Genomic DNA, 140,678 nt, shown 5'->3' on the forward strand with positions numbered 1-140,678 from the left:
TTCAAACCACCCTATTCCATTCCTTGGTCCTCATAATGTGAAAATGCATTTAGTCCAACTTCAAAAGTCCTTATAGTCTATAATTGTCTCAAATTTGTTACAAAGTCCAAATTCCTAAGACTCTTCTGAGACTCATGCAATCTCTTAACTATAATCCCCTGAAAATTACAGTAAAAAGCAGATCGCATACTTCCAACATATAATGGCACAGGATATACATTACCATCCCAAAATGTAGGGAAGGTAGCATAATGAGGAAACACTGGACCAAAGCAAGACCGAAAACTAGCTGGGCAAACTCCAAACTGCATCTCCATGTCTGAGGTCAAAGCACTCTCCGGATCTCCACCTCCCTTCAGCTCTGTAGACTGCAGCACACTTCTCTCTCTCGAACTGGTGCCACTCCCTGTTAGAAACTCTCCCTCCCTAGCAGGTGTCCACGGCTCTAGCTCTAGCATCTCCAACGACTAGGGTCTCCAGGGCAAATAAAAGCTTCAACTTCACACAATGGCCTCTCTGGGCATCCGTTCAGGGGCACCCCGGACACAAGCCTGGCCTCAAGGGCTTTCCTTAGGTGTGGAGGGAAATTCCATTACCCTTTTCTTTTATCTTTGACTCTAAAGCCAAAACTATGTACCAAAGCTGCCAAGTTCTGCTGCTTGCTTCGACTGGAACATGTAGGTGAATTTTCTCTGTCTCGGCAGCCTCTCCCAAATAACCACTCAGAGACTTATTATTAATTATAAATGCTTGGCCAATAGCTCAAGTCTGGTTACTAGCTAACTCTTACATTTTAAATTAACCTGGATTTCTTATCTACCTCCTGCCATGTGGCGGTACCTTCTTTTAACATGGCAAGTTCATCTTGCTTCTTTCTGCATCTGCATGTGACTCCTCAGATTCTGCCTTTTCTCCTCCTCCTCCTCCTCTTCCTCCTCCTCCTCCCAGCATTCTCTTAGTTTAGTTCTTCCAGCTAACCTTATCCTGCCTAGCTATAGACCAGTCAGCTTCGATTTTAAACCAATCACAGTGACATATATTTACACAGTGTGAAGGAAAATTCCACAGGAACATGGTCCCTTTGTCCAATTACGTCTTTACCAGTGTTCTGTGTTTGATAATTTCCTTCATTGCCCAAGCTTGGCTGTTCTGGAATTTGCTCTGTAGACCATCCTGGCCTCAAACTGAGAGATCAGCCAGCCTCTACCTTCTGAGTTCTATGATTAAAGGCATGAACCACCGACTCTCTAAGCTTTTCTTCAATTCCTTTTCACAAGTTCAAAACTTCGCTGGGTGGGATCTTGCCCTGAAGTCACGACTCTCTTTACTCCATTTCTTAATCTGTTTATTTCCTTGAACACAGGACTTAGTTCCATTCCACTTCCTGGTGTTCCTTTTCTTCTTAAAATTTACACAGTGTAATTTACCCTGCTCAGCTTGCCTCTTCATTATAAATTAGAGTTAATCACTAATAACCACACAAAAGAGTATATACAATGCTGTTTTGAAATTTTCTCTGCCAATGGAATTAATCCAAAACTCTTTTACTTTAGCCTCAGGCAGGCTCTTTGGACAAGGGCAAAAAGCAGCCACATTCATCACCAAAATTTTACAAGAATGATTTGGGGCAACATACTAACATTCTTGTCCTCTGTAACCTCTTGAGCCAGTTTCCCGCCCCTGCCCCCACACACAGTTCAAATCATTCTCAGCACATTGTCTTCCATGTTCCTACTAACCCAAAGTGTCAAAATCCAAATTCCTCAAAACAGAGCATGGTTAGGTCTATCATAGCAATTCCGAATCCCTGGTACCAACTTCCGTCTTGGCTAGGGTTTCTATTGCTGTGAAGAGACATGACCATGGCAACTCTTATATAGGGAAAACATTTAATTGGGGTGGCTCGTTTACATTTTCAGAGGTTCAGTCCATTGTCATCATGACTGGGAGCATGATGGCATGAAGGCAGACATGGTGCTGGCTACAACTTGGTATTCAGGCAACAAGAAACAGACTGTGACACTGGGAGCAGCTTGAGTATAGGAGATCTTAAAGCCCATGCCCACAGTGACACATTTCCTCCAATAAGGCCACACCTACTACAACAAAGCCACACCTCCTAATAGTGTCACTCCTTTTTGCCCCCACTATTAATCCATAATGCTTCAATTTAGCCTCAGGCAGACTTTTCAGACAAGGGTAGAAAGTAGCCAGATTCTTAGCCAAAATATCACAAGAATGGTCTCTAGCCACATATTAAAACTCTTCTCTGAAACTTTTTTTTTGTTTTTTGTTTTTACGAGACAGCCACCACCGCCCGGCCTTTCCTCTGAAACTCTTGAATCAGGCCCTCGCAGTTCAAATCACCGTCAGCACCACTGTCTTCCATGCACCTTCTAGGATGACCCAATAAGCCCCGCTTAGGGAGTTCAACTGCTTTTCCAATCCAGGGTCTTTTTTTTTTTTTTTGGTTTTTCAAGACAGGGTTTCTCTGTATTGTTTTGGAGACTGTCCTGGAACTCACTCTGTAGACCAGGCTGGCCTCGAACTCACAGAGATCCACCTGCCTCTGCCTCCCAAGTGCTGGGATTAAAGGCGTGCGCCACCAACGCCCCGCTCTGCTTTTCCAATCCAAAGTTTCCAAAGTTCACATGCTTTTCCAATCCAAAGTTTCCAAAGTTCATATTCCTCTCAACAAAATCATCCCCTACTCCTGGCACTCATTTTTGTCTTCCGGTTTTATTGCTGTGAAGAGACACTATGACCATGGTAACTCTTATAAAGGAAAGCATTTAATTGAGGCTGGCTTACAGTTCAGAGGTCTAATCCATTACCTGTTGTGGGATATTTGTACGATGTGTGAAGATGTATTGCTGTGATTGGTGTAATAAGAAGCTGAGCAGCCATTAGTTAGTCAGGAGGGTTAGGTGGGATTTCTGGGGAGAGAAAGGAAGAGGAGGAGGAATCTAGGCACGTGAGAGAGATGCCAGGAGCCATGGGGAGGAAACAGGAGATTCAAGATGGAAGACAGGTAACGTCACATGATAGATGGAGATTAACGTAAATGGGTTAGTTTAAGTTATAAGAACTAGTTAGAAACAAGCCTATGCTATAGGCCAAGTTTTCATTATTAATAAGTCTCTGTGTCATTATTTGGGAGCTGGCTGGTGACCCAAAGAAAAATCCGACTACAATTATCATCATAGCAGGAAACACGGTGGTGTGCTCGAAGACGTGGTTCTGGAGCAGTAGCTGAGAGTTCTACATCTGGATCCACAGGCAGCAGGAAGAGACAGTGAGCCATAAGCCTGGCTTGAGCTTCTGAAACCTCAAAGCCCAACCCCCAGTGACACACTTCCTCTAACAAGAAGGCCACACCCCTCATAGTGCCACCCCTATGGACCAATGGGGGCCATTTTTATTCAAACCACCACAGAGGGAAATGCCAAGTGCTGGTTTCCAAATTACGCCCCAAGGCCCTAGCACCAGCCTATAGCCGGCCATACCTGGTATGACCCTGGCTCGGTAAGGAGCAAATTTGGACATGCCATCAGGGACTCCTGGAAGTCTCCAACCTGTCTAGCCTGGACAGAGAAGAAGGATAAGTACAGGGCGCTTTCCTTTATCAGAAGGGAAAAATTATTAAGCAAAACACACAGTGCACTAATCATAAAAGAAATGAGTGGTGAAATTATCTGTATTAGGTTTAAAGCCCCTGCTCACAGACAACAACACAGACCACTCGTTTCGGGAGAAGGGTGTGCACACACATCCACAGACTGGAGGAGGAGCTCTCCCTGTTGGAGGATGCTGACCGGAGGAACCTCCTAGGCACTACAAATGCTCACAACTTAGTCAAGACATCTGTCTCATAGGTGTGTGTGTGTGTGTGCGTACCTGTGTGACATAGCACGGGGGTGGAGGTCAGAGGACAGTTTGTTCTCTTCTCTCACCAGTGGATTTTGAGGCTCCAACTCAGCTGGTCAGGATTAGCAGCAGCAGACACCATTACCTTTCCAGCTTTTCCCTAGTATGTAAATTAACTACACACTATATTTTTATATCTCAGTGTATTCCTCTGAGAAATTATTGACTATGGCCCCAGAAGACATGTTCAAATGGTCATATAAATTAGCCATAAACATAAATCAGAGTGTTTCAAGTGTCCCTCCCTAGAAGTATAAATAAATCAGTTGAAATATACTGCAGTGAAAAATAAACAGACTAAAGCTGAAAGGACTGGAGTTGGCGCAGAACTCACCAAGACCAAGTTCTCAGCACAAAGGATATTTATTTGCCCCAGGGGGACAAAGACAGGGGATAGGAGACAAGGGAGGGGAGAGAAAAGGTGAAGGGAGAGGGGAGGGATATTTACCTCTGAGGGACAAAGGACGCTGCCTCGGATAGAGGAGACAGATGTGGCACATAGGCAAAGGGCAGTTTATAAGGGGAAAGGGAAGACCTGTGTTAGGATGGGGTGTTTAATTTTGATTGGGCATGTTAATTAGGTGAGCCAAAGGGGGCTTTTGATTGCTGGGCTTTGGTAGTCAGCCTCAGGAGGAGGAAGTGGGCTAGCTTTGGGAATGTAATCTGTTTTTAGCAGGGTGGAGGAGGATAAAAGACAGAACCTGTGGGTGCCATGTTTGCCATGTTCCAGCCTGCTAGAACCCTTCAAAAGCTACACAAATGCATGAACCTTGTGAGGACTGAAGTGTATCTCAGTGTCAGGGTACTTGCTTGGAGCAAGGGAGACAACACTGCACAAAAACAAAACACAACAAGGAATGTTGGGTGTGCACACCAAGTCTCAGAAGACCACTTATAGCACAATGCCCCTTAGAAGCGCAGAGACAGACAAACCAAGGCGCCTGCTACTAAGAGATATATACGCAGGTGCCTCTGGGAGATGGAGTAAGAGCTGGAGTCACCTGGTTGAGTGGTTTATGATTGTGCCTTAAGTAATGAGTTTGGGTTTAGCAGATAGCGGGTAGTGTTTTGTGTGCTATTGCAGTTTATAGTCAACTCAAAATAAAAAAAATAATTAACCAACCTCAAGCTTTCTCATTTGGAGATAGAAGCCAGGAAGGGCAGAGGAGTATTGGCTGAAAATGTCCGACAGGAACTGGTTCAGGTCCCAGGAGAAGTCTGTTGGGTGGTGACGTGGTAAGCACTCAGATGATGCCTGCTGCTGAGGTCTCCTCACTGACCCCTTCCTGCTAGAGCACAGCACTAACTGCCCAAGGGCCACACCTTCTCTTGGCCCTCCCAAGATGCACGGGTGGGCAAACCCCAGCCTTTGCACTGAAGACGACAAGAGCGCGAGGGCCCTGGGCTCTGGCTGACCAGGAGACACTGAGATGGAGCCAGCACCAGCAGCGGGGCCTTGCTGTGGGCAAAGGCCCAAACATTTACTTAATGCCTACTGGATGTCAAGCCCTGGGCTCACACTTTATCCATAAAGAACATGAATTTATTGTATGGTCTGGCGTATGTGCATGTGTATGTGTTCCTGTGCTCCTGTGTGTTTATGCAAGTTCCTGGGTGAGTGTGAACATGTTCCTGTGTATGAGTGAACTTGTATGCATGTTTCTCTGTGTGTGCATATTCCTGTGTGACTGTGTGTGTGTACATGTTCCTGTGTGTGTTTGTGTGTATTATGTTCCTCTGTGTGTTCCTATGTGTGTACAAGTGCCTGTGTGTGAACGTGAACATGTTCCTGTGTGTGAGTGAGCTTGTGTGCATGTTTCTGTGTGTGTACATATTACTGTTTGAGTATGTGTGTACATGTTCCTGTGCTGTGGAATAATCCTTCTGTGTACTGTGTGAATAGATTTTTCTATGATTGGTTTAATAAAGAAGCTGACTGGCCAACAGGATACAGTTAGGGGGGAAAGTCAAACTGAGAATGATGGGGTGAGGAAGGGTGGAGTCTGGAGTCAACAGCCAGACATAGAGGGAGCAGGAGGGTAAATAAGCAATATGGGTTAACTTAAAATGTAAGAGCTAGTTAGTAATAAGCCTGAGCTGTTGGCCAAGCATTTACTATTAATATAGTCCTCTGTGTGGTATTTTGGAGGCCACTCCCAGGATGGGAAAGCTCCTCCTACACTCCTGTGAGTTTGTGAGTATGGTCCTATGAGTGAATGTATGTGTACATGTCCCTGTGTGTGTTTGTGTGTGTATGTATTCCTGTGTGAGTGTGGGTTTGGAGTACAACCTAGGGGAAGTTCCTTGCCTCCCACTTTGAGATTTTATGAGCCAGGCTAGTTGGTTAGTTGGTCTGTGAGTTTCTGGGGAATCTCTTGTCTTTGTCCTCAATCTTTGGAAGGATGAAATGTGTTGGGATTACAGGTGCATTCTACCATGTCTGGCTTTATGTGGGTTCTGGGGATTTGAACTCAGGTTCTCACAGTTATATAACAAGTGCTTTAACAAATAAGCTATCTTCCCAGCTGACAGTATGGCCTGGGCATACAAAGCCATTAAGAGGTAATGAGCTCATTAGAGGGTCAGACAAAGTCATTACTGAGTAATGAATTCTCCCCTGCAGAGCCACCTGCCTCAGTACGGTGCCCAGAAAACCTCTGTGTCCAGTACCCAGGGGTGTTCAGGACAAGCTATGCCCAAGTGCAGCCCCAAGGAAGGATGCCCTGGACCAGGCAGTGACGCTCAGGCGGGACCTCAGCCTCTTCCACTCAGTTTGGAAAACAGATTCCCCAAGTCCAGAGATCTCATACTTGGCTTCTGTGTGGGCACAAACATGGTCTTCCCCTCACTCCTGTGGCCCTTCCCTCTTTCTGGCAGCATAGCCTGAGTGCTTACGACGTGCCTGCTCTATGATGGGTACTTCTCTCAGAGCCTGACCATGAGGCAGACATCAGTCACAGGAGGGACAAGACTGGAGGGATTACAGAGGAGTACAGGCAGAAGAAGAGGGACAGTTTGGAGAAGGTAAGGCAAGGGGCAGGGAAGGCCACTCGGACAGTGACGCGTAAACTGTCCCGAGACTGAGAAGGGGAAACAGTTTATACAACACGATATTCCAGGCACAGACAAGCGCTTGCTGGAAAGTGGGCAGGCGAAGGTGTCCCACTTCAGTGGCACAGCCAGGGCAGGGCCTCAGGCAGGCTAGCCTGGCTTATGACTTCTGCCTGGATCCCTTCACCAGGAACAATGGAAAAGTCCCATCCATGGTCTGGAGGATGACCATGACAGAGACTCCTCAGCAGGCAGGGGATGGGGTACTTAGAAAGACTGTCAGACAAGTGAACACAGCCTCTCTAGGTGACTAGCCACACTGGCTTGCAACAGCAGCCCTATGGGCTGGCCCCCTTTCGTATCCATGGTGATGGTAAAAGTGATTCAGTCACACATTATAATTCTGTAGGTCTTTATGGAGGACCGTTGGGTGGAGTCAGGCACTGTGGTGGTGTATGTTCTGGTATGAAGAGATGGTACTCAGCTCTGAACACAGAATGACAAATGGGAATTTGTGGTCGAGCCACAGGGAGGGGCCGTGATGAGACATTGCAGAGAGGAAACAAGAGTCTTGTTGAAGAAGGCCCAGGCCACCGGTCATCTGGGACACGTGGAGGCTGAAGTGGAGACCCTGCCCTGGGAAACTGACTCGGCAGAACCCCTTTTCTGTTTCAGCTTCCAGAACCAGGCTCTTACTCTCTAGCCCAGGCTATCCTAGAACTCACTTTATATTGCAGACTGGTCTTGAACCCACAGCAATCTTCCAGTCAGTTTCCCAAATGCTTGGATTACAGACATGAGTCATGTGCTAGGCTCAGAGTTCACACTAAAACTGGAACCCAGGAGGAAGTTCACAGATGTGCCTGGGGAGGTTCAGGAGCAGAGTAAAGTTGGTTGGCAAGGATTGTTCCCACTTGAAGCAGGTGAGGCAAAGGCCTTTTCCACCTGCTGTTCACTGGGGAGGGGAGAGCAGTAGGCGCTGAGGCTGTTGGGCCACACATGCTGGGGTGGGGGTGGGGGTCGATTCCTATCTTTGTCCCAGACAGGGCACAGGAGTTAAGGATCAAGGCCTAGACTGGTCGGAGCTACCTCAGGTCAGATATTCCAATGGCTGAGAGGCTGCTGACGCCATGGCATGGGCAAACAAAGCCATTAAGAGGTAATGAGCTCATCAGCGGGTCAGACCAGTTCATTACTGAGTAATGAATTCTCCCCTGCAGAGCCACCTGGCTCAGTACGGTGCCCAGAAAACCTGTGTCCAGAACCCAGGGGTGTTCAGGGCAAGCTATGCCCAAGTGCAGCCCCAAGGAAGCAAGCCCTGGACCAGGCAGTGACGCTCAGGCGGGACCGCAGCCTCTTCCACTCAGTTTGGAAACAGATTCCCCAAGTCCAGAGATCCCATACTTGGCTTCTGTGTGGGCACAAACTTGCTCTTCCCCTCACCCCTGCAGCACAGGCTCTTGCAGAGCTCTGACGGGTGGGGAAGCCAAGGCAAGGCAACAGGGATGATATCTGCCCGGCAGGAGTGCAGGTATCCTAGGAGGTGTCTGCAGCCCCTCTTGGTCATCAGACTGTTTGAACAATTACACAAGGAATTAGAATTTTCCCAGAAATTTTATGCTGGAGGTAGGGAAAGCCTGGTGCTAGAAACAGAAACAGATGTCACAAAGTGCTGACGGCTCATCAGACGGCTTTGCAGGAGGGAAGAGCACAACAGTCATGGGTCGGTAATGCGTAGGGCCACACTGACCAGGATGGCTTAGCTGTATGTACTTCCTGCTCTTCACTAAACCTAAGCCTACCAGAGATGGTGGGGGGTGGGTGTCACTGCTTGTTCCTCTTCTCAATGTCACCACACTTGATATATCTCATTTCTCTGCTTTTCAGTATTACTTGCCACTTTGTCTGTTGAGAACCAGCTAGCTTGTTAGGGCTGCCAAGGTCCAGCTTGTATGCTAGAAACCCCGGTAACAGGGCCGCTGGAGATGGGTGCACGAGCTTAGGCCCTGGACAGGCTACCCACCTAGCAGCTGTGCCCTGATCCTGCCCCCTCCAGCTCTCACCACTCCCTCTGGTACCCCGCCACTTTCAGGAGGCAGTGCCAGGGCTCCCGGGCTGGACAGGTGGCTACCTCCAGTCCGTTTCCACAAAGCTAGCCAGGCAGCTTCAAGGACCCCGTGCTTACAGCCGCTTCACCAAGAACTAAGCCAGCTTGAGCTTGGCCAGACACCCCGGGAAGACGGAGCTCTATGTCACAAGGCCTAGCTTGGGGGTACTTGTGCCCTGACACTCCTCCTGAGGACCATGGAGCTACCTCCCCATCCTTGAGTAGTCCCCACAACTCCCTTCCCTCCAAAGCCACATGAGCCCCTCCAACATGGCTGAGTGCTCTCCTGGCTCCCAAGTGCCCACTGGTTCTGGGAAATAAATTCTATCTTGGTTTATTTTTTTTTATTTTTTATTTTTTACTGCCAGGGGTTTAATAGCAGCTGAGTGCGACAGCGGCAATAGTGACGACATTTAAGGCGCACGAAGAGATTGCCCCCATCTAGATCCCTGCCTGCAGCTCCAGGTGTCCCAGCCCCACCCACCATGTTCAAGAATTAATGAGTGCTATGGTCACTGACTGCCCTTCCTGGAGGTCCCACCTGGATGCACAGGGCTAGAGCAGGAGCCAGACAGGGACAACCCTGCAGCCAGGCTCCCCATGCCACGGTGCCCGGCCTGGCCTGGCCTGAGTCAGCCCCTGTATTCAGGGAGATGAGGGCTGACTGGCTCTGAGAAGCCCAGGAGGTCTTTCCCTGCCCTGTGCCCTCCAGCCCTGACCCTGCTTTCACCATCTTTTTCTTCTGAAGGGGACACCTCTCCGAGCAACCATTTGGGTCATAGTTGTCTCTCCTCCACCCCGGCTTCTGCCTCCAGACGTCAGCATCTGCTGTGGTCCTGCCGCCAAGCATCAGACCTAGGCCAGGCTCCACACAGCCTTATCCTGCCCCCACGTGGTATCGGGCCTGGTCCGTGTGCATCAGCCCCTAGTCCTCCCGTCTCAAACGCTGCTGGAGCTCAGAGCCCAGGCTCCCAGGCTCTGGCTCGGAGGCTCCCTCGGGGCTGTGTGCTCACACCTGCCGTGTAGGATTCGTCCCTGCAGCCCCGCTCTGGACCCCACCCTTCCAGCCTCCCGACACACCCCATGGCTTCTGGATCTTCTGTCACAAGCGTCAGACCCCAGGTCTGCAGTCTTAACAAGGGACAGCCTGGAACTCTCTGCAGAGACTCAGTGTGTAGCTCAGCTAATTCATAACACGAGTCAAATACAGAAACACCAAATTGTCCACCTCTCTGCACAGGCCCCGTCTGCCTCTAACATTCCCACCGCTGGGCTGCAAGCGCAGAGTCTCTGTCACCCTCCCAGCTGCTAGGCTTCCTGGGTGAAGACTTGGTTCAGAGAGGGTACAGCCATTCTGGCCACACAGCTAGGAGAGTGGGGACAGGGATTTGGGGCTCTTTAGTCAGCAGCATTATTTAGGGGCTTGGGGAAGGGCATGAATAATAAGCTGTAGACATCATCTGGGCTAAATGCAGGCAGTCTGGGGAACAGGGACCTTGGCAAGCACAGGGGAGCCTAAGAGGCCAAGTGCCACATTCTCATCTCCTGGTTTTACCTGATGGGCTACAGTGAAGGGACAATAGGGGAAACAGGTGGCCCCCTACCCGGCTGCCCACAGACAGCAGACAGCACCCCAGACCCCCAGCACACATGCACATATGCAGGCCTCTCCGCACCTGGGCACGTGGGGTCCCCCTCCAGCACTGCTCCATCCATGCAGAACCCGCCCTCCTCACAATTTTCTTGGGAGGTCCCAGGGCACAGAGCACCCAGAGTGCTAACAAGGCCCCCAGGGTACGAGGAGAATGGCAGGTGGGGAGATACTGCCCTCTAGAGGGATATGTTACCCATTGTGCCACAGAGGAGGGGATGAACCAGGGCAGTCCCCAGAGGCTCCACAGAAAGCCAAAGGGGAATAAAGACAGTCTGAAGATAACAGATTAACAGGAGCGGGGACTTGCCAGGATGGGAAGGAGAGTGAGCTGGGCTCCTATGCTCAATCGAGCATCCACACATTTATTCTCTCATCAAACATTCAGCACGCTTAGCAACACCAAGGACATAGCCCAGCGCCAGACACAACCCAGAAGAGCCAGCTGTGGGCTGACACCTCACTGTGGAGGGACAGAGAGTCGCCAAAAATCACTTATGCCAGAGGCAGTGGTACGTGCCTACAGTCCCAAATGCTCTGGAGGCTGAGGCAGGAGAGACCTGAGGACAGGAGTTCAAGACCAATCCGGACAACATAGCAAGTCCTGTCTCAAAACTAAACACAAACGGACTGGAAAGTTGGCTTAGTGGCACTTGTTGTGAAAGACTGGGGTTCAAATCTTGACTCCCAACATCCACACGGAGGCTCACCACTTCCTCAGGTACCAAGTATACGGCTGGTACACGTATGCACATGCAAAACATCCATACACATGAAATAATAAAAGTAAACCTTAAAAAAATCCCAAACTAAACAAACCCAAAATCAGCTGGGGATGGATCTCAGCTGAGTGGCTCCTCAGCGGAAATGAAGTCCTGAGTTTGTCCCTAGCACTGACAGCATAAACTGGGCATAGTGACACACACCTGCAATCCTAGCACTCAAGCGGCAGGAGGATCCGGAATCCAAAGTCATAGGAGACTAGCTTTAGCTACAGGAGACCCTGTTTAAAAAACAAAATGTCCACCACGCAGTGGTGGCGCACGTCTTTAACCCCAGCACTCGGGAAGCAGAGGCAGGTGGATCTCTGTGAGTTGGAAAACAGCCTGGTCTACAGAGTGAGTTCCAGGACAGCTAGGGCTACACAGAGAAACCCTGCTCTGGGCACCCCCCCTTGTTGTGAAAGTTACTTGCTTGCAGTGGAGGTTCCTGTTACTCGTGGGCTCCTGTCGCAGTGGGATAAGCAGAAACTTTCCGTAGGGGGAGGGCAAGAGTCTACCCGTGGGCTGGCTAGGTTGTTCGCTTAGATTAAACCGGATATGGGCAGGACACCGGATGAGATGGGCTCGGGCTCAGAAGTCTGAGCCCCTTAGAAGGTTGGGGACAGGGGCAAGAGCTTGGGGTTGGAGGTGCCAGCGACAAGGACGGAGTCTTGCAGCTGAGTGAGGACTGCGGGAGACACAAGACATAGAGAGTAGTTAGAGTGGCTTGGGTAGGGAATGAATCTCAGGTAGAGTAGCTAGCTTACAACACTCTCACACACTCACTCACACACACTCACACACTCACTTTCACACACACATGCTCACACACTCACTTTCACATACACACTCACACACACACGCACGCTCACACACATACACACTCACACACACTCACTCACTCACACACTCACTTTCACACACACTCACTCACTTTCACAACACTCACACACTCACTTTCACACACTCATACACACACGCTCACACACTCACTTTCACACACTCATACACACGCTCACATACTCACTTTCACACGCTCACACACTCACCCACACTCACTTACACTCACACACTCACTTTCACATACACACACGCTCACACACTCACTTTCACACACTCACACACTCACTTTCACACACTCACACACACGCTCACATACTCACTTTCACATACACACTCACTTTCACACACTCACTTTCACACACACTCAACACTCCCTCACATACACTGTCACACACTCTCATACACTTTCACACACATGCTCGCACTCTCACACACATACACACACTCAACACTCACATACTGTCACACAAACTCACACTCTCACACTCACATTCTCCTCTCTCTCTCTCTCTCTCTCTCTCTCTCTCTCTCTCTCTCTCTCTCTCTCTCTCTCTCACACACACACACACACACACACACCCTCTGGATCTTGGGTTGAAGGAGGAGGTTGATTCTTGTCCAGCCCACCGGCCGTCTCCGGCCGTGGCCAGGACATGGGAGGATGTGAGGTGGGTTTTGAGTCTGACCTTACGGTGTCTTGGGCTTAGCAGTCACTGTGCCATGTGCTGTTGCAGCTGCCTAGAGGCCAACCTAAGTCTCATATGGGGGCCCCAGCCAATAACGTGGTCCCTAGGGCCAAGTTTCAAATACCCCTGCCTACTGCCACGGCCCTCCCCCAACCCGCGGCCTCCCTGGAGCCCCAGCCGCTCAGGACCTGGCCCTGCCGGGGTTCCCCCAGGCCTGGTCGTTCCCACAGACGTCCCAGGAGCGCGTTCCCGCGGGTCCAGCGGTCGCTAGGCTGCAGGCTGGGGCCCAGGCCCTCTCGGCTGAGCCGGCAGAGAGTGGTGCAGGTGGCAGCGCATGGCGGCAGAACCCGGGCGCTCGTGGACTCAGGCGCGCAATGCGTACGGCGCTAGAGAGGCGCTGAGGCGAGGAGTGGGCCGCCGACTGGATCCCGCCTCTCAGCCCAACGGGCCGGTCCCCGAAGATGTCCGCGTCCCGGGCCGCCTGGCTCGCCTGCGCGGCCAGCTGCGGACCGAGGCGGCCGGGCGAGCCGAGGCGCCGCGGCTGCTGCGGTTAGTGGAACGCGCGGGCGCGCGAGCCGGGGCGGCGGGGACCAGCGAGAGGAGCGAGGCGCGCAGCGGGGGCTCTGTGTGCTCGGTGTGCGGGGAGCCGCGCGGCGGCGCTACCTACCCCGCGGGCGTCCTGGAGGTGAGCGAGCGGCGGCTGCAGGAGGGGCTGGCGACCGTGCGTGCCGAGCTGGGTGCGGGGCTCGAGGCGCTGCGCGCGGAGCTGCGGGCTGAGCTGGACGCCCTGCGCGCCCTGCTGCCGCCGCCGCCGCCGCCACCCGTCCGCCGCGAGCCCCGCGGTCCCGCCCTGCTGCGGGCGCTCGGCACCGTGAACGCGTTGGTTTCGGCCTCGAGGGCCGCGGAGAATGGTCCGGACGCCCCCGCCGATGGCCTAGCGAACCGAGCCACGGCCCGGAAGAACCACAAGAAAACCCCAGTGCCTTCAGCGGCTGCTCAGGGCGGAGGAGATTGAGGGGCTCCGGTGTCGCCAGAAGAGGGCAAATTGACTGATGTGCGATCCTGTAAGACTCCCTAGATGCTGTCAATGATGCTCCATTATTTAAAGGGTGGGCAGCAGAGGCTGTGTAGAGGCTTTGCGCTATGGGTAATCGTCACCTGGGACTGTGGCTGCCGCTGTAGAGCCAGCCCCTTTTGGCCTTGAAGCTGGGGGAAGAATCTGGACCAGATTGCGACTGCCTGCCGTGGAGGGACTGGCCAAGCCAAGGAATCTGCAGCCTGGAGGCAAATGGTTGCACTTTCTTTTTCTTTAAAGTCCTAGGGGGTAGGCAGGACCTCCATGCACCAGAATACCGTGTAACAGACATTAGGGATGTAGGTAGTGCCACTTCAATATACACCTCTACAAGGCATGAGCTGGGCAGTTTGCTAGCCACCACCACTCCACTGATAACGGGGCCCACCCTCCTACTCTAGTGTCATGTCAGTATCCCCTGGACTCATCCTCCAACACTTAACCCTCCCAGCAGTCATCCAACACCAGCTTCTCTCTAGAAAATATTCCACAGCGTAACAATTCCCTAGAGTGTCACCAGGCATGGTTTCATAGCGCTTGCTGTCTGTCAGCCAAACCAGCCAACTCGGTGCTTTCTGCTGGAACCTGCTTTTTCTTAAGGACTGGCTTGGGGTTGCAACCAGGGTCATCACTTTAATGTGGCACAGTAACCCCCTTTGATGCTCACCCAGCTTATTTTTAAAATAAAATGTAATTTCTGGTACAGGTGGCATTTCTGAGATGGACTGATTTTCAAACCCCTTTCCTTTGACCTGGAGAGTCAAAATAACATGTTGTTGCGGGTGGGTGCTAGAGTTGGGTATCTGAGTGGGTCCCAGTTTTGGAAGAAGTTTCTATGATTGAGGTGGGCCACAGGGCCGTCACTCAGGAGCCTGTGGGTGGTGGGGACAGGAAGGTTGCAGTGAGGTTGGAGCAGAGTTCTCTCCCCACGGTCCCCTTGACCACTAGGTACACACCTCTTCTCAGCCACATTAGGCCAAGGTCACTTTGCATCTTTTATTGTGAAAACAGGAGTCACTCCTGGATCCTAGGGGCCCTGCCAGAGTCTCAGGCTGACTCCCAAGCCCCAAAGAGCCAGGTGTGAACAGGGCAGGGTAGAGACTGAAGACCTGACGGTTGCTCCAGGAGAGGCGGATATCCTGCGCCCTCCAAGAGGTTGCTGGGGGCGGAAATTATTCACGAGCGGTCTGGGGTGCAGACTCGGTGGCCCCGTCTGGGGTATGGTCTGGAACTGGGCTACCTGAGTGTGGGAAAAGACAGGTCAAGGCGCGACGGGGCAGAGGAGAAAGCAGAGGTGGCATCTGAGGCTGCGGGAAGGAGCCTGGCATTGGAGAGGGTTAGTGGCTCCCACCTGCGTGCGCCCAATGGGTACGGTGTTTTCAAAGACTGTCCAGAGCACGGCTGGCTCACAGCCGGGTGTGGTCAGAGACCCAGAGTATCGGTAGTAGCTCAAGAGCCCCACAGAACTTGGCAGCAGCGAGGCCAGTGGGAAGGTGGCTGTCAGGTTCACAGAGACCCCTGGACGGTGGGAGAGAAGCTGGAACCCACCCTCCTCCTCACCCACATACCTTCCAGCCCAGATGGGACCCCGCAGCTTCTTACCAGGCAAAGATACATTTTTTAGGCCAGACACAATGGCAGAGAAATTGGTATTATCCCTGTCCTCCTCCTGGGGAGAATTCCAGTGAGAAGGGCTTTGAGGTTGTGTTTGTGTGTGTCCAAAAGAGAGACAGGATAGCTGGGGCACCAGTGGGAAGGGCCCAGTTGGAGGGGCTGGGAGATCTGGGGGTGGAGTGAGGAAAGGTCACCTCCCATGATGCCCACTAACACTCCATCCCATTGGCCCCTGCCTCCCAAAAGATCTGCACACGACCACACAGCCCCTTCCTCACCACCAACAGCACGGCTAGCACAGCGAACCCATCCTGGTGGCTTAGTGCCTCCCTCATGCTCTGGTACTTTGTGTTCACGTGGAGCATGTGCATCTAGGGAGTACAGACCACAGGTGGTGTCCAGCTGCCCGCTGTCCCCTACACCCATCTTCCTTCTGGCTCACCCTGAACACACCTCCATAGAGCTGCGCTTCTCATCCAGGCTGTGCTCTGAGCCTTTGTGCCCGGGGCTGCCCCAGTGGAAATGCAGCTGCAGCAGCCGGTACCCTGGTGATGGCAGTCCAGCCCCTCGGATCACTGGGCAGTTCAGCTGACAGGAATTTACTCGCAGTAGCACTGGAGGTGGGGGAACATATGAGAGCCTACCTCTCCACTGTGGGAGTCAAACTGGCCCCTGCAATGTGGTTATGAGAACCTTGATTTCTTTGCAGCATCTTGACATCTAGGTGTGAACTGACTGTCCTCTGGCCATGGCTGGTTTCATTTATAGGGACCTTCCTGCCATCTCCCTATAATGTGTGTAGAGCCTCCTTTGCTTTGGATTCCTATTTGTGCCCCATTCTCATAGCCTCTTAGTCCACTTGTGTGTGGGGGTGGGGGTGAGCTCTTTGGAGAAGCTGCCTTCTCAGCTCCTCTGTGTGTCCTGATCCCTGTGTATGGGTGAGATTCCTATAAGCAGTGTGGACTTCTTGCCTGTCTATTGGTCTTGACCTTATGATGCTGACCTGTATGGCCATCATTTTCCAGCGTCCAAGGGTCTAGAGGTGCTGAATCATAGCCTTGAAAGATGAAGGGCTCAAGAGTGTAGTCCCGCTGGACCAAGCGAAGGTCAATGTTGATAGGGGACTGGGTTGGGCCCCCACAAGCAGGTGCTAGCTCCTTCCAGTGGGAAGGGCCTGAGGAGACAAGGACTGGAGTCTGCAGCAGGGTCGAGGAGGCTGTCTGGGGGTGCACTGAGGGGGGAACCCATGACCCAAGCATACCCGCCAAGGACCATCCCTCCATCCCCCTCCACACTTGGTCACAGTGGCTCTCTAGACCCATCTGACTTAGCTACTAAGTCTGCAAGCAGACTGCCACATACAGGGTAGATGGATCTAGAACATGGCTACATACTCAAGCTAGGGTCCACCCCAGGCTCACAGACCCTGACCATGGATTACAGCACACACACATGATCACAGCATGCCTGCTGCCCAGTCCTTTGGATCACAGGGGCTGGCAGAGACTAGACAGATCCACATAGCCTTTTAAAACTGTCCTCACCACACATTGGGTCTTGGGAGTCGTAGCACCAAGTACCTGCAGACAAGAGGCAGGGACCAAGCTGAGAACTACCACGTGGCCCTTGAAGTCCCATCCTGGCGTCAATCCAGGAATGGGGCCAGGCTAGCCAGGAGAGGTTGTTCCTCTGTCCATGCATCTACTCCCAAACTTATCCCACCACTAGAGGATAAATGCTTGCTGCTCACCATTGGAGTCCACCTGTGCCACAGGTTGCATGGCAAGAAATTGGAGCAGGAAGCCCAGGGCCCACATGATGCAGCAGTGGCTGAGACTCTGGAGAACTGTAGACTGGACAAGGAAAGTGTGACCAGGATACTTGGAAGGCTGATCATTCATTGGTCAGTGAACTAGAGGTGTGGCTAAGTATCCTGTGGACACGCTGAGGCGGGGCCCTAGAGGGTCAGAGTGGGTGGAGCCCAGGTAGAGCCACTAGGAACAGAGGTGGGCTGGAGCTGATCCAGGGCTGCTGCAGCCAGTGTAATGGTTAACATTAATTCTGAAGGGTGTATATTATTCTCACAGCCAAGGAAATGGGGGACAGGGACCTGGGGTGACATGCCAATGCCACCACCAAAGAAATCAGTTCAAGCGGTGAGGTCACTTTGTAGTCTAGTACCCAAGACTTAAGAGGCTAGGGATAGGAGGCACGGATGCTTCTTGTCTTGTTATAAACCTGAGATTCCAGTCCCTGTCCCAAATCCAGGTTCACAGCTGCCTTCCTACTGATGCACCTGTCTGAGGACTACCCTACTACAAGGTCTTGGGAGATGCTGCAGCCCTTCCGTGGTGGAGACATTACGGTGGCTCAAGCCCCCTTGCCCAAGTCCCAGGCACTCTGGAGTGAAGTGTCTCTGACTCTCTGGCTTCCTGATGTGTCACATGATCACTTGACAGTTCTGCACGTGGGCACTGTGCGTTTGTGGGTGTGAGTAGATTCAGCCTAACCATGACTACCAGGAAGTGGCTGGAGGTCTGTCCCTCTGGGTATGCCAGCATTCAGCATCTCTTCGCCATAGACCAAGGGAGCTCAGTGGAGGAGTACTTGCTTAGCATGTGCCCCAGGATTTATCCTCAGCATTGTATAAACAAATACAACTGCTGGAGGACCAGATTCTTCCTGGAGGAAAGGGCAGAGTAGATGATGACCCAGACAGCCCTGCTTCAGATGTGCCAAGGGACTGGAGCTCCCAACCCCCATCAAAGGACTGAGCTGTTCCTTCCTAACCCTGACCTCTTTCTTGCCAGTCTTTGTGACAGCCTGTTGTCACTGCCCTGCCACTGTGAGGCCTGCAGGCCCCATCACAACAGCAGCTCTCGTTCCTGGGCTCTGACCACCAAGGGCTCCTGTGTGTATGTGGTGCACACATATATATACAGGCACACACACACAAAACTATAAAAATCGAAATACCATGCTAGGCCTGGTGGCACACACCTTTAATCCCAGCACGCAGGAGGATCTCTGTGAGTTTGAGGCCAGCCTGGTCTAAAATAGCGTGTCCTAGGACAGCCAAGGTTAGACAGAGTCTCAAACAAACAAACAAAACAAAAACCCAAAATACAAATTTTTAAAGGAAGGTGAGCTTAAGAATTCCTTCCAGAAATTATTATCAAGAACTCGTGTCCCACAGGAACTACAGTAGTAAACACAGCATGTGGAGCCTGCCATGCTTTCTCTGATCTCCACCTTAGCCCCTACCCAAGTGCCAGAGTGGGTGGGTGCAACCCCCCCTCTTTTCAGGAGGGAGCCCAGCCCAAGTCAACAGGCCCTGTAGTCTTTATCACCTTGGGACTTGTAGAAAGACAAGACCACCCAATAATCTTAATAGACGATAATCTCCCCAGAGGATCCAAGCTTTTCCAGCCCCTGAAGGGAGACATGGTCCAGCTCAGCCTGGGTGTAGGTAGCCAGCCCCATCCTCTGAGAACCTACAGCTGTTCTGATGGAAGGGGCAGCTTACGACCTGAACAGCTAGGGACTAAGTCCCATGCCCTTCCCTGCTTGGCCTAGCTCACATTGGTCACCAGTAACTAGAGGATACACCAGTCTGCCTATGACTCTAGTAACACCTCAAGAGAGAGCACAGGGTAGCCCTGTTATGTACCCTGCACAGAGGCTCCAAACCTAGTTGTCTGGTCCTCAACCAAGGGGTGTCAGAAGCCAGCTAGATGCCTGTAAGGGCTGAAACCTTAGAGCTCCGGCTATAGGGCCAGGCTGCAGCAAGAACTGACCATGCCTTTTCCATAACACAAGTTTATTTGGCATTGGATGAAATGGTTCTCACAGCATCTTAAGAAAGGATTAATGCCAACCCGACCAAAAATACACCCAAACTAAAACCTTTAGTGAAAGGAGTATGTAAAAACAGGCATTGAGACAATGTACAGTATCAAATTCTACTTCAAGGCAGGTCGGAGGGCATCCAGCCTCTCAGAAGAGTGGCAAGGCAGTCCTGGGAAAGGGGCCTCCCAGGAGCTTAGCCTGCCCCTTGGGGCCTTGTGGGATGGGCAAGGAGACAAACCTTATCAAATACTGGACCTGGGATTGTTCACCAGTAAGATCTGGAGAGGGTGGCAGATCCCAGTGCTTGGAACTGCAGTAACAATAGTCTGAACAGCTCCAAACACAGGCCTCAGGCACCCTGAATGCTTACTGGACAGACCCTGGAAGTCCTGTCAAGGCCTACTTCACCTCAGCAGCACCATGGTCCATTTTAGGTCACCCTCTTCACCTCTGCTCCTAGTCTCAGGCCCCAACCCCAGTAGTCATTTGGTCCCCAGAGAATCTCAGTCTGTACATATGGCCTTGGGAGGCCCTGCTGTGGTCCTTACGATTCTTCTGGGATGTCTGGCACCAAGACAGTTCCCCACTACTGCTCTGGCGCACGGCTGCCCAGCGCCCAGCATTCAATACTTGCTGGAGGCGTGATAAACTTTCCGTTCTTCTCAGCCACGGTGGAGGAGGCAAGAGCCTTTTGGCAGAGATGTCTGCAGCAGCTAGCCTGTGGGCTCAGACTTGAGACAGGGACAAATCTTATACCTCCTGTTAGCCCTGGGGATCCAGTCTGAAGATGCTCCATTATGGGAAAGGGAAGCAGGCTTCCAAGCAGTGTAAGGATGTGTCTAGAACTGTGCAGGTCTGATCAAGCACCAAAGAGCTGGAGGGTCTTAGTTGCTTCTCCCGCTCATGTTCTTAGCTGGGCAGGAGTCACACACAGTCCCACTGACCACAGCCTAGAAAGCAGCTTAGACCAAGAGGTCTAAGATCGGCCCAAGGGCAAATGGCTCATGTGGGGCAGCGGGGCCTGTCCTGAACTCCCATGAACCGTCACCCACCTGCAAATATTTGGCCATGTGAGGAAACACAGAGATACAGAAAGATCCAAATATCCAACATAGAAAAGACACAGATGTGCTAAAAATTGCACAGAACTTGCTTAGTCTCCAACCCTTAGAAACGCTAAAGGCCTGTGCCGGGAGACAAGACCACCACCTAGAGTTAGCAACAGAGGCCTCTGGGCAAAAAAGTCCAGGTACGCAGTGCTGTGGAGGGGCTGGGAGGCGTGTGTGTGGCCAGCAGATGCTGGGCTCCATCAGTGGTCATGGGGTGAAGTGGACTCAGATAGCACAACACAGGCTGCCTACTTGAGTCAGTTCTCTTCCCAAACAACCAACCCTTTATGGCACAGACAAGGTGAAGGGGGCTGGCTAGACCCAAAGGTCATTCACCAGCAAGCAGAGCACAGGGATCCAGAGTGAGGCAGAGGAAAGCCAGCATGCCCAACCCTGCACAGGGGTCTAGAGTCTACTCCTGGGGAGCCATGCAGAGGTACGCCACGGAGAGTACTGCCACAGTGCTGGCCTTAAAGCAAAGCCAGAAATGGGGTGGCAAGTCCAATTTTCTCCCAGGGACTGGCACCTCGATATTTGCATTCGGGCACGAACAGAATGCCCCCAGAAAGCCAGTGCAGCAGCTGCAAATGTGTTCCCCAGAAGCAGTTCACAGATGCTCTGATGCGCCTAAGGAGTCACTAGTGTTGCACATAGCGGTAGCCCTGCTGTGTCTACACTGGTGCAACCACTGGCTTCTGTGGGTGAGACAGCACAGTAAACAAGCCCATCCAAAGATGTATTTGGTGTGAATGCAGCCCACTGCCTCTGTCCTCTTGGAAATGTGTGGTTTGAAAACCTGTGTCATCCTGCCATTTAAAAATGAGACTGATCCAAAGCTTTTCATGTCTGAGAAACCCTCAGATAAAGATGGCACAAGCACTTGTTCCTCTCTTGGGTGCCTGGCTTCAGTTTCTATGTACACACCCGTTGCTGGTGGGGTGTGGCAGTGGAGTAGGTCCAGGCTATGACAGGACCCTTCCAGTCTCCCACCGGGATAGGTGTCTTCTGACCAGGAAGCAGATACTCCCAGCTCACTGGAGCCATAAGCTGAGCCACCTAAACCACAGTACTGAGGGAGCCGCAGGGGTGGCGCCCTCCACCTGGTGGTGCCTCTGTAGCTGGGGTGTTCCCGTTCTGGGCAGGGTCAGGAAGCACCAGCAGGGCACTGCTGCTGTCTGTGGAGTCTTCCAGATCTGCCAAGGAGGTCTCTGCAGGGGGCAGTGGATGTTCCAAGTGCCTGGGCAATGCACCCTCCATGCCACCGTCCCTTGGGGTTGGCAGGCTGGCCTCCGCAGGCTCAAAAGCATCGTCATCTGCAGGAGACCAGGGGGATGTCAGAAGCAAGTGAGGTCTGTCTGGTGAGACTGAGGATTCCCTTCCTAATTGCTGAGTGGTGAACAAGATCTAGGAGAGCTCCTAGCCTAATGCTCTGGCACACACAAGCTCATCTTGCCACCATTGTTTGTGGTAGGTGAGATGCAGTAACCAACTGCTCAGAACAAAAGGAGACCAGAGGAAAGCCACTCTGACTCCACAGGGACACACAACAAGGAGCTTACGGACAGGACACCCTGGGCTGCAGCAGAAATATACAACTTCAGCAAACAGCCTGGAGAACCATTGGTGTTAGCACAAAGCCTTTCCTTAAATCTACCACCCTGCTTAGCACTTTGGGCTGTTTCTGAATGCTGGTGATCAGAGCCCTTGGCCATGAGCTGTCTCCATCCCTATTCCCTGCCCTGCAGACTGGAGGCTAGAGAGTGGACTTTGCATTTATCTAATGCAGTTTTGGTGGAAAGCTTGTCTTGTTTCAGCCTTTCTGTAGCGCTGAAGATCCAACCAAGAGCCTCTAGCATGCTAGGCAAATGTTCTACCTAATGGGTCAGGCAAGGGACAGGGAGGGAAGCGTCACTCTGGACACTCCTGAGCTATGCAGTCTAGAAGAACTACTCAGGGTAGTAACTTTTCAACACAACACTAGAACTGTTACAGTAGTGTCTTTATGGTTCAGAACAAGCTCCATATCTGCCCTCATGATTCCCGCTGCCCAGGCCCATTGCTTCACAGACATGGGCAGAGAAGCAGAGGGTTGTCCCACCACTAATAGGTGCTCATAGGAGGAAGAGAAGGATGCTGCCCATGGGTCCCCAGAACAACACCCTGAAGGTGGCCAGCACCAAGTGACTTCTGCAGGGGCAATCTTGAGAATGGCCCCAAAGTAAAGACTGAGGAGGAGGGTCCCCAGGTCCCAGGAAACCCTATGGTCCTGGTCCTGCATTCCTGATTGCTTGACAACTCCATATTCCCTCTCCCTAGGGTGGACAGGCACCTGCAGGGTCGTAGAACATACTGTCCGGGTTGATGGAAGCCTCATAGGGTGGTGGTGGATCATCCGGTTGGTCCATGTCTGGGTACTTGTACGCTGTATAAGGAGGCGGAGGGTCGTGGAAATGGAAAGTTCCACCTTCCCCGTCGTCAGAAAGATGTAGTGGGGTGAGGCCTGTGCCAAACCCATCTGGGCCATAGTCAAAGCCAGGGATCCTCCGACCAAGGTTGAAATGGTGCACTGAGCCAGCAAAACAGAACAGGAGGGAAGCTGTGTGATTTGGAGGCAGGCTACTGGCTCCTTCCTTCCCAAGGCTGACCCCCCAGTGTCACATTCCTGTCCCTGCTAGCTTAGTGTCACACCCCTGTAACCATCTACCCACTTGCCAGCCACATCCAACATGCCACATGAGACTCTGATTTGGCCAGAACCTCCCATCCCTGGATTTCTCCAACTAAGCTGTCCTCACCCCACCTATATGCAACCTATTCCGAACCTGTCACTTAACTACAGGAGCAAACCCTTGGCATTGCTGTAGCCTCCAGCTCCAATTCCGTCTACTATAGAAACTTACATGAGCATAAAGGCAAATTAGGAGGACACTGCTGCCAACTGCTGAAAACTCAGGGTCTTAGCAAGTTTCAACCCTGCCTTGGGAAACACTGGGGACCCCTTCACAGAACAGGTGAGATCCCATGTAGCTATTGGCAACTTGCTCCTAGGCCTCCTGTTGTTAGGGAGATGGGGCACTCTGGCTAAGACATTATCTCAGCTGCCTGCTGTGGCTACAAGGATCTGAGCCTCCCCTGGCAGGTGCCCATACAAGAAAGTGCCTGAATGCTTAGAGATGCTGCTCCTGATACAGAGCAGAGAGGGTAGCAGGCCTACCTTGAACTTTGGCCCATGAGTACCTCCTCAGGTATCCAACATCTCTGGCTCCCTAAGGTGTGTTCAGCCCCAAGGCAAGCAGGTATGTAGCTGCAGAGGGTCACCTTTCTCTCATACCTCACCAGATTCTACCTTGGAGGGATACAACTCAGGACAGGGGAGACTTGGAAGACCTAGGAGGGCTGAGGGTCACTAATGTGGCCCTGGGTGGGCACTCACAGTTTGCTCCAATCAGGGACTCGATGCGCTCCCGGCGCCTCTGGCGCAGCCGGTGGACCATGAAAAGCAGCAGCGAGAGGATGAGGAAGGAGGAGATGCAGCTGACGACCAGGCGCATCCCACTAGCCATGGAGTCAAACAGGCTGCTGCCATCTATGAGGAGGGTCGAGGAGGAAGGAAAGCAGCTGCTCTGAGAAAAGGAACTGGCATGGACTAGTGGTGGGGGTAGGACAAATGCAGGCATGGCTGAGGCCTTGGGCTGGGTGAGGCTTCTCCCCTCCACCCCAATAGCTGTTTACACCGTCCTTGACAATTTTTTAGAACAGGGTAAAAGAAAACTGCTCAAAATTGAGGATACACTGTGACAGCACTGAAAAAGCAAGAAAGGGAACACAGCTCACAAGTTTCTAAAGGGAGCACAGCTCACAAGTTTCTAAAGGGAACACAGCTCACAAGTTTCTAAAGGGAACACAGCTCACAAGTTTCTAAAGGGAGCACAGCTCACAAGTTTCTAAAGGGAGCACAGCTCACAAGTTTCTAAAGGCACTACACAAATGGGCGCCACCTCTCTGCTCTGGGACACAGTGGCTGCCTGGCCTCACCATGGTTCTTCCTCACTGGCCACTGCGTGAAATGCTGTTGCAACAGCCACTGAGCAAGGGAGAGAGATTCTGTTCTAGGGCTGGTGGGCACTGGAGAGATGGACTGTGACATAACTTAGGGGCCAGGACCTTCCCAAGGTTGTGTGGGTCTAACAGCGACAGAATGACAATACAGGTAAGACTAAGCCTGAGCTCACTGGAGAACCACATGGAAGAGAAAGCTACTACACTGAGCCTTCAACAACTGTCTGGACCGAGGTTCACAAAGGAGAATTACTGTGAACTCAGTTGCTCACAAATAGTTTTCACTGCAGTTGAGTCTTCAAGTTACAGCAGAGGAATCTGTCACATTGCACACCATGCAATACAGTCTTCACTGCACATCCCTGATGCAGACTTTCTCTAAGAAGCCCCAGCTATCCTGTGCACACTCATGCAGGTGCAGGAGGGGCTCGGGCAGCATCAGCTCCCACTTTCTGGATAAATTTTGGGGAAAGAGGATGCTAAACGGCCTTCCTACTGTACCAGAGACCAAGAAACAACTGGTCCACCTGTAGAGCCCTTCTCAGGTCATGATTTAAGGAGGGGACTACTGCTATAGTGAGTACAGGTCAGAGACAGTGATTCCCAGGCAGCCGGGAAGCCATTCAACCTTAGTCCAGTATGCCAATACACCAAGATGGTCATGGTACACACCTGGGGCTCTCAGATTAGTTTACCAATGGTGTGCTTGATGATGTGTGCAATACCAGGCACGCAGGTAGGTGACTTCTGTTGCCAAGTGCCCACACTGTGTGACTGGTGCTTCAAATATGCTCTCAACCTAGCTATAGTCTCAAGCTGATGGATTAGGATGTGGCCCATCCTGGAAGCAGTGACCTACTAGATCTAGAGTTGCCCACTCTCCAGCTCTACTACAGTTTTGGAAGGCAGGTTCCCAAAGACTAGCCTAGAAAATTACTCCATGACCGACACATGAAGAGCCAGGCTACAGAGCCCTAAGAAATCCTTCTAGCCAGCTTGATCTAGACCAGAGGCTAGTGACCCTTTAATACAGTTCCTCATGTTGTGGTGACCCCAACCATACAATTACCTTCGTTGCTACTTCATAACTGTAATTTTGCTATCAAGTGGTGTCTTAGTTCCTAAGGCCACTGGAAATAAGAGTTTTCCAATGGTCCCACAGGTTGAGAACTGCTGATCTGTTCTGCCCTCTTCTCATATGACCAGGAAGTGATGCTTTCAGTTGTGGAGTGGATATGTGGAAAAGATCACCCAGTCAGTTAGCTGCTTGTTTGGATGCCTCTGATGACCTCTCGGGTTCCTGTCTGTGGGATGGTGACAGGTATGTTTCCTGGAGGCCAGCACTGAGTTCCCAGGTTAGTGCCTAAGGTAGTAGCCCATTTTATGTGACTAATTCTTAATAGGTTCTACAAATAAGTTCAAGGACTGCCCCTCCACTCGGGGGACCAGGAAGACCCATCTAAGACCAACTCACCTACAGTCAGGTACAAAGCAGAGAACTTCACTAGAACCAGACGGCAGGTAAAGGTCCTGGGGGCACACGAGGTCCACTCCATGCACTATCAAGTTTAACTCTCTTCCTGTCCATGTGTGTTACTTTCCCATATGACTGATACTGAACATTTTTTCTAGGTCCTTCCCAGTATGGAGATATATATATATATATATATATCTTATTTAGTGAAGTATAAATGATTTTTATTACAGTTGCATTCTTTTTTTATATTTTTTTTCAGTTGTGTTTTCTTATTATTGAGCTTTTACAGGGCTTGTTTGTTTGTTTTTTGAGACAAAATCTCATCTATCCCAAACTGGCCTCAAATTTGTTCTGTAGCCCTGACCTTCTGAACCTCCTGCCTACAGGCCTGTGCTGCCATGCTCTACTTTGCAGTGCTGGGTGGGGCTCAAACCCAAGGACTCATGTATGCTAGGCAAACACAGTATGAACTGCCATGTTCCCAGCCTCCAGAGTTCTTTACATATTCTGAATATAAGAATTCTGTACTGACAAATAACAAAGTAGTTTATAATTCAATATAAAAATGAGAAAAAAAAAAAAGAATTCTGTAAGGCTGGGTGGTGGTGGCGCACGGCTTTAATTCCAGCACTTGGGAGGCAGAGGATCTGCCAGTCTGGTCTACAAAGCAAGTTCCAGGACAGTTAAGATTGTTACACAGAGAAACCCTGTTTTGAAAAAAAAAAAGAATTCTGCTTAGGAACACATCAGGTGGATTTTTGACTGAAGGCATGCCCACCACCACCTGGCTGATGTCTTTCTTTTTATTAAAGTCTTTGATTTTGTTCTTACCTCACAGTTTTATGCTGGCAGCACATACAGTATGCAGAGTTTACAGTTACACATTTCCTATTTGGGGGGTTATTTTAGGTGGTACTTTCTTTACATCTTCAGTATTTAACTGTTACAGATAGTATACATAAATACAATGGATGGATATTCTATCTGAAGATCTTGCTAAACACATTAGTATAGTTCTAGTAACTTTCCTCCAGATCCTCCAGGACTTCCTTTGTAACTATGTCATTTGGAAAAAGTGATATTCTCATGTCTTCGTCCTTGCTTCAAATACATACTTTCCCCCTTCCCCATCAATAACCCTGGCCTTGAATAAATGCTGAACAAAGAGCAGTCAGTCACCTTTATATCGCTGAAGGGAAAACTGAAGGCTGAGACTCTGTTCCTGTTGTCTCTACTTACACAGCAGGGTTGGTCCTTGGTGTAAGTGAGTAATTCCTAGCAAAGGCCTCTGTGGGAAAGACAAGGTCTTGTGGGAACAGGCACAGCAGAGCAGGTCCCAGTCAAGCTGTCCCAGCTGGGAGGAAAGTGGCCTGCCAGACACACTAAGTGTTCTGCTCTGCTGAGAAGTCACCAACGGCTGGTGCAGGCTTGCTAGCCTAACTATATCACAGATGGGCCACCCTGTATATTTTGGTCATTTCTACAGAGCCCAGACAGAATTGCAGGGTAGTACTGGAAGATTCCTAAAAAGTGGAACCACGAACTCCAATGATACAGCTTGTGAAAGCTCTAAGTTTGACTCCCATAAATAACAACTAAGCTGGGAATTATAGCAATGTGGTTAGGGGCACAGGAAACGTTGCACATATCCAGTTGGTATCTGTATTTTCATGACCCTGGGTGGATGTATTCTATTCTGTGGGAAGGAAGAGGTCCAAGTATCAACTTCCTGATCCCAAGTTCTCTGCATTCTGGTGGGCTACCCAGAAGTACATACAGCCTGCACTCCCAGCCAAGTTGACTGCAGGTCTGATGGTACATGTGCAGAATGCCTGCTTCTGTCCAGCCTCAGACACAGCCTCGAAAGGGCAGTTCCACTCTCCTACTTGGCAGCCCTTAGGGAAGGATGATGATGACACTCTGCTCAGGGACAGTACTCACAGTTGTAGCCTCATGCTCCAGCTCTAGCCCCCCTTCCACAGAGCGCCTGGAGAATGAGGACACAGTCTTCACGCTCACGCTGCTATTCTGCAGGGCCTACCCACATCACTGTCATACTGTGGCACCCAAGAAAGGAAGAAATTCATGTTTTTAAGTCATATTCCTCTTGAGGCTGAGGTGTCAGTGGCTCTGATGTACAGCAAAGAGAGAGACCATGCAGGGTGTCCAGGGGTGCTAATATGCCTGAGCAAGACTCAAACCTGCTGAGTTTTCCCACTGGGAGTGCAAATAGGACTCCAGGCCTTGCACATGCTAGATAAGGGCCCTATTACTGAGAATATCCAAGCCCCATGAACATTCTTTTGTTGCAAGTGGAAGGAATACGGTTATCCTGAAACTTGACTACACAATGTGTACCTTAGAGCACCACCTAGGGGCGAAGAGTTTTGTTTCTTTTTGATTTTTCAAGACAGGGCTTCTCTACAGAGAACCTGCAGAGAACCTGTCCTGGAACTCTCTGTAGACCAGGCTGGCCTGGAACTCACAGAAATCTGCCTGCCTCTGCCTCCCGAGTATTGGGATTAAAGGTGTGTACAACCACTGCCTGGTTGATGAAGTGTTTTATTTTAACACTAAGGGCATCCTTAAAACATCAATGACTATAAGCAAGGACTATTTATTTCCCTACTTTCCATATTCTATCATAATACAAGGAGGAAGAACTCAAATGCCCATGTGAATTTCATGTTTAGGTCTTATTCTTAAGAGGTGAGGACAAGTCTGAAGCTGCCAAGTTGATTTGTAAACAATCAGCAATGCTGAGATTCAAGTTTATTTGTAAATACTACCTTACAGTGAGAAATAGACAATATGACCCGTGTGTGTACATGTGTTGTGTGTGTGCATATGTGGTGTGTGTGTGTGTGTGTGTGTGTGTGTGTGTGTATGGGGTGTATGAGGTGTGTGTGTGTATGTGGTATGTGTGTATCTGGGGTATGTGTGGTGTGTGTGTCTGGGGTGTGTGTGTGGTGTGTGCATGTGTGTGCCCATGTGTATGGGTGTGTGTGACTGCACATGTGCAGTCATAGGGGGCTTTCACAGATGCCTACTGTGCCCACAGTCAGCTATGTAAGTGTGGCCACTGCTGCTGTGTCATGTACAACAAGCTCTTGAGAGTCCTCATCACTGCTTGGCCAAGGGGTGGCTGCCTCACCTGGGTCCAGACACATGAACTTGCAGCATTCCTTAGGGTCCTTGCGGTATTGCTGACATCCCTGGGGCCGCTCACACAGGGCAGCAACGCACATCTCAGGCTCTCCTCGATGGCAGGTACAGCTCAAGCATGGGTCATCTCCCTTGGGAGTGAAGTAGAACCCTTCATCCACCACATTGTCTTTAATATCAACACATGTCTGACCTGCAAGGGGCACACAGGCACAGATGTATGTGTTACCAGCAGCACTGAGCCTTGATTGATTACCACTCCCTGCATCTTTGGCAACAGGGCAAATGGGCAGCTGGTCAGCTCTTTTGGGCAAGTCCTCCCCATACGGCAAACTAAGACTCTGAAGCAGTTACCACACTCCGTCTAGACAAAACACAACTGTCAAGCCAAATGAAGCCCACCAACTCAGAACAGGAATGCTAAAATGCAGATGTTATGGATATCAACTATTAGAAAAATGGAATGTGTTTATGAATCTCTAGGTACTGCTTGGCAAGACGGTCCCCTGAAACTGAGACATATGTAGTAAACTCCACAGAAGTAACCTAGGGGACTTGAACAGGGCAAAAAGCTACAACTTGCCCCTTAAGCAGATATGACAGATGCATGGAGAAGGGATGGGTATGAGGTAAGGGAACTGGAAAAGGAAGCTTGTTCTACTCTCCAGATGGCATGAAGGTATCAAGAAAGAAATTCTGGAAATCTTTTAGCTCTCCTCAGTTAGGACTGGGATCACCCACATGGCCACTGTTGTTCAGGGGGGAAGAAACAGAATATTCTGTGCTACAACAATGAGAAACAAGGAAAAAAAGAAACAGAACCTTTAGAGAACTACAGGATATCATTAAGTATCCCAAAACGGTTAAGCATCAACACAGGCTTGGCCACCTAAGCAGTAACCAGCCAGGGCAGCTGGAAACTAGCCAATGATTGACAGTGTGATGGCTATCTTGTTTGTCAATTTGAATGTACCAATTATTTGAAGCTGGAAGACTCACCCTATATCTGGCAGCCTGAATAAAAGGACATGGAAGAAGGAAACACTTGTCCTTACTCTCCTTCAGGGTTGCTACATAGACTGACCCCAGGTGCTGTCTAGGAATCCTCCAAGACTCCAGCGAGAGGACTGCCTTTTGGACTAAACAGAGGGGATTCTCGGCCTTCTCAGGGTTAGAAAGCCACTGCTGAACTATTCAGACAGTATCCTTAAGCCAGTTCTAACAAATGCTCTTTCATATATGTGTTAATTCTACCAGTTCTGCTCCCTTAAAGAACTCTGGCTAACACAGCTAACTATAAGAAAACACAAAACATAAGGGCAATATGCTCCTCACACAACTAGCCAAGTAGTCTGCCCTTTGTCAGACACTGAATCGTGCTCTCAGAAGCTTCAAGTACCCTAAAGATGCCGGGCTGGAGCCAGCCCCAGGGCAGAATAGAGACACTGGTAAAGTCACTTCCTAGAGACTCAGGGCCCCGAGGGCTGATGCACAATCAGAACAGCAGCCCTGTCACCAGTAAGCTACAAGCTGTCACAGCTGACTGTCACTGGGGTGTTCTGTCAGGCAGTCTCTGAGGCAGCTCAAAGGCAGACCAAATACGGAAGATAGAGCAGAAAGAACAGGAAGGCTGCAGCATGTTAAGATAGCTTAGTCCTGTCTTCCTGTGGGATGAAGGATGTTCTGTACCAAGCTGCAAGCACCCATGTCTACTGCCATACTGAATGAAAAATAAATGAAGAAACACCAGATATGGCACAGACGAAAGAACCACCCCACAGAGACCACAAATGTCAATGGCCCATACAGTAACAGTTCTAATGGCAAAGGCAGGCCACACGCAAGATCAGATGGTATCTTACTACTCATAAAAGAAAGCATTTAGTGGGAGATTTGCTTACAGTTTCAGAGGCTTAGTCCATTATCATCATGGCGGGAAGCATGATGGCAGGCATGGTGCTGGAACAGTAGCTGAGAGCTATGAGAGAGAGAGAGAGACAGAGAGAGAGACAGAGAGAGAGAGAGAGACAGAGAGAGAGAGACAGAGAGAGAGACAGAGAGAGAGACAGAGAGACAGAGAGAGAGACAGAGAGACAGACAGAGAGAGAGAGACAGAGACAGAGAGAGAGACAGAGACAGAGAGAGACAGAGAGACAGAGAGAGAGACAGAGACAGAGAGAGAGACAGAGACAGAGAGAGACAGAGAGACAGAGAGAGAGACAGAGACAGAGAGAGACAGAGAGACAGAGAGACAGAGACAGACAGACAGACACACACACACACACACTTGGGCTTTTGAAACCTTAAAGCCCACCCTAGAGACATACCTCCTAATTCTTCTAATCTGACTACGTAGCGCCACTCCCTGGCGACCAAGCATTCAAATATGAGTCTATGGGGGCCATTCTTATTCAAACCATCACAGATGGAAAAGTTAGTCAAGAAATGGAAAGACCAAGCAGGAATCCTAGAAATGCAAGGCACAGACATAAAGAATAAAGCAAATAGCCCCTCAACAGGCTCGTAAGTATATCTGACATAAGGAGGATAAGGTTGATTCAGACTCAAGGACAGAAATGAGACCAAGGGACATGGAAGTCAGGTGCAGTGTGTGATTCTGGACTGGGTTCCAGACTGGAAAAAAAATCAATTATAAAAGGCCATCATTGAAACCACTAACAAAACTACAATGTACCGTTGAAGATGGTATGGTATTACTGTCATGTGAAATATCCTGAAGTGAAAAATGTACTATTTATACAACAGTATGTCCTTAGTAAATACACTGCATTGCTATGAGTCCATAGCAACTCTAATTTTGAACAGGTATAGAACTGGTGAGACAAGTACCATAAAGGGAATGGGGAAGTACATTACATTGTCCTTGTAATTTTTCCCTAAGTGAAATTATATCTAATGTTATCCAAGGTTACCCTTGCTTTCCCTCACAGTGCAGATGGTCGGTCCTTTAAGGTTATCTTCAACACCTACAGAATTTAAGAGCGGTATGGGTCTGCTTCCCAATATACTCTATGAAATGAATATAAATGCTGACACAAAATCGAGCCAGTCTACTTGTCTGGGCAATGAAAGTGGTAGCTGCTGACCCACCCAGCTGCTCTCTCTTGCTATTGCTTCGGCTTCCCAGCTCCCCTACCCCCCAGGGTGGCCTGTCTGTAGATGGTCAGAGAGCTCTCAAGCTTTGGCCTCGGCCAACACAGCAGATGGTGGCAGCAGGCACAGGATACACAACAGCAGGGAAAGCTGGGAACAGCCACAGTTCACTGTCTCTTCCGTGCTGCTGCTGAGGAGGCAGCAAAAGTAGGTGATCAAAACTCAAAGGAGGGTGATGAAGTGATTTAAAAACCCACACATGCAATAAAGTGGCCACCCTGTCATGTTACAGCTAAAGACTTCGGTCTGATAGCAAGGGCTATGTGATCCTTAACCACTTCTTGTGTTTTTGTTAAATCTTCTCTGAGGACTCCAGGGAAAAGAATATACTGCTGCACTAACAGCCGAGTCCTTTCCTACTCCAAGCTTATGCAGGAAGTTCTCATTTTAGCTACATTCTACGACTCTAGACAAGTAGAATGAGCACTGACGGGAACTGCATTAGAGTGGAGAAGGGGCCATCCACAACACTGCAGAGGTGGAAGGTATGTTAATGAGCAGCTGTGTTAAACACATTCTAATCACACGACAAGATTACATATTTCATTCAGCAACTACCAAGAGATGGAGAAAAATTCATGCCAACTGCTATGGCAGTCAAAAAGTACTCCAGCCACCACCCAGACCTGGTGAGAGAACTAACTACTGTGATGCAGACCGTTTGAATTAGACAGGACGATGCAGTGAACCTCATTTAGAAAAAAAGAGGAGGGTCAGCCTGTGGTGGCACACACCTTTAATCCCAACACTCCAGACACAGAAGTAGGCAGATCTCTGTGAGATTGAGGCCAGTCTGGTTTACAGACTGAGTCCCAGACAGGCTCTAAAGCTAATAAGAAACCCTGTCTCAAACAAACAAAACAAACATAGAGGAAGTCAGTGAAAGAAATGCACCCTGGACCTAAAATTGGAGCCAAAAGGCTAAAAAGAACCAGAGAAAGAAACACACTTTGGCTCTGAAACCAGAGCCAAATCTGACCCTAACCCTGTGCAGAAAACTAACCAATCTTCGAGCAGAGCTCTAGCCAATCTGAGCTCAGCACTAAAATCCGACCAATCCCCACCCTGGAAGCCCTATATAAACCCTTTGTCTGTTCAGCTTGTGGCTGTGCACTACCTGGCTGCCCTCTGCCAGGAGAGGACAGTCACTCTCCTGGATTCTTCCCTCCCAATAAACCCCTTGGATGAGCTTTGGGTGAAGATCTTCTTTTGTGGCAGCTCTTTGTGGCAGCAGCGGAGCAAAGGAGACCCTGGAGAGAGCAGAGCCAGCAGGGCTGTAACAAACACTTTTGGCGGGTAGCAACTTCGCCCAAGAAACCTCCTGCCGAGCAAAACTGCTACACTGGGCGAACATCCCCAGCTGGAAGACCCTGTCCTGCCAAAGCGGAGCTGATTCCCTCAGGAAAGGCTGTAAGCTGCTATGCTTACTGCAGCCTGTGGTAGTTCTTGGCTCCTGAGCTCCAGGATACCTTTCCACCTGAGCTGTGTAACACTCAGTATTCTGTGACTCCCGAGTGCCAGAATAACTGACCCATCCTGATCCAGCCGAAATGCCTACAACATTTATTTACTTGTGTGTGTGTGTGTGTGTGTGTGTGTGTGTGTGTGAGATGGTGCATGTGTGCTCATCAAAAGACAACATGAGGGAGGTTCTCTCCTCACACCAGCTGGGTCCTGGGCATGGAACGCAGTGTCAGGCAAGCACCTTCACCTGCTGAGTCATCTCATGGGTCTTGGGGAAATTTGTTAGCACCAATGGATTCACAGGTTGTAGAAAGCTAATTTTATTTGCATTTTATGATATCTAAATTATGAAGAAAATTTGCAAAAATAAACTTAAAACTGAATTACATTTAAAAAACAGAAATATGAGCCAAGGAGAGTACAGAAAAGGAATGTACCAGGCCAGGCTCACCTCTTAAGAGTTGAAAAAAAAAAAAAGTAAGTATCAACAAGTGAAATTCAGCAACGTGAGATACACAAAACCCACGAGGCTAAACAACAAATATGATGGTGAGAGCTACTGGGGAGGTTGAACAGTCACTGGAGCCCACGTGTTGAAGATGAGAATGGACAACACAGTGAAAACCTGAATCAAAAAAGAAGGCCTAACCAAAAAATGAGCAAAGTGATAAAATTAAAGAGGAAAAGCCTACATTAATTTTCAAAAACAGAAAAAAAACTCTCTAGTAAAATTCAAAAGGCCAATTAATATAAGACAGAAGAAAACAAAATCTAGGACTACTATTTTCTTAACTGTTTTCTCTCAAAATTCCTATTCTCTCATACTTATTGCTACCTTTCCCTGTATGCTTAACCTATTAAACTTTCTGTGTTGATATTAATGTTTAAGTCTTCCACAGTGAACAAAAAATTCCCTAACAGCAATCTTTGAACTCTTCGGAAAGATGGAGTCCCACTTCATTGATTCCACTTGATTCAACTTGGTGTTTTTGAACTAATAAACACCACCCTAAGACCAGTTTGGGACCACAAAGCTCGAGACAACTCCAGACTAGCTAGCTGAAACAGTGCACCTTCTTATTCCACCCTGGCCAGAGCTCCAGATAAGAACTTCAGTCAAGCATCTCCCGCCTCGCAGAAACTAGTTACAAATGTTATAGCAAGTCCTCTCCAGACTTTCCTTGCTTTATTTATTTTCCTACAGGGTCCCATGGAGTCATGTTGCGCCACTTCAGCAGGAAGTAATCCTAAGAAAACAATGTACCCTTTCCCTACAGTTGACATTAAGGATATTTGTTCTTTTTTCTTTTCTCTCATCACTAAAAAAGGGATAATTATCACCTGCTTAGGATTGTTTTAAGTTGTATAGGGTGGAAGGTGATGTTCAGACTCTCTTTTAGGTAATTTTAAGGGCATGGATGGGAAACGTATGGTTAGAATGGGATATAGATAGATTAATATATCTTCTTGTGAACTAATTTTAGCAACTGTTAGCTATAAATTGTTAGATACTCATATGTTGACAATATAGGGTCTTCTTTCTGTTTACGATGTTTTGCACACAAATACAAAACTATCTTGATGTATATACATTTTGTATATTGTTACAATTTAGGATATTTTATCATATTGCACTTTACAGTTCTACCTATAGTCAAGACATTTCAATTCTATCTCTGTTACTGAGAAGTATGTATGTATGTATATAGTTACACTTTTGAAGTCATTGTCCTTGCTAAATTATTTTGGAAAGTTTTAGCCATTGAGCAACTATGTTTCTGAGAATTACAGATTATACTTACCCATGTTTCTTATACCTATGAGATTAGTCAGATATAGATATTTAATCTTCAAACATTTCAAAGATCTGTAGAATATGGCATTTAAATGTTTTAATATTAGTGCTCCGTTGACATGAGACATAATTGCTCCTGACAGCACCGAGCTATTCCCGAGAGTATGTTGGGCACCTATGACACTCCTTCTGGAGTCCATTCTCTCCTCTGCTTCTGGCCTCTTGGGCAAAGAATTACCCTCACCTCCACTGCTGTCCTACTGTGCTTGCAGGAGATACATTTAGAGACCACTGAACCCTGACAAGTCAGGGTAAGACTGCCTTTCAACCTCCCTGCTTCTGTGTTGGTCAGTTAGATACTTCAGGCCTTAGCCAAAGTTGGTTGCCCATACACTGCTGGGAGACTCTGGGTGACTGTCCAGGTAGCCTGCTGTTTCTGTCTTCACTTGCATCTTTTGGAAATTGCTTGCCTGCACTTCCAACCTACCGTTATCTTCCTTCTCAGGTCTTTGATGAGGTTGAAGATTAGACTGTTACAATTATTGTCCTCTCTTCCTAAATAAAATATTAGGTATAAGACTTTCCGTTTAGGACAACTTCATAGTAACCTTTACCCTAGGACTGGATATGTAGTTCATACAATTGCTCTACGTTGCTTCACTGGTGATAGGTCTTAACTTGTGTATGTTTTTACCTTTCCTTCTAGAGCATACTTGATATTGGCTATCATTGCATACAGTTTTCTATCAAGCCTAAATCTTCTTTAGACTAAAAGGGGAATTGTAGTGATATTCACCTCCGCACCTGTAGCACTGACCACGCCCTTTTGGGCATGGTCACAGGTGCAGATGTGACTGATTAAAAGGAATAGGATTGGGGCTCAGAAGCCCGTTCAGGTCACGGAGAGCATCAGGATGGCAGGGTCTGCATCCTTGGAACTGGAACGCTGCAACAGTCACTTGTTTTCTGTGAAAGTTCCTTTTCCCCAAATAAACTCCACTTCACTTATACTGAGTCTAAGTGAATCCTGATTTCCATGCCTATAGGCATGAATGAATATTCCTGGAAAAGTAGGAACAGAAACGCAATTCCTTTACTCCCAAGGATACACTTTAAAACCCTGTAGAAAGCATAAAGCTTGATGCTGACACACTAAACAGGGCACGCTTAGTATTCCTAATCAACATTGTACTGGAGATCTCAGCAAGAAGAGCTCAAGAAATCTGGGTGCAAGGTTTCAAAGTTCCAAAACTGTCCATGAGATAACTAAGAGGATCTCATACTAAAAGAACTAATAAGAGAAACAAAAAACTCTAAAATTTGTGTAGAAGAGAAAAAGCAATAGCCAGAGAGAGAGAAAAACACATTCCAGATATTGAGGCCCAGTCTAACCTGTTCCCTGGCAGTATGATGCTGACACAAACTGACAGGAACAGGCCTGACACTTGCAAGGCTGACCTGTGACACAGCAGGGGAAGAGTATACATCAGCAAAGGAGAGCTGTTGGCACACCTCACTGCAACCATTACATCAGCAGATCAAGACCAATCTTCCTCCTTACCCTTCCTAACCTAAGGATGGGCTGGGGGTGGGGGTGGGGGTGGGGTGTCCCACCTTGGCTTGGTGTGTCTACCCTATGAGGGATATAAAATGTGGGTGGATGCATTGGCAGAGGGCTTGGGAGACTCCTGATCCCATATACTGGGGAAGAGAATTCACAAAGATCAGACAGAGCCAAGGGGATAGATATCCAGCTGCAAAGTTACTAAGACCCCGGGGGTTGCAGAGCTGCTGTAGGATTGGCAAATCCTGAGATCACTGCTCCTGCCCAATCTTTGAGGAACACTGAAGTCAATAAAGCAGAAACTGTGGTCAGGGGGTCAAGAACACCTACAGCTGCCCAGGCCGCAGAGCTAGAGGCCAGCTGAGTGGAGGCACTTGAGAGCACCACAGGGTCAGAGCACACTGGAGGCTGACTGCCAGCACTCACTTCTTTTACACAGAAATGAAGACTTCTCAGAGCAGCTCTCAGCATGCCAGCTATGGAGGTCATGATGCCTCAGCGTAGGGAAGTGGAAACATTGGAGCTGGGCGCAGAACACATTGTCACTCTCAGACATGTCGGAGGCGAAGATGGGATCTGGAGGCAGAAACACTTCTGAGGAGCCTGTGGAGAATAAAGGTGAGAATAGACATGTCCAACCTTTAGCAGATTGTCACACACAGTCGTCAAGGGGTTCCTGGTGGCAACTGGACACCAACCATAGGGTTGGAGGACTGCCAAGAGCTAAAGGCTGCTGCAGCTCCAGAGAACATTCCAGAAACACACAGGGCCTGCCTGGTAGGCAGTACGATGGCCCAGGGTGCCCTCATTGCAACCCATTTCCATGTGCCGTGTCCCCTGGCCTTGCAAATCAAGTAACCACTGGGTGGAGGCAGGCAGAAAGGGAGACTCCAGCAACGTCTTGAGTCAGGGTGGTTCCATTTCACACTCAACAAATGAGGATACTTACCTTTGAATGCTACTTCCCAGCGACCTTCTAAGGAATGGTTCCGCCCAGTGATGACATACTGATAACCAACCCACAGCCTGCAGGACAGAGAGAAACCTCAGTACTGGGGCGAAAGAGCCCCTGACAACTACCTATGTATATACGGATGCATTTAGTGGAAATGAGGACACTTATCATCTGTCAATCTTTTTTTTGTGCCAAGAGCAAGGCAAGCACTTTACTCCTGCACCATTACTTATTTTGGGATATACTTGTATTGAGCTTTGACCCTACTTGCTTAACCTCCTAAGTAAGTAGCTGGAATTACAGGCAGTGCCACTACACCCAGTGTATCACTCATGTATGCTGGGAAGTCTCTGCCACTGAGTTATACCTTCAGTCCTGTGTATGTGGTTTCAAGGTTATACTGACCTCTAAAAAAGTAAAATTCTAAAGTGAATCTGTTGCGGAATATTCCTTTTTACTGTGTGAAGATGTGTCACTGTGATTGGCTTAATAAAAAGCTAAATGGCCAATAGCTAAGCAGGAGGTATAGGTGGGACTTCTGGGCAGAGAGCTCTGGGAATAAGAAAGGAGGAGTTGCTAGCAGGACTCAGAGCGAACAGACATGCAGGAGGAGAGGTAAGAGCCACGAGTCACGTGGCAACATGTAGATGAACAGAAATAGGTTAAGTTATAAGAGCTAGTGGGCAAGCCTAAGCTATAGGCTGAGCTTTCATAATTAATACTAAGTCTCCATGTTGTTTTTCGTGAGCTGGTGCCCAAAGAAAATCCATTTATATGAATCATTAAAGTTTTCCTCGCATAGGGGATATCTAAAGTCTATCATTTCACTCAGGGTAGGGTCCAGGCACTTCCCTAAGAGTCCAGGCAGAGAAAGCAACCCTCCCTGTGCTATGGACACACGATGTCTGTTAGCATTTGAGGGATAAACACTGATCCACTGTGGAAGGAATTAGCAATAGGGTGGGAGGATGGGGGGATGGTGGGGGGGTGCAGGAGGAGGGGAGGGAGAGGGAACTGGGATTGACATGTAAAACAAGCTATTTAAAATTAAAATTAAATAAAAAGTTTTCCTCGCAATTTTAAAACAATCCATTTTCTAAATAAACTCATAGGTCAGAAAGTTTTACATCTGGTACCCGTGCCAAGCCTGTTCTTTTTAGCTGATGCTGTATAACTTTTACATTCAAAGCCAGGATGCACTGGATATACTGTCATGGAATCGCAATTCTGAGTATGTAGAACTGTGAACATACACTACCACATTCACTGCTTTCTGCTTAGGCAGCCTGTTTCAAGCCTGCAGCACATTCCCAATCTGTGCCACCAAACCCTGAGGCACCTGCACATGGACCTGACAGTTCTGTGCCCTCTCACCCCGCCTGAGCTCTCCAGTTCCCATCCTAGAGATGCACTCCTGCAGATCTGATACCACCTGAAGCACATGTCACTCCAGCCCTGATAAAAACTGCTGCGAGCAGAGCAGGTTATGCACACGTGTGACCACAATGGAAGACAGGGTGTTCCCCAGCAAGGCCCAGGGAAAAGGAGTTATCTGTCTGACACTGCAGCTGCAGACAAGGAACAGCACGGTCTGTCACACATGACATAACTGTAGCTTATCTTGAAATGGCTCTCTGGCCACTGGCCTTAGGTCAGCATGCTCCCCTGGTAGAATGGAGCTGTGCCATTGTTAGGAGGCAGCAGGTGACTGGCAGTGAGCACTGGCCATATTTTGTGCTTCCTTCTAGAGAAGAGGAGACATATGGCTGCCATTTCCAACTTCCACCCCTACAGCACAAATAGGGCACAGGGTGTTGCGTCTAGAGGTGGCACACTGAGAACTCTGGCACATTCCTGTTCCCTAAACAAAAGTCCCACAAATACCAAGCCTTTAAGTTGGCTGCTACTTTTCTGCTTCGTCTAGATGAGCAGGGCCTGGAGTTCAGGAGGCAGGTTCTATGCAGACTGCCTAAGCTAGGGCTGGCTCATGCCCCTGAGCTCATCAACAGTCACATGTACAAGCACTTGGTAGCCCGAGGTGTCTGAGAAAGACTGAGCAGGGCCACAGGCAGCACCCAGCAGAGCTGACAGGCTCACCTATCAGAAGGCACTCCCAGCCCCCTGTGCGCCCCTGTTATGCCCAGAGCCCCACTGAGCAGCACCCTGGGATTCAGGCTAGCATAACCTGGCCGCAGTCACCAAGCGCAGCTGTATCCACAGAGGGAACCAATGAAAGAGGCTGGTCCATGATCCTACAAAGCAGCAATGGGCCAGCAATTGGAGAGCTTCTCTCACAAGCTCTCCAATTTCATCTTGATGCCAAACCAAGTCTCTGAATCTCTACCTGCTTCTACTGATGGGGACTGCCTTCCCCAAAGGGGGGTTGCCAGTGAGTGCTAGCAGTGAACAGAATCTGAACCCTGGGACTCACTTGCGCTGGTCTTTCCAGCCGAAGCTCCGCTCTGGCTGGTCCCATTCCTGGGCCAGGACGAAGCGCAGCTCCTGGTCAGTGGAGAAAGTGGCAAGCGAGCCATTCACACGCTGGCAGGTCTGTGCAGCGTCCCAGTAGTTCTCTCCACTGAGGTAGACCCGGTAGCAGCTGGCTGTGCCTTCATAGTGGTGCCACCCGGTCGGGCATTTCCCTAGGAAGCATGAAGAACGGAAGGGGAGTTGTCCCCCAAATTAGGACCCTGGCTTCAAAAGTGAAATTACAAGTGCTGCACTGACAACTGACACACCTCAGAATCACCTTGGAGATCTAGAGCTTGAGATGATTAATAGGTTCAAAGCAGAGTTCCCCAAACAGCAATGCTGGGGACAATGTCCTAAACAGAAACCTAGAGGTGAATCTCATTACCGGGAACCACTCTTAATCCTCCCCCAAAGGCCAACTGCCCCAGGCAAGGGCACCTATCCAATCAATACAGTCTGTGTCAGCTCAAGGATCCCCATCCTGACAGTTAGAAAATCTGCTTGCCTTTCCTTCATTTTCTTCTCATCTCTGCCCCCTGAGAGAGAGAGAGAGAGAGAGAGAGAGAGAGAGAGAGAGAGAGAGAGAGAGAGAGAGAGAGGGAGGGAGGAGAGGGAGAGAGAGGGAGAGAGAGAGGGAGAGAGAGAGAGGGAGAGAGAGAGAGGAGGGGGAGAGAGACAGAGAGAGAGAGAGAGAGAGAGAGAGAGAGAGAGAGAGAGAGAGAGAGAGAGAGAGAGAGAGAGAGAGAAAGAGAGAGAGAGAGGAGGGGGAGAGAGAGAGAGGAGGGGGAGAGAAAGAGAGAGAAAGAGAGGGGGGGAGAGTGCTTGTGAGCCTTGGCAGGTGGATGCCAATAAGTCTTCCTATCCAGAGTGGCCTAGGTCAGCAGTTCCTCCGCAGCTTCACTTAGAGCCATAAGCTTCCAGCCCTGAGACAGATCACACTGGCACAAATGCTCAGGTTCTTCTAAAAAGCACAATCCAACCTAGGGTACACATGTATTCAGGGCCCTCGCAACTTTACATGCTTCTTCAATCTCCTTAGTAGTTAACAACAGTTAACTGAGACAATTTCTCTAACACAGTTCATTCTCTGCTTTTATCTGGTTAACAAAGCAGAAAATTAGTCTCAGTGAGGCCCTAGGAGTGAACAAAACACCAGGACTGGCTGTTTCTGGCCTCTGCTGCCAGCAAGTCCACTGTTTCCTCTTTTCTGTTCACACAGGTATTTTCATAATTCTAATTTCAGAGGGTCCAACCTGCCTCTCACAGATGAGGACAGGAAGCACAGTTTTGCCACAGCTAGTGAGGCTGAGGTAGTCAGAGTCCGTCCCCAGGACACCTCCAGCATCTTTTCATGCCTGGATGGTCCGTGCACCCCTCAGGCACGGGAAGTGCTGACACTTTATACCTTAGTGGTCTGCTCCACAGCTTTAGAGCACTCATTTAAATGTTAGCATGTGATGCTCTTCTTGGCTGTCAACTTGAGAGCACCTGGATTCACTAGAACCCAAGTGGCTGGATGACCTGTGAGGGCTTTCTTTCTTAAGTCATCTGAGGTAAGCCACCTTTAAGCCACTCTCTGCCTGCCTGTCCTAGCTCTTGCTGACAAGTCCATTCCTTCCCAGGCATTACAGCTTACTTCTTCGGTATTTGGGTATATACAGCTGAGACATCCATTCTCGTGGACTGAACAACTACTGGATTCTTGGACCTTCCATTGGTAAACAGCCATTGCTGGACTAGCTGGACCACAGCCTGTAAGCTATTCTAATAAACCCCCTTTCTTGATGGGCAGTGGTGGCACACACCTCTAATCCCAGCACTTGGCAGGCAGAGGCAGATGGATATCTGTGAATTAGAGGCCAGTCTGGTCTACAGAGTGAGTTCCAGGACAGGTTTCAAAAAAAAAAAAACCAGAAAACCTTTCCCTCTCTAGACTCATTCTATCAGTTCTGTTCTTATTTGGAGACACTCTATTTATGTAGCTCTGGCTGTCCTGAAAGTCTCTAAGTAGACTAGGCTGGCCTTGAACTCACAGAGATCTGCCTGCCTCTGCCTCTGCCTCTGCCTCCTGAGTGCTGGGACTAAGGGTTTGCACCATCACCACCTGGCTATAGTACCTCTTACACTCTTAGCTATGTCAGTTGTCAAAAGATGTTATTTTAAAATGTACCTATGTGCCTTGAAACTGGCAAAATTTATTAGGGGTTTATGCTCATGTTTTTATTTTCATCTATGTATATGGGCTGCTTCCATGTGTCTGTGTGCCATGTGCATGCAGTGTACCATGTATAGGCCAGAAGAGGGCGCCAGAACCCCTGGGTTGTGAGCCACCATGTGAGTGCGGCTAATAAAACCCACAGCCCTGGGATGAACAGCAGGTGCTCTTAACTGCTGAGCCATCTCACCAGTCCGATCCTCACATTTAGATTTAAAGTATGAGTGAGTGACTTATAAATGAAGCCACATATCGCAAAGACAGCAAGCTGGATAGCAGTACCCGCTCACTGCCCAGGCCTCAGATAAGCACAGTTGAGTGCAAGGGATGTGGGGCCTCCTGGAAGAGACAATATGGCTCAGCATACACAGGACATATTCCCTGAGGGTAAGGAGACAGCATTTATTTCAAGTTTCTTACACGAACTCAGATGCCTAGTTACACGTTTTCCATCTTCACTCAGACCAAGAACTATGACTCCATCCATGCAAGGGCGGGAATGGAACTGTGAGGCGTGCTGGACTCTGGAAAGAGGTTGACTTTCCAGGGCTCTTCACTGCACTGACTGTGCTGGACTCAGGCAGTCACTGGTGATGGTCAGCACAGGCTGCAGGCAGAGGCTGAGTGTGCAAAGTGCCCGAGTCACCTTTCATGTTGAAGTTTTGGATTAGGAGTTAACACAGAAAGCAGACGCCTGTGCCCCTCAGAAGCACATTAACACCAGTCCTTCTGCGCCAAGTCTGGCTGTTCTTATACATAAGAGGGTATCATCACCTCAGCATGGCTGTGCAGGGTGGGGTATTTTAAACTGTGTTTTACTTTTCTTCAGAAGTACTGTCATGGATTATCCATTGACTAAGCAATAAAAGAGGGAGACTGCTTCTGTGCTGTAGCTATGCACTCTCACATACAGCCTCATTCACGTTCCCCCAACGTCTTCCAGGGCTGCTTTAGTAAACCTATCTCCCCAGCAGCGGCCTGAAGAGAGCCAGGGCTAACTAAGTGAGGCTGCAAACTTAAGGCAGGCTACCAAACATGTTAGTGGGCATGCCTTAGGGCAGGTCTGCAACTTACTGCTGAAGCGGACAGGCTGAGCCATGTTCACTGTGTGGAAGTGTGTGGGATCACCTCCTCTGGTCCGCCCCTGCCGCAGGTCCAAGGTCTCCTTCCCATGGTAAGGACGGGCTTCTCCAGTCACTTCTGAAAGCAAAAGAAGTATGCTGTGAACACATTAGCAGCATCCAGGACACAACCTTGCCGTTTGCCAGCACCAAGTCCAACGGCAGCTCAGTGCTGGAAAGGCCTGGTTGGGGTATGGCATCAGGATTTTCTTTGGATGTCTAAAAACTATCATTAGTCACATCAAATAGGATAAGCATATTTCTTGACAAGTATACCTTTTATTTTATTGCTATGAAATAGAGTCGTGTCCTTTTGCAAGCACTCCTAGTCAGCCATTCCTGCTTTACAATGGCTGGCAGTGCCAGCTCTATGGGAATTCCGGTGAGAGAGCTCTTCCTAAGGCCTGGGCTGCCCTCTCCAGCCTCACTGGCCTGGAAACATTCTGTGTGCAGGAGAAACCCACCACACACAGTCTTCTACTACACTGTCATGGCCTGTGCCAACTGGCTGTCCACTTACCTGCAGTTCCCGAGGCTGTTAGGCTACCAGGCTAGCGGCTCGGGATACAACACGCCTGGCATGGGTCCCGGTGTGCAACAGGTCTCCATGGGTGGCTGAGTATGGATTGGAGGCTAAAGCTAGGAGGCCCATTCTAGTTTTACACAGAAAGACCTAACAACTTGCAGATCATCCCTCCCACCCAGATCTTTGGGAGTCATTCAACCCCTGTGAGACACTTTTTCTCCCACCTCACAAGGCAAGCAAGAGTGGACTAAAGGAAGTGAGGTGACTGGCCCTAGGTCACTGAGCAGTAAACAACGAGAGCCAACATGCCACCTGGGCCACCACCTCCCACTCTACCTGCATCGGGACAAGGTGAAACAGGACAAACAGTAGTATACTTGGTATACATGGCTGCTGTCAGGCTTGCCTGAGATAGAAGATGTGACAAGGGATGGCCTCCTACGCACTGTTCCTTGACTCTACAGTTAATCCACTTGACTGAAGTTTCTCTAGATACCCGAATCTGTAATACCCTGGGCCTAAGCTTATTTTTACCTATTTGATTCTCTCCTCTCATTAGGAAACAATATTTAACATGAAATATTTAAAGTGTTCAAGTTTAAAAGTTAAAATGTATCTATCAACTATTACTACATGAAGGCTCTCTGTAAGTATTTTGTTTTTCCTACACAAATCCTTAAAAATCTGCGACCAAGTGAGTTGTAGCATACAGTGTGCATGGGACCCTGAACTACCTTCATGCAGATGGAGGAAGATGGAGACAGCAAAGCAGAGAAGGGGGCAGGGTGTCCAGGTACTCTTCTATTGCCCTGATGCGTTGTTTTTTAACTAAGTCTTTATCATTCTATCTTATCAATAGAGACTCGGGAGCCAGATGCTGGGGTGAAAACTTGCTAGAGGCAGAGAAAGCACCCAGCTGCTTCTTCCTCCATCACTGTCCCAGAGAAAGAACTTTCCTGTTTGGAGGAGTCTCAAGTACCCCTCCCTTCTACTTCTTCTGCATCTCTCCGGACTTCCTCTTACTCTCTGATTATTTCCTGTCAGCTGGCTGCCTGCTCCACCTCTTGACATAAGGTTGGCTTTATTTAATCCTGTCTACAGTATTCAAGCAGAAATCTCTTGGATTAAAAGGCGTGTGCTACGGCTGAGCCACACCACAGCTAGAAGCAGGGTTTTCCAGTAAATAATGCAATCTTGGGTTCACAGTGTGATCAAATATCCTGCAACAGTGACCAAGACAACTAATAGATCATCACAGTGGGGAGCATGGCAGTACGCAGGTATGACATTGGAGCAGTAGGTGAGAGCTCATATTTTGAGGTACAAACTGGAAACAAAGAGAAAAAGTTAACTGGAAATGGGGTGGCACACCTCCTCCGAGGCCACACCTCCTTATTCTTCCAAATAGTCCCACCCAATGGGGACCAAGTATTCAAATGCCTGAGCCGTATGGGGGAGATCTCATTCAAACTACAACAGAGGGGAAAATGGGGAGGAGGAGACACAAGGGAGAAAGAAGACAGTCTGACTGTCATAGGACTCTGGTCACTTGAGCACCTGTGTTGACCTGCAGCATTTCTTCTGTAGATGTCTCTTTATTGCACAGGTTTTAAGTCATGAACCTAGGAGCAACAGGGAGACAAATCTGAACTTGGACCTTGTAGGACTGTGTTTGTGCAGTCATTCTCTATTGGGCTTTATATTATACATATGAGTACAACCCGGAAAACAAGTTTTGGTTGATGTTTTAAAAGCATCACAGCCTTAAAATGCTGGTAGACCCGAGACAGATGACAGCCTCTGGTGTGCTCTCCAGAGAGATAGTCTGGGTCTGGCTGGGCCAGAGCTGAATCAATTTAAAGAACTTGGAAGTACCACTTGGTACCATCAGTACCACTAGGGATTCTGTATTTTCAATGGCTTTGGGGCTTTAGTAAGCAAACATTACTTAACTTGTCAATAGCTGGCTCTACTAGGATTCCAGGTATGCATTAATGTTGGTGTGCTCCATCAGCTTGGACAGCACATTTACACCCTAATGCTCTCCTGCGCACGTTTGTGTAGGAAAGTCAGGGTGGTGGCTTTAAGGGGCTCTTTGTATTAACTTGGGCCTTCTGTATTGCTGCTTTTGATATACTTTCTTTGTTCTATCTAGCTAGTGTTTAACTGGATAGAATGTGGGGAGTTTCTATTTTGATTCTAACTTTTGTACTTGGATAGATCTCACCTTCCCTAGTGTTAGTATCCAGGCATCTGTACTGGCCTGTCCTTGGGGTTCTGACAGGATACGCCCTCAGCTGTAGCTACTAAGACACCACCTGTGCATTCACTATGTTCCCTTCTAAAAGGGCCCTGCCCACCTCCCATCCTTCTCTCTCCTTCTCTGTTCACTCTCTCTCCCTCTTTTCCTCTTTCCTTTCTCCTGCTGCTCCTGTCTCCAGAGGCCAGTCCCCCCCTTCCCTTTTCCTAATAAAAAAATATCCCTCTGCTTGAACCCTGTCTCATGGCATTTTTTTCTTTTTTGTGCACTGCTTTTCTTAAATTATAACACCCAGACATGGGAAATTTTCTGCTGTTTGTACTAAAAATAATTTATATGCTTTTGGCACGGCATTCTTTTCCTTCTATGCCTACAATTTGTACACATGGCTTCCTCACAGTGTTCCCTGTATATTCCATTCGTATGTGTTTAAGATTTTACTGATATTCTTGAATGATGCACCAATTCTACCTTGTCTTCAAGCCCTGGTGTTCTGCCCTGTCTGTGGCCCATTCTACCAATGAGGTTTTCCAATGTGTTTGTCATCTGACTTACCAAACTTTTCAGTATTTCAGTTTCCCTCTTCCCTCCCCCACTCCTCATTTTTTTGAGACAGAGTTTCTCTGTGTAGCCCTGGCTGTCCTGGAGTTCACTCTGTAGATCAGGCTGGCCTCTATCTCAGGGATTTGCCTGCCTCTGCCTTCCAAGTGCTGCCGCCGCCACCACCAGTTTCTTTTTCAATATTGTTCTTTGTTAATTCTATTTTCATTCTGCATTGACTTCTTTATCTCATTCATCTGTGTTCTCCTTAAAATTTACTTCTCTTTTCTTTTTTCCTTTTAATTACTTGACCCTTCCCCCACTTTTGTTTCTTGAAAAGTTTTCATCATACTTTTGAATTTTTAGAAATTTATCTAAGTCACTATCACTAGAGGAGCTTATCCAGGGATTGTATGTACATTTTAGATGAGACAAGTCACGGAAGTCATGTTACTCGTGTTTTCCTTTTAGGGTTGGTGTGTGTGTGCACACGTGCGTGTAGGTCAGAGGACAACCTTCAGGGTTCAGCTCTTTTGCCAGGGGCTGAATTCAGGTTGTCAGGTTTGTGGCACACACTTTTTACTTGCTGAGCCATCTTGTGAGCCTTACTGCTACTTGTGCTTGGGGACTGCGATCTGTATTGGAAATTTTTATTTTATTTTGGTCACCTTTCTCCAGCAAAGAATAGGTGGTAAGTAGGAGTTGAAACAATTGTTAGTCTGGTGTTTGGAGTGTGAGGCTTCACCCACATCCCTCCCCATTTTAGATGATGCACTGCAGCATCAGTCAACATCAGGGGTAAATCCTCTATGAAAACAATCAACTACAAGAAAAAAAATAATCCGCATACAAAATCCCAAATCAAACAACAAAAATCAGCCAAACAAATACCAATAAATGATAATAATAATAATAATATTATAATAATAATAATAAAAAACCAAGCAAGAACTCCCTCCCAAATAATCACCCGTTAAAGGCTAGTCACTTTTGGGACACTGTTATATTGTGTGTAATAATATGTCACTATGGTGGCCAGTACTGGAATATAAAAGTAGGAGGGGACAAACGGAAGGGGAAACTACGGGGTTAAAAAGGGGACAGGGAAGAGGAAGTTTCAGCAAAGGGTAGACTGAGATGAGGGAGGTGAAATTACACTCTCAGATGACAGCCCCATCTCAGCAAGCAAGACACAGAGACCCTGTGATCCAGACAGACTGTTCTTTCTGGTAAAAGTCAAGAGAAAGGAGAAAGGGAGAGGAGGACAGAGAGAGGGGAAGGGAGGGAGAGGAGAGAGAGAGAGAGAGAGAGAGAGAGAGAGAGAGAGAGAGAGAGAGAGAAAGAGAGAGAGAGAGAGAGAACGCTCTGAGTGAGAATGCTGGGCACATTCTATGGACACTTCTGTGTATACTTTGAGTCTATGGACACTTCTGTGTATACTTTGAATCTATGGACACTTCTGTGTATACTTTGAGTCTATGGACACTTCTGTGTATACTTTGAGTCTATGGACACTTCTGTGTATACTTTGAATCTATGGACACTTCTGTGTATACTCTGGTTCTCACCAGGTGAGGGCTGTGCAGATCTGATTTTAAACTTTTCTTCCTCACGGTCTCACAGGATTCTCCCTGACAGGTTTTATCCTGTAGTCCATGACACCTGGCTTGTCACAGCACAGCTCTTCTGCTCTGCAGGCGGACAGAGCAGATGCTTCTCCAGCTAGTCACCTGACTGTAGCTTTCTCCAGTGTCTGTGAAGCACCTATCTGTGACTCTTCTGGGAGCTGACTTCAGCTTGTCCCACATTATTCCCAGAGATAACAGGACTGTGCCTGAGTGTCACCTGTTTTCATGCTGGGAGGAAAAAGCTTTCACTGTTTGGGATAGTCTCACTGGGTAATACGGGTGGTCTTGCTCCCTAAATACTGAGATACAGGTATGAGTGGCCACACTGGATCTGGGATTTCTGTTTTGTTAGTTTCCCAGGAGGCAGAAGTCCATGCTAGGAAAGCATGCTGCCTCTAAGCAACAGTTTCAACCCTGCCCTACCTTCTTGTTGGTTTTAGGTCTCTGTCCAAATTTTCCTTTAGTTCCTGTATTTCTTATATAACATGAAAACTGGAAGGGGAAGAGAGGGCCAAGACAGCTGTGGGTAAGAAGGATGAGACTGCCGAAGAATTTTTAAAAAATCTTAAAAAAAAATCTCTGAGCTGGGCAGTGGTGGTGCACACCTTTACTCCCAGCACTTGGGAGGCAGAGACAGGTGGATCTCTGTGAGTCTGAGGCCAATCTGGACTACAGAGTGGGTTCCAGGACAGTCAGGGCTGTTACACTGAGAAACCCTGTCTCAGAAAAAAACAAACAAACAAACAAAAAAAACAGGTCTCTGTTTCTACAGCTCTGTTTCTACAGGGACAGACCCTTTCTCTGTAAAAGCATCCCTCTTTCCTAGCCTTTGAAGACCTGCTCTATGCTGGAGAAGATAACTACTTAGCAGGGCTAATGTGAGATGAAGTTTTTAAGGTCTCAGATCTCCCTGGGCATGCATCTTGCCACAACTTATGTGTAAGCCTTTTCTGGGTTCCAAATGTACTGCCTTTAAATGTATTCTTCCTTTCCAAAGACTCTGGAGGACAGTGGTTCTAACCTTGCCAAAGCGTCAATTCTTTAATACAGTTTTTCATGCTGTGGTGACCCCCAACCATGAAACTATTTTCATTACTAATATGAATCTTAATGTAAATAATTTGAAGATAGAGGTTTGTCAAACGGGTCATGACCCACATTTCAAAACCCTCATTGGTTGAGAACAGATACCCTAGGGTCATAGGATACTGCATCTCTTGCTCAATTTCCTCCCTCCCTCCCTCCCTCCCTCCTTCCCTCCCTCCCTCCCTCCCTCCCTCCCTCCCTCCCTCCCTCCCTCCCTCCCTCCCTCCCTCCTTCCCTTCCCCTTTCTGGTTTATTTATTTATTTATTTACTATGTATGCACCAGATCTCATTGTAGATGGTTTTCAGCCACCATGCGGTTGCTGAGAATTGAACTTAGGGCTTCTGGAAGAACAGTCACTGCTCTTAGCCTCTGAGCCATCTCTCCAGCGCCCTCTCGCTCAGTTGCTTGCATCATATATGTCTGTAGTTTTTAAGATCACTGTACTCCATTGTTCATAACATCTTTCCATCTGCTACTTTACATCATCAGAAGTTAGTCAGGGGAAACAGACATCAGTTTTTCAGGCAGCCCCATATAGTCAGGGATACAAGGCTGGAGGTGGCGACTGGGAACAAAGAGGAGTAAATAGCAACAAAAACAATGCTGAGCTGTCATAGTGGTGTTCTGGAGGCAGAAACAGGTGAGCTCTGTGAGTTTTGGACTACCCTGGCCCACATAGCCCATTCCCTGACTACACAGAGACCTTGTCTTAACACTCTCATACCCACAACCACAACCTAGTGCAAAACTTCCTACTTTTTGAATATAGCTTTTTTTTTATTTTTAGAGATATGTCAGGGTGGTTGGAAATATGTAGCCAAGGCTGGCCTTGAACTTCAATCCTCTTGCTTATGTCTTCTGAGTGTTAGGACTTCAGGCAAGTACAACCACATCTAGTTCATACAATACTGAGATCAAATAAGGCCTCTACCAACTCAGCTATACCTCTAGTCCTTTAGCATTTTGTTTTGTTTTTGAGACAAGGACTTGCTGTGTAGTCCACAATAGCTTCAAATTAGCAACCCTGCCTTAGCTTGCCAAGAGCTGAGACTGGGGGCATACACTACCCCAACAGCTGAACATGGCTTTTTCTTTATTAGGTGCTTGTTTAGTACTTATAGACTTCTGAGGCTCTCCCAGAGCTGCTACGGAATTCCTTTGTCCACTCTCCAGTTGTTTTGGAACGTTTCTGCGACAGAGTGAAGACCTGGAATTTCCTAGACTGTCATTTTGTTAAGTCAGAATATATTGAATAAAGGTCCCTTTTATCCTTGAATTAATAAGACAATAGCAAGTGGTAACCTCCACCGCGGGATGCTGTGTGTTGTGGTCTTTTCTAAGCACCATATAGCCATGTAGTCTGTTATCTAACCTTGCCAACAATCCCAGGAGCCAGTAGTATTCTATTCCCCATTTTACAGATGACATGTGTCTAAGAGACCAGGGACAGTAAGCAGTATAGACAGGGTGCTGAACTCAACCCTGAATTTAACTACTGTTTCACACCTGTGGTGAGCTAGGTAATCCCGTTCTGACTCTCCTGGCTCAGAAAGGTGTGTCAAATTTGTGAAACATCCAGAGAACTGGGAAACACCAACTATTTTTCGTGGTTAAGGGAAAGATGGATAAGCCATAAATCGTGAGCATCTGAATGAGTTCCATGCTGGGAGTCTTTTCCTATGGCTATTCCTATCCTATCTGTGCAACACACCTGTGTATCACCAGAAAAGACTTCTGATCTCTTCTTGGGATACAGGCTGGTGGAAAGCATCCAGACAGTTACCTGAGACAATTTTCTCAATTTCATTTTCAACCTCCCTGACTTCCCTGTGGTGTTCAGGGGCTTCAATGCTAACAGAGATGATGCAAACACTCTTTAACAAGTAAACAGAGCAGATGGATCTCAGCATGCAGTCATGTCCCAGGAGCAGCCCCAGATACTGTTCATCCTTGGTTTGCATTGTGGCTGTTACATGGTGCTTGTTTTATACTTCCCTCACATCTTTATTTCAAATAGTCCTTTCAAGTGCCTACGCCACAAGCACTCACTGGACAGCACAGGACTAGAAAATAAGCCTATCATCTTTTGGTGGGAGGAGTCAATTGTGCAGAGTAGAGAGGAGGAAGTGTGCGTTGCTGAGAATCTCACCAGTCCCATTTCATTTCTCTGCCAGAACCTGTCAACTCTCAACTTTCAGGACATTTCTACTTGCTCACTTTTCAGCAGGGCCATGCTGTAGCCGGTCTGTTAGGCTAAGTCAGTTCTCATTCTGCTCCTACATGCCTATAGTTCCAACATGTGGAGCTAAGACAGGAGGCTATGGTGAGCCTAGGAGTTTGAAACATAACAACATAACAACAACAAAAGGCCACACCAGCTTTCTAAAGAGGAGAGGCTACAAGCATCACAATGAAATACAGGGCTGAACTCACAATACCTGAGCCTTCTGGTCTGCCACTAAGCCATGATTTTTGTGTACCGATATGCTCTATTCAGCTTACTCCTATGTTAACTCATGGAACAATCCACATCTATAATCCATATCTACACTGTGATGCTTGAAGTTTTCTGCCAATTTGTTTTCGTCTACTGACATAAATGTTGATACTTATACCTAATGTTCATTCTCTGTCATTGGCACAACACATTTAACCATGTAATCACATACATTTGGGTTGTGTCCCAAGATGTTAGTAGAAAAATGCTCAAAGAATTTCTCCCAAATTCTTCCAAATAAGAATCCTACATCACAGAATATGAGGATGGTCTGATTTGCAAGACAATACCTGTTTCCTAAAGCAGATAGATCAATTTACCCACTGTGCCCACACCTTGGCAGTATCCCATTCTTTCCAACATTTAGTTTAGCAGACATCTTAATTTCTGCCATTCTTAGGTGTATTAACAGCACCTTACAGTCTTTAAAGTACTAAAAACTTACATAGCTCTACGTTTAATCATTGTTACTGGTAACTGTTCTAAGAAATAGCTATGCCTTAGGAACCACCCACTGGTCTTTTTGGCACTGACACTCACTGGGACCTGGGGCTTGCTGATTTGGCTAGGCTGGCCAGTGAGACCTAGGGACCTGCCTATCTCTGATCCCTACAAGTGCTGCTGTTACAACTGCAACCCACAATGCCTAGCTTTGGATGTGGTGCTGGGATCAAACTCAGCTTCTCAAGCACAGCAAGGGCTTTACCAGCTAAGCCATCCCCCTGGCTTCCATTTCTCCATTTTACAGCTGATCTTTGCCATTTTTTACTAGTGTCTTTCAATAAAGGGAAGATCTTATTTTTAACTAAGCAAAGCCAGCTGTTTTGCTCTTGGGTTTTTTGTTTTGTTTTTTTGAGACAGGGTTTCTCTGTGTAGCTCTGGCTGTCCTAGAACTCACTCTGTAGATCAGGCTAGCCTTGAACTCAGAGATCTACCTGTCTCTGTCTCATGAGTACTGAGAGTAAAGGTGTGTGCTGCTGCCACCTAGCTAAAAATAGTTGTTTTTCAAAGGAGATTTTAAACTCCTTATCAAAATGATATTCACTTAGACTGTCTTTAATTTTTTTTCTTTACTTTAAAGCTTCATTTTCTGTGTTATGAGTTAGGGATCTAATTTCATTTTCTTTCCAACTGTCACAGCCATGTGTTATACAATTCTGCCTCTACCATTTATCATGTGTCTTAGATCTGTCAGTGTCCAGTAGATTCTGTCTTGCAGGCCATTTGGTGTCTCCCTAAACCAACTCTGAAGTAAATGTTGCTTTCTGTAGGCACTGTTCATTATACCTTCTTCAGAGTGATCTTAGAAAAGTCCTCCTCACATCTCAGAATTGATGTCACATGCCGACAAAACCTTCTGGAGGAACAGCATTGTTACTTCAGAGAATCAAAATCCCACAGCTATGCAGAGTAGGTGTCAAATGGACACCTCTACCTTCTGTTTCACCTCTGCAGCCAACCCTGACTCCCGCCTGCAGGAGACTGAGGGTAACATTGATGGCACTCCACTCTTTTTTTTTTTTTTTTAAAGAAAGCCATTAAAAGAGCCAATGGGTTTTTTTTTCTGATTGGAAAGGAACAAACAAAATCTTTTTTTATTTATGGCATAATTTTATAAGGAATTCAATGTTTTAGTTCAAGATACACATATTGTTAAAACTTAAGGCCTAATCAAGAAGGATTTACATTCCTTTCAGAAGACGGCCTAACTCTTAGAAAGAGGAAGACTGGGCAATGGCAATGATTTCAGTGACACCTTTTATGCTTTCTTAAAAGAAAAATAATAGAAAAAACAAAAAGCTAGTAAGGAAATCTCTGAGTACACAGATCACAGGAAGCCTTTTAACTTATCCTATTTGCTATGTGGCAAAGTGGTCAGTAATTTTATGTCTTAGCCTGCCTGGTCCATTTTTTTTCTTTTTTCTTTATTTAAATTAGAAACATGCATACTTCAAATGTCAATCCCAGCTCCCCCCCTTGTCCCTCCACCAGCCCCACCCCCACCCCGATGGTGCTCTTAAGACAGCTGGTAGCCATAGCAAATACTGTGTCCCACATGATGTTCTCACATGAGCCAAAGGATATACTAAAGGCGGCTGGTGGGGCATTCCAAGTACTATGGCTTCAGCCTTCCAGCTTCCGAAACACAAGAAAAGCCCATAAAGGACACACTGCACCAAGTATGCTGTCCACTTCTGCTCAAGTTGTGGCACGTTATCTATCCATAACACCAGCACTTGGAAGACAGAATGGACTGGATACAATCTTGAATTCTAGGCCAGCTTGGGCTAGATGGTGAGAATTTGTCTCCAACACACAAAACTGAAATTCCCACCTCCCTGCTACTGAAAGGACTGTTATTATTTTATTTCCATAGCTTTCTATCTTTACACTCTTTTCAGACATGCTTTGGAGGGTGGGGGCAACGAAACAATCTAGTGTGGACAATTCTAGAAAACATAAGGCCACATGCAAAAGTGGCTCCAATATATACAGAGCATGTGGATTGCCTCATTCCACTTCCTCCCTGTGGGAGGCCATGGCAGAAACAGGTCAACCTACACACTCACCTGGACAGTCAGCTTCATCACTCTTATCCTCACACGTTGGCCAGCCGTCACACTGCCAGGGGAGGGGTATGCACTGGATGGCACCACTGTGACATGCAAACTGCCCAGGGTTGCACCGAAGCTCTATGGAACAAAAGGGCAATAGGTTGTTGAGGAAGTGGTACGGAAGCAGAAACCCAGGACAGAACTCTGTTCACACCATGGTACCCTTAGGAAAAGTCCTTCAGAAGCTGAGTGGCTGCCCATAGCCAGCTTCCTCACAGGGGATCTGAACACACGTTCCCAAAGGAGAGGATGGAGAGTGGTTACAATCCTGCATCAGAGCACAGCACCTCTTCCCTTCCAGGAACATTAAATGGTATGCCAACACAAGGAAGGACAGAGCCATCTTAAGCCACGGGACTCTTGGAATACTTTTCTAAGAAGATGGGACTTGAGCAGGGTTTCCTAGGAAGGTGACGCTTTGATAAGTTGCGTGACGTAACAGTAACTACATTCCGGGAAAATAAGGGCTTACAAGAAGGCATGTCAAGATGACTGTGTGAACAGATGGGAGTCACTCAAGTAACTAGAAAACCAGACTTCGGAAGCTACAGGGTAATAGATTTCTGACGCTTATCTGGCATGCTGCAGGCAGCTAGAGGTAAGGTAGTAGTGAGATGATGTGTTTGAATAAGGTAAAGTTGGCAGTGGTTTCTGTCAGCAAAACAAGCCACCAACCTGTATCTACAGTCAAGTACCAAATTCTTCCCTTCTTGTTGATTTTTCCTTTACTTCTGCTCCCTCACCCCCACGTGACTTTTTTTTTGCAGTAAAAAGCTTATTTGAATATAATTTCTTAAACAATCATTTTAGTTTACATACCAATCCCAGTTCCCTCCTCTTCCCCCCATCCCACCCCCATCCACTCCACAAAGGGTGAGATTTCCCATGGGGATTCCATAAAGTCTGTCACATCACATTGAGGCAGGATCAAGGCCCTCCACAGTGTATCTAGGTTGAGCAAGGTATCCCTCAAAGGGAATGGGCTCCAAAAAGTCAGTTTATGCACTAGGGATAAATCCTGGTCCCACTGCCAGTGACCCCAATAAGCTGCCCAAGCCACACAACAGTCACCCACATTAAAGGGTCTAGTTCAATCCTATGCAGGTTTCCCAGCTGTCAGTCCAGAGTCAGTGAGCTCCCACTAGCTTTGGTCAGCTGTTCCTGCAGGTTTCCCCATCGTGGTCTTGACCCCTTTACTCATATTATCACTTCTCCCTCTCTACAACTGGATTTCAGGAGCTCAGTCCAGTGCTTAGCTGTGAATCTCTGTTTCTGCTTCCATCAGTTACTGGATGAAGGTTTTATGATGACAATTAAGGTAATCAATCTGATTATAGGGGAAGGCCAGTTCAGGAACCCTCTCCACTATTGCTTAAAGTCTTAGTTGGGGTCATCCTTGTGGATTCCTGGGAATTTCCCTAGTGCGAAGTTTTCTCAGTAACTCCATAATGGCTCCCTCTATCAAGATATCTCTTTTCTTCCTCTCCTTCTCTGTCCTTCCCCCAACTCAAGCATCCTGTTCCATGTTCTCCTTCCCCTCCCCACATGCTCCCAATGTACTCAGGAGATTTTGTCTATTTCCCCTTTCAAGGGGATCAATGTATGTTTCTCTTACAATCCTCCTTGTTACCTAGCTTCTCTGGGGTTGTAGACTGTGGGCTGGTAATCCTTTGCTTTATGTCTACTATCCACTTAGGAGTGTTTGTCTTTCTGGGTCTGGGTTACCTCACTCAGGATGTTTTTTTTTCCCCCTAGTTCCATCCATTTGCCTGCAGATTTCAAGATGTAACTGTTTTTGACCGCTGAATAGTACTCCATTGAGTAAATGTATCACATTTTCTTTATCCATTCTTCGGTTGAGGGGCATCTAGGTTGTTTCCAGGTTCTGGCTATTACAAATAATGCTGCTATGAACATAGTTGAGCAAACGTCCTTGTGGTGCAACCTTTAGGTATATGCTTAAGAGTAGTATTGTTGGGCCTCAAGGTAGATTGATTTCCAATTTTCTGAGAAACTTCCATATTGCATACTTATTTCCTTTTTTAAAAAATTTTATTTATTTTTACTGCAGGTGCATTAGTGTTTTTGCCTGCATGTATGTCTGTATGAGGGTGTGAGATCCCCTGGAACTGGAGTCACAGACTGTTGTGAGATGTCATGTGGGTGTTGGCGGTTGAACCTGGGTCCTCTGGAAGAACAGCCAGTGCTCTTAACTGCTGAGCTATCTCCCCGGCCTGCCATACTGACTTCCAAAGTGGCTGTACAAGTTTGCACTCCCACCAACAGTGGAGGAGTGAGTGTTCCTCTTTCTCCACATCCTCTCCAGCATAAGCTGTCGTCTGTGTTTTTGATTTTAGCCATTCACAGGAGTAAGATGGTATCTCAGAGTTGTTTTGATTTGCATTTCCCTGATGGATAAGGATGTTGAGCAATTCCTTGAATGTCTTTCAGACATTTGAGATTCCTCTATTGATAATTCACTGTTTAGTTCTATACCCCATTTTTAAATTGGATTATTTGGTATATTGATGCCTAGTTTCTTAAGTTCTTTGTGTAGTCTAGAAATCAGCCCTCTGTCAGATGATGGGGTTGATGAAGATCTTTTCTATTCTGTAGGCTGCTGTTTTGTCTTGTTGACCATGTCCTTTCAGAAACTTCTCAGTTTCAAGAGGTCCCATTTATTAATTGTTGCTTTCAGTGTCTGTGCTACTGGTGTTATAATTAGGAAATGTTCTCCTGTGCCCATGCACTCAAGGGTACTTCCCACTTTCTCTTTTATGGTGTTAATTGTGGCTGGATTTATGTTGAGGTCTTTGATCCATTTAGACTTGAGTTTTGTGCATGGGGATAGATATGGATCTACTTGCATTCTTCTACATGTGGACATCCAGTTATGTCAGCACCATTTGTTGAATATGCTTTCTTTTTTACATTATAAAATTTTAGCTTCTTTGTCAAAATTCAGGTATTTGCAGGTATATGGATTAATATCAGGGTCTTCAATTTGATTCCATTGGTCCACCTGTCTGTTTTTAAGTCAATACCAAGCTGTTTTCATTACTGTAGCTATATAATAGAGTATGAAGTCAGGTATGGTGATGCCTCCTTTACTGTTGTATAAGGATTGTTTTGGCTATCCTGGGTTTTGTGTTTTTCCATATGAAGTTAAATATTGTTCTTTTGGGGTTTGTGAAGAATTGTGCTGGGATTTTTATGGGTAATGCACTGAATCTGTGGATTGCCTTTGGTAAGATTGCCATTTTTACTAATGTTAATCCTACCTATCCAAGAATATGGGAGATCTTTCCATTTCCTGTTATCTTTTTCAAAGACTTAAAGTTCTTGTCATACAGGTCTTTCACTTGTCTAACCCCAAGATAGTTTATGTTGTTTGTGGCTTATTGTAAAAGGTGATGTTTCTCTGATTTCTTTCTTGGCCATTTATGTCTGTATATAGGAGGGCTACTGATTTTTTTAAGTTAATCTTGTATCTTGCTACATTACTGAAGGTGTTAATCAGCTGTAGGAGTTCCCTGATAGAATTTTTGGGGCCACTTATATATACTGTTGTATCATCAGCAAATAGCAAAAGTTTAACTTCTTTTCCGATTTGTATCTCCTTGATCTCCTTTTGTTCACATTCAGGAGGAATCACATCTGATTTGGAATCTAAGATATTCCTGGGCAATCAGGATGTGGCAGGTCTCAAAACTGAACTGCAGTGTGCACAGCTTCCAGTCAGTCATGATATAACAATACATGAACGACATGCTAGCACACCACACTGCTGAACCATGGTGCTTGGCAGGCTAGGTGCATTAACTGTACCTTCCAACTATGGTATTTTTAAGTCACCATAGCTTTACTGGCACATAACCAATCAGAAGTCAAGGAGTATCTATGTTGCCATAAGCTAATTATATACACAGATATACACAGTGTAGAAGGAAGAATGTAGTATATTGTCCATGTCCACTTTCTGCTCTTTTCACAGAATTTACCACAGAGTAGGTAAATTACAAACAACAGTTTAGGAACAGTTGAGGCAAGATGCTGGATAGAAGAAATGAAAATCCATGTGCTTATTTTAAAGGCAGGTTCTCTTTATAGTGCTTGTCTCATATTATAGTAAAAAGGGTAATATTAAACATAACTATCTGGAAGCATCTATTTCCAATCCAAAGCATGGTTTTATCTTTTGTTTGGAGGCTGAGGCAGGGCTGAATCCAGAGCCAGCCTGAGCTACACAGTAAGACTGTCTCAATAAAAAATAAATAAACTGAAAAAAGACAACGAAGGGAAAATAAAACAGTGATAAATCTAACAAAAGATGTTTAAATCTTGTTGGTGAAAATAAAAAAATATGGCTGAAAGACACATTTAAAAGACCTAAACTTATGGGGAAATGTACAATATCCATGGATTAGAAAATTCAAATGCTACCAACAATATTCCACCAGGCCTGACTACAGAAGCTGTCAAACTGACTCTAAAATTTGTGGAAATGCAAAGAACTGAGAGCAGTGAAAACATTCCAGGATCTAACAGAAAATCACAATGACCATTACAGTATGGCAGAAACATAAAGACAGGCCAGAATAGGTATCAAGGGGGGTATCATAAAACCCAATGGTGACATGCCTTTAATCCCTCTCGTGGGAAGCAGAGGCCGGTGGATCTCTGTGAGCTAAAGGCTATTTCAACAAGAAGACATGGGATGACTGGCTATCCATAAAGAAAGCACTGTGCTATGTTACACCAGAAAAAGTAACTCAAACCATAACAGGTCTAGATGTAAGCGTAAAGCTCCGAACTATCAAAATCTGATCAGGAACCATGGGAAATTTTTGTAACTTTAGTTCAGGCAAAGATTGTGAAGATGTATGTTGAGTCACAAAAAAGATAAACTGGACTTCATTAAATTTTGTAACTTTTTCTTTCTTTTGTGACAGGGTCTCACTGTGTAGCCTTGGTTTGGAACTTGCTATGTAGAACAGTCTGGCCTTGAACTCACAGAGATCTGTCTGTCTATCTCTGCTTCTGCCTCCAGTACTGAGATTAAAAGTGTGCCAGAAGCTGATTTTGATGTGGCTCAGCTTACTACTCTATCAGAGGACAGAGTTCAGTGCCTAGCACTCGTATCAGGAAGCTGAAAAAGATCTGCAACTGTAGCTGCAAGAAGCTCATGACCCTTGCTGGCCTCCAGGGCACAAACACACAGACAGACAGACAGCCTCTCCTCTCTCTCCCTCTCTCCCTCTCTCCCTCCCTCCCTCCCTCCCTCTCTGCTCTTCCAGAGGACTTTAGTTTGATATCCAGAAACCACAAGGTGGCTCACAACTATCTGTAACTGTCCCAGAGAAATTGATACCTCCACAATGCCCTGCAGGAACTCTTTCTTAAGGAATCAAGTTGAGGAATGAAAAGGCTGGGGTTGGGGATGGGTGTTGGAAAGACCTAAGTGATGAAGAGTGCTTGCTGCTCTTTCAGAGGACCTGGCAGTGGTTTCCAGTACCTACACCAGAGAGTTCACAACTGCCTGCAACTTTAACTCCAGGGTCAATGATTCACACCAACACAGAAACAAATAATAATAATTGTAAAACTTTTAAAAGCCAGATGAATCTCAATTACACCAAGTGAAAGCAGTCAGTGCGTACTCAAGAGACTTTCTGAATTTCTTAAAAATACACACTCAATCTATAACTACAGAAAGCAGGTCAGAAATGAGAGGGCATTGGGAGAGACTACAAAGAGCACAGGAGAACATCTGTGGTGATAACTGGTATGCTTGCTATCTTGGCTGCGGTGGGAGAAGACAATCATAGGAGCTTATTGGCCAGGCAGTCTAGTAGAAATGGCAAATTCCAGCAAGACATCTGCAAAACTAAGGCTGAGAACTGACTCAGGGAGACATTCTCAAGCCAGCTCTGGCCTCCCTCCACATGCTCCCATATGGACAAGTGCACCCACACACCTGTTCACAATGTATAGACCACACATCAAAACTCTTTCTCTCTCCCCCTCTCTCTTTGTAGGGCCTCCTAGGCAGTATCCTGTGCCAAGACAAAGCTGAATGATCTCCTTTCTAGTCACTAGCTAGCTGTCAGAAACTCACTGAAGCAGACAACAAACGTAAGCTTCACACTTTCTGTGAGACTCATGTCTCGTGTGTGTTATATAACTCAGTTATAGAACACCTTCCCCATGACCTACAGCAGAGTGCCCTGCTGTTGAGTAAGGAGCACTCTTGTTCTAGACCAGGAGACCTTGAGAGAAGAAAGCACAGGTCTATTCACAGATGCGCTGTGGACGCCAATCTGAGAGTTCTCAATTTGGTTAATGTTTAGAAAAAGTAGAAAAGGAGATTCCTGGACTGCCACACTGCTGTGCTCACGGCTGGGGCCCAAGAGCCAGTGGAACCTGAAAGCCCTTTCCACCTCTGTAAAGAGCCTGGTTTTCCCCCAGCGCTGTCAGGAAGCCCTTATGCAAAGCTGGTGAGGAGTCCAGGACCAACAGCACCCAATATTCATGTCTTGTTACTCCACGTGTTCTGCAACAGAAATGCAAACACCCTGCTCTGAAAGAAACAAAGCACTAAGAAAACCGAGGAGGGAGCTGAAGAATATGCTAACTTTTTGGCCAAGAGAATGAAGAAAGCCAAAGAGAAACAAAGACTGTCAAGAGACAGGCTGTCTTCCCTGAGAGCTTCTACTTCTTTTATTGAAGAATTACTTTATTTCTAATTCTGTGTACGTCTGTTTACCTGTGTGTGGGTATGTAAATATGATCTAAATAACCCAGAAGCCCAGAGGTATCGGGTCACCTGGAACTGGCATTATAGGTAATTGTGAGTTGCCTGATGTGGGTACTGGGAATTGAACTCAGGTCCTTTGCAAGAGCAGTACATATTCCTCAGCTCCGAGCTCTCTCTCCAGCCGGTGAGAATCTACATATAAGTCTGAGTGCAGTGAAAGATAAGTCTTGAGGAGTAACTAGTCAGTGTAATGAAGTACATCTTTAATCCTAGCACTTGGGAGGCAGAAGCAAGCACATTTCTGTCAGTGCTGCTTGATCTACATAATGAGTTCCAGTGTATCTAGAGGTACAGAAAACAATAACAAAAGAACAACAAATAAGTTATCAGACCCTGGGGGGATGGATGACTTGTCAACTCTTACATTTTAAATATGTGTAGATTATTAAGTAACTGTACAATAATATAAGGCTATTTTAAAAACTGCTATGAACTATGGTGATATGTTATTTATGAGTTAATAAAACCACTGAAGATCAAAATGCAAAGCTAGCCATAGCCAGGCAGTGGTGATATACACCTTTAATCCCAGCAGCCATACTAGCTACCACATAGGCCAGAGGATCTCTGTTAGTTCAAGGCCATGCTGAGCTACAGAAAATTGATCCAGTCTAAAAGAGAAACAGCTCACACAAAGGTGATCTCAGCACTTGGGGCTCCATGCCTTTAATCTCAGGTCTAGAGAGGTATATAAGATAGGAGTGGGGAATTCAGTATTCAGTCTCAGAGATTTATTTTCCAGCCACGCTGAGGACAGGGCAGCCCTTTTAGCCTGAGGTAGAGGTAAGAGCTAGTGGCTGGTTACTTTGCTCTTCTGATCTTCAGTCTGAACCCCATAAGTCCCTGGGTTTATATTATTCATGTTACAATGAAACAGATTTCAGTTTACATAATCAGGAACACGTTCCAAGGAGAAAGATACTGCCCATGAGGTAAAAGTCCAGCCACTGATCTTGTGAGGTCAGTCACGATTAATCACTTCCTCTATGGCTGCTTCCTCGCCTGGACAAGCCAGGCTTGGCTCCAGGGCAGGAATCAGGCTTTAAGTACTGTCCCAGGGCGACACACTACCAAAGCCTATTTATCTAATGAGGATCTAACAGTGGGGATGGTCTCTTTCCGCCTCAAGTCTGCATCCCTAAGCTATTCCAGGTCTTCCAGTTTAGTTAAAAACTAATCTCTAAACTATAATGAGAAAAAGAAAGACAAAAAAACCAAACCAAAACAAAAAACAAGGAACATTTTTAACAGTATTTACTCTATAGAAAAAAGCCACAGTGCTGTCCAAAGTACAGCCATACCTTTTTTTTTTTTTAAGTCACCATGCAGCAAGGCAGTGGTGGCACATTCCTTTAATCCCAGCACTTGGGCGGCAGAGGCAGTGGATCTATGAGTTTGAGGCCAGCCTGGTCTACAGAGTGAGTTTCAGGCTTGCCTGAAGATGAGAGTGCAGAGCTAAGCCACTAGTTAGCCACAGAGGACAGGCAATGGTGGCCATACCTTTAATCTCTGTGCTTGGGAAACAGAGGCAGATGGATCTCTGTGAGTTCAAGGCCACACTGGGCTACATGAAAGTGAATCAGTGTAAAAGAGAAACAGTTCATACCTTTGATCCCAGCACTTGGGATAACACACTTTTAATCCCAGCACCAGAGAGGAATATAAGGCAGGAAGAGACAGGAGCAATCAGGTTTGGTGGAGAACATTGCAGTATGAGAATTTGTGGAGACAGGACAGCCCTTTTATTCTGAGGCAGAGGTAAGAGCTAGTGGCTGGCTGTTTTACTTCTCTGATCTTCAGCTTAAACCCTAATATCTATCTCTGGGTTTTTATTATTTGTGCTAAAATACTAAGCAGATTTTCATTGTAACCCAGCAATTTCACTTATAGATATACATCTGTTGTACATGGTTATGAAGTGTGTCCCTGAAAAGCACATGTGTTAGAGGCTGGGCCCTCAGCTGATAGGCCTGAGGATTAAGTCACAAGGTTTCTGATCTCATGACTGGTTAATCCACCAATGAGCTCACTGCTGAGTGGGTTATTAGGCGGGGTTAGTTAGAGTAAATATGTCACTGGGAAGGAAGGATGTCTCTTCTCCACATCCCCTTTCTGTCTGTCTACCTGCATGATATTTGTCTTGCCTCTAATCTAAAGTGGCAGAGCCATCCGATCTTAGACTGGAGCCTCAGGAAGCCTGAGCCTTTCCCCCTTTCTTACTTTTCTTTGTGTGAATGACACCACGACCAAGGCAATATACAGAAGAAAGTACTCTCGGGGCTTACAGTTTCAGAAAGCTAGAGTCCTTGACCACCATGCTGGGGAGCCTGACGGACAACAGGAAGACAGGCATGGTGCTGTAGCTGTAGCTGAGGGCCTGCATCTGAGAGCTCACTGGGAATGGTGTGGGCTCCTCCCCAAATCAGCTAGAGTTAGAGACCAAGCATTCAAATATATGAGTTTATGATGAGGACCATTCTCATTCAAACCACCACACCCTCTCCACTTAAAACTAAACCTTTCTTCCTTTAAGTTCATTTCTTGGGTATTTTGTCACCACGACACAAGTTAATTACTACATTAGTCCCTAGGAAATGACAGTCTTTTCAACAACTGGTGCTTAAGGATGACTATATAGGAGGACATCTGGAGAAGTGGCCATGCACAACTTGCCCATCACCAGGAAGTCTGAGCGCTCTCGGCAGGGCTGTCATTCCTCCATCACTCTGCTTTAGACAGAGCTAGCAGCTGTGTCCTAGCAGACTTTCCAAAGGCTCAATATTTATCAGCAGCTTCTAGAAAAAAGGTCTTTTTTTCAGGACCACACCCCCAAACTAGCAGCAGAAAGGATCTGAAAGGATGGCTGGCTGGGCTTCTTGCTCACTTGGCCAAACTATTCTAGGAAGTGGGCTCCTATGTACATGCAGTTGCACCCAGCACTGTGGAATCTAGGCCAGCAGTTTTTCCTATGGACACTATCAGGAGACATGAACCAATGTCAATAATATAGATAACCAAAATATAAAACAGATCCTATCCTAAGTTAAAAGTGAAGGGACAGGACAAGGATTCAGACAGCATTTGGGGCACCAGACATGCCTGGGCAGTCCTACAGTCTGCAGTGCAGCCCTGAAGAGAACCAATCAGCAGGAAAAGGTACACTGAAGGAACACCCATAGAGTTCAGCGCAGAGGGACTGAGCCTAGCTATTTTCATAGGATATGGGCTGACTGCATCTGACAACATGGAGAAATGCATCAGAGTGTTTGCCCAACACATGCAGCAGCCAGGGGAGGTAGAGCTAGGCAGTTAGTCAGCCACGAGCAGACCTTGTGAGGGTGCACAGAACTGCCACCAGCTTCCACAGGCTATACCATTTGTGCTGCCTTCCCCCAGGAGCCCCACCATCTTCTTGGGTCTGGTCTGGCTGTCCTGCAACTCTTTCCCTGTAATACACAGCTCCTTTCTGGTCACTACCGTGTGAACCACCTGGCCCCTACAGCTCCCTGGAACTGTGCATGTGGAGATTTGTATATAAAAGGGCACCAGAAACTCCTTATAAGGCCTCTGCTCCAGACTACCAGCAATGACCATAACTTGTTAGGCCACATTCCTTCTTCTGAGACACATGGAGGTGACCATTCCTGGCCGTCCTGAGCCCCAAGAAGAAGCCATTCAAGCCCTGCTTGTTATTGAAACTTCAAGTGCTCTGTTGCTAAGAATGACTCTAAAGAAGCAAACGCTCTGAGAAGGTCCCCTAAGCAAAAAGGAGCTGGAGCCCAGGGTTTTGCAGAGCATGGTGCACTACTGGATCTCCACACTAAAGCCCTGTTTAGGGCTGCCAGCACTCAACTAAAGCTGAGTAACCTCAGAGATCATTTGGCCAGGTGCCTTGAATGACTGTTCTATGGCTGTGAACACATGGACCAAGGCAGCTTACAACAGAGGAAGCTGACCATCACGGTGTGAAGGGCTGGGCAGGCAGGCACGGTTCTGGAGTAGTAACTAAAAGTTTGCAGGTTAAGACAACACAGAAGACAGTGGCACAGACTTTTGAAAACTCAAAGCCCACTCCCAGTGACATACCTTCTTCAACAAGGCCACACCTACTAATCCTTCCCAAACAGTTTTACCAACTGGAAACCAAGCATAAAAATATATGAGCCTATGGGAGCATTCTCATTTAAACTACCACAGCTACATAGTTGAGTTTGAGAGTACATGAGACTATCTCTAGAAAAATTAACCTTAGGACTGGCAAAGTAGCTCAGTGGGTAAAGGTACTTAGTTCTAACCCTGAGGACATAAGTTCAATCCTAAGACCTACACAGTGGGAGATGAGAACTAACTCTCACTCCAAACAGTTGTGAGCATGAGTGAGTGCATGAACATGAAAAAGCACACAACCATACCCACACACATACATGTAAATGCAAAATGCAGTAAAAATAAAATTAAAAAGAAAACCGAACTTTGCTGTTACAGAATATTTTCGGTGGAATATATATTTGTTGTTGTGGACAAAGATATATTACATTTGTTTCTGCTGCATTTGTTTAACTATGTAAAGATGTGTTACAATTGTTTCTGCTGCATTAATTTAATTATGTAAAGATGTGTTGCAGTTATTTCACCTTGCCTGCCTGAGACACCTGATTAGTCTAATAAAAAAAGAAAAAACTAAACAGCCAATAGCTAGACAGGAAGGGGATAGGTTGGGGCTGTTGGGTAGAGAGAATAAATAGGAGGAGTCTAGGCTCAAAAAGAACAAGAGGGAAGAAGGGAAGATGAGAATGAGAACGAGGAGAAAAGCCCTGAGGCAAAAGGTAGATAAAAAGAACAGGTTAAGTTAAAGGGTCTAGGCTGAGCATTCCTAACTAACACTAAATCGGAGCATGATTTTGAGAGCTGGTTGGTGGCCCAGAAGAAAATGTCTGGCATACAACCATCTGAAGCACTTCTTAAGTACTATCCCTATTTAGAGAAAAAAGAATATCCCTTTTGAGGACCAGTTTTCCAAGCGGAATAGCAGAAGTTACCTGACCCTCAAAAGCACATGCAATCTATGGGAAGATTTCAAAATCCTATAAGTAAGATTTTGTTGAGATGGAGGTCTGGCTTTGTAGCCCAGGCTAACTAACCTCCAACAAAATTCTCCCTCCTCCCTGGTAGTAAAGAGTGGAAGTCAGGGTCTTATGTATGTTAGGCATGCCACCACTAAGCTCCACTCCAGCCCCAGCTAAGGGCAACATTAAACAAGGCAACTTCTGAAGCAAAGTACAGTTCTGAGGCATGCAAAAAAGATGGTCTAAGGTCAAGAAGCAATGGGCAGCTTTGCACACCCCCCTCCCTGGTAGATCTGAACACTATCGGGTGTTGCAATCACCACAGAGCTCTGATACCTCTGGGGAGGGTTCAAAGGTAACAAAGCCCAAAAGCAGCATTCCATATACTTCTCTGGAATCCTAAATCAAGCACAACAGAAACTCCATCTGAAAAGGTATGTTTTCATTTACGGTTATCCAGGCTGTGCACACCAGTGCTTATCAGTGTGGGGGATGCTCTGACATGGTGTGGAGGCATAAGGACAATGACAGTAGCAGCTAGGCCCAAGACAGACTGCAGGACAAGTGTTCAGTTCCTGACAAAGGTACTGCTGGGCACAGTAGCAAAAGGGAGCAGTAACGACAGAAAGATAGGATTGTGGTAACGGTGGCCATGGTTAGGGAGAAAAAATAAGGGATCTGAGACTCTAGGTGAAAAAGTAGAATACAAGAAACAGGAGGACAAATCCACCGTGGTGGTTTGAATAAAAATGGCCCCCGTAGGCCATTTGGAGAGACACTATTAGTAGGTGTGGCCTTGTTGAAGGAAGAATATCACTGGGAAGTGGGTTTTGAGGTTTCAGAAGCTCAAACCAGGCCTAGTGGCTCACTATCTCTTCCAGCTGTCTGTGGATCCAGATGTAGAACTCTCAGCTCCTTCTCCAGCACCATGTCTGCCTGTGTGCCGCCATGCTCTCCTCCATGATAATGGCCTGAACCTCTCAACTGTAAGCCATCACAGTTAAATGGTTTCCTTTATAACAGTTGTCATGGTCATGATGTCTCTTCACAGCAATAAAATCCTAACTAAGACACCTACTAAAACTGCACATATCAATGTGTTACGGTCAGGCTGCCCAGACTCCAAATACTAGCTCTACTTTATAAGCTGAGACTCTGGAGCTCTGAAACCTTGAACAAGTAATTTATTCTCCTAGCCTCTGCTTGTCTATAAAACAGGTTTAGCCCACCTCACACTGCACTGTGAAGTAGAAACATGCAACAGCATTTATAGTTACTTTTTTTTTGTTTGTTTGTTTTTCGAGACAGGGTTTCTCTGTGGCTTTGGAGGCTGTCCTGGAACTCTCTCTGTAGACCAGCCTGGCCTCGAACTCACAGAAATCTGCCTGCCTCTGCCTCCCGAGTGCTGGGATTAAAGGCGTGCAACACCAACGCCCAGCTATAGTTACTTTTTGTTTTTGTCTATTTCTAATGTTTCACCTCTAATTACAGGACCTATTTCCTTTTAAAATACCTTTTCTTAGGCATGGCTCAGCAAGTAAGAAATAAACAACAAAATTCTTAGGACACAATCCTGATAATCTAGGCTGGGTCCCTGGAACACATGTAAAACAGCTGCATCAAGGGGCTTGCATCTGAAACACCAGCACGCTCGGGGTGAGACGGGAGGCAGATCACACAAGAAACTCTAGAAGACACAAGGAGAGACCCTCTCTCAAAAACAGGGTAGAAGAGGCACACACCTAGCACAAGTCCAACTACATAGTGAGTGCCAGGCCTCCTTGGCTCCACAGCAAGACCCTGTATCAAAAACAAAACAAGGGAGACAGAGAAAACTGACTCATGCAAAGATCAGAAATCAATGTTGGAGTTTTGCTCAATTATTCTCACCCTTTTTTCTTTTTCTAATCTTCCTTTGAGACAGGAACTCTGTCTGACCTGAAGCTCACCAATTCAGCAAGATGAGCTGGCAAGTGAGCTCCAGGAATCTCCCATCTCTACTTTTCACAGGCCCACACTGTTACTCCTGACTCTTTAATGGGGTTGCTAGGGATTAAACTCAGGTTCTCAAACTTGCTTAGCAAGCATCTTATCAACTGAGCCAGCTCCTTAGGCCCTAAAAATACTTTGTTTTCAGAGACAGTCTCACTCACTATATAGCCTAGCCTGCTTTCAGAGACAGTCTCACACACTATATAGCCTAGTCTGGCTTGGAACTCAAGAGCCTGCCTGACTCTTCTGGGTGTTAAGTAAAATACCTTTTTCTGACCATTTTCCTTCCTTTTTTTGGTTTGTTTGTTTTCCAAGGCAGAGTTTCTCTGTGTAGCCCTGGCTGTTTCAGAACTCAACTCTGTAGACCAGGCTGACCTCGAACTTATAGAGATCCACCAGTCTCTGCCTCCCAAATGCTGGGATTAAAGGTGTGCGCCACCACTGGCCTGGCTCGTGCCACACCAGTTTTTAAATAGGTGCAGGAACCAAACTCAGGTCTTCAAGTTTGCACCAAAAGCTATTTTTTGGCTGAGCCATTTCCCCAGCCCCAAACTGTTTTTTTTTTTGGTTTTTCACTGGCCTGGGAGTCAACCCACTAGGCCAGCCAAAATCACCGGGGATCTATCTCTGCCTCCTCGCCTCCTCTACACTGGGGTTAAAAGCCTACACTGCCAGAACTGTTTTCTGATTTTAGAGACAGAATTGTAACAGCTCTGGCTGTCCTGGAACTCGTTCTGTAGACCAGGCTGACTTTGAACTCATAGAGATACACCTGCCTTTGGCTCCCCAGCGCTGGAATTAAAGGTGTGCACCACTCCTGGCTCACAAATGGTTTTTTAAAGTAGTTTCTGGACCTTAAACTTAAGTCCTTGCATGGTAAGTGCCCTACCAACTGGATGTTTTATTTGAGACAGGATGGCCTAGACTTTACTGCATAGCTTAGACAAACCTCAAACCCATGCTAATTCTCTTGTCCTACCTCCTAAGTGCTGGGATTATCATGAGTCACCACACCTAACCCTTTCTCTTTCTTTTTTAATTTTTATGTTGTTATTGTTGTTTTAAGATGCACTTTTATTTGTGTGTGTCTGTACACTGGTATCCATGGAGATTAGAAAAGTGTGTCAAGTAGATTTTAATCAGAAGCAGAAACAGGACGTTCAGGACCAGTGTGTTGGTGACATGCTTTGTCTCCTGCTTTACAATTCCAAAACCGGGTGACAGTACTGGGTAGTGGAGGAACCAAGTGCAGATATCTGTAATCTCTCCGAGACCAACCTGGTCTACAAGAGCTAGTTCCAGGACAGGCCCCAAAGTTACACAGGGAAACCCTGTCTTGAAAAAAAAAAAAAAAAAAACCAAAAAACCCAAAAGACTGGTGTGGCAGCATGTGCCTAATCCTAGCACCAGAAAGGTGAAGACAGGGAGATTTTGGGGCTTGCTAGCCAGCCAATCTAGCCAAATTCACGAGCTCCAAATACAGTGAGAGGCCTTGCTTCAAAAAGTAAGATGGAAAATGAACTGAGGGTACTAAATATTGTCTTCACATGCACATATATACACACAGGAACACACACCATCACACACACATGCCTGAGGAATGACAGCTAAGGTTGATCCCAGGTTTCCACACCCACTTGTTCACCCCACACATAAAAAGGGATAGCCATGAACTCCTAAAGCAGGTTTTCTGGGTGACGAGCAATTAGGAACTGCCTGGGTGTGCTCTCAAGCCAGCTAACTCACCTAGGCCTGCAATCAGCCTTGTCCTGCCCAACAGGAAGCAGCCCCATAGCTGAAGGAGACAGACAACAGCTGAGTGACAGGACGGCTGAATGTCAGCAAACAGAAGTCAGCCTATGCAGAGACCAGGCAGAAGGGAGCAAGGGTAGGAATGTGGAAGGAGAAGGACCAGCTTAGGGTAACAGAAGCAATGTCTACAATATGAGCTGCCCAGGAAAAGCCCATGTAGAGTCAAGTCTGTTCCCAATTCCAGATGCCAAGCCTACCTCCCTCATGGGGAGACCCCACCTCCACCCTAGGCTGGGTGGCTGGAAAGCTTTAGGAAGGATCCACATGGGCAAGAAGCCCTCATCCCTTGCCTCTCAGCACAGCTAATGCCCAAGAAGCAAGTTCCACCAAATGTGAGGCCCAGCTAACTGGCTGTGTCCCCTCCCTCATCCACCTATAGAATGGCTACAAGGACTTCATCCTTCTTGCCACCCCTGTCAGGACAGCTACATGGCAAACTGGCTTAAGGAACTACAGTCCTTTATGTTAAAATATAGTCATTTGTGCACTTGTTCCATAACTAACTGATTTCTTTTTAAATAAATGGACTTTTTTTATTTATGTTCATTGCTGTTTTGTCTGCATGTATGTCTGTGTGAGGGTGTCAGAAGCCCTACAACTGGAGTATACAGATAGGTGTGAGCTGCCATGTAGGTGCTGGAAACTGAACCCGGCTTTCTGGAACAACAACTAGAGCTCTTAACCGCTGAGCCATTTCTCCAGTCCCTCAGATGTTTTCTAAGTACCTACTCTGTGCTGTCTAGCGCAGGGAACACACATGGAATGTGTCAATTAGTAAAAACCTGTCATTGTTAACAACCCTAGCTCTGTGCAAACTGTAATAGCTGAATGTTTTATCTATTTTATGGATCCTAACTCTGAACCTTTAGATGTAGGTGTATAACCTGGAGTAACCACAGAAAGAACAAAAGGACAGGTGGGGAGGTAGCTCTAGGAAGAGGAAAAGTGACACCCTGGTACCATGAAGGTAAAATGGGAAAAATGGGAGGGGGCTTTATCTGGGGAAAGGGGAGAAATTAAAGGGGAGGAGGGAGCGCTGGGCGGTGGTGCATGCCTTTAATCCCAGCATTCGGGAGGCAGAGGCAGGCAGATCTCTGTGAGTTTGAGCTCACAAGAGCTAGACCAGGACAGCCTCCAAAGCCACAGAGAAACCCTGTCTCTGAAAATAAAGGGGGGGAGGTGAGAGGAATAAAGCACACCAAGGATAAGCTGGATATAGTGGCAAACTCCTTTAATCCCAGCACTGGGAGGCAAAGGCAAGTGACAGATCTCTATAAGTTTCAGATCAGGCTGGTCTACATAGTGAGTCCAGGACAGCCAGGGCTGTAGAGAGACCCTGTCTCAAATGTATGTGTCATGTGTGTGTGTATAGTTTTCTGTTTACTCAAAAATAATGTATGTGCATTTATATTATATAAACAAATGAGTTTATCACTACTTGGGAGTGATAATGCTCCTCCCAAGAGCCTTAGACTATATAACAAAAGACCTAGTACCAGGTGTGGGAAACCTCCCTTGGAATTGTTGGTCAGGGGAGTTGAAGAGACTCTCAAAACAATGCAGGCTGAAGACTCCATCTATTTTAGACACATGCAGTATAGAAACTGAGCTAGAAGTGACCCAGAAACCTCCTCCCTGAGGACTAACTGTCTTTCTATCCAAAGGTGCTATGCACACTGCCAAGGGAGAAAAACATTCAGCAGTCCTCCCCAACTGTGAAGCTTGTGGATCACAGTAGTGACCAGTATAGCAAGAAGTCCCAAGGGTGCAATAGTAGCACTTGTATCTTGAAGGTAATCAAAGGTTGTTTGCTGGAAGGAGGAATTCATGTCTACTTCTATAAATTTAGCTTACTACCCAAGGCAACTATCCAAGGTTGACAAGTTCATGAACCCTTTAGGGTTCATAGTTCTCAACCTTCCTCATGTCGTGGTGACCCCAACCATAAAATGATTTAGTTGTTACTTCATAGCTGTAATTTTGCTTCTATGAATCATAATGTAATGCGGGATTATCTGACGTGATCCTATGGGATTTCAACCCGCAGGTTGAGAACCACTACTAAAGAAGAACCATCTACTGCCAGTTTCCTAAACCAGTGCAATTCCCAGCAGCATTCTAGATACCCATTCTTATATCTATTATGATAATGCATACGGGGAACCTTGGTGAACTGCCTGGCAGTAGAGGGTGACCCAGGTGGAGGACAAACATGCCAGGTAGACAGAGCTTAAGTGAAAAGTTTTATTAGAAAGGGAAGGGGGAAAGGAAGGATAGATGAGAGAGAGAGAGAGAGAGAGAGAGAGAGAGAGAGAGAGAGAGAAGAGAAGAGAAGAGAAGAGAAGAGAAGAGAAGAGAAGAGAAGAGAAGAGAGAAGAGGGAGACAGGAAAAGTCCTGTATGCCCCCCAGAGGAACTAGGGGAACAGTGGGAAAGAGAGCATAAGTGGGTGGGGGATTTTTCTTTTAAGGGGTCCTTTGCAGACTACATAGTCATGGAACCCTGGGCTGACCAGGGTACTGCCTGAGTACATTCTTCTAGGTGACAGGGGCAGGCTGCATAATGCCTGGATCCTTATAATATCCTGAGAAACTCTCAGGCCCTCATCGTGAATCTTCTTTTTGCAGAACAATCACAGAAAACCACAACTGGTCCAAACACAGAAAACAACTGATACACAACTCTTACAATTAAGGCTCAGGGAACACTGCAGAAAATGTCATGAACCCTAAAGGAGAGGGGGCAGAAAAGACCTTACAGGGAGCTGTACCCACGAAATATTAACAATATGGTTGCCCAAACAAGATCTACAGAAAGACAATACCAATTGACATCCAACTTGGGTGAGGGAAGTCTCACAAGGCCCCACACTTAGTGGAAGAGCTACAGGCAAATAATGACTACTTAGATAATCCTTTATCATTCTTCTTTTCTAGGGGATGAACCAACCTAAGAGGTTATTCAATCCCAAGCAGCCAGCCCTCAACACATACACATATAGAGGAGGCAACAGTATAAGGACTCAGTAAGTGTATCTATGTATACATATATATACATAATATATGTAGTAATAATAAAGAAAAAGGGGTCATGAATTTGAAGTGGGGACACAGGAGTTGGAGGGGAGAGAGTGGGATAGAAATGATATATAGCATTCATGCATGAAATTCTCAAAAATAGCTAAAATAACCAAATATCCTTGAAAACATAGCTAAAATAAATGTAAAAACATAAAGAATACAATTTGAAAACAAAAATTGTAATAGCTAAGAAAATCCTGCAGAGGCTGCTGAGTGGCATGATTTAAAACCACTGTATTGGGTTCTAGTGCCTCCTAAAGGGAGACCCTGCTGACCTGCATGCACATGCCATCAGACTTACAGACTTAAGGGTTCCCTAGACTCGTTGAAATCTACTTGTGCATAGTACCAACAGATTGATGGTCTGTATAAAACATTTGCTTTATATCAGATACTTCTTGGAATATTTCCTTATCCATTTTAATCCATACATCTCCATAAAGCCATATTATGATGTTTACATTCAAGGTGAAGAAGCTGAGGCACAAAAGAAACAGACAGACAGAGACACATGGGAGGGGAGATGACAACCTTGACTCCAGGCATGTGGCTTTAGGGTACATAACTTTGAATCACCACAACCACCTGCCATTGACCTGGATGAGAAAAAAGCCTTTGTATAACTTGTCTTAGTTTTGTCAACTTGGCACACTGGGAAATTTCCTCCATTTAACTGGCCTGTGAGCCAGTTTGCTTGATTGCTAATTGACACAGGAGAGACTCCACTGTGAGCAGTGCCATCCCTAAGGCAGGTGGGTCTAGGCTATATGAAAGCTGGGGAAGCAAGTCAACTCCGGCTTCCTGCCGTGAGTTCCCTTCTTGATGGACTAAAAGGAAGCAAACTATAACAACTTCTAATCTTCTTCTGACAGGCCACATAAAATAACAGTTAAACCTCACTCTTCTACCACCTAAGTACAAAGACATCTATGTCCATAGCCACTACACCATAACCACAGGCCTCCAAGCTATTTACCTCCTGCCTGGGATTGTCCTACCAAGGACTGCAATCACAAAATGTGACAAGCTTCCACAAAACTTTCCAAGATAGTTGATAAATCAAGTCAGAAACAAGACCACAGATGTCACAGAATGACCACACTTTAAACCTAGGCATCACTCTGCTCTATTGTCTGTGACCCAAACCAAGTTTTGCAGTTACCAATCTGCTTTGCAGGCTGGGAGGGAACCAAAGGTCATGATGTCCTCAGCACACATAAGCATAGGTGATGAACAAATAAATGATAGACTGTACACCAAAGAAGACATATGCTTAGTCATGGGCCCTTTACTGGGTCCTAAATATTGTCATTGACATTTCAGAACCAAAGACCTACCAAAGGACCAGGGAGGCAAAGAACTCTCTAGCAGTCAAAGGCTCATCCCACACTGAGACAGTGTGCTCAGCTGGATCACCTGAGACGGCTAAGAGAACCCACATGCAGACAGAGGACCGGCCATCACTGCTAGGACACTACTTGGTATTCAGACCACCCTCATCACTAAGGGGGAAGTGTTTATGAACTAGGCCAGGGAAGGCAACTGAAAAAGCAAAGCCTATCTTGAGCACATCTTTGTGCCTATCCAGAAGCACTAACCAGGATAACAAACAGAGCAGGCACTCACTCACGCTGATGCCCACTTGCCTCCACATGGCTAAGCTTTCAGCACAGGCTTCCGGTACCCTGGAGGCCTATGTACTTGACACAGCACAAAGCAGGTGCTAGTGAGCAAAGAAGGGTTAGGCTAAATGGAAGCACCTGCTGTTCCCTGAAATGGACCAAATGATCGGAGTAAAGGGCCATGGCATATGGATGCAACTTATTCTGAAATGGTTCAGCAGGGAGGTGGGGCACTTACATGTTTCAGTACATGGCCATATAACAAAAGGATACACAGGGTATCTGGCTTTTTGATAACTTTTCCATGATTTTGAAATTATTTTCTCTTTCATTCTTTTTTTCAGGGTCTCACGTAGCCCAGCTGCTTTTGTGCTTCTGATCATCCTGCCTCTACCCCAAGGGCTAAGATTGCAGGTGCGCATCACCATGCCTAACTCAAAAAGATTTCTTTTAGATGGAGGACAGTTGGTGAAGTTAGAAAGTATGTTTCACTTTTCTCCAATCAAGAATGAAACTGTTAACTCAAAAGTCAAATAAATGTTCTACTATAAAATGTCATGGGATGGTAGGCTCTAGAGGAAAACACACGAAACTTGGGGGGGGGGAGGCACAACACACGGACATTTATCAAGGCCAGAGAGTTCCAACTGTCTAGCCATGCCTGAGCTTCTGTTCCTTCCACTTGTAATGAAAATACCACTTTTCACTGGCCAGCCCCTGTGCTACTCCACTTGGAACTCTAGACTCCAGAGGTTAAAGAACCAGCAACTAGGAGCCAGACCACTCAAACTTCCATTCCAGCTGCAAAGCTAGTTGGGAGAGGCAAGTGACCTAAGGTCACTCACAGCTGGGAGTAGCATAGCTGGAATACAAGGAAGACAGCTGCCAATCCTACTACATCCCTTTATAGGGGCCTGCAACAGGTAGGAAGGGAAGGGTCTAGGATCCTTGAATTGTGCGGCCCTGCTGAGAAGAGAAGTTTTCTTAACTACAAATGCTGGAATCACACTGGAGAAAGCTATGGCTGAAAGTATGGCATGTTGAGAGCTTCAACAGTGTTATCGTGAGCAATTAATGCTGCACTCCCTACATAGGTGGGGGGAAAAAGCCAGCCCCTGTACCACCTCAGCTTCTTGTCATAGCTACTTCAAAAGTCCAACCCTCTTTCTCCCCAAATCAAGAGGCCTTAATGCATTGGCCAAGCACAAAAAAAAGGGGAGTAATCAGAGCACAGTGCTAAGATGCCAAGAAGTTTGGTACCATCACCCTAAAGGACTGCTGGAACCCATCAGAAGACAAAGGCAGCCAGAGGTTTCACATCTGAAGTTAAAAAAAACAATTTAAGCCAGGTGTAGTAGTACATCCTTTAATCCCAGGACTTAGAAAGCAGAGGCAGGCGGATTCTCTGCATCTGAGGCCAGTCTGGTCTACAGAGCATGGTCCAGGACAGTCAGGGCTACACAAAGAAACCCTGTCTCGAAAAACCAACCAACCAACCAACCAACCAACCAACCAACCAACCAACCAACTTTATGCCTAACAGGTCTTTCTGAGGCCCAAACTGGACATAAACAGCCAGGATGAACAAGGATATAAACAAAGGTGCATAATGATGAAAGCAGCCAGGCTCCTAGGATTAAAATCTCACCTGGGTCACTTAGCATTATGTGGTTCTCTATTTTAGCTTCTCTGTCTATAAAATTGGGATATTCACAGTTCCAGAGACCACTGAAGTTAACACAAACATTAATGTTTAGAACAGTATCTGACATGTACCATCTTCAAACAACTAAGATCATTTTAGAAGAAATATGGGGGCTGGCTGTAGGGATAGCTCAGTGCAGAGTGCCTGCCTAGCGTGTACAAGGCCCTGGATTTCAATAACAACACTATAAACACAAAGTAGAAAAAGAAGTTTGGACAAGTCAAGTCCTGCTCCACACACTGCCTCCCCACCTATTTCTGAAAGGCCTAGCCTGCACCAAAGAAGAAAACCGTAACGCCCTGACTCTTCCTCACAAGTAACACTGGGCAGGAGCAAGAGGAACCCCTCTGCCTCCCTCCTAAGAGAACTACTATCCTCCTCACACTCATGTATGGTTCAAACCTAGGACCGTGACAGAAAGCAAGCAAATCTAGACTACAGAAGGACCTTCCTCTTGCAAAACCAGCTAGAAAGACACTGCCCAGCACTCCCAGGAGAGGCAGGAGGAACTTGTAAAGAAACACTATAGCACACAAGAAAAAAATCTGGTTCAGCAATCCCTGGCTTTGCTGCCCATGTCAAGGGGTACATTAGCAGTCTTAGGGTTTTATCAGACAACTTAAGACAATACTGAGGACTGCAGCCAAATTCTAGCCTAGAAAGTCAGACTCTCCCTCTACTGGAGCCTCTACTACTAACAGGTCCCATTCAGACTATATGAGGGCTCCCCATGAGACCCTCCCTTGCTGCACATGTACAAATGGATGGATGGCCTCTGGACTCCCATGCTCAGGGATACTCAACACAGGAATATGCTGAAGAATTCACATTGCTGTCTTCTTCAATACTTCTACAGAGATGGCTGTGTTCTCTGCAGTTATCTCTAGTGATGGGCAGGCAGCAAGAACTTGCATATTCTTTCTGAACTGCTCCCAGCTGGCAGGATATGTGAACAGACCAGCAGGGGAAAAAAGGTTAGGGACACTGGTTGCCTCTGTGATCTAGACAGATAATGGCCCTGGAACAGGAGGTGGCAGGCAGGCAGGCAGGCATGGCTCTATTGCCAGACCTAGAGACCTCATCTGCAAAACTGGGACCCAGGAAACAGAATGGGATGGAAATTCACTCTATTCAGATACATAAAAGTTTACCAAGATTTCAATCACAAGAACCATATCCATCAGGTTGTTAGTTCACTGTGCAGAGAGAGCAGCTGGTTGTACTGAGTTTCTCTCATGGAGCCCAGGAAGCACTTTCTGCAGCTCAGTGTTAGCCTAGGGTCTTGGTCACAGGGACTCGGGCAGACATTTCCACATGCAACAAAGGCACAAAGCCAAGCACTGCAATATGTTACAGGTCGGGAGCTAGGCCAGGACACTGTTGCAGGTGCGCCATCTGCTCTGACACCCGGTCATGATGTCCCCAGAGAAGACTTCATGGGAACCATCCTCCACTAAAAACATTAAGAACTCTTGTTTGTCACTGCACTGGTACAGACATAAGTCTAAAACACAGACTACATAAATTAAAGCGTCTCTTTCACCTAAAAGTTTACAGACACCCCTGATATTTATAAAACTTTATGGCAGATCCCTAAGTGACAGTGAGGCTGTACGCGAACTCCTGTGCCTGATGGGTAAATCAACCCTGCTTTGGAGAGTGGGGGGGCAGTTAGGTTTTCTTGGCGCAGTTCACGAGTATCTGAAACAGGCAGAAAAGGGGACCCGAGGTTCCCCACCACACACAAAACTCCAAGCGAGTACCCAAAGTATTTAATCACATCACACAAAAGCATTAAGTGCCGAGCACCGGTGAGAGGACTCTGTCCCCTGCACACGAGGTTTGGTTTACTCCCAGTACCTCCTTTGAGCCAACATACACTTCTGTGATGCAGCGTTTCATTACGAGGCAATAAGCCACCAGCCATCGCTGTCCAGAGCTGAAACACTGGCACAAAGCCACAGCTGAGCGGACAGTTGGGACACCAGGTGCCTCCACAAGCGCTCTCAGCCCCCTGACTTCCACTCCGCCCAGCAGAAGCTCCTGGCCAGTGGCTCCCAGAGCTCGCGGCGCTCGAACGTGGGTCTAAAGGCGACATCCTCGAGGCTCCGAACCCAGGTACACTCCAACTTGTGCCCGAGCAGGGGACGCCCGGAGGCCCGCAGCCAGGCCTCGCTAGTGCCTGGCCGAGGCGCAGTGGCCGCCCAGCAGCCGCGGGTGGAAGGACGCCCCCAGCCCCACCCCCCGACCGCGCCCCCACCCCCAGCGCCGCGCACCTGGCCGCAGCGGCTCGGTGACAGTGAGAACCAGCAGGAAGAGCAGCAGGAAGGCACCGCTGTCTGCCTTGGGCACCATTTATCCTCCGTTCATCGTCCCCGGGGCAGCCGCGTGACCCCGCGGGGAGGCCGGACCTAGCCCAGATGAGGGCGTGAGGGCCGGACTCGGGCCGGGCACAGAGGCGGAGGGCGAGGGATCCAGCTGGGCCGCGGCGACGCTGGGCCGCTGCAAGGGAACGCCGCCGACTCGCGCGCACCCTAGGCCGCAGTAGCGGGACCGGATTCCGGCTCGCGCAAGATGGCGGCCGTCCTGCTCGGGCCCGCGCGACCCCGCCTCCAGCCCACACTAACCAATGAACGCCGAGCCCAGCGCGAGGGGGCGGAGGGAAGGCAGGACGGGCGCGCTCCAGACGCGGGGCCGGGCGTGACCGGAGAGACCAGGCCGAGGGACCGAGAGGCAGTGGGCGGAGTCTTGGGCGGGCTCATAGGAAATGAAGCACGTCATTGGCTGAGCCGAGAGGCGGGACTGAGCCTTGGCGGCGAGGTGACCAAAGGGGTCCCTAGAGCTGGTGGGGTTCACAAGGACCGACAGTGTACGCCCCCGGTCTGGAACGGGTAGGAGTGGGAACCTAGGATTAGAGAACTGAGGAGGCAGCGCGGGACCTAAATTATGTTTACTCAGGAGGCCCGGGTCCGACCCAAAGCCCATCACACACCCTAAAGGGGTCTTATAAAGGCCGAACCCCTGCGAAGAAGGTGAAGAAATGTAGAGGACTGGCAGGCTCTGAGAATGGGGAAGGAACATAAAACAATTTCAACAGAGGAGGAAATGGCCAGAGGGATGTCAGAGAGAATAACAGAGAAGCCCAGATCCACTGGACCAGATCCCGGGAAGGCCCTGTCAGTGAAGGAGAAAAACCCAGGCATTGATGAGGCAAAGTCTGGGAACGAGGCTCCGCGTGCTGACCTCATGAACAGCATGAATGTGGAAGAAGAGACAGCAGATGGAGAAGCTATCCGTGTGGGGGAAGGACCGCCACCTATGTACAAGTCCCAGGATTTCAACCTGTGTTACTCCACCAAGTCCCAGGATTTCCTGTGTTACTGGGAGCCACGTGAGTGAGGGATGCTAACTGCTTATAGGTGGATAAAACCAAGTTCAAACCCAAGATTAGGTCAGATCATCAGATATTCCAACTTCCATGGGTCTTGGCTCCAGGACACATGTTGGACACAGGTCTTGTCACAACAAAGGAGGTGCCCCCTTGCTGGCAGAAGCAAAGATACCTATCCAGCACTGCCCTGGGCACTTGTACAATTCTGGTGACACATATCCAAACTCAGTACAAGATCCAGGCCCAGCCTTCTGCCCCCACGACAACCCCCCACACCAAATCTGCCTTGGGAGCCCAGCCAGAGCCATGAGTTGGGCAGGTCCTTAGGGGATTCACAGCCAAGTGCAGAATGCCTGCCCATTGTCCACCTGCAGCACTGCTCTTAGGAGACCAGGAAAGGTTTGGGTGAGAAAAGAGTACAAGAAGTGAACAGTCCAACTGAACCCACAATGAAAGCACAATGGCAACCCCTAAACGTAACAAACGCTGGGCCAGAGAAGGTAAAGGACCTTAAAAGATGAACCCTTGACAGGTGGTAGTGGCGCACACCTTTAATTCCAGCACTCAAGAGGCAGAGACAGACCGATCTCTGTGAGTTTGAGGCCAGTCTGGTCTACAAAGCTACACAGAGACTTCCTATCTTGATAAACAAAAACAAAACAAAAAAAGATGAACCCTCACCCTGCTTTGTGCCTTTGAGGACTGCCTATGTAGTTAGGATCATGAGCTAAAGGGGTGGGGATGGGGGTCACAAATGGTTTCCTTATCACTGGCCTGTGAAGGGGTAGCCTTCTCCATTCCCTTCTCCTGCCTTAGGGAACTGCATTACCTACAGGATTCCCTACATTTTGCTCCCACCTTTGTGATGCACCTCTTTATCAAGACTTCCGATTATCCTTAATTGACTCTGTTTCCTGCTGGGCCCCTTGACTGATAGGACGACAACCCTGGATCCCCTGGATTGACCTGTTTTGCAATAATGAGCCGTGTTTATATAGAAGTTTAGTTTTTAGATTTAGAAACGTGGGCAGACCTTGTATCACACAACCCTCTCTTACCTCAGGTTAGAGCCAAGCATGAAGCTATTTGTTCACTTTTAGTTTGCTCTAGTACACTGGCAGACCTTCCAGGTTCCAAGTCCAAGTGGCTCAGGTAATAGGTTCATTTCCCCCAGAGCACTACTCCTTTGTGACTTCACCCACTGAAGTCACCCCGGAGACAGTGCTGAGTGTTCCATGCTAGAGTCTTGGCCTCTTAGGAGGCAGGGACAGCAGGCCTGGCCAGCTCAGAGGACTCTCTGTCCACAGTGTAAATGAGGACGCTGCTGGCCCATGTCTGGCAGGGATGTAGAGGGCAGCCTCAGAGGCACTGGGCACTCCCGGCACCATGGATGACGCTGCCGTCCTCAAACGACGAGGCTACATCATGGGGATAAACTTGGGAGAGGGCTCATATGCCAAAGTCAAATCTGCTTACTCTGAGCGCCTTAAGTTCAACGTGGCGGTCAAGATCATCGATCGCAAGAAAGCCCCCACGGACTTCCTGGAGAAATTCCTTCCCCGGGAGATTGAGATCCTGGCCATGCTAAACCACCGCTCTATTGTCAAGACCTATGAGATCTTTGAGACATCAGATGGCAAGGTCTACATTGTCATGGAGCTTGGGGTCCAGGGTGACCTCCTTGAATTCATCAAAACCAGAGGAGCCCTGCAAGAGGACGATGCTCGAAAGAAGTTCCACCAGCTCTCCTCCGCCATCAAGTACTGCCACGACCTGGATGTCGTCCACCGAGACCTCAAGTGCGAGAACCTTCTGCTTGACAAGGACTTCAACATCAAGCTGTCTGACTTCGGCTTCTCCAAGCGCTGCTTGCGGGATGATAGTGGTCGACTGACATTAAGCAAGACCTTCTGTGGGTCAGCGGCTTATGCAGCCCCCGAGGTGCTGCAGGGCATCCCCTACCAGCCCAAGGTGTATGACATCTGGAGCCTGGGTGTGATCCTCTACATCATGGTCTGTGGCTCCATGCCCTATGATGACTCCAACATCAAAAAGATGCTGCGAATCCAGAAGGAGCACCGTGTCAACTTCCCACGCTCTAAACACCTGACTGGTGAGTGCAAGGACCTCATCTACCGCATGTTACAGCCAGATGTCAACCGGCGACTACACATTGATGAGATCCTCAGCCACTGCTGGGTGCAGCCCAAGGCACGAGGTCTGTCCTCTGGAGCCATCAACAAAGAGGGGGAAAGCTCCCGGGCCACTGAACCCCCATGGACCCCTGAGCCCACTGCTGCTGATAAGAAGTCTGCCACCAAGCTGGACCCTAGGGAAGAGGCACGACCCGAGGTCCAGCCTGATATAAAATCCCAGGAAGACGCTGGGCAAGTGGTCAGGCAGTCAGAGACCCAAGGCATCAGCAGGGAACTGAACAGGGAGTCAGAGGAAGGGCACCCCCAACAGCCTTCAGAGACACATACCTAGTGAGCCTCTTGCAGCCCAGGGGGCCAGCAGGGAATGAGACAGAGCTCAAGGCTTGAAGCCTGAGCCTAAAAGTCAAGGGACGAGAGAGAAGGAAGACAGTCCCGGATGAGCTGCTATTTTCGTCACTTTCTTCTCTCCCCCTTTGAACTTGGTAACTCACATGGCTAAAGAAGCAATAAATCCCTATATTGGTGCAGACCCTAGTCCTGGGCTCCCCTTGGCTTCCTATTAGACTGCAAATCCTCATGCCCCCAGCCTGCACTGTATCCTCAGGCCATGGTTGAGTTAGCAGTACCAGTCAGAGGCGATTGGGGGGATTTGAAGGGGCAGAGGCCAGAGAAGACAGCTAAGTGAGGAAGATACAACTGTTAGAGGGAAGCCGAGAAGTACAGAGAAGGGTGGAGAGAAGCCAAGGAGAGGAAGTCCAAGAAGGATGAAAACAGCTGCCTGAAGAGGAAGGCTGGGAGCCAGAGCCCTCTGTTGCACTAGAGGAAGGCTGGGAGCCAGAGCCCTCTCTTGCACTAGAGGAAGGCTGGAAGCCAGAGCCCTCTCTTGCACTAGAGGAAGGCTGGGAGCCAGAGCCCTCTCTTGCACTAGAGGAAGGCTGGGAGCCAGAGCCCTCTCTTGCGCTAGAGGGCTTGCATTGTGCATCAGGGGCTCAGGGTTCAGGCAGGGGTTTCACCATTACACTGGGGATTGACTGCACAAACCTGCCTGTGAGGAGCTGGGGGAAGACTATAGAAGGCAGGTTGATCCCCATAGTACTTTTTGGGCTCCCCAATTTGCTTGGCAGTGGGTTTTTCAGCTCTGCCCATGTTGGGACATGTTCCTCCATGTCCAGCTGGCACCCAGTTCTCAACTGTGCCCTTAGTTGCTCCACACCATCATTTCTCAGCCCAGAAGGTGCTCCATTAGTTAACCCAAGCATGTCCCACAGCCCTGTACAGTTTTGACTGCATCCTATCCCCTTCCAATCTCAGTTCGTTCCAGAGGAGATGCCCCCAGCCAGAGGTGCAAGCTGACCTTGCAAAATGACAGCATGAACCCTATAGGCAAGGAAGGCAGCTACTGGTGTTCCTGTATCAGACACCACTGACTGCCATGTGCTGCCTGCCTTGCTTACGCCAAGTCCCAAGCAGTCCTCACCTTGCTGTCGTGGTCCCTTTCTCTTCACCTTACTCTGGGCAACCTCATGGAGGTCTAAGGGTTTAATACACAAAAATAAGAACATTTATACTCATCTCAACCCTGCCCCCACCTATGCCTCTACCTTGGGAAGATACCAATTTATCCTGGAGAAGTGGGATCCAGTGAGTTTCTGAGTGTTCTTCCTGCATTTCCCCCCATCACATCTAGCCCACCTTCACCTCACTGCTGTTCCACGCATCATACACATCGCCCATTCACAGCTACACCTAGGCTACTTCCTACCACCCTCAGAAAGGATTTCAGGGCTAACTTCTGATTTGCCCATCAACACTCCCCCATCCCTGCACCCCAACACATGTGCCATAAGCATACTTGCCAATTCACTTCTGAAGACTGTGCCCATCTCCCTGGGCTCAGCCAAGGGACTTTGTCCTCCTCAAAGCCTTCTGGGACCAAGCAATGCTCTGTAGCCTGCTTCTGTGATTTTTGTCTGCAAGGACCAAGTATCCAGGGTTGAGGCACAATGCTGACCCTGAGCAACACTGGAGAGAATGACATTGAGAAGCCCCATGAAGAAACTTGGATGGGCAGAAGGCTCTAGGACATAAGGGACTAGGAGGTAGGGGGTGCCCTGGGAGATACCCAAGCAAGGCTTGTAGACTCCTCCCATCTCTGTAGTCTTCCCATGGTTTTGGGACAGAGGACACCAATAGGACCTGAGGCTGCTTGAAATTCAAGTGGGAGACAGTTGGGGTAGGAAGAGATGCAAAAGTTCCTGCTATGTGCATTACAGGGTAGAAATAGCTCAGAGAAGCTGGGTTCTACCAGAACACCCACAGTAGTATGCACAGTGACAGCCCAGTCCTCCACAATGGCCTTATCCTGCAGAACCATTCATGTGGGCTGCTGAAGCTGACTCAGTCACCTGTAGTGGCACTCAGGGACTTTAGGTCCAGGACTTCAAGGTGATGTCTATGGTGTATTCTTGTTCCCCATATCTTTTCCCTCTTTGTCTAACTGGTGGCTCCTCTGTACCTGGGTTATGTCACTTCCTCTTTGAAGCCTTCTGTCCCGCCTCCCCCACCAGAAACAGGCCTTCTTGCTTTCCCTCTGAACACAGCATCCTTGGATCGAGTCTTGGCAGCTCACTGTAAGCATAAGACTCCTGTGAGATGTGAAAATGAACATGGGACTTCTAAAGTAGCCAAGATCATACAGGATGCCACTTTGCAAAACAAACATTCACGCACAAAATGCAAGACAGTCCAACATGCAAACTGTGAGCAATGCCACAGCACTTCATGTGATCCTTGCTACCTGCTCATAAAACCCCAAGGTGGGAGGATTATGAGCACCCCCAACTGAAATTTGTGGACAGTGCTAAGGGCCATCAATCTCTGGGCTATCCAGCACCAAGCCCAACACAGTCCCCTGAAGATGGCAATAACGCTATCTGAGAAGAGGTCTAATATTTTTATTCGATATACTTACAAGATGAACAGGAAATAGGAGCTCTAGGAACGTGGCTCACTCCCAAGAGAGAGCAGAGTTTTCCTTTCCTTAAATATCTCACCTGTGCCCATCCCCTGTACACGCCCCTTTGGGCGTGGACAATATTGTAGGCTCACCCCTACAGTCCCCTCCTCCTGGCTGGATGTTCCCAACTCCCCAACCCTTGACCCTTAGGGAACTGCTCTGGTTCAAGGCCCTGGGCCTCCATATGCATTCCAAAGCCAATGGACTTCTCTAACAGCAATCATCTTAAAAAGGACTTGGGTTGTTTAAGATCTGCCCATCGTTTAGAGTCTTTCCTGACTTATACCTTAATCATTCTCAGCACTTGCTTGCTTGGGTATCTCACCCAACTTTTATATCTGGTTGAAACCTGCCCCATCCTCCATACCCCTCCCCCCCCACTGAACAAGCACCTGCCTACCCTGGACCCTCAGTACATCCCCTAGCACTACCTACCCTCCCACCCACCCACACACCTGTTCACCAGGGCTGTGGCTCATCTGCCCACTCTACCCATAAACCCTTGCCAACTCCTGACCCCAAACATGGAACTGCTTTCATCCAGCAGACTGGGACCACCACTGGACTGACTGGACATGGGCAGCTCCCATTGATTGATTCCAGGGACACAAGCTCACAGGTTTTCTTCAACCCCCCAAAACCGGCAGGAAATTGGCTCTAGTGAAATGAGGACAAACATAGGATCAGTTCCCAAGGTCTGATAAGGAAACAGGCCCGGGGATAGACCTGGATCACCTCCCTTTGGGTCTCACTGGTGACAACGAAGCCACAGTAAGAAAGAGGGCCAGGAAGGGTTACCACAGGCCTGAATGCCAGCTTCATTCCAGTGGGTAGGGAGGGGGGTGCTCCTTCTAAGCCCTCCTGGCTTCCAGGGGCCCCATTCCCCACAGCCTAGTCCCCACTCCCAGCAGCCTGGCTTTATGACTTCATTTGCTGGTCACTTGATGACAATGCTGAGCGTTCCACTCCTCCAAGTCCAGGCCCAGCCCAACCAGACGCCTCCCCACAGTGGGGATGAGGACAATGCCTGCTGGCCCGTGTGGGGAGGGGATGTAGAGGGCGGCGGCACCAGCCGCTCCTGGCACCATGGACGATGCCGCAGTCCTAAGGAAGAAGGGTTACATCGTAGGAATCAATCTGGGCAAGGGCTCCTATGCAAAAGTCAAATCCGCCTACTCTGAGCGCCTCAAGTTCAACGTGGCAGTCAAGATCATAGACCGCAAGAAAACACCCACTGACTTTGTGGAGAGATTCCTTCCTAGGGAGATGGACATTCTGGCAACCGTCAACCACCGTTCCATCATTAAGACCTACGAGATCTTTGAGACATCAGATGGACGCATCTACATTGTCATGGAGCTGGGTGTCCAGGGCGATCTCCTCGAGTTCATCAAGTGCCGAGGAGCCCTGCATGAGGATGTGGCACGCAAGATGTTCCGCCAGCTCTCCTCAGCCGTCAAGTACTGCCACGATCTGGATGTCGTCCACCGAGACCTCAAGTGCGAGAACCTTCTGCTTGACAAGGACTTCAACATCAAGCTGTCTGACTTTGGCTTCTCCAAGCGCTGCCTGCGGGACGGGAGCGGGCGCATTGTCCTCAGCAAAACCTTCTGTGGGTCAGCGGCTTATGCAGCCCCCGAGGTGCTGCAGGGCATCCCCTACCAGCCCAAGGTGTATGACATCTGGAGCCTGGGTGTGATCCTCTACATCATGGTCTGTGGCTCCATGCCCTATGACGACTCTGACATCAAAAAGATGCTGCGCATCCAGAAAGAGCACCGAGTGGACTTCCCACGCTCCAAGAACCTGACTGGTGAGTGCAAGGACCTCATCTACCGCATCCTACAACCAGATGTCAACCGGCGACTACACATTGATGAGATCCTCAGCCACTCATGGTTACAGCCCCCCAAGCCCAAAGCCATGTCTTCTGCTTCCTTCAAGAGGGAGGGGGAGGGCAAGTATCGAGCTGAGTGCAAGTTGGATACTCGACCAGGCTCAAGACCTGAACACCGGCCTGATCACAAACTGGGGGCCAAACCCCAGCACCGGATGCTGGTGGCCCCTGAGAATGAAGACAGGATGGAGGAGAGGCTGGCTGAGACTTCCAGAGCTAAAGACCACCACATCTCTGGAGCTGAGGTGGGGAAAGCAAGTACCTCGTAGTGGAGTGGGCCCTGGGGAGTCATGGTGTGCAGTTTGCACTCACATAAGCTAAATAGGCAGGTAGGAGCTGAAGAAGGCACACGCGCAAGGAACAAGTAAAATCCGTCAATTAAACCACTATTTTGATTACGTTCTATTAGCTTTATTCCACTTAGTAGCAAAGACATTAATTACTGACCACCAAATAAACCACAAAGTGTATACAAGCATTGAGAGTGCCCAGTGGGGAGTCTTTTTCTCTAGGACTCATCCAGCGCGGGGATCTCTAGCATAGGGTTCCAGGAACCTGTACACAGGCCCAGGCAGACTCAGTGAGGCCTGTAGCAGAGGGGACTTCTATTATAGTTCTCTTGCCAGGCTCACGCTTGTCAGCGTCTGGCCTTCTCACACCAGCAAGGCTTCCAAGCCTGGACAGCTGGACAGCTCCTTTACCCAATGCAATATAAGCCACCTTGACCCTGTCTTGTTTTTATTCAGTGGTCAGTATTCATTAACCTCAAAGAGGCAAAGTTAGGGAGCTTTGCTGCTCAAGCCTCACCCTCCCCATTCCCAGGAATGGGGCAGCTCAGCTGACAGTTTGTTGATATTGTCCCCATCCTGTATACCTGCCATGCCCCACCCCCAGCATCTCTCAAAGTGCCTAGGTGCCATGTCCTGATTACCATCCCTCCTAAGGTTCACTCACGCTGACAAATGCTTGAGTAGGCAGCACCTGTCCTCTCCATCTTCCCACTTACTGGGGGAAGCCCATAGATTAAAGTTTAAACCGTCCTGAGACAGAAGGATCTCAGCTCCAGCCCTGAGGGTTCCAGGGCAGACACCCTGGGAGCCCACAGGAACCCACTGTGGGGAACTACTGGTTAGCAGAAGCCTGACCTAGTTTGTATCTGATGCCATGATAAAACTTTAACCAAAAATAACTTAGGGGAGGAAATGGCTTATTTCAGTGCACTTCTAGGTCACAGTTCATCACTCAGGGAAGCTGGAAGCTGGAGCAGGAACCCAGGCAGAGACCATGGAGGAACACTGCTTCCTGGTTTCCTCTCTAGATCATTCCTAGGCTTTCTTACACATCCTAGGATCATGGCCCAGGGATGCTGCTGCTGGGCCCTGCCCTCCTACATCAATTAGCAATCAAGAAAATGCCCCACAGACATGCCCTCAGGCCATTCTGATGAGAGGTAATTCTTCATTTGAAGTTCCTTCTTCCCAGGTAACTAGCTGTGTCAAACTAACAAACTAGCTATACAAGGCCCAAGACAGGAGGTACTCAACCCAGGTGATCTCTAGAGAACACCAGGGCAGAGGCCTGAGAGGACCAATGCCTGCAGATTGGAAAGGTGGCTCTCATGGAATTAAAGGAGATCTGGGGCTGGGAAGTCAGGTGTGCTTCAGGCCACCTGAATAGCTCAAGCCCTGGGCTGCTCAGAGGGCAAGTCCTGACACCACCAGTGGTCTCAAGACCACTGGCTGGGGAATTAGATCAGTTGCCAACTCTGTTAGGCCCAAACAGCAAGGACCGTTCACCTCTGTAAGGCAAAGGCTCACAGGCCCAGTTGACCACTTGTCACCCGAGGACCAGCTACCCTTAGTTCACAGGCAAATGGCTGGCTGCTGGTGCACATGGCATTTATTAGTTTGCAGGGAACCAAACTCTCTTCATAGTAGAGTTCAGACTGAGGTAAGGCTGGTGTCTTAGTAGAGCCCAGTAGGACGTGCCAAGAACACTGGAATAAGCAGAGACTAGGACGGGGAGGCAGCCTAGCCTTAGCCTGAGCTGGAAGCCAGGTGCTGGGAGGTAACAGCTGAAGTCACAAGAAAGTGACTTGTCCTACTGTGAGCCTGATAAGCAGAACCTACCTGGGCCTGTAACCAACAAACCAAATGGTCAGGCCAGGCTGGGAGGTTGCAGAACTGGACCCAGAGCCCATGAGCTCGATGGCACAACTTCTAGGGTTTGTGCTATCCTTCAACAGTGGAAGTCTCAGATGTGAACTCAGCATAGAAGGCAGCTCTGTGAGCCAGTTTTCTCCCCAGAATCCATTGCTTCTAGCCCTGAGGTCCCGAGACACCCAGGTGGCCCAGGACATGGATCAGCAGCCTGGCCAGAGGGTGCCAGGTGTCCTTTAATAAGGGTTCAGTTGAAAGTTAACTAGAAATCAGTTTCAGCAGGGCCTTGAGGGACAGCACCAGTGCTACACTCCCAAGGGAGTGGTCAGTGTGACATGCCAGCCTGGCCATGGCACATCACTATACACTGTGGTTCCTGGGATAACCAACTGCCCGTGGTCTGGGTCTCCAAGGCCCAGAGTCATCTGAAGAGTAGACAGCTGCCCCACACATTTCACAAAGTGTCCCATAAAGCATCCACAGGTCCTGTCAGGCTTGGTTCTAGAAGAAGTCTGAAGCTTTGCGCCGGGCAGGGAGCTGCAGCAGATTGTCTGTGATGGAGGCTGGGTCCTGTGTGAGGGGTGTGCGTGTGGCAGACCCAGGGGCTGGTGTGCTTGTGGGGGTCTGTGGCCCACCAGCTGGAGTCTTGAGGTGGGTAGAGCGTGCTGGAGATGGTGTGTAGCTGGCCCTCAGGGCTCGATCTGTATACTTGCTGGCTGTCCTGCTTACCAGGCGCTGTAGGGCTGGGGACATAGCTGGACTCAGGCCTTTGGGAGTAAGACTGTAGAGAAGAGACAGAGGAAAGCAATGGCGTTAGGGGGCCAAGTGCTACTTAAGGCAAGGCCTCCCTCAGTTCCTCAGGAGGAGCCCTATCAAGAGACATGGTCACTCTGAGCTGAGGAGGACAACACTGGCCACACCTGAGGGAGGCACTGTGGAACTGCTTTGGCTGTGAGGCTGGATGGACCACAGACTTCTGAGAGCTGGAGTCTCCACCTCTCTCCAATGTGAATGATTCCACAGGACTGACAAGAGCTCACAGTCGGGCAAGGAGCCTAAAGGTACCCCTTGGAGAAGACCAAGGAGGATACTGAGGAAAGATGGAGAGTGCCTCACTGTCTGCTCCACATACAGCCACGTGCTGGGGCAGAGCAGCAGCCACAGTCCTTACAGAAGAACCCCGTGGACATACCAAAGGCCTGTCCTGCAAGCCATGTACCACATGGCCTCAGAGGCTGAGAGTAGGAGTGAGGCAGGCACAAACCCATGTCTATCCCCATCCTACACAAGGGTCCAGCTGCCTCTCACCTGGCCAAGTTCTCCGTGACTCTCCGCAATGCTTCCTGCTTCTTGGCCCTGTTTTTGGCAGCTGCTTCATTGGCCATCTTCAGACCCAGACGCTCCCTGCGTCCTGGCTCCAAGATCTACAAAGCAGCAGGCATGTGGGTGACCTATGCTGGAACTGCCACCTAGCCAGGCAACCCATTATCCAGAAGGGCAGCTGCGTGGACACCAACCTCTTCTCCATGGCTGCTACAATCTCAGCAACTCATCTGTTACAATAGCCTGACAAAAGTCCCCACCTGGTTGGATGTAGTGGTGCATTCCTGCAATCCCAGCAATTGGCAGGAGACTATAGATTTGGGACCACCCTGGGCTACACAGTGCGACACTGTTTTAAAAAAAACAAAAGCAAAATGGCTCAGTGGGTAAAGATGTTTGTTAAAAGCCTGACGACCTGGTTTCAATCCCCTTCTGAGACCCCACAGGGTGGAATGAGAGAACCATTCTAGCAGGATTGTTCTCTGACCTCCACATATGAGATGTGTCACATGCCATGCTCACAACAAATGCTTAGACACACAGTCACACAAATAAATAAATGCAAAACAACACAAAATAAGGGGCTGGAAGCTGGGAATGGTGGTGCATGCCTTCAGTCTCAACACTTGAGGCAGATCTCTGTGAGTTCCAGGCAAATCTGAGTTACACAGTGAAACCCTCTCTCAAAAAAACAAAAATAGGGGCTGGAGAGATGGCTCAGAGGTTAAGAGCACTGACTGCTCTTCCAGAGGTCCTGAGTTCAATTCCCAGCAACCACATGGTGGCTCACAACCATCTATAATGAGATCTGGCAATCTCTTCTGATATGCAGGCAGAACACTGTATACATATAAATAAATGTTTAAAAAAAGTGGTCATTTAAAAAAAAAACAAAAAACCCAAAAAGCTAGTCCTAGCACTTCAGGGTGGAGGGTGTGTACACGAAACAGGTCCTGAGTTAAATCCCCAGCACCCCCCCAAAAAAAACCCAAACGAAAACAAACACAACAAAAAACAGTTTTCACTACATCGTTACCTTCTAGTTGCTTTTACAATTATTGTTTATATTTAAGGTTTTCACCTTTCTGGAACTTACTTTGCTGTTACCTATATTCAGAACCTAGTTTACCTTATCCTCAAAGGCCCTGCAATCTTGCACCATCTGAAACACCACCTTTCCCATACCCCCCATTCTGTCTGTCTCCAGCTTTCCACCCTGCTTGACACACGCACAATACAAGGCACAGCAGGCTGCATCTGCCCTGTCTCCTGCAGAGCCTGCCCAGGGTTCATTTTGTTTCAGAACTCTTCTCTCCTGCAAGAGGCCACTCCAGATCAATGGCACTTCCTGTGAGGTCAGAGCCTGGTCATGCTTTCATAATACAGCATTGTGTTTATTCCTCTCTCACTTTGTCTTGGTTATCTCACACCCCAGACACAGTCTACAACAAAGACCTCCGAAGTGTCTATCCATGATTTGTCTAGGTGTGTAGTACATAAGCTCTGGGGAAGGACCCACACAGCACCATGTGTAGGGGAGGTCCTCCTGGCTTGGGCCAGGAAAGCAGTGTCAGGACTGCAGTCCACGTCTGACATTTGCTTTATGAAAGCTATGCTATTGCTGGTGATTCTGATTCTACTGCTGTACTAACATGATCTCTTTTACCACATTCCAAGTTGATCACGGCCAGTATTTGGAGGGACTGTGACCCAGTCACCAAAGCATACCTATATATTTATTCAACACTACACCTGATCTTTTTGGGTTTTCAAAGAAGATTCATATTCTTGGTCTGCCTACTCAATACCCTGAGTCAGTGGGCTCAGCACCCTCACAATGAGCATGTACATTCTCAAGCATCAGAGACCTTCCCCCCTCACATTCCAACTACACAGACACTCTGCTTTATCCACAAACTCCTGACACTACATTCTTTCCCCATAGCTCTCTGGGTCATATCTGCCCACCCACCCATCCAATCCATCAGGGGCCATCTGAATTGTATAAGCTGTCTGTCCACCTCTAGCTTCCTGCTCCACCAGGCAGAGGCCACATGATGTACACCAGGCCTCATTTGACTCAATCTTTCTGATCTGCTCTAGGTCCTACAATGCTGGGCTCACACTGTACTATCCTGAGTGTCCTTGACTATGCTATGTAACCAGAGGCCAGCACATAGTCCTCAGGGGACACACACTAAGTCCCATAGTCTTCAGGCCTACAGGGCAGTTTGAGTTTGTCTGACTCCAGGCTTTCTCTATTGCCTTGGCAAGGTCTCCACTCTTCCAAATCCCTTTTTGATAGTCCTACCACAATCCCTTCTTCCACAGAAGCCCAGTCCCCAGACTCAAGCAGCAGTACTAAGGCATCCACAGAGTCCCAGCCTGATCCCCTCTTACCACAACCTACCTTGAAAGTCGGTCCTGGTGTCCTATCCACATAGGGGCTCTCTGACCCTTCGACTCTCAGGGGAGTATTTTCAACTTCTCCCCATGTCATCAGTGGTGACTCATTCATACCTGCAGATGGAGAGCCCAAACCTTAAGCAGAGGACCTAGTGGGTCCTAATACATGTATCCCAGATGACATTAAGGTCAAAGGGCAAACTCTTCCCTGAAATTCCAGAACCTAGCAACCACATCTGAAGGGAAATACCTAAGATACCAGAGCCCCAAGGCATAATAACTGTACTTAGATTGGGGAAGGTGGGTCTGTCGGACCCCATCCTAGCATAGGACCAGAGGTACCAAGGAAAGAAAACACTCTGGCTTCCTAAATCCCAGTGCAAACCTATGGTGTCTTCATATGCCCTTGTCACATTACAACTGGCACTGAGTGTGGAGGCCAGTGTGCAGAGAGGCAGGGGAGCAGCCTGTGCGTCAAGGACACACCCAATTCTCCCTGCAGAGAGGCTGTCCAGAACCTTCCCACCTACATAACTATCTGAATGTAGATCTGTAAGCACCATGCATGCACACACACAGGCAAACCTATTCACATCACAGGGAAGACCAGACAAGCATGGCACCCTGGGACATCTCAAAGCACGTTTGCTGAGTCTAGCCTGTCCCGTCTGGATTTATCGCCCATTTCTTACCAGGAGCAGGGGAAGGAGTGGCAACAAATCCAAAGCCTCCCACTCGGGGGGACTCTTGAGGAATAAGCTCCTTGCCATCAGGGCCAACCTTGCCCTGTTTGTGCTGGAAGAGAGAGAGAGAGGCCAGTGTTAGAGGTTTCTCCACAGCTGACTTGAGGGCAGGTACAGAGGGACATGTAGGAAACACTTCTCCTTGGGATAGAGCTTGGGCTCTAGGACTGGCAGATCCCTTAGGGAAAGAGAGGGACCCCCATCCTCATCTCACCCCAAGGACTTTGAGGGACTATAGTAGTGAACATCAAGCAAGGGGTGCCCTTCCCTCCACCCAAAGAGGAACCTCTTGGGTTGCAATGCTACAAAGGGCCGCTGCTGTCTCTCTCGCTTGAGGAATCCGAATCTCCCTATCTCTCCTGCCTCTTCTCCCCCAACCCCATGATGACTAGAGCCAACCTCTGAGGGCACTCACTCATCTTAATCCCCTCTGGCACTTCCCAGTACACACTGTTCTATTCACCTCCCTGCCTGGTAGATAGGTATGGGTCTGGGTTGGCTTCCAGAAGCTTCTCTCCTCTCAGGCCAACATCATAGAAGCTGGTACAGGACTGGACCCTATAGGTCATATGTCTGGCCCCATTGGAAGGGACCAAAAAGAGAAATGGGTCCTGCCACACAGGGGCTGTGATAGTTTTGCCACTTAAGCTCTATCTAGCCTCAGAACAATCCTAACAAAGGGGACAACGAAGATGGGAGAGGCCACACCTATCTACAGTTAGCCTATCACATTTGTCCAGTTGCCTGGTGGCTCTGCTACTCACCTGGGCATTCAGGGCAGCTGCCTGCTGAAGCTGGGACCTGCTCAGGGCCTGACTGAAGGGGTCCCGGAGGAAACGTGTATTCTTATGCACTACCTGCCGTGGCTTCTTGAACAACTGCTCTTCATCAGGGACACCTATCAAAGGAAGAACAAGGTAGCAGGCATCATAGGGGTGGGGAGTTCCACGCCCTCCTCAGCCCTGGAAGTCATGCAGCCTGAGGGGTGAAAGCATCCTCAGCTAAGTCACTCCCAGCCAAAGACCACACCTATAGAACCCAAACAGCAGTGGGGGAGGCCTCAATGCCCCACAAATGCCACAGGCTCCCCAACCCCAAGATGGACCAGGACTTCTCTCTGGTCCATGCTGCAAGTGTACACACATACATAGCCTTTAAAAGTTGGCTCAAAGGTAACCAGACAGACCACTGTAGTCCCTGTCTTCCTGTCCTGCCACTCAGTTCCATTCACTCACCCTCAGGATAGTACATGAGAGAATTCTTGGCTTTATACTTCCAGGTCTCCACTCCAGCCTGACTGCTCTCAATGGCTTGACGCTCTGCCGATGGGAGTTCAAGATTATCTTTCTGTCGCTATAGTGACATGGGAAGAAAGTGGGATCAGGGAGTCACCCAGACCCTGTACCTGTGGCACTGGGATTCCATCCCCCAAAAAAGTGCCTATATTTTCAAACTCCAGGGATACCTTTTCAAATTCCTCCTCAGCTTGGTAGAGCCATGCATGGCGGGCATGGCTTTTTTCCTTGGCCACTTCCATGATCTCCTGGAAGGAGGCATTGTCTTCACTTGTGTAGCGGCTCAAGAAGACATCCAGGCTGGGCAGCGGCTCCTTCTCCTCCTCATCTGCAGCCTCTCCTGCTCAGAAGCCACAAGGAGGGAAACACAATACCGCATACAGCATGATTATAACTGTACAGCCAGTCTTGGGAACCACACAACAAAGAGCTGGAACCCTGGCTTCTGTTGGTGACACAACAAACCCCAACTGTTTAGGCAGCCCCAGGTGGCATCCACAGCTGACTGGCTAGCTCCACTCATCTGCTGGGTGCCAAGAGAAGTCTGTGATCTGGCTGACGGGTGAAGGGGCAGGGACAAACACTGAAGCAAGAGCTCATGATAACTCTTTTCTCTGCCCAAACTGTACTAATCCTGTAGTACTGATCTCCAAAGCCCCAAGGGCTTTTCTTTCCTTCATCGGATTACCTTATCCTAACTACCTTTCCGTTTTCGACTGGTGCTACAGGTAAGTGGTGGTCACTAAGCATCAGGGTATGCTAGTTAATTCCTAAGGCAGGGGCCTATATGGCCCAATGCTCCAGAGAGGGCCACAGACTCTGGGTCACAAAAGTCAACCATACCACCTCAATCCCTGCCATCAAGGCAAGTGGTACTCCTGCAGAGGTAGCACTGAAAATCTCGGGGGGGGGCATGTGAAGCTGAGGGTTCTCATCTGATCTACTGACAGTCTTGACTACTATCTCTGCCAGCCAATGCCAACCACAATGGCTACAAGTTTAAGACCTGAGGTTAGAAAGGGGGAAGACTTGGGTCCCATTCAACTGTTGACTATCCTAACACTTAGAGAAGTTACAGTCTTTTGAAGCTTTATCTGTAATCACAAGCATTCCAATGTTTACTGATAACATATACGTGTATAAAAAGAAGAGCATCTTCAAATTACCCTGTGATTCTACTGTATTTCAAGATCCAAGAATAACCACGACCATGTTCACAGCAGAAAAAGCTGTGCTGTTGAGAAACTAAGCTTGTGTGAGCATGTTGTACATTTGCCCTAGTACAGTATGCTGTAGACTAGAGTCTGGTAGAAAAACAGCTTGCCCCCCTCTAAGGATACATCCTATTACTGGGAAAAAGATCAACTGGCACAGACAAGTCCCTTACGTATGCAGCACACTTACACATCCAATACATTTACAAAGCGTTCCTCCTAACCTTAAAATATGCCCCATGCAACACATTCATCTGCTCTACATGTCTGTTGATGCTACAGCACACCATGGGCTATTCCTCTCTGGGAGGGTATCAGAATTAGTAATTAGGGTGAGAGGCAATAAACAGAAGTGTCTTCTGAGATGTTATAGTCTGCAGTGAAACACAAAGCCAGCAGTGTGGGAAACAGTGAGACTCTGGTTTCAAGAAAACAAACAGATCAGAAAAACAAAGGTAGTCTGTGAAGCCCAGAGCCCCAGGGCGTTCCAATTTTACACAAAAGGTCAGGAAGCCTCAGCATCCACGAAGTTTATGCCTCTTAGCCCAAACAGGTAACACCTGAATATAGACCTGAAGGAAGAAACACAACAAGCAACTACTGTGGAAGAAAGGAAGAAGGGGCCTGAGGCATCAGGAGTCAGTAATGAAAGCCTTCCTGACCCACAAAGCCCACAAGGCAAAGGCTCGCCCACTGAACAGGCTGGTGACAGGAAATGGGCTCTCATTCTAGAGACAGGCCAGCAGCACAGAATACTGCTCCTCCACAACTGGGAGCTAGACAGATTTTCTGCTTTTCACACCAGTGTCTTTTTTATTTTGGTTTTACGAGACAGGGTTTCTCCGTATTGTTTTGGAGGCTGTCGGACCAGCCCGGCCTCGAACTCACAGAGATCCACCTGCCTCTGCCTCCTGAGTGCTGGGATTAAAGGTGTGCACCACCACCGCCACCCGGACACACCAGTGTCTTTGATCCCCAAAGTTGATACTTGGGCTGGGAGACCCCCCTCCCAAGGATGGAATGTGATCCTGAGAAAACTCAATATGACTCCTAAGCACTCGACCATGAGACCAAAAGAGGGAGTTCACTCACCATCATCTAGGTCCCGCCCCTGGGGCCGGAGCTTGCTCCCCACCACACCAGAGCCTGTGTGTACCTCAGGAGTTTCAAAGGTGGCTGGAGTAACATCTGAGGGAAGGAAACTAGAAATTAGAGCGAGCCTGAAGTGACAACAGATGTCCCCTCTCTGCCCTCTAGAGCAGCAACCTCTTACAGGGCGGTGGAGGTTCCCGAGACATCTTGCCCAGGGCAGAGCCAAACTTGATGGCAATCTGACGCATACGCTCCAAATCTCCATTTTCCTCAGCCTCCAGGTATTCCTTCTGTGCCTGTAGCTTCTCCACATCAGGGAAGAAATCTCTCTGGATGACTGTCTGCAGTCCCTGTCACAAGCAATCCGAACAAAAGGCCAAAGCTGGCATCTGGGAGCCATGACACCGTTATCCACGTTAGGCCCTAAGGTTCTTTTCACGTCTGCCTATCTGGATGATAGGCAAAATAGTTCAGGAGCATTTTCTAGTACGGCTGTCCATCCCATACAGTGCTGATGTATTAGAATAACCTTCCCCCCCCCCTCGATACAGGGTTTCTCTGTGGCTTTGGAGCCTGTCCTGGAACTTGCTCTGTAGACCAGGCTGGCCTCGAACTCACAAGAGATCTGCCTGTCTGTTGGGATTAAAGGCGTGTGCCGCCGCCGCCACTACCACCCGGAGCGGAAAAACCTCTTGATGCCCATAAAATCCTAGTTCTCCTTTGCTGGCTCCATCTACAACACCAGCCAGACTAATGTAGATGTTGCCTTCCTCATTCCACCCATGGATTTTTATTCCAATCCAAACCTTTCTCTTGAAAGCCCATCACCACTACTGCCACCACCGGATGAAATTCCCAAGGTTTCACCGCCAGCCAGACCTTGCTGTGGAGTTACGAATCTATATACCCAGCTACGTGGCGATGATACATGCCAACCTATCCTACAAGCGTCCTAAATTTAACCGGTCTGCTTGCCCTCCAGCACAGTGGGATCCCTAACTCGAGAAGCAACCGAGACCCTCACTCAATAATACGGCCAGCACCGCGGTCTACCTCCACGACCCCCCAGCCTTTACACTTAATGCCGCTGCCTTCCAGAAAGTCCTTTTCTCCATCACCCTAAAAACGTGTCAAAACTCTGCCCATACTTTAATAGGAAACGTTATTTCCTTGACCCTCAACAAACAACGGAAAACTGGACACCCGCTTCTGCGCTGTCTTCTTGGCTCTTAAGACTTTCTAAACCCAAAGGCTGCTGAGAGTTCTAGGTCCAGAAAACATTTAAAGAAGTGGAGAGGAACGCGAATCGGGGAAGGGGCCCGGAAGTCGCCAGCGCTCGCACTGAGCTGGTACCTCGATGTATTCGTCTTCATCCAAAATCCGCTGCCTGCTTTTCGCTACCCCAGCCTCCACGGCCGCGCGTTTCCTCGGGGGCGCAGACGCGGAGGGCAGATATAGAGAGCCCGCCGAAGCCCCGGGCGTCCCCATCGCTATCCCAGAACCGCTCGGACGGCGTCGGCGTCACACTAACAGCCAGCCAATGGAGAGGCAGTACTTTTGTAACAAAGCCGGCGCTCCAAATGATGTCACTGGGAGCGCCGGATCTTAAGGGAGTTGTAGTCTTTGATACCCATCCGCGTTGCTCGTGCCTGTCTAGACTATGGCCATTAGGGGGCGCTGTGGGGAGACTGACGCCACATTCCTTCTTTTAGAAGTTCCAATTTTTCCTCAAGAAACAAAAAACAAAGTCGTTTTTAAATACTTCAAAAAACTTGGTTACATATAATGTCAAAACTCAGAAAAAGAACACCAAGTCTTCCCAGATAGTTATCTAACAAAAGGTAAACGAAAAGAAAGAACAAGAGGGCGCTTGGAGCTCTGGTTAGGTTTATTAGTTAGGGTGGGCTTCCCAAAAGAGACCTGTACTCACTGAAAGCGTTCACGGTACTTCCATTCTAAGGGAAATCGTGAATCATGCCAAATCAGTTCTAGCCCAGAATGATTTGCCACAACTCTGCTTTTCCAATGATCTCTTCCTTCATTGGGAGTCAACTAGGGACATTATGGCTATGTCCCTGACCTGACCCAATAGAGTTGACCATAATAAACACACACACATTAAGTCATCCTGCATATGTGTGAAATCATGCCTGTGACTTGCAAGGAGTCTGTACTCAAGAGAATCTTGATTTCTACACAGCACATATCAAGTGGCATTTTCCCAGGCAGAAGGTGGCCGCGGATCCAAAGGATGGACCGATAGGCGTCAGCCCAGTGGAACCGGGAAGGCAAAAGCCCAAGAGTGGCGTGGAGCAAGGCAAATTCCCAAAGCAGGCCTTTGGTTACACCATTCAGGGAAGACGGACATGACGGCAGTGGGGAGAGCCAGTCTGCACAGTGTCTTCGGGTCCTGGCAAAAAGTATCATTTTTATTTTGGATTAAAGGGAAGCCGGATTAGGTTCAGGTGAACATAACTAGAGAGAGCTGCAATGGCCTTGGTGCAAGGTGATGGCAGTTTTCATCAGGTTGGTGTAGCTGAAGCTGCAGAGAAGCTGGTTTCTGGGGCTATTGATATATTTAGAGGGGAAATTGGATGGACTTGGTGTGATTGGGTGAGGGACAGAGGGCAATTGGTGGTCAAGAACTGTGATTCATGTCCTTAAACAAGGCCAGTGAACAGAGGAATGGCTCACTGTGTGGGAAGCAGACGTGAGGAGGCTGTGGCTTCCCAAGTGTTGTCAGGGGGACAGACTGACAGGAGGACATACCTACCTCAGGGGAGAGGCCTGCCCTGGGGATGGAATTATATGTGACAAAGAGGAGGGAGTTGGAACCCAGGGATGGAAAAGCTACATCAAGAAGAGAATGGAAGGGGTGAAGAGATAGCTCATTCTTTACAAACACTCTTGCTCTTCCACAGGATCTGGGTTCAGTTCCCAGTACCTACATGGTGGCACACAGCTCCAGTCCCAGAGGTTCCAGTACCTTCTGATCTCCACCAGCACCAGGCAAACATGTGGTGTACATAATGCATGCAGGCAAAACACACACAGAGTCACACACACACAGAGAAAGTCACACACACTCAACCAACATACTCACACACAAAGACACACTCACACATTCACACACTCACAAACACACTCAAACACATGCACGCACACAGACACACACATTCAATGTTTTAAAGAAGAGAATGGAGATGGGAGAGGCCTTGAGATGGAACTTCTGGACACTTGTCAGTGCCAGGTGTCAGGTGGAGTGTGAGGAGCCTCTGCAGGGCACTGTGACCATGATAGGAGGGCGGAAGTTCAGCCAAGCTCAGATTTTGGAGAACCAAGGAGGACGGGCCCAAGTCTGCAGGTGCGCTGACCTGGACAGCTGTGCCTGAAGTGAGACAGTGCAATCGTCTAAGAGAAGGCCAATGCAGGAAGACCACCCTGGCTACAGCCCCAAGTCTACGTGCAAGGGACTGGAAGGACAGTCCCCATCTTGGAGGTCTCCAGCAGCTCTGGCTGGGGACATATGCCTGCTTGGTGTTCTCCAAATCAGCCATCTTTACAAGACCTCCTGCCATTGGCTCTACTGTTTAGCTTTTGTGAATGGACCGAGTCTCTTGCAGACACCACAGCATGCTTCAAGACCTGTGAGGGACAGAGCAAGGAGATATGGCAGGTGAAGGGAGTGTTAGCTGCCTCCATCCCACTGCACACGCCAGCAGGGAACGGAGGCCATTTTCCATCTTAGTGTACCCCCCCCACTTCTGTGGGACCTGGACTACAGAGGGGAAGACAGACATTTCCCAAGGTAGTGGGGACGGATGTTCCCTGAATTCAATCCTCTTGCCCACCCTATTGGCAGATGCTACCGTATGGAAACCTCCAGGGTCAAAAAGCCAAACATCTCCAATCTGTGAAGCAGGTCCGTAGTACCTAGAGGCCATAGCAAATCCCAGGAGGCCTTGCCAGCACCCCGTGGCTTTAATTCTGATGGGGGAACTGAGGACTTGTTGAGCTGTGTTCCCCAAGACATGGTGAAGACATTTATTTCTTGGTATTGGCACAGGCTAAGATGAAGGAGCAGGTGCAGGGACCTGGAAAATGCCAACTATAGTCTTCTTACTCTGTTGGTCCCGGATACCATGGCCCAGTACAGGACCTTTGAGGACAGAGTAAACCCAAGACTGTGCAATTACCACTGCCCTGCCTAGAAGGTGGGAGAATACATAGGGGCCAGTCCCGGAGGCAGGCATGAGGTGGCAAGGGAGCCTCCACTGGAGAGGATTTGGGGTCCTGGTGGAGTTAGGGTCTCTCTAGGTGGTAGTGATGCCTGAGGAAGTTGCTCTATGCCTGCCCTTTACCTGCAGAGGTGCTGCCCCATGTGTCCTCCCGTCATAGGGGAGAAGGTCTTGGATCCCCTGTCTCCAGCACTGGGCAGCTGGACACTGCAAGACAGTGATGGAAGGGAGGGGCTGCTGTCCTCTTAGTTTCTGTTCAAGTAGTCTTGGCCCCCTCCTACTTTGCTGTGCTCCACGTCACTGCCAAAGCTAGGAGAAACTCCGGACACCATCAACAGCTCTCCTTGGGAGGTTTCTTGGTTCCAGGCAGGAGCCTCGATGATGAAGCACGCTTTTGGTGTCGCCACTTGGCCCGGCGATTCTTGAACCAGACCTGAGGAGGAGGGGGACCAGGAAGGCTCAGGCTCCACGGACCCACACCCAAAGAACTTCGAAAGGACTGATAGACGGGCCAGGTGATAGACTTCACCACAGAAGTGTAGGTGAAGGGACCTGTGTCACCTTCCCTTATCCACACACAAAAGGACTGAGAGTCCCCACAGGGAGATTTTCTAGTCTCCCTAGTCTTGGCCCAGTAGCAACCAGGATATCTCTCTGTCTCCGGTCTCTCTTAAAGTCACACGTAATCTAGGCTGGCTTCTAACTCGCTATGTGTCAAGGATGACTTTGATGAACTCATGGTTCTGTCTTCACCTCCCCGAGTGTTAGGATTACAGACGTGTGCCACCATGCCTGGCTAGTTTTGCACATTCTTAACTTTCCCACATCTGGGGCATGAACGAACGTATCATCATCAGAGGAAACGGGAAAGGCAGACAAAGTCGGAGAAAACGCCTCTTGACCCCTTCCAGTTCCGGTGACACCCAAAGAACCTACTGGGGGAACTGGTCTTGCGCCCCATCCACTGATCCTGGGAGTTTCCCTTCAGCGTGGAGGGCTATGAGGAGAGGCACGGGCTGGAAGGTCGGTCTTGGCGCCAGAGTTGGCCTCCAGGCTGCGGCGCAGACACCCACCTCCACGCGCTCCTCCCGCAGGCGAATGCGGACCGCCAAGCGCTCGCGCGTGCCCACGTCGGGATACTGGTTCTGTACGAAGAGCGCCTCGAGCGCCTGCAGCTGCTCCTCGCTGAAGATGGTACGGTGGCGCCGCGTGCGTCGCTGCGGACCCGGGCCGCTCGTGCCTGTCAGTGCCGGCGAGCCTGCGCTCGGCGCCGCCAGGGGCGAGGGCGCCGCCGGTGCCAGCCTCAGCGGCCACGCTAGCCGCAAGCCTGCGGGTCGGTACGAGGGCGCTGTCAGGCACAGGGTTAGGGTTAGTGCGGGAGCCGAGCTCGCCCTGGCGGTCGCCCTGCGGGATCCCAGGGCCCGCCTCACCCCACCGCTCGCACTCACCGGGTCCGGACACCGCCTCCCCGGCTCCGCGCGGTGCTGCTCGCGGACTGCAGCAGCAGCAGCAGGTGCAGGGCGCCGCGGCCGCAGGCGCCTCGGGCTCGTCCGGCTCAGCGAGGTTCTGGCCACCGACGGGCTGCGGTGGCCGCGCCGCGGGCCTACGTTCAGGCAGGCTGGAGAGGATGCGCTCGATGGAGAAAGGGCAGGGTCCAGGGTCCCTGCGGTTCGCCGCACTGCCTGCAGTCGCCATGCCTGCGGGCCGCCGGCGCGAGCAGCCGAAATATATACGTCGGGGGTGGGAGGTACGGTAATCCCTGGGCCGGGCGCCGCTTTCGCGCGTGCTAATCCCGTCTCCAGTCCTCAGAGAGCTAATCCCTGGCCACCGAGGAGGGAGTGCCACTCCGTCTGGGTGCAGGGAGCCCGCTGCCAGGAGGGAGCCATGTGTTCTGCCACGTCCAGAGTTGAAAGGAAAGGAAGTAGCCAGGAGTTCACACTGTCCCCTATGGTGCAGTCGCCTGCTGAGAGGGATGCCAGGACCCTGGAAACCTCTGAGCACAGGGACCCCGCCACTTCTGCCCCTGGCTTTCCTCATTCTGCCGCCACACATTTGAGTGGTGCCGATTCCTGGAATCCAAATTTCTTCCTCCCCTACTTCGAGTGAGCCCAGCACCATTGGCAGTCAGGTGATTTCACTTCACAGCTCTTGCTCTCTTTGGAGCCCAAGCCTGAATCTCTAGTAGCAAAATGCCATCTCCAGGGAGGGAGGCTGGCCTCCAACTAACAGAGTCTCCCGAATGCTGGGAGAGCCACCAATTCTGTGAGTTCTTTCTAGAGTCTAGAAGGGTTTCTTATCCTGTCTAAGGGCGGTCCTCTTGTTAGATCTTATCCTGTCTAAGGGCGGTCCTCTTGTTAGATCCCTGATACCCTTGTCCTGACTCCCTCAACATCAATATCCCCCTCACACCACACTGCCTAAGAGCTATTTCACATGCCTCCTCTACTCTTCACCCAGGTTGGCTCCGCTCTGCCTACAATATAACCTCTGCCCACTATTCTTCCCCCCAGAGACCAGCTCTTGTTTCAGCCTATGTCATTGTCAGTCACGAAGCTTTGCCTCCGAACCTTTGCTTGACACTTTGCTTTTGATCTTTGGAACTCCGTTGTGTGTCTCACCGGACAGAGAGGAGAAATCTGGGAGGAAGGAATAGCAAGACAGAACAAGGAGAGGAGGACATCAGGGGCCAGCCACCTAGGCAGCCAGGGAGTAAGAGTGAAACTAAGAGATACAGAAGTAACAAAAGGAAAAAAAGCCCAGAGGCAAAAGGTAGTTGGGATAATTTAAGAAAAGTTGGCAAGAAGCAAGTCAAGCTATGGCCGGGCAATCAAAGTAAGTGTGTATTTATTTGGGAGCTGGGTGGCAGGCCCCTCCCCAAGAGTAAAAGAGCCAAAGAGTAAAACAAAACAAAACAAAACACAAAACCAAAAACCAACAACAATATTTTGTTGTTCCAAAGTGGGAGTAGAGTAAAAGAAAATCCAACAACACAGAACTGCTCTGGACACGGGTGAGGGCTCAGGAAGAGTCAGCTAACCCACGCACTCTTCTTTCTCTTACCAAGCCTCCTTTAGGCTCCTCTGCTGGCTGCTGCGGTGCCAGTGAGGATGCTATGCACTTGAAGTGATGGATTTTTCACAAGGCTCTCAGAGTGAGCGCATCTGAGAGGCTTGGGGATAGCCTTACTAACTCTGTGTGTGACCTTTCAGCCTGTGGGTGCAGAATGACTGTCACAGCGCCAAACCTCCCAAGTGTCCCTTTGGATGTAGAAACCTTGTCTAGCAGGCCTTCATGCAGAACCATATAGAACACCTGTGCCTAAATCCACTACAATGCCCAGGGGCGTGGTGTGGCCAATTACTCCCACTGGAGTTCTCCTCAGATCGGGGCAACGAGGACAGGGGCAGAAAGGCCTCTGTGATGTCTGACGTGTCTTCCTCCTTCACTGCCCAGGCCTTGCCTCATTTCTCTTGTGTTTCTCTTCGTGTAGGACAGTGACATGGTGCTCTGCAGGAGCTGTGCCCCTGGGGACTCCCTCAATGCTGCCATTCAGGACCACCTTGAGGTATCAGTGAGCTAGGCCCTGTGCAGGTAGCAGTCACTAGGGTATGTGACTCATTTGTGTCTTCTTGAACTTGCTTGGCACTGCCTGGGGCAATGCCACTTTCACCACGTTATAGTGTCACGTGTCATTCCTGAGAAACGTGAACAAATATCTGCTCATCCCAAGCAGAGAACCAATGACAGCCAAAGTGAGAATCCTGCTGAAGTCCAATTGGTGAAGTAGCTTACAGGGACAGACATGACTCAAAGACAGCTGCTTCACTGTGGTGGGTTGAATGAGAATGACCCCAGAGGCTCAGATGTTTTGATATTTGATCACCAGTTAGTGGTGCTGTTTGAGCAGGTTTAGAAGGTAAGGCCTCCCGGAGGAAGTATGACTGGGGTTGGGCTTGGAGTTTAAAAGTCATTATGTAGAGCTGGCTCAGTGGTTGAGAGCACTAGTAGCTCTTTCAGAGGACCTGGGTTTGGTTCCCAGCACCCACATGGCAGCTTGCAACTGTCTATATATAACTCCAGTTCCCTGGCATCTAACATCTTCATAAAGCACATAAAATAAAGTTAAATGGATTGTCAAAAAATGCCATGCTGTTCTCAGATCACTCTTTCTGCTTGTGGTTTGAAATGAGTTCTCAGCTTGCTGCTCCAGCCATGATTCCTGCCTGCTGCCAACTCCAACCATGATTCCAGCCCACTGCCAAGGTTCCCCACTGTGGTGGGGATGAACTCTTATCCCTCTAGCACTATAAGCACACAAAAACCTTCTGTAAGTTGATTTGGTCATGATGTTTTAGCATAGTAATGGACAAGTGACTAATGCAGAGACCAAACGTCCTCTCCTGCATGGATGATAGCTCCTCAAAGCTGCAGGCAGCTGCTCGTGTCTGTCTTCTCAGCAGCTCTTACTCTATCACCATGGTTAAGGAAATACTTTTTTTTCTTTTTGTTTTTTTGAGACAGGGTTTCTCTGTGTAACAGCCTTGGCTGTCCTTGAACTCGATTTGTAGATCAGGCTGACCTCAAACTCACAGAGACTGGACTGCCTGTGCCTCCTAAATTCTGGGATTAAAGGAGTGTGCCACCACCATCTGCTACAAAGACATATTAAAATTTGAATAAACCCAATTTATTTCATCTTTGATTGCTTATGTTGTTGGTACCATACCTAAGAAGCCATTGTCAAATCCAAGACTTACTACTAGGAGCTGGGGATGTAGTTCAGATAGAAGAGTGCTTGTTTAGTATATACAAAGCCCTAGGCTTGGTCCACAACAATGGAGATGGGGGGCTAATATAGCTTATAGTTTTATAAGCTTTATGTGTTTTAGCTCTTACACTAATCCACTTAAGTTAAATTTTGCGTATGATATAAGATAGGATTCAATACCACCTCCATCTCTGGGTGTGGATAGAATGCATACCCTTGACCTGTTAGGTAAGTGCTTTACCACAGAGCCATATACCCACCCCAGCCACCAATCCAGGATTCAACTTTTTTCTTCTGTATGGGCACCTGATTTGTGTTTTGAGTTTTTTTGTTATTTTGAGGTCAGGGACTCATGTATCTCAGCCTGGCCTCAAGCTCACTGTGTATCTGAGGATGGTCTTGAACTATTAATCTTCCTACCCCCCATCTCTGGTGCACTAGGATTAAATATGTGTGCTCCATATCCCACACAGTACCATAAGAATGATTATTCTTTCTCTATTAAGTTTTGTATTTCTGTAAAAAAAATCAATCGATCACAAATGTGAAGACTTATTTATTTATTAGACATACAGGGTATTGAACCTAAGGCCTCATACATGCTAGGCAAGCATCTACCACAGAGCTACAGCCCTAGTCCATGAAGATTTTTCTCTGAATTCTACTTTATTGATCTGTTGGTTTAAATTTTAAAACAAAGATTTTGTTGTTTATTTTTATTTTGTGTATGTAGGTGTTTGCCTGTATCTATGCCCATGTAGCACATTTGTGCAGTGCTTGAAGTGAGAGAGAGAGAGAGAGAGAGAGAGAGAGAGAGAGAGAGAGAGAGCATTAAACCTCCTGAAACTGGACAGACACCTGCATCCTGTAGAAGAGCAGTAGGTACTCTTAACTGCTGATCCATCTCTCCAGCCCAGATGTTTATTCTCATGCTAATATTATGCTGTCTGTTTTTCCAGTAGTGGAGAGTGAGCCTAGAGTCTTAAGTATGCTAGGCAGGTGCTCCATTGCTGAACTGTATCCCCAGCCCTCATTCTGTTGTTTGTGGTTGATGTCTGGACTGGGCATTTCCAGGTTCTGGAATCTAATTCAAATAACTGAAATAAAGGTACACACAGATTGCAGATAGTAAGGACATGTTATTGAAAAGCAAAGAAGTAGTGCAGATCAGATGTGCTGTAAACAGCAGCGGGCCTCACGAGTGAGATTATGCTCAGGGCACAGGGGCTGTTTGAAGTGTCCTTTTACGCCCCATAAAACCATAGGCTGCTGTAGAGGCATAGTGAGGGTGGTTTTCTGCCTGGATTGGAGCGTTTGGGTTACATAATCTTCCCTATTGCTAAAAGTAAGTCTGCATGTGACCCAGCCATACCCCTTCTTGATGTGTGCCCAAAGGACTTAACATCCTACTCCAGAGATGCTTGCTCAGCCATATTCATTGCTGCTCTATACAGCTAGGAAACAAAGGCAAGCTAAACATCTTTCTGTCACGTCTGCTGCGCGGCCTGTGTCCGAGAACGTGCGGAGGGTGTCGGGTATTGAAAACACAGAGACTCGTTCAATGATATAAAGAAAACTTTAAACAGGCTCCAAAAAGGTTCAAGAAAAACTTCCTAAGAAAAGCTCCCACCAGAGAAGCTTCTGCTCCCTCCTCTACCCTGGCTGGTTCTGCTCTGACACCAGAGGTGGATGTGTGTGGGTTTCTGAAGGTGCGGTTAGTCTTTGGACAAGGTCGAGGTCAGGGCGGTTTCTGTGGGAAGGCCTTTCCCAGGAACTTATTGTATCATTTTTAGTAAACATGTTTTTACTAAACATTGTCTTACAGCTGCCTACTCCCAGGCAGAAGGGGAAGTGGCCAGGAACTTATTGTATCGTTTTTAGTAAACATGTTTTTACTAAACATTGTCTTACAGCTGCCTACTCCCAGGCAGAAGGGGAAGTGGGTCTCTGCTCAAGGTCTGGTGTTCCCACAATTCACCCCTTTTTATTTTTAAATGAGGCACTCCTGGCTTAGGTCAAGTAGGGTCACCCTCCCTTTCCCGTCTTTGGGGGACCTTGAACCCCTGTTTTAGGTGGGAGGGGTCTTCCCCACAGGTTGCCCGTCATCGGAGATACCCCAACCTTAAATCATCTGTAACCAACCTTCATGGCTATCGGGATTGCCATGGGCTAAGCTAAGCAATACTTGGTTACGGATCTCTTGTCTCTGGAACAAGGCACGTTTGAGCTTGGCATAAAGCCAGAATGCCTACCGCCACTGCCACCATTTCCAGGACCCCCATTGACATAGCGCCTCTCCATCACCATACCCATCACCAGATCTGGGCCATAACATTCTACCAGCCTTCATCTGTTACAAGGGTAACCCGCATGTGATTTACATTTACAATTTGATAAAGTTTCCAATCGTTTCAAGATCTGCTCAGGAAAGCATTTAGAAAGTGCACTTGCACAGATACATAAGGTATAATCATTGATGTTACACATGTAGCATTACGAAAAATATGAACAATAGTTGTCGCATTAGGACAAGTTGCATTTCTCCAGAAAAATACACTGGCCTAGTCGTGATTCCAGAAATAGGAACCATCAAGTCTGATATTTCAAGTGACCATGTCCTGTTCAAATACTGAAAAGAGGCTTTTGCCACTCATCATAGTCCATACCAATGTCCAAATGCTTTAAATGGGTCCTTTTTTCTCTGTTGGCTTTACGATGAAAACTCATGGGTCCAGAAGGTTGATGCAGCAGGTCTGTTGAGAAATTGGAAATCTCGAACCAACTGTTTTCTCTCTTTCTTGGGCTCTAGATTCGATGACATCAAGAATCAGGAACACTGATTTAGGAGATCTCACTCAAACTGGCTTAGGTAGGCTCCCATGGTCTCAGGTCCAGTTTTTCTCTGCTCCATGCCGAAGCTTTTATTCTTTTCCTACAAGAAAACACAAACATGCCCTCGACCCCAAATTAGGGTCTTCTCCACTGTCTAGTGTATGGATGTCTCCATTTGACCTGAGCAATGATAGCTCAGGTTCCGTCATGCCAGAATCTGTCTGAAGCTCACTGGCATTTACATTATAAAATTTTTAAATGAGGAGTGTATTATTTGATGAGTCATGTGGGGACTGGGGGCATTATTCCCCCTTTTTTATTTTCTAAAAAAAAGTTTTTTTTTGAACTGTTGAAGCTGGACCATAACAGTAGAAGGATTTGTCTACCCTCCTTGGTTAACTATCTAGGTAAATTGGGATTACTACTTAGATTATTTGTAGATGCCCATTAAACAGGACATATCCATTAAATATTTCCCAAAAACTTCTGAAAATCACTCAAAGATTGTAAACTATACTGTGTCCAAATAACTTTTGAAAATTATTTGAAGTCTGTGAGCAGTCTTTCCCAATCTAACCTGCAGAGCTCTCACTAGCTGACAAGGCCTCATTTGCATCTTAAAATTTTTTTTAAAACATTAACAGACTGGCTGGATGTTCCTTTTGGCTATATTTAAAGCAATCTAGGTAGCTTCTTAACTATTTTTGAAGGGATTTAAGTATCCTTTTAATCATATAAGCAGTTCACACTCATGCATTCACAATCACATTTCATACATACCGGTGTGGCCACACCATACATTCAGAACATACATGCATCTTTCTGTCACCCTTTTTCCCTAGGTAATGATTAGTCTGTTGCAATGAAGCTCCCTTAATTGAAATCTATGTAAAAGAACAACTCCAGCCAATCCTTGAACTAAAAGGGTTAAAAAGTCCTGTATGTTCTTTATCATTCCTCCATTTGAGCTACAGTCATGGGGTACAGCCGTACCTACTCCTTGTAACTCTGTAGATGCAAGGTGGAGAGGCCAGGCTTTTGGCCAAAAGTTTTTAGAGATGACTCACAAAGTAGAATTTAAATGTAAACAAAATTTTTTATTCCATGTACCTTTGTCCTTTTTTTTTCTTTACTTAATACCAGTACCTCTTTACTGTTACCAAAAAAATTTTTTTGAGTCAGGGTTTCTCTGTATTGTTTGAGGCTGTCAGTCCAGCCTGGCCTCGAAGAATAGTACTGGACTGTCCCAAGAGTAGTCCGACCGTGCCTGGGGGCAATGGCCCATGCACCCCAGTAGGGAGGGCCTGGATCCCCATTTCTGGTGTTAGGATTGCCCGGGCGGAGGGAGCGAGGTCCAATCCTGCACTCCCCGAGGTGGCTCTAAGGAGGTCTGAGATATGAAGGGGTTGCTCTGGGGAGAAAATGAGTCCTGCCACTGCCCAGAGCAGGGGTCATTGCCCCGTACACATTGGTTTTGGGGCCCTGGGGCGGGGCCCTCCTCCCGTTTCCCTGATTATTATTAGCAGAAAGGAAATTTCCCTCCCTGTCAGTTTTAGAGTAGCAGTTATTGGCCCAATGATATCCCCTTCGACAACGGGGGCATAAACCAGGTCTCTTGAGACCCGTAGTACTATTTTGAGGGCGCTCTCTATGGAAGTGTCCCTCTCTACCACAGCTGAAACATGTTTTTCTCCCTCCCAGAGTAGGTCTTTCTTTCCCCACTTGGGGCCGAATGGCAGCAGCTAACACTTGGCCCTGGATGAAGTTCCCATCAATGTCCCTACAGATCCGGATATAGTCATTTAGACTTTTATTGCGATAGGGGCGAAGGGCTTCCTTACAATATTTATTTGCATTTTCAAATGCCATCTGCTTTATGACTGGCATCGCAGGCCCAATGCCCCCAAATATTCTTTCTGCTACCTGACTGAGACGGTCTACGAAGTCTTGAAAAGGTTCGGAAGATCCTTGAAGGACTTTGGACAGATGATCTCCTCCTTCCTTGGAAGGCAATGCTTTCCAAGCTCCTTGGGCCGCTGCTGCCACTTGGGCATAGACTGCGATGTCATATTGCATTTGCTGCTGAATGGTGGCGTATTGACCACTTCCTGTAAGCATCTCCACATTTCTCTGGGGCTGTCCGGCCTGTGCATTTCTTTGGGCTGTCTGGCTGCATCTTTCCTGAAACTCACCTCTCCAAATCAAATAATCTCCCCCCGACAGAGCTGCTCTGCAAAGCTGCTGCCAATCGCCAGGTGTCAAATTAAGAGACGCAAAAGATTCCATTAAGGAAAGTGTAAAGGGAGCCTGTGCGCCATAATTTAAAGTTGCCTCTTTAAGTTGTTTTATATCCTTAAAATTTAAAGGGTTATGACGCCTAATGACCTGTCCAGAATTGTTCAGATCTGGAACTTCCATTACTGGGGCCACCACCGGGCAGCATTGGACCCCTCCTCTGGGTCTTCCCTCCAGGTCTGAGAAGGACTGGGTTATCTCATAGGAGGAGTCCCTTTTTTCAGAGTATGGGGAAGGGTTTCTCTCCCTGTCCTGTCTTTCCTTAATTAGAATCTTTTTTAGTTCTTTTTTAAGGGCCGTGATCTCAGCAAGTAATCGTTCCTTTTCAGACTGTGACGAGTCTGGGTCTGAGCTACTTCCATTTTCTAGGTCTGATAGAGAAGGATATAACCGATTCTGACCGGAGTCCTTCTTTTGGGTCGTGCCCGGAGATGTCTACCCGTTTTTTTGTTGTTACTAAGAGACTCCTCCTCATCCTCACTAACAATGGAGCCTCTAGTTTCAATCACGGTCTCTTCATCATCACTCTCTGCCCCTGAACTCAAGGAGGCTTGAGTCTCAGTCTCTTGTAACTCTAAAAAAGCCTCTTTTGTGTCCTGAACTACCTGGCGGTGACGAACCTTATCTGTCAAAAGTGCTCCCCTCACTAATCTCCATAAGGAGAATGTCGTAGGGGGCAAGGACTCAGATCCCTCTTTTCGTAAAAGTCTATGAAGATCACGGCGAACCTCCTCCCAATCTGGAATATTTAAGCTTCCCCCAGTAATGAACCATGGACTGGCTCGTTCGATCGATTTTAGAAAGCCTTCTAGGGTTTTAGACTTGACTGCAGTCCCATGTTCTTTAAGTAACTTTTTTAGTTGATACTGCAATGATTCTAGCTTCCCGGAACTATTCCCCATAGTTTCTTAACCCCGTCCACTTACCTCGCTTTCACGATCTCAGTGGGACCTCCAATTGTCACGACTGCTGCGCGGCCTGTGTCCGAGAACGTGCGGAGGGTGTCGGGTATTGAAAACACAGAGACTCGTTCAATGATATAAAGAAAACTTTAAACAGGCTCCAAAAAGGTTCAAGAAAAACTTCCTAAGAAAAGCTCCCACCAGAGAAGCTTCTGCTCCCTCCTCTACCCTGGCTGGTTCTGCTCTGACACCAGAGGTGGATGTGTGTGGGTTTCTGAAGGTGCGGTTAGTCTTTGGACAAGGTCGAGGTCAGGGCGGTTTCTGTGGGAAGGCCTTTCCCAGGAACTTATTGTATCATTTTTAGTAAACATGTTTTTACTAAACATTGTCTTACAGCTGCCTACTCCCAGGCAGAAGGGGAAGTGGCCAGGAACTTATTGTATCGTTTTTAGTAAACATGTTTTTACTAAACATTGTCTTACAGCTGCCTACTCCCAGGCAGAAGGGGAAGTGGGTCTCTGCTCAAGGTCTGGTGTTCCCACATCTTTCAGTGGACAAGTGGATAATGAAGACATGGTACATATGCACCATGGAATTACTACTCATCTATAAAGAAAACTGAAATTATGAAATTTGCAGGATGGAACTAGAAAAGAATTGTATTGAGTGAGGTAACCTAGATGAAGAAAGACAAACATTGTCTGAAGTTCCTAGCTCCAAATCTTTAGATGTGAGTATATAACCTAGGGTAGCTGCAGAAGCTAGGAAACTAAAAAGAGACCATGGTGGGGCTTCAGTAGAGAGAGGAATAGCGGTGTACAAAGTAATGTGAAGTGAGAAGTGGGAAAACAGCAGGGGTGTTTTAGTTAGGAGGAGAGAGATTATTACAGAAAAGTGAGGGAGGAGGGTAGAATAATCGAATAACCATAAGGGTGTTTGGAAAAGGGGTAAGGAAACATGCTTATCTACCTAAAAGTACATATAAAACATATAAGTTTATGTATGCATATATATTTTAAATGAAAAATTTCCCATCTGGACTGGCAATGCTCCCTCCCCACAGAGTCATAGAGAATTTCATCAAAATTCCAGCACCAAGCATAAGAAATGTCTTTTGGGCCAGGCGGTGGTGGCACACACCTTTAATCCCAGCACTTGGGAGGCAGAGGCAGGTGAATCTCTGTGAGTTTGAGACCAGCCTGGTCTACAAGAGCTAGTTCCAGGATAGCCTCCAAAACTACACACACAGGGAAACCCTGTCTCGAAACCTCCCTGCCCAAAAAAGAAATCTCTTTTGAGAAGTTGGTCAAGGTTGTTCAAGGAGGTTGTTCCAGAAGTTAAAGGTAAGTCCCTATTGCTGAAGACACTATATACTTTGGACATAGGATCCAGAGGATCTGAGCTGTACTGATCTGAAAGCCTCCTTCCTGTGGCTAGCTTTCATGACAATAGAGTGTCCTGCAATCTTCCAGGGGAGTACAGCAAGCAACAGTCTTACCTAGCTATGATGCCTATCACCAGAAACAACAGCCAGCATGGGTAATGTCCCTAAGGGTGCAATAGTGGCACACATACCCTTTAATTGGACTTAAGGTCACTCAAAATATGGGAAACATGCCTAGTAGATACTGGAAAAATAACCAACTACAAAGAGCTAGTGAAGTCATGGATCTTGGAGGAGAACCTAAAACTACCATTTACTAAATCAACATAACCCTTAACTATATTCTAAATATTTATCTGTATACTCACAGATAAGTAGAGGCCTTGCCACACCCCCCACCATTGAAAAAACTTTTCCTTGAAAAATACAGAAACATTACATAAAACCACAACCAATCAAAAATGCAAAGAACAAGCAATTCTTCTATAACACAACTCTCAACCTAAGGCTTAGGATCATATCAGAAGAGGGGGTGGTGCTGGGCGTTGGTGGCGCACGCCTTTAATCCCAGCATTGGGGAGGCAGAGGCAGGCGTATCTCTGTGAGTTCAAGACCAGCTTGGTCTACAAGATCGAGTTTCAGGACAGCCTCCAAAGCCGCAGAGAAACCCTATGTCGAAAAAAAAAAGGGGGTGGAAAAGTCGAAAGAGCCAGGGGAACAGGAAGTTTGCTGTGAGATTTTTGTCTCTTAAAAATGTGTGAGAAGATATACCCATGAAATCTTATCAGCATGGCTGCCTAAACAAGGCCTGAACAAGGACGATACCAATAGATAGACATGATAATATGGAAGGGGAAAGTCATGGGGGCTTGAGGTAATGAAAGAATGCTGATAATGGGAGAGGTTGTTGTGGACTCTTAATGGGCAAAGATGTGCTACCTTTGTTTATGCTGCATTTGTTTAATGATGTAAGGATGTGTTTTTGTTATGTAAAGATGTGTTGCATTTGTTTCACCTTGCCTGCTTAAGGCACCTGATTGGTCTAATAGAGAGCTGAGTGGCCAGTGGCTAGGCAGAGAAAGGGTGGGGGACTGGCGGGCAGAGAGAGTAAATAGGAGGGAAATCTAGGTTCAGGGGAAGAACAAAAGAGCAAGGAGAAGAGCTGCAGGAGGTGAGATGAGGACAGGCTCAGGGCAGAATCCAGGCAGCCGCCAGCCAGGCAGACTCCAGAAGCAGTGCAAGTAAGATATGCAGAAGGGAAGAAAGGTAAAAACCCTGAGGTAGCCGGGCGGTGGTGGCGCACGCCTTTAATCCCAGCACCCGGGAGGCAGAGGCAGGCGGATCTCTGTGAGTTCGAGGCCAGGCTGGACTGACAGCCTCCAAAATAATACAGAGAAACCCTGTCTCGTAAAAACAAAAACAAAACAAAACAAAACAAAAAATCCCTGAGGTAAAAGGTAGATGAAGAGAGGCAGGTTAAGTTAAGTTAAAAGAGCTAGCCGGAAATGAACCTAATCTAGGCCAAGCATTCATAATGAATAAGAAGTCTGTGTGGCATGATTTGAGAGCTGGTTAGTGGCCCAAAAGAAAAGGCTTGGTACAAAAATAGTCTTCCTCAGGGAAGATGTCCCAAACTGGTTCCCTGTGGGGATAACAGACCTTGGCCAGAGATCCACTTCCCCATCAGCCTGGGACCAGCCAGCTGTAAGACAATGTTTACTAAAAACAATACAGTGCCCTGGGAACGCCCTGACCTCAACCTTTTCCAAAGACTAACCGCCTCTTCTGACCCACCCCAACATAGTCTCTGGTGTCAGGGCAGAACCATCCAGGGGTAAGACAGGAAGCAGAAGCTTTTCTGGAGGGAAGCCTTTCTTGGGAAATCTTCTTGAGCCTTTTGGGGCCTGTTTAAAGTTTTCTTTACATTGTTGACTAGTCTCTGTGTCATCAATCCCGACACCCTCTGCACATTCTCGGATACAGGCTATGCAGTGGGCGCAGCAATTGGAGGTCCCACCGAGATGTGAAAGTGAGGTAAGTGGACGGGGTTGTCCCTTTTGCCGGCCAGGGACGGATGGGGAAAAATAGGAAAAGAAATTATGGGAAATAGTCCCTGGAAGTTTAAATTACAGTATCAAGTAAAAAAGTTACTTGAAGAACAGGGCACTACAATCAAGGCTAAAACCATGGAAGGCTTTTAAAAATGGATTGAAGGAGAGAGTCCATGGTTCATTACTGGGGGAGGCTTAAATGTCCCAGATTGGGAGGATGTTCGCTATGATCTTCAGAGAGCCGGGTGTTGGTGGCACACGCCTTTAATCGAGACACTCCAGAGGCAGAGGTAGGTAGGATCCAGGCCATCCTGGTCTATAGAGAAAGTTCCAGGACAGCTTCCAAAATGATAGAGAGAAGACCCTATCTCGAAGAAAAAAAAGGATAAAATAAAAATAAGAAATAAAATAAAAAATCTCCAGCCTTTCGCCTGATCCACTGAGGTCAGGAAAGTAAAAGGGAACTGGGAGATCTAAAAGGCTGGCCAGCAAGTAAGGCTATGAGGATGTATTAAAAAGGGGTACCAAGCTAGGGGTACCAGATTAAATCTCCAGGCCTTAGCCCGCAAACGTCGGGAAAGAAGGGGGAACCTGAGAGATTGCCCACAGTTGGAGGGTGGATTGTATAAATCTTAAGGCTTTTGCCTGAGGGAAAATCCTCAGTTGGAGGATGGATTGAAAATGGGTGAATAGCTGGGCGTTGGTGGCACACACGCCTTAATCCCAGAACGCCTTTAATCCCAGCGCTCAGGAGGCAGAGGCAGGCAGATCTCTTGAGTTCAAGGCCAGCCTGGTCTACAGAGCAAGTTCCAGGACAGCCTCCAAACAATACAGAGAAACCATGTCTCGGGAAAAAAATGGTAACAGTACACGAGGTACTGGTATTAAGTAAAGAAAAAGGAAAAGACAAAGATATATGGAATGGAAAAAGTTTGTTTGCATTTAAGGTCAATTTTGTGAGTCATCTCTAAAACCTTTTGGCCAATAGCCTGGCCTCTCCACCTTGCATCTACAGAGTTACAAGGAGTAGGTACGGCTGTACCCCCTGACTGTAGCTCAAATGGAGGAATAATGAGGTGCATACAGGACTTTTTAACCTTTTTAGTTCAAGGATTGGCTGGAGTTGTTCTTTTACACAGATTTCAATTAAGGGAAAAAGGATGACTGAAAGATGCATGTATGTTCTGAATGTATGGTGTGGCCACACAGGTATATATGAAATGTGATTGTGAATGCGTGAGTGTGAACTGCTTATATGATTAAAAGGATACTTAAATCCCTTCAAAAATAGTTAAAAAGCTACCTAAATTGCTTTAGATATAGCCAAAAGGAACATCCAGCCAGTCGGTTAATGTCTTAACAGAAAAGTTAAGATGCAAATGAGGCCTTGTTAGCTAGTGAGAGCTCTACAGGTTAGATTGGGAAAGACTGCTCACAGACTTCTAATAATTTTCAACAATCTTTGAGTGATTTTTCAGAAGTTTTTGGGAAATACCTAACAGATATGTCATTTTTAAAAGGCATCTACTAATAATCTAGATAGTGATCCCAACTCACCTAGATAGTTAACTAAGGAGGGTAGACAAATCCTTCTACTGTTATGGTCCAGCTTCAACAGTTCAAACTTCAGAAAATAAAAAAGGGGGAGTAATGTCCCCAGTTCCCACATGATTCATCAAATAATACACTCCTCATTTAAAAATTTTTAAAATGTGAATGCCAGTGAGCAATCTGCTTCAGACAGATTCTGGCATGATGGAACTTGAGCAACTATTGCTCAGGTCAAATGGAGACATCCATGCACTAGACAGTGGAGAAGACCCTAATTTGGGGTCGAGGGCATGTTTGTGTTTTCTTTCAGGAAAAGAATAAAGCTTCGGCAGCTGTCAGAACATTTGGTGAGATGCATGGAGCAGAGAAAAACTGGACCTGAGATCATGGTAGCCTACCTAAGCCAGTTTGAGTGAGATCTCTTAAATCAGTGTTCCTGATCCTGGATGTCATCGAATCTACAGCCCGAGAAAGAAAGAAAACAGTCTGTTCGAGATTTCCAGTTTCTCAACAGGCCTGCTGTATCAACCTCCTGGACCCATGAGTTTTCATCTCAAAGCCAACAGAGAACTGGAGATTAACAGTCTGCCCTTGATACACCTTGAAACAACATAATTCATTTTGCCAGTTTTTCCCTTTGGGGAAAAAGGGACCTATTTAAAACATTTGGACATTGGTATGGACTGTGATGAGTGGTAAAAGCCCCTTTTCAGTATTTGAACAGGGCATGGTCACTTGAAATATCAGCCTTGGTGGTTCCTGTTTCTGGAATCACACCTATGCCAGTGTATTTTTCTGGAGAAATGCAACTTGCCCTAATGCAACAAAAAGAAGACTTTGGCTCAAGTCGCATATTCAGCTGAGGCTGCTGACATCAAATCAACAAACTGCATCACAGGAACAAATTGGTGCTCTGTGGATAGTGCAACAAGCCTTTTGTTCATATTTTTTATCATGCTACATGTGTGACATCAATGATTGTACCTAATGTATCTGTGCAAGTACACTTTCTAAATGCTTTCCTGAGTAGATCTTGGAACGATTGTAAACTTTATCACTGTTTTGACCATCAAATTGTAATTGTAAATCACATGAGGGTTACCCTTGTAACAGAGGAAGGCTGGTAGAATGCTATGGCCCAGATCGGGGGATGGGTATGGCGATTGAGAGGCACTATGTCAATGGGGGTCCTGGAAATGGTGGCAGTGGCGGTAGGCATTCTGGCTTTATGCCGAGTTCAAACGTGCCTTGTTCCAGAGGCAAGAGATCTGTAACCAAGTATTGCTCATCTTAGCCCATGGCAATCCCGGTAGCCATGAAGTCTGGTTACAGATGATTTAAGGATGAGGTTCTTCAATGACAGGCAACCTGTGGGGAAAAGACCTCCCACCTAAGACAGGGGTCGCCAGGTCCCCCAAGGACAGACAAGGGAGGGTGACCCTACTTGACCTAAGACAGGAGTGCCTCATTAGAAAATAAAAAAGGGGGAATTGTGGGGACAACAGACCTTGGCCAGAGACCCATTTCCCCATCAGCCTGGGACCAGCCAGCTGTAAGACAATGTTTACTAAAAACATGTTTACTAAAAACAATACAGTGCCCGAGGGAATAAGTTCCTGAAAAGGGCTGGCCCACAGGAATGCCCTGACCTCGACTTTTTCCAAAGACTAATACGCGTCTTTCTGACCCCCCCCTCTGGTGTCAGGGTATATAATAGCCAGCCAGGGGAGGAATAAAGGAGAGCCTTCTTGAAGAGCCTTCTGGTCTCTGTGTCATCAATCTCAATACCCTCGCCACATTCTTGGATACAGGCTGTGCAGTGGGCGCGGCAGTTACCAAGTGGTTATTCCTGAAATCATACACATACAAGTAATGTATACAGACTTAGCAGATTGTATTCATTTATTTAGGAGTGTGTGTGTGTGTGTGTGTGTGTGTGTGTGTGTGTGTGTGTGTGTGTAACAACAATAGAACCACAGATTTGAGAGAGGGCAAGGGGGTGCACTGGAAGGGTTGGGGGAGAAGATGGAAAGGAATAATGATGTAATTATATTTAAATCCCAAAGGAACAGAGGGAGTACCAGGACAGATGTTCGTTCCCATGGCTGTTGTATCAAATCATCACAGATGGGCAGCTATGTTTTTCAGGTCTCTTTTATTGAATCAAGATGTCCACTAGTTGTATTTTGTTCTGGAGTTTCTTTAAAACATGGTCCTTTGCTCTTTTATTTTTAGTTTTTGTTGTTGACCCTTGCTATGTAGACCTAAGTTGGCCTCAAACTCAAAGCAGTCCTCCTGCCTCAGTCCAAGAGCTGGGATTCCAAATGTGTGCCACCATGCCTAGCTTTCCTGAACTCTTCAAGCTTCTAGAAATCACCCATGGCCTGTGGCTTGCGTCCTCTTCCCATCATCAGCAAATCCCACAATACTGGAATGGGTCTTTCTCACAGGTACCTCCTTTTGATTTTTCACCACTATTTTTGTTAGAGTCATTGTGACTATGATGAACTCTGGAAAATCTCAGGGACAGCCCCTGTCTCCAAGTCCTCAGTTTAATCCCATTTGCTGAGGAGGGCAACATATTCACGAGTTCTGGCTATTTGGATAGAGACATCCTTGAGGGGATATTATTTAGCCCACTACAGAGTAGAAATAATATTTTAGAAATAACGGTCTAAACTCATTCACATTTGCTATGTTTGCCAATATCACCATACCTCAATCAAGGTAAAAATAAAACAACCACAACAACAAAAACATGACAAAACACCCCAGCAAGTAAAATAAATCTAGAAGATACAGATATTAGCTAACTTTTCATCGAAGATGATTGAGGGAAGGGATGATGGTACAAGCTTGTGATCCCAGCATGTGGGAGATGTGGGGCAGAGGACCAAGGAGGGCCTCAAGATCATCCTATTACATCATCTCTTCAAGGTCAGTCTGGGAGACATGAGATCCTGTCTGAAAACAAACAAAAAATAAAAATGGTGGCGGTCATCCCCAGTGGAATAATATCTTTAATGTGTTTTGGTTGGGAAACTACACATACCCAGAAGTCCATTAACAGCAAAAGAGATTCTTTCTGATTAGGCATGGAACAAAGGCCCCTTAGATGTACAAAACTAAAATTGCCTGCTGTTTTCAGCCCTGAACTTCAAGAAAAACCAAAAGGAGGTCTTTGTGCTGAAAATAAATGATATTGGTTGAACTTAGTTCTTTCCAGGCAAAAGAAATGCTAAACAGATGGGAAAACATGAAAAGCAATGTAAAGGAAGAATTGTAATACCTTATTTCATGGTTATCCTGGCATAAAAGAGATCTTGCAAGCTGGGTAGGTTGGGCATTGTGGTGCATCTCAACATATTTAGGAGGTGGAGACAGGAGGATCAGGAATTCAAGGCCAGTGTCAGCTATATGAGAGCATGTCTCAAGAAAGGGAAGAGAAAAACTGAACACACACACACACACACACACACACACACACACACACACACACACACACACACACACGGGGGGGGGAGGAACATAAACAGGGTACATCTCAGTGGTAGAGCACTTAGGATGTCCAGCAGGACCTCATCCTAATTAATCTTAATTAATTGCAATTTTGCAATTGGGTTAGGACTTTGCTATGCCTCTTTGAGGGACATGCAAACACAGGAGCACTAAGCACCCTCGTTCACCCAGATTCTGCCTCTTTTAGTGTTCAGTGTCCTGTCTTCTCAGGAAGTTTCCTTGATCTAAGAACACTGACTGGATTGGTTGTTCACCTTGGAGGCAGAATAGGACCAGCTGAAAGGACAGAGGAGGAAGAAAACTAAGCAGAAGGCAGGCCCAGGCCCAGTTTCCAGATAGAGGTTTTGGGACTTCACCTTTGACCCACCTTGAAGTCAGGACCAGCCTTTGGGGTCTAAAGAGTCATAGCAGAGCTCTGTTCAGTGTCTGGGTGGCTCTGCTATCCAGGTAATGACTAAGGTAAGCAGCCACCCTCATCAGCTAGAGGACAGATAAGGCCACTCTGGACAAAGCCAGAGTCCACATCTAGTAACTTGCTCCTTGGCATGGCCTGCTTTTTCTTTTACACACTTCAGTAAATTAACACGCCAACCCATGCTCACCTTGGGAGTGCACCCTTGTCTACCCAGGGGAAGAACCCTCCAACCCACCTGGATGTCTTGGAAAATTTTGCCTATTTCTAGAGCTACCAAAAAGCCTCAACCCTGCGACCGCTCCTCCTTGCCCTCCTCCCATCTTGCCTAGTCCTTCTTGGCACTGACCTCTCAGTGCTGTTTGAGGAGTCTGTGCCATCTACCCTTTGCTTTGATGAAAGACTTTTTTCTTTCTTTGCTTAGCTTTATTTTGTTTTTGAGACAGCGTCTTATATAGACTAACTTGGTCTTAAAGTCACTATGTAGCTTGATGACCTTCTGGATTCTCCAGCCTGCACCTCTCAAGTATAGGAATAGAGGCATGAACCAAAATGCCAGCCCAGGCATAGCTTCCCAACTCACTTCCAGCCACTTTCCTCTCCTAACCCTGCTCCACGATTCTATTCACACAAATCCCATTCTGGGGCTCCCTTGCTTTGAACCCCCAACACGAGTGGTCCAGCATTCTACATCTCTCTATCAACTGCTTATTCTCCACTCTCAGCTGCCCAAGCCATGGCCAGTGCCTCAAGACTAGCCTGGCTCTGTGAAGCCCAGTCTTGGGGGCTCTGGTGACCTTTACAGAGGCCCCTTCCTGGAACGCTAGGCTTGCCACCACTGTCCTCACTACTCCTCTAGAGGGGCAATTCTAACAGCTCCTGTCTGGCACTTTTCCCAGTCTGAAGACAGCATGCTGTTTCCAGCAGTGTCCCTGATCAAAGAGAAGGACAGATGAGAGGATTCAACAAGCATGGACAGACTCCCGACATTCAGAGGTTGAGCAGACAGGGCAGATATAGCCAAAGCCGAAGGTCCTCAAAGTGCGATGTGAGGCTGGAGGTGGAGTGAACCTCTTGCAGCCCAAGTGTCGGGAAGGATGGATTGTAAATGTCAGAAGACGCCAGGACCCAGGATGTGCTTTGCCGGGCCGCCCCTCCCCTGTCCTGTAGGACAGAGGCGGCCCCTCCCCTTGCTGTCCTCACTCGCTAGCAGACTTGGGCCAGGCCATCAGGATTCCCCTGATTGCATTCTTTCATGCCAGTGCCTTTTCTACAGCAAACGCTTGCTAATGCCTCCTTTATCACGGAATTAGGGGATTTGGGGCCGATTGCACAAAGGGTCCTCGATAGCGCGGTAATCAAACGCCAATCGGCCCCATCTCAGGCAGGCAGGGGAAGAAAGCGAGCACCGGGGATTAGCGCGGGTTCGCTGCCAGGCGGGGCCGAGATAGCATCGGCGCGGCTGCAGGCGAAGCTTCGGGAAGGGCTTCAGCAGGCCGCGGAGAAAGGCCGGCTTAGCGCCTCGCACCGAGGATTCTGAAACCATTAGAGGGGATTAACACCCAGGTTAATCTGCTTTGGCCGCTCAATTGTCACAAGCAGGGAACATTCATGAGTTGGAGAGACCTGGGTCTCAGTTTCCCCAGAAGTCCCGTGTTCAGAGGCAGAGGTAGAGGAAGATACTTGGAGGATCCTTTGGGATCCTTGGAAGATCCCAAAGTGCCAGATGAGTGGATTTGGGCAGCAGCCGAGCATGAAGCCTGGCTTTGGTTCACTGTTATCCTTCTTTGTGGACCACCAGGCAATACAGCATACACACAGCCTCTGTCCTTTCTGTCCCAGGCAAAAGGAAGGAATTCCTTACCCCTTTATGAACCCATGCCATGGTGAGACTCCAGTCCTCCTAGTTTGGGTTCCTCCAGAAGGTGCACATACTTCCCATCGTGCAGGATCGGGAAGCAGGCTGCAAGCTGGAAAGATGCCGAGACAAATAGAAACCATCGATTGCAGCCCCCTCCATCCCCAATTTTTCCCTTGTGATCGCTTTCCAAGGAAGAACCATGAATCACATTTGTTGACTGACTCTCTGACAAGGCTGATGTGACATCACCTTCTTCCTCTCCCCTTTACCTTCAGTCCCTTCTCTTTAGGTGGAGTAGGGTGAGGCTTTGCTGGCTACCGATTTCTGATCTCAGGTCCTTGGTGGTGTTCTCATCTGATCAATGATCATAGGAGGCAGGGCCAGGCCAGGACAAGCATGTAGCAGGTCCAGCAGTGCAGCCTGTACGCATTGCTGCAGCTCCCTCCCTCAGCTACTGACAGGGCCCTGAGCAGGGCACTCAGAGACATGTCTGCACCTGATTTCCTCCATGGAAATACAAACATCGTGCCTTTGATAAACCCACAGTTGCAATAAGTGGCTGGACTGGAGCTAGCTAGGTACAAGGATGCGGAGGCCCCCACAAGAAATAAGTGGAGTCTCTTTGTTCTCAACCTGTGTCCCAACCAGAATTGGACCACTAAGATCTAGGGGAAGGCAACGATATGTTGTTCTTCCTCCCTTCATTTGGTAATGACCAATGATTTCCCCTCCTAGCCTTTGTAGAGGGGACCCAGGGGAAGAACAACGTTGTCATCTGTGTTTGAGGTCAGGGGAAGGCAAACAGGTGAGAGGGTATTTCTGTAAAGAGGATTAGGCTCCTGACCTATACACATACGTTACACAGGATCTCATGGGCAGTTAGAACCACAGGGCAAAGATGGAGAGCCAGGAAGCGTCCAGAAGGAAGGAATCACAGAGTGTGGAACCCTGGGACTTGCGGTGGAGAGTCCCTTCAAACTGAGGGGGCGACATCACACTCCGGAGAGTGGACTGTGGCGGCTGAGCTGGCTAGTGTACTGGGTCGTGCAAGCAAGCTCGGGAAAATACAAGACCCAGGAGTACCCACCGGGTCAGACAGGCAGCCTAAGCCCAGACCGAAGCAGCAGGGGTACCTACATAGCTGTAAAAGGAGCCTCACAGGGTTCAGAGTGGGGCAGAGGACATCTGCTCGGAGTCCTCTGTCCATCTGTGGTGTTGACTAAGACTTGTCCTCACTCTGGGGCTATTGTTCCTCCTGGCACAATTCTGAGAATTGTGTGCAAATTTCATCACCTCTTGGGAGTCAGATACACGGGTGTAATTCCTGCAGCCGCCAGCAGAGTGCGCGCACGGCCTCCGGCTACCGGTGCGTCTCGTGACGTCATCAGAAAGCGCCGCGAGGCATAGCGAGGACTTGCTGCGGCTCCGGATAAAGGCTGTCTGTCTCCGAGGCCGTCTCTTTTACTCCCTTGTTCCCGAGGCCTTGGAGAACTAACTATTCCTCCAGAAGTGAACTCTGGGAAGCCTCGCTCGTGCACAAGCTCGACTATGCCCTCTGAGGCCGCATGTCGAGGCGGGCACAAAACCTCTCTTGTGTTCTGTTCTGTCCGTCCGGACCAGCTTTTGGGTCATGGTCGCAAGCGTTGTATATTTTTCCTATTAGAGTCCCGGGAGAGCCGGTGACTTAAGGCGCTGCAGTGGTGGAGAGGGCCCGGCGCGCGGCCAGCTTGTGTAGGTCTGGGCGGGCCTTTGTGCTGGCTGGCCCGAGAGCCTGGGCTACTCCTTTCTAGTCAGTGTCTGAAAACCGCCCGGGAGCGTTAGGAGGCTGCGCTCCTCTGGTATTGAGGCTAATGAGGTAGGCATTTCAGCAGACCTGGGGACCAAAGGAGTGAGGTGATTTGTCCCCTGGGGTCACTAAGGCAATGCCTTTGAAGTATAGGGTATATAGGTAGCAACTTCCAGATTAAGCGTCGCCAGTGGGGGGTGAAGTGTGGCGGATAGAAATGGCTGGTCGCTACAGAGAAGACAAATAAGATAACCGTGTTAAAGGCCATGCTGGGGACTCAGGGCTTGCCATACCAGAAGGGGAATGCTCTCAGGTATTTGCTGGGAGAGAGTGTGAGGAGGGAAGTTTTCAGGGCCACACTCTCCAATGCTTTCTCCATTATCGTTTTAGGCTAACCCTCCTCTGTGCACACATCTCCACCCCAAGTCTTAGGTATATCCAGGACCTGGTGGTCCCAGATCTTGAGGAAGCTAGGAATTACTCAGACTCTTAACTCTGTGCCTCGTACCTATAAGTTTACAAGTCCAGGAATCCGTGAAACGGGAAATTAAAATATTGAAAACTTAGACTGTTTTCTGAGTGCTGGGAGGGATACAACGTGAAAGCAGAGTTCTTTTTTTTTTTTTTTTTTTTTTTTTTTTTGGTTTTTCGAGACAGGGTTTCTCTGTATTGTTTTGGAGGCTATCGGTCCAGCCCAGCCTCGAACTCACAGAGATCCGCCTGCCTCTGCCTCCCGAGTGCTGGGATTAAAGGCGTGCGCCACCACCGCCCGGCTGAAAGCAGAGTTCTTTTATTTGCTTAAAATAAGACAGTCTCTGGGCTGGGGGCATGGTTCAGGTAGACTGTATGAAATGCAGGCTTAGCCTTTTTGGGTCTCTGGGTCCCATCCTTAGTTTAAAAAAGCAGCAGGAACACCCTTCACACCCCCCAATGTGGCTTTTTGTTGCCACTTGTCACCTACACAGGTACAGAAAATCCCAGGGGTTACCTACATAGCTGTAAAAGGAGCCTCACAGTTCAGAGTGGGGCAGAGGACATCTGCTCCGGGTCCTCTGTCCATCTGTGGGGTTGACTAAGACCTGTCCTCACTCTGGGGCTTTTGTTCCTCATGGCACAATTCTGAGAGTTGTGTGCCAATTTCATCACCTCTTGGGAGTCTTTCCAACTTTTTTTTTTTTTTTTGAGACAGGGTTTCTCTGTGTAGCTTTATAGACTAGGCTGGCCTTGAACTCACAAGAGATCCGCCTGCCTCTGCCGGGATCAATGATGTGCACCACCACTGCCTAGCCTGCCTGTGGGTTTTTAAGAAGAGGTAGAGTCCCAGTCTGGACGTTGGGTTTGTTCTGCATAACATCTTGATCAAAGACCTACAGATCTCTCTGCTTCTTACTGCTATCTGGATAGATAGTTCCAGTCTAGAGGCCTGATCTGTGTCACCTGCGATCTGTCTCTGCAGCCTTCCTGGTTGAATGCACTTGGCTCACAGACCCCTACCTTCCTCTCCCAAATGGTTAGCTTCCCAACTTTTCAGAGGTTTTGAATAGGTTCCTACAGACACCCCTTCCTCCTCTCCAGACTCAGCCACTACTGTAAGACTTGCCATATGATGGAGCCTATGGTGTGGGTCCACCAGGCCAGATGTATTTAATCCCTGGAGAAATTAGACCCAGTCTGCTTGACGCCCAGTATAGACATGGGCCCTTGGTATGAAGGGCCTGGGCCCCTAGTAAGTACAATGAGTGGTGGCATCCCTGTGGCAGTAGGTGGGCAAACGTACTCCTTCTGGGCAGCAGCGGGGCTTTACCTTTCTCAGAAGCATCAAGGACCTGGGGGAGACTGTAAGCCACTTCCTGCAACCCTTGTGAGGCTGCCAGCTGCCAAGTTTCCTCCCTACAGGTATACTTCAGACATGCCAACCAATGGGGTGGAATCTCTTAACCCCGTTTCTCAGACTAGGGACATGAGGTTAGGTGACTTGCCCAAGGTTATGTAGAAAGTGGGGGAGGGAGGAGCAGAGCATGACTCCAAGGAAGCCAGTACGATTTTACTATCCAGCCAAGGTGGGGTTGAAAGTGAATGGCCTGGGTCTCAAGGACAGGAAGCCTGTCTGTGGGGTCCTAGCTGTGGTATCAGAGCAAGTAGAGTAGGCTGGGGTAGGGGCTTTCTCTGTTGAGGACGGGGACATCTGTGAACACGGAGATCACAGCCTGCCCAAGGCTTCCAGAGTCTGCCAGTCTTCCCCAAAGGTCCAGGCCTACAGGAAAGCTTCTTGTCAAAATGGTTTTTGTCCAGGGCTGGACAAGGCTCGTGACCACCATCTCCCACCCGCAGCTTTCAGGCAGGAAGAAGCTGCCTCCGTCCCAATAGTTGAGAGTACCCGTTGGCCATGTCCCGCCCATTGAGTTCCTCCTCTTGGTCCATGGTTCTGGCAGAAGCAGTCAGAGTCACAGTGCTCAGGCTTAGCTAGTGTCCAGCCTCAGACTGTGCCTGGGCTGAGGCAGGGGGCCTTCAGCCAGGGAATACCCCAGATGTTTAGGGGCAGGGATGGAGGCACAAAGATGTTCCCTATTCCTGCTTGGACAGCTAGCTCTTCCACTGGGATAAGCCCTCCCTATCACTTCTGCTGCTTATAATCTTAAGCGACACAGGATAAGTATCTCCACGACTCAGCCCCAAGCACTTCCTAGTATTCTCTCCCTGCAAAATCAGTTCAGATTAAAAAAATAATAACAGGTTGGCCATGCCACAGGTTAACAGATCAGGAAGTCCTATAACCCTGGGAGCATTACCTCGTGGCAGCCCTCTATCCTGTCCACTTCTGCCTGCCAGCCCACTGAGGACCTTGTTGGCACACCCTTCTGTGGACATCAGGACCGTCACTTGCCCTATAAGGAAAGTCAGAAATAGCATAAATCCCTTTTGGTTCCAAGCTGGGCCTTGTAAAGGTGCTGTCACTAGGGGTTGCCGGGCTTTCCTATCGATCTGTCTACTGCAGTGTCTTCAGCTGGAGGGGAGGCTGTCACCAATGCCCCCCAGCTACAAAGGGATGGACAGGAGAGTGCGACAGGATCCGGTTTATTCTCCTTGGCAGGGTGGTCCTGAGAGTGGCAGGTGCCACCCTGTCCCGGGCAGAGGGAGGGCCCGAGGGCCATTTAAGGCCAATGGCGGGAGAAGCAGGGGGGCATATAGCCCCTGGAATGCGGTGAAGCCAGGCCGAGGCCCGGAGGCAGCTGTGGTAGGCCAGGGCAGAGAGTCCCTGCCATTGGGGGTGGAAGGCACCGGACTGTGACCTGACCATGGCTCCAAGGCCATGGACCAGGGCACACAGGCACCCCAGGAAATGGGGCACAGGGTCACATGACACAGAACATGAAACAGGCACATGGCTCACAAGCAAGCAATGGAGACGTGAGCACATATTCACAAGCCAGAGAGACACCCAGCCATGGTCAGGCTGGACACGGACACAGTAGTGGTGTCACACACAGACCACGCAACAGACAGAGGACTATGGAACACACGGTGGTCACCATGAGCAGACCAGGCCACAGAACTTGAGGGACAAGGGGAAGGGCCTTTTGGCACTACTGCACTGGAATCCTAAGAGAGGATGGCAGGGGTGCGGTCTGGAGGAGCTGGGACACCCCGCGGCATCCTCCAGGGTTAGTCTGTCTTCCAAACTTTATTGAGCAGCTTCACCACTTCATCGTAGATGATGAACACGATGGCCACATCTAGGCAGACTCGGCCCAGCCGGGGAACAGTGCCCTTGTAGAATCTGGGTAGAGCAGAGGGTCTGAGGTGAGCAACTGAGGGAGGAACACGTGGGCAGGAAAAGCAGGTAAATAGCACCCTGGAAAGGGCACCCTCCAGACACTGGGAGGACGGGAGAATACAGCCTAGGCGTGACAGAAGCCAGAGAGGGCCTGGAATGGGGCAAGAGCACTGCTCTATGCTACTCACGCCTTGGGCCCCTCATTCTTCAGGATCTGCAAGGCACAGTCCAACGTGTTCCTGTATTTGTGTGCCTCCAGGCCCTGTAGGACACCAGGGTCAGAGTGCTTAGTTGCTATCCTGTCTGGGGCTCCTGTCCCCACCTTTTCAGCCCTCCATCCCTACCTGCATCCTAGTCTTGATCACATCCAGAGGTGTGTTCCCAAAGACACTGGCTGCACCCGCAATGGCTCCAAAGACCCCAGTGATCAATGGGTTCATGGGCTTGTTGGGGTTCTCTCCTAGATGTGAGTAGTAGTCAGAATGCTGGGGTAAGCCAGAGGGGAGCTTTGAAGGCTAGAAAACACCCCTCCCCGTCCAGTCCAAAGGAACAAGCGAGCCTTCAGGGCTTGGAATGGGTCTCTGGACCACAGGTGTACCTCGGTACCAGTTGCGAAGTGAGGTCATAACGAAGAATCGGATGGCTTGGTTTGAGCCCTGCTTCAGTACAGTAGCTGTGAGGCCTTGGTATGTCCCCTTTAGCCCTGGGGGCAGGCAGATATGAGTCAAGCTGGGGCCTTCTAGGTCCCACCTGTGGGCAAGTGTGGGGGCACTCAAGTAAGTTTTGACTCTCCGAAGCTTACCTTGTTCCCGAACAATCTCCCGAACCCCGTGGAAAAATCCCCGGTACTTGGGGTTGGGGGAAGTTTGGTCATGGATGAACTTCACCTGAAAGGAAGCAAGCACAGTTGCTGACCCCTGGCCACATCTGAACTTTAGCTAGCAGACCCAGGGTACCAGGGTCAGGCCGAGGCTGGGGACGCCCAGCTCTTCTGCATGAAATGCTTCCCCAGGCTGTTCTGGAATCCCACTACACACAAACCTCAAGACTCAGAGGGTTCCTCAGGTCGAAGGGCAGCCAGCATCAATTGCTATTTTCTACACAGTGAGTTATGTTAGGTTTTCTATCTATAAAAGTAGCTTTAAAGACTGCTCAGCCGGGCCTGGTGGTACACACCTTCAATCCCAGCACTCAGGAGGCAGAGGCAGGTGGATCTCTGTGAATTCAAGGCCAGTCTGACCTACAAAGTGAGTTGCAGGACAGCAGGATGTTACACAGAGAAACCCGGTCCCCGAAACACTAACACAAGACTTTACTTGTGTTTTTGTTATAGGTGGGCAGCCTCCACAGGAACTTTCTGCCACTCCTCCTAAGATGCTCACCACGAACCTAGTGTGTATGTGTGGGATCATTCCCACCTTGACAGTTTCCCTAGGGTGCATGGTCCTTAAAGCCTGGGTAGGTACCCCATGAGCCTCACAGACACCCTGGCTAGCCCCTCAATTTCTCACCTTGATAGTCTCCATGGGACACACGACCACCACTGCTTCTGCCACGCCAGCGCCCAGACCACACAACAGCCCTCTCCTGCTGTCGAGCCGACCCTGGGCATCCCGCATGTGGTTGCTTAGGAACTCAAACATCCCGAACCTAAAGAGGGCGGCAGGTGAGAGGGCCGCTGAGGCCACTCCCTTGGGGGTCGCTCAGGCAGAGCGGAGACTCACCTGACAGCTGCTTTGGGGATGGAGCCGTAGAGCAGGGAGCTGAGGCCGCGGTACAGGCCCAGGACGCCATGGCTGCGGACAGTCTGCCTCACGCAGTCCCCTACGGGAGGTGCGGTCAGGACCTTGGCTCCTCCGCCCGCGGTGCCCCCCACGCCGCCCCGCGGCCGCCCCGCCTCACCGATGCCCCGGTACCGCGGTGGGTGCGCGCGTTCATCTAGCTGCAACTGCGTCTTCACGTACTCGGTAGGGAAGGTGATGCAGATTTCTATGCCTCCCGCCAGGCCGCCTGCAGGGACCGAACGCCCGGGGCTGGGGACACCCTTGCCCGGTGGACCCAGCCGCCGCCGCGCGGCCCCTCCCCCGCCCGGACTTTGCTCGCGTCGCGGCTCGCTGCGGGACAGCACCCACGCCCCCACCCGGTGGTCTCCACCTGGAATGCTCTAGAGACTCCCAGGAGGAGCCGGCGCGTGGGCTAGGGGCCCGGGTCGCGCACCCCACACCTCCGCCCCTCCGGAAGTTGGGCGGGGCCTGGGCGTCCCTGGCCCACCCGGAAGCGCGGTCGGACAGGCGGCTCCGAGTTGGGGTTCGGAGTGGCCCACCTGCCAGGATTGCCTTCCCGGGGTGCGTCAGCTTGGCCTTCCCGGACCCGGGCGCGGCGGCCGTCAGAGCGCGGGGCTCGCGGGGCGCAGCCATGGCGGGCAGGGGGAGGGGCGCCCGGCGTCAACCTCGGGTCCGAGCCTCCGCTGCCGGGCACTCGGCGGGGCCCGAGGCTGCAGACACGGCGACCGGTTCTGGTTCTGGAGGCGGGGCGGTCACGTCAGCTCCCGGGCTCCGCCCCGCGTGGCCTGAGCTGAGCCCCGCCCACGTCCCGCCCCTTGCCAGCCGGGAAACTGAGGCTGGGGCGGGGTGCGCTGAGGCTCGCGTCGGGGCGGAGAGCGAAGAGCAGCCAATGGCCGATGCCGGGTCGCGGGCAAACGGAGAACCCGAGGCCGGGGGCGTGGTCTCCGGACAGCGGTGCTGAGCCAAGGCGGGTAGCAGTGGGTCAAGGTGCAGTTTCTGTAACTCCTGGAGTGGAGACATGTGCTCCTGGAGTGCTCCGTGGGGCTAAGGTGGACCTCGAGTGACAGGAGTCCCCGAGATCGCGGAGGCGGTAGGGACACATTCTCCCCTGTCGCGTGAGGCCAGCCTTCTGGACACATTGCAGTCACAGAGCTTGGCTTTCGTGCTCCCTACAGGGCAGACGATGATCACTCCGCCGCTCCCGGATCCGTTCAGAAACAGAATTCTTCTAGGCAGGTTCCCGTTTCTCTCTGGTTCTAGCAGATCTTTAATGGCTGAAGGGCCTATTAAGTTGGCCTTTGTCCCTCCTACCCACACAATCACCAGGCAGAGCTGCTTTGCTCTGATAAACATGTTTTAGTATTCATGGTCGGCAGGAGGCAGAAAGTCTTGTGAGGTCTTTGTTGCTGTACATATCCTCAAAGCCGCCTGGAGGGGGCAGCCCTAGACAGCTTGGGGTGAAACTCCCAGAAATCTTTGCAGACCAGAACCTTTGCATGCCAAGGCCTAGGGTCCACTTCCCTGCTGTCTCATGGCAGCAGTCCCTTTGAGTGGCCAGTGCCGTCCCCGCCCCCAGGCTCTAGATTGGCTCAGAAGCTGTCACTTGGCTTCAGCAAGTAACTGCCAAGATATTGTACCTCCCTTTTGAAGTCCTTTGTGGTTGTGGGATGCCATGTTTCCCGAAGGCGGGGTGTGGACACTGTACACATGCAAACCACTCAGAGGAGTCTCCTCCATGCAGACAGAGCAGTAGAGTATCCGTAGGAGAATCCAATAGGGCTGGTGGGTAGCAGAGCAGAGCCCACTGCCAGCCTGACTTCTGGCCTCTAAAGGGAGGAGCTCATAGCCAGCACAGATCCTGCTGCCTATTTTTTGGAATAGAGTTTTGGCCTGGATGCCCTTGAGTAGTCAGTGGACTGAAGGAACAGGATCAGTTCCACTCACCAGAGCCTAAGTCATGGATAGGGCCAGCAGATGGAGGCAAAGAGCATTGGGGTTGCTGTTGGTAGGCAGTAGGAGTCTGGCTAGGCTAGAAGTTAAGCTGGACCTCGAACTGGACATTTAGCTCAGGTGGGCGATAGCTGGTGAAGGCCAGTATGCCAGCCACGTTAGCACTACAGTATACTCCTCCCTACCTATGTTAGCACTACAGTACACCCCTCCCCCACCTGTTAGCATTACATTACACCCCTCCCCCACCTGTGCTAGCATTACAGTACACTCCTCCCCCACCTGTTAGCACTACAGTACACCCCTCCCCCACCTGTGTTAGCACTACATTAGTGTACTCAGGATCCAACAGCCTTTGCAGTCTGTTTCATGCAATCCCAGATGGGTTATCGGTGTAAAGTCCTTCCTAGCACACATGAGAAAAGAGTTCTCCCAGAGCCTGGTGGGTCTTAGCAGTAGTCTACAGCTGGGAACAGAGGTAAGGAGAATGCTGGCTGTGCCAGTTTCTTGACACACTGAGTGCCAAGCCTGGTCACCCCTGGATCCTTCCCACCTCCACCCACCCATCTGAAACCCAGCCAGGGCAGGGCACCATGAGTTACCTTTGTCCCTCTCTACTCCAGGGTGCCTGCCACCTGCCAAAACTAGCACGCATAAGAGCGAAATGCAGCTCTCACGAGCTCTCCACATGCTCCTCTTGCTTGCTCGGTCTCTTGCGCACTGAGTGTGTCTGTTTGCAAGAGATGAGAGCACATGGTCTGGAGCTCTAGGTAACCACGGAGGAAGGGGCTTGAAGGCCGGAACCTCCAGAAGAAGGAAAGCTGAGGACATATGTATTTACATCTCTGAGATCTTGTTGAGCCCTGAGTCCTCTCATGCTACACCCATAGGTCTCACTGCCAAGAGAGATTCAGACCACACTTATAATTCATGAAATTGGCCTCTGCTTATGGTTACCCATAGGTTGGCACTTCAGGGGAAAAGAGAAGCCGATCTCCAATGGAGGGCTGCTACTACAGGGAACGTGGCTTGCTGTCCCTGATCGTGGGTAATTAAGGACTCGTGTAAATTTAACCAGTCTGTGTCTCCTGGAAGCTCATGCCCTGTGACCAGGGCATGCTGTGTGTATGGGACACTTTACTGTAACAGGGTATGGCCCTTTATTGGCTTCTGTGGGGGCCCTGGCTAAGGACATTGGCTTCTGGAGGTGCTGTAGGCAGCTGCCAGCCATGACTGCCTTTGCAGGCTGAGGAGCACTAGTCCTACAGACCCGTTTATTTTCTAGTTCACACCAACAAGGGCAGTTTCCCTGCCTTCGAATTACAGTACAAAGCCTCGGGGTGTGACCTTGCAGCACACATGCCTTGACATAGTCCTGGTGCTCAGCAATGGGTTAGAAAGTGCTCCTGAGATGGTTTTTCCATAGCACTAGAAACAACACGTTGGGTCAGGTGACACAGGTCCCTGGAGTAGGACTCTGATACCCAGGAAGAATTTTAAAATCATATGCTGTTGTCACTTCAGCAAGGGAAGTGAAAAACTGCTGAGAGGAGTCCTTCATTCATTTGTGAGCTAACATCCTTCCAAGCGCTTGGCAGAGGGCATCACTCCAATGGGGTCACTAACCCGTGCATCCCAGGCTCCACTGACTGTTTACAGAGCCCAGTGGGCTGTGCTGAAGGTTTCATTGGCTAGCTGTATGCCAGCTGGCACCCACTGCCACTGATAAAGCCCAGTGTAATTCCTAAGGGGTCTCAGCAAACTGATGTGAATGGGGTATCCCAGGCCTACCCCAGCCTCCAGTGATACAGAGGTCACTCCCAAAGGCAAGCCAGGGCTGGAGGGCAAGCAAGCCTGGTCTTTTTTTTTTTTTTAAGATTGTATTTATTTATTATGTATACAGCACTCCATATATGCCTGCAGGCCAGAAGAGGGCACCAGATCTCATTACAGATGGTTGTGAGCCATCATGTGGTTGCTGGGAATTGAACTCAGAACCTCCGGAAGAGCAGCCAGTGTTCTTAACCTCTGAGCCATCTCTCCAGCCCCGCAAGCCTGATCTTAAAGTGGCCCACTGCCAGGAACAGGCCCAGGCTAGAGTCACCATCAGGGATGGACTATGCCAACTGAGGCCAAGGCTAGTACTTACTTTTCTTGGTCATCGTCTCATCATTTAGTTGAAGTAGGATACAACTAAGTCCACAGAATTATGTCTTCAGGCCAGTTGTGCCCGAAGCAAGCAGACCGTGACATGTAAAAGCCCCAGGCACTCTGCTCTCTTCCCTTTAAGAGTCATGACAACAACTCCTTGACCAGTTCGGGACGGTATGACTGAAGCATTCTGCATGGATTGTGGCCCACAGTAAAGGCAACACAATTCGGAACTGCAAGCCATTCTGCAGCAGAGCTGCACTGGCTCCACCCAGGCCTCCACTTACTGCAGAACAGTGTGTGTACATGACCAAGCTGTTCCTAAAAAGGCGCTCTGCAAGAGACCAAATGTGGCCTTCTGTGACCCTGCTGCATCACACAAAGGTAGCATACGTAGGTGGGGCACTCAGAGGACAGTAGCTCCAACTTAAGGCCAGACATATAATATACAAGGAGGGTGCAAGGTTGCTGTGGGCATCCTGCAAACAGAGGTGATGCTCCAGGTCCTAACCCAGCATGGAGCAGCCATCCGTGTGGCCGGTGCTCAAGAAACAGAGATCTGCCTTTTCTCCACTTCCCAAAACCTTCCAGCAGAGTCAGACATGATGGTACAGGAACCTTGTGAGTTTGAGGTGACATAGTAAGACACTGTCTGAAAAAAGCCCTACTTGGAAATGTGTGTGTGTGTGTGTGTGTGTGTGTGTGTGTGTGTGTGTGTGTGTGTGTATGAGGGAGAGAGAGAGAGGGAGGGAGGGAGGGAGGGAGGGAGGGAGAGAGAGAGGGAGAGAGAGAGGGAGAGAGGGAGAGAGGGAGAGAGAGAGATTAGGCATGGCACCCAGAGCCCTGTGATACCGCCAGCTCCAATCTCATGCTCACAACAACCTCATTTACAAGTTCCCACCAGGAGAAAAGCATGCCCCTGTGCTACTGTTCAAGAGGCTATGCTGGTTTGCCACACTGTTGGCTCTTCCTTTGGGACAGATGTTATCTACTGTCTCTTTTGGAGAAAAGGAGACTGAGAAGTCACTCGGAGCTGGTCACACAACCCAGTCTGCTTACCCACCACTGTGACCTGTTCTATCTAGGAGTAACTTGAGGGTAAGTAAGTCCAATCTCACTGGCCACCACAGAGTCCTGGTGCATATGCCCACTGTGGGCTGTAGCATAAACCCTGAGTTGCTCATGAATAGCTGAAGGCAACATCTACTTACTGCCTTTCTCCTAAACCAGAGGTTCTCAGCCTTCCTGATGCTGCAGCCTTTTAATATAGTTCTTTATGTTGTGGTGACTCTCAACCAAAAATTATTTCATTGCTATTTCATAAGTAGTTTTGCAACTGTTATGAATCATAATGCAAGTATTTGATATACTACCCCAAGGGGGTCACAACCCACAGGTTAAGAACTGCTGTAAATGGATTCTCTCCTACCTGTTTGTGCCTAGCTCAGAGTCCTGTCTTGCTTCTGAAGTGAAAGCTCCAAGTTACTGTCACATGCATCTCTGAGGACCTCTGATGCCAACAGAGTCATGGTTTCAACTTTCCTAAATGGCCTTGCTTGGTTGGGCCACCCTCAGCTGGCTTGTTTTACAATTGAATCTACTATGGGCTCCTCTGTCCTTTCCCTCATGGGCTCTGATCTAACATGGACATCTCCTGGGGATGAAGCCATAGACCAGTGGGTCTCCATCTACCTGATGCTGCGACCCTTTAATTCAGTTCCTCATGATGTGGTGACCCCAACCATAAAATCATTTTCATTGCTTGTTACAGTTACGAATCATAATGTAAATATCCTTGTTTCTTGAGGGTCTTAGGTTATCCCTGTGAAAAGTTGGTCAACCCCCAAAGGGGTGTGACCTGCAGGTTCAGAACCACTGCCATGGAGCCAAGGGCTCTGAACATTTTTCACATCCAAAGTGCTCCAGACCAAGTGTAGCCATCCAAAGTGGCTCCTTAGAGGACCTAGGGTGCAAGGGACCCGATAATGCATTTAGTGAGTACTTAGTCCTGTTGCCTGGACTTGGCGCTGGTCTGAGAGTCCTACGCTTTCCCTGTCTCATCATCCCCCTGGGTTGTGTCCTCTCAAGGCGTCTCTAACGGTTAGCCTTCAGTCCTGCCTCCTCTCAGACCACCGCTGGGGCCTGATGATCCTTACTGACTTTACTGCCTGGTTGCAGTTCTTAAGTGGTGGGTGTGGAGGGGCCCACCCTTTACTGGCATCTTGTTTAGACTATCTCTGTCACACTATAATCTTCACAGCAGCCAGGCTGACTACACCCTGGGCCTCAAGGCTGCCCCTATGTGCTGTCTTTCCTCTCTCTACTGCCACATGGAAACACTTTTCACTGTGGCTCCCTGATGGATTGGGCATTGTGACACGATCACCTTCCTCCAGGACTCTAATGCAAGCTCTTGTAACAGATGTGGGCACCACTCCTGGCCAGCCTCCGTCTCCTACGCACAGTAACACACCCTAAGTTGTGACAGAAGGGCCAAAAATACTCTTAGGTTAAACATGCCACTTCCTGCTGGTGGCTTTGTCTTGGCTCTGACTGGAGGAAGCTGGTCCCCAGCTGCACTTCTGCTGCTGCTCACTTGTCATTAGGTGGCAGGTGTCACAGGGTAAGATTGAGGGACCACTGCTAGCTGGTGGTCGTCTGAGCATCTCCATGGCCCCTCAGCAGGCAGCGCTGAGCCACCTCTAGCTGTAGCCCCTAGGAAGGACCACGTACTCAACCACTAAGTGCTGGATGAGATGGGATTACCCAAAATAACTGGTTTGAAGTGTGATAGGATCCTGACCTTGAGAACTGTGGGTGGGTTTTTTTTTTCTTTTGAGTCTAAGCTACAGCCCAAGTGCTCTGAGAGAAAGACACCCGTGCTGCATGCATGGTGGTCATTGCCTGTGTGCCCTAGGGATGATGCCTAGAAATGCCCAAGGATAACAATGAGGAGTTAGATTCTTGTTCAGGTTTCCCAGTTGCTGTGGCTACTTAAGTGTTGGCACATGGAGCTCTTGAGAGTGAGCAGGCGAGATACCACCACAATAGCTGGTTTATGCAACTTCACTTTGCCCCACTGGGGACAGGCTTAGGCTGAACAGAGCTAGCAATGCCTTCAGAATCTTGGCAGGCCCTCCAGGCTGCCCAACCGGACTAGCAGACTCTTGGATTCAGGTCTGGGCCACCTCTCATGGGCAGAAAGGTGTGTTTTGTTTGGTTTTTTTTTTTTTTTTTTTTTTTTTGGTTTTTCGAGACAGGGTTTCTCTGTGGCTTTGGAGGCTGTCCTGGAACTCACTTGGTAGTCCAGGCTGGTCTCGAACTCACAGAGATCCTCCTGCCTCTGCCTCCCGAGTGCTGGGATTAAAGGCGTGCGCCACCAACGCCCAGCTCAGAAAGGTGTTTTAAGCTTGATGTTAGCTTAGGTTTTTGTTGGGGGAAGTCCTGTTATTTGTCAATAAAGTACTGTTGAGCCTATAGGAATCTAGATAGGTGGGGCTAGGAGTCCAGGAGGATTCTGGGAAGGAGAAACAGAGGAGAGTTCGAGATGTAACCGCCATTGGGGTAGGAAGCCCAGAAACCTCTCCGGTAAGAGACATACTTAGATTAACAATTATGGGGTAATTACTTAAGTCAGAGCTAGCCAGTTAGAAACAAGCAAGGCCAACAGCTTCATAATGAATATAGCCTCCTGTGTGTTTATTTGGGACTGATGCGGATCTGGAATCAGGCTGGCGGGAAGGCATTCTCTCAAGGAAAAAGCTTCTCTTAACAGGTTTTTAATTCTCTCAACAGGAAGTGAAGTAGGTGACAGAAAGTGAATTCTACCACACTGGTTAGATTGAGTTACAGCCACCTACACCCTGGAGAAGATGCCTTCAGAATCTGCCCTTTGTGGGGGCTGGAGAGATGACTTGGTGGGTAAGAGCATGATAAGCAAGTGCCCCACCACTGAGCTACCATCACAACCTTCTCCTTTTGTTTTCTTGGGCTGTGTAGCTCAAGCTGGCCTCAAACTTCATATGGATCCTTGAAGTCCTGTTCCTTCTGCCTTTACCTCTCAAGTTCTGGGACTGTAGGTATAACCAACAGGCTCATACTACTTAAACACTGAGACAAAGTTTCATAAAATTGTCCAGGCTGGTGTTGAACTTACTATATGGCTAAAGCTGGTCTTGAATTTCTTTGCTTCTGTCTTAGCCTTTAGAGTATCAAGGATTACAAGCCTATGCCACTAGATGTAGCACAAGAGCCCTTCAATCTGAATAAATTTGGTGGGGCTGCATATCCCTCCCAGTTTTCATCCTGTGTTCTAGATGTAGCTGCTCCATTAATGCTGGTACCCTATCACATCACCACCACCCCTGGCAAGGAGCTCTGGTGAAACTCTGAGCCAGGTCAGATGTCTTCTGCCTCTCTCTGCAGAGTGCTTGGATTATATGCTTGTGGTACTATGCCCAGTTCCAAACCCAGGGCTTCATGTCTGTGAGGCCAGCACTGTACCAGCTCAGTGCCACCCCTAGCCAACAGCAGTCATCACACTTGCCACTCACCCAGCCTGTTTGTTCTGAGCAGTGGGTTAGAGCCACAGTGTATGAACCACTTATCCAGGGAGTGGTGTGGTGATATGTTATTCATGATTTATTGAAGCTTGCCTGAGGGTACAGAAAGCAAAGCTAGCCACAAGCCATAGAGTCAGGAAGTGGTGACACACACACCTTTAATCCCAGGACTTGGGAGACAAAGGCAGATGGATTTCTGTGAGTTCAAAGCCACACTAAGCTACATGAAATTGATCCAGTCTAAAAGAGAAACAAACAGTTCACACAAAGGTGATCTCAGCACTTGGGATCACATACCTGTAATCCCAGGATTTGAGTCGTATAAAAGGAAAAAGCAAAGGGTCTCATGAGGTAATCAGTCTCCAACCATGCTGAGGAAAGGCAGCAGTCTGAGACTTGGTGAGAGCTCTTGAAGACAGGATCACCTTTCAGTAAGAGCTAGTAGCCAACTGCTTTGCTTCTCTGATCTTCGGCTTGAAGCTTGAACTCTGGGTCTTTTATTTTTGGTGTTATAGAGTGGGGGCATGGTGTGACTGATTTGAATTTTTCTGCAAGCAATCTTTTGTGATGCATCAAAGCAGGCCAGCGACTCTCTTGTACATTTCTTTATGTATAAAGTTGTATCCACTCACTGATGACTGACATTTCAGGTACCTGCATGACAACCTGCTGTGATGACTTGCCATGACAGGCCAATAATGTCATTTTCTACTAGTTATACCACAGATACAACCACTTGACTTTAGGAAGGTGTGGAATAACACAGTACTGTGGAGGCCATGCT

At 48.4% G+C, this 140,678-nt stretch overlaps 8 protein-coding genes across 11 annotated transcripts; 3 read left to right on the plus strand and 5 right to left on the minus strand.

Annotated features, from left to right (window-relative positions):
• Nucleotides 1–13,360: 13,360 nt before the first annotated feature.
• Nucleotides 13,361–14,041, plus strand: LOC121142064 (protein FAM246A-like). Its single transcript, XM_040751445.1, has one exon. It carries the CDS (start codon nucleotides 13,361–13,363, stop codon nucleotides 14,039–14,041), a length of 681 nt encoding a protein of 226 aa, XP_040607379.1.
• Nucleotides 14,042–15,083: 1,042 nt separating this feature from the next.
• Nucleotides 15,084–19,393, minus strand: LOC101841816 (carbonic anhydrase 15). The gene is made up of 6 exons (XM_040751171.1): nucleotides 17,466–19,393; nucleotides 17,260–17,295; nucleotides 16,719–16,889; nucleotides 16,169–16,329; nucleotides 15,994–16,086; nucleotides 15,084–15,770 (listed from the first exon to the last, which is right to left on the minus strand). Exons 1-6 carry the CDS (start codon nucleotides 17,614–17,616, stop codon nucleotides 15,363–15,365), a joined length of 1,020 nt encoding a protein of 339 aa, XP_040607105.1. The 5' UTR covers nucleotides 17,617–19,393; the 3' UTR covers nucleotides 15,084–15,362.
• Nucleotides 19,394–19,518: 125 nt separating this feature from the next.
• Dgcr2 (DiGeorge syndrome critical region gene 2) lies at nucleotides 19,519–81,913 on the minus strand. Of its 4 annotated transcripts, none has more exons than XM_040751169.1 (10): nucleotides 81,831–81,913; nucleotides 55,244–55,366; nucleotides 44,088–44,213; nucleotides 40,758–40,977; nucleotides 38,321–38,397; nucleotides 37,798–37,974; nucleotides 29,364–29,567; nucleotides 24,107–24,259; nucleotides 23,003–23,239; nucleotides 19,519–21,986 (listed from the first exon to the last, which is right to left on the minus strand). In XM_040751169.1, the coding sequence occupies exons 3-10, from the start codon at nucleotides 44,110–44,112 to the stop codon at nucleotides 21,730–21,732; spliced, it is 1,350 nt and encodes a 449-aa protein (XP_040607103.1). In that variant the 5' UTR covers nucleotides 44,113–44,213; nucleotides 55,244–55,366; nucleotides 81,831–81,913; the 3' UTR covers nucleotides 19,519–21,729. The 4 variants fall into 4 exon arrangements, with proteins under 4 accessions (XP_040607103.1, XP_012974167.1, XP_005077592.1 ...); XM_013118713.3 differs by lacking the exon at nucleotides 81,831–81,913 and adding an exon at nucleotides 79,658–79,981 and having other exon boundaries at nucleotides 23,024–23,239; XM_005077535.3 differs by lacking the exon at nucleotides 81,831–81,913 and adding an exon at nucleotides 79,658–79,979 and having other exon boundaries at nucleotides 40,758–40,968.
• Nucleotides 81,914–82,025: 112 nt separating this feature from the next.
• On the plus strand, nucleotides 82,026–83,455 carry Tssk1b (testis specific serine kinase 1B). The gene has a single exon (XM_005077534.4). The coding sequence runs from the start codon at nucleotides 82,159–82,161 to the stop codon at nucleotides 83,257–83,259; it is 1,101 nt and encodes a 366-aa protein (XP_005077591.1). The 5' UTR covers nucleotides 82,026–82,158; the 3' UTR covers nucleotides 83,260–83,455.
• A 3,390-nt stretch (nucleotides 83,456–86,845) lies between these two features.
• Tssk2 (testis specific serine kinase 2) lies at nucleotides 86,846–88,239 on the plus strand. Its single transcript, XM_040751170.1, has one exon. It carries the CDS (start codon nucleotides 87,031–87,033, stop codon nucleotides 88,108–88,110), a length of 1,080 nt encoding a protein of 359 aa, XP_040607104.1. The 5' UTR covers nucleotides 86,846–87,030; the 3' UTR covers nucleotides 88,111–88,239.
• Ess2 (ess-2 splicing factor homolog) lies at nucleotides 88,237–99,604 on the minus strand. The gene is made up of 10 exons (XM_005077532.4): nucleotides 99,427–99,604; nucleotides 98,255–98,423; nucleotides 98,074–98,169; nucleotides 95,938–96,107; nucleotides 95,708–95,825; nucleotides 95,237–95,370; nucleotides 94,422–94,524; nucleotides 93,734–93,843; nucleotides 91,309–91,424; nucleotides 88,237–90,781 (listed from the first exon to the last, which is right to left on the minus strand). Exons 1-10 carry the CDS (start codon nucleotides 99,559–99,561, stop codon nucleotides 90,502–90,504), a joined length of 1,431 nt encoding a protein of 476 aa, XP_005077589.1. The 5' UTR covers nucleotides 99,562–99,604; the 3' UTR covers nucleotides 88,237–90,501.
• A 3,038-nt stretch (nucleotides 99,605–102,642) lies between these two features.
• On the minus strand, nucleotides 102,643–104,037 carry Gsc2 (goosecoid homeobox 2). Its single transcript, XM_005077530.4, has 3 exons — nucleotides 103,760–104,037; nucleotides 103,385–103,638; nucleotides 102,643–102,744 (listed from the first exon to the last, which is right to left on the minus strand). Exons 1-3 carry the CDS (start codon nucleotides 104,004–104,006, stop codon nucleotides 102,643–102,645), a joined length of 603 nt encoding a protein of 200 aa, XP_005077587.3. The 5' UTR covers nucleotides 104,007–104,037.
• A 24,694-nt stretch (nucleotides 104,038–128,731) lies between these two features.
• On the minus strand, nucleotides 128,732–131,972 carry Slc25a1 (solute carrier family 25 member 1). The gene is made up of 9 exons (XM_005077529.4): nucleotides 131,771–131,972; nucleotides 131,350–131,457; nucleotides 131,172–131,271; nucleotides 130,959–131,097; nucleotides 130,250–130,334; nucleotides 130,046–130,150; nucleotides 129,792–129,907; nucleotides 129,636–129,709; nucleotides 128,732–129,450 (listed from the first exon to the last, which is right to left on the minus strand). Exons 1-9 carry the CDS (start codon nucleotides 131,862–131,864, stop codon nucleotides 129,336–129,338), a joined length of 936 nt encoding a protein of 311 aa, XP_005077586.1. The 5' UTR covers nucleotides 131,865–131,972; the 3' UTR covers nucleotides 128,732–129,335.
• Between the last annotated feature and the right edge of the window lie 8,706 nt (nucleotides 131,973–140,678).

Source organism: Mesocricetus auratus, unplaced genomic scaffold (assembly GCF_017639785.1).
Source record: "Mesocricetus auratus isolate SY011 unplaced genomic scaffold, BCM_Maur_2.0 Super-Scaffold_100008, whole genome shotgun sequence".
NCBI classification, from domain to species: Eukaryota; Metazoa; Chordata; class Mammalia; order Rodentia; family Cricetidae; genus Mesocricetus; species Mesocricetus auratus.

Excerpts from the sequence above, each read along its gene's own strand:
- LOC121142064 (XM_040751445.1), top strand. The coding sequence starts at position 13,361 with ATGGCGGCAGAACCCGGGCGCTCGTGGACTCAGGCGCGCAATGCGTAC.
- LOC101841816 (XM_040751171.1), bottom strand. The coding sequence starts at position 17,616 with ATGAATGATCAGCCTTCCAAGTATCCTGGTCACACTTTCCTTGTCCAG. Across the intron at positions 17,296-17,465 it reads GGCACAGGTGGACTCCAATG|GTACTTGGTGCTACGACTCC; the intron begins GTGAGCAGCAAG and ends TCTTGTCTGCAG. Across the intron at positions 15,771-15,993 it reads TGCTAGCCGTGCTGTTGGTG|GAGGAGGACAGGGATAATAC; the intron begins GTGAGGAAGGGG and ends AATTCTCCCCAG.
- Dgcr2 (XM_005077536.3), bottom strand. The coding sequence starts at position 79,736 with ATGGTGCCCAAGGCAGACAGCGGTGCCTTCCTGCTGCTCTTCCTGCTG. Across the intron at positions 40,978-44,087 it reads TCAGCCTGTCCGCTTCAGCA|GCTTCCTAGGGAAATGCCCG; the intron begins GTAAGTTGCAGA and ends TCCGTTCTTCAT. Across the intron at positions 37,975-38,320 it reads CTGGGAAGTAGCATTCAAAG|GCTCCTCAGAAGTGTTTCTG; the intron begins GTAAGTATCCTC and ends TATTCTCCACAG.
- Tssk1b (XM_005077534.4), top strand. The coding sequence starts at position 82,159 with ATGGATGACGCTGCCGTCCTCAAACGACGAGGCTACATCATGGGGATA.
- Tssk2 (XM_040751170.1), top strand. The coding sequence starts at position 87,031 with ATGGACGATGCCGCAGTCCTAAGGAAGAAGGGTTACATCGTAGGAATC.
- Ess2 (XM_005077532.4), bottom strand. The coding sequence starts at position 99,561 with ATGGGGACGCCCGGGGCTTCGGCGGGCTCTCTATATCTGCCCTCCGCG. Across the intron at positions 98,170-98,254 it reads TCGGGAACCTCCACCGCCCT|ATGTTACTCCAGCCACCTTT; the intron begins GTAAGAGGTTGC and ends TCCTTCCCTCAG. Across the intron at positions 96,108-98,073 it reads GGGGCGGGACCTAGATGATG|GAGAGGCTGCAGATGAGGAG; the intron begins GTGAGTGAACTC and ends GCTTCTGAGCAG.
- Gsc2 (XM_005077530.4), bottom strand. The coding sequence starts at position 104,006 with ATGGCGACTGCAGGCAGTGCGGCGAACCGCAGGGACCCTGGACCCTGC. Across the intron at positions 103,639-103,759 it reads GGAGGCGGTGTCCGGACCCG|GCTTGCGGCTAGCGTGGCCG; the intron begins GTGAGTGCGAGC and ends ACCGACCCGCAG. Across the intron at positions 102,745-103,384 it reads TGCGGGAGGAGCGCGTGGAG|GTCTGGTTCAAGAATCGCCG; the intron begins GTGGGTGTCTGC and ends CCTCCTCCTCAG.
- Slc25a1 (XM_005077529.4), bottom strand. The coding sequence starts at position 131,864 with ATGGCTGCGCCCCGCGAGCCCCGCGCTCTGACGGCCGCCGCGCCCGGG. Across the intron at positions 129,908-130,045 it reads ACTTCGCAACTGGTACCGAG|GAGAGAACCCCAACAAGCCC; the intron begins GTACACCTGTGG and ends ACTCACATCTAG. Across the intron at positions 129,451-129,635 it reads AAGAATGAGGGGCCCAAGGC|ATTCTACAAGGGCACTGTTC; the intron begins GTGAGTAGCATA and ends TGCTCTACCCAG.